Here is a 130,268-nt window from a genome sequence, read left to right as displayed (position 1 = left end):
CTGCAGCCAAAGGCAGAGTTAATTCAGATCCCACTTACAGCTTGCTGCTTGTCTCCATCCACAGTCTCTGATACCTCTGATATCTCTTCTGATGTCAGTGCCTTCCTTCATTGGGCTTCCACTCCTGCCTAGCAGTACCCACCCATCTCTAGTCCAGGACTGGCTTCAGACTATGAGCCACTGGAATCCCCATCTTCTGGCTGCTAGTCTTACTCTTTTCTTCCATTGGAAAGTTACATTTTGTCCTACCAGGAGTGTTACATTGTGTATATACCAAGACTGTTACATTTTTTTTTTTTTTTTTTTTTTTTTTTTTTTTTTTTTTGGTTTTCCGAGACAGGGTTTCTCTGTGGCTTTGGAGCCTGTCCTGGAACTAGCTCTTGTAGACCAGGCTGGTCTCGAACTCACAGAGATCCGCCTGCCTCTGCCTCCCGAGTGCTGGGATTAAAGGCGTGCGCCACCACCGCCCGGCGACTGTTACATTCTGTACTACCAAGAGTATTACATTGTGCTCTACCAAGATTGTTCCATTCTGTACTCCCGGGAGTGTTGGTGTGTAATAGCAGGAACATTACATTGTATACTACCGTCAGTGTTACATTGTGTAATACCAGAGTGTTACATTGTATACTGCCAGGGGTTGCAGTTTCAAAAGGCAGAACAGGAGAGAAAGACACCACGAGACAGACAGAGCTCACAGGGAGGGGTTTTTTTATTAGGGAAAAGGGAACAGAGAAAAAGGGGAAGTGGGAGGGAGAGACTGACCTAAGGAATAGCAGAAGAGAAGAGAGAGGCAGAAAGACAGAGCAAGCAAGAGAGAGCAAGAGAGACAGAGAAACAGAGAGGAGAGAGAGAAATAGACAGGAGGTGGACAAGGTCCACCTTTTCAAAGGGAACTTAGTGAATGTGCACAGAAGGTCCTCTTCACGGCTGCAGCTGAGGATGTATCCTGTCAGGCCCCAAGGGCAGGCCAGTACAGATGCCTGAATACTAATGTATTGTGTACTGCCGTGGAGTGCTGCATTGTGTACTACCAAGACTGTTATGTTGTGCGCTATCAGGAGTGTCACATTATATACTACCAAAGTGTTACATTGTGTGCTACCAGAAATATTACATTGTGTACTACTAGGACTGTTACATTGTGTAATACCAGGAGTGTTACACTGTGTGCTACCAGGAATATTACATTGTGTGCTACTAGGACTGTTACATTGTGTAATACCAGGAGTGTTACACTGTGTACTACCAGGAGTGTACTACCTGAAGTGTTAGATTGTGTACTACTTGGAATATCATATTTTGTACTACTTTGCACACTTCCTTGACTTCTTATTTCCTGGCTCCTACCAGCTCTTCATGGGCATATTCCCTATAGAACATTCTCAAAGGAGTCCTCATTTTCTGGACCACTTCTTGGAAACCCAACCTAAGATGCATTCAGAGATAGCTGTGCAGAATAGGTGTTACCAGGGATTGACCAAAGTAATTTATAAAAGAATCAGCTTTGTGTTTCCTTGCTTTCCTGTTTTGTTTTTGAGATGGGGTCTTTCTGTCTAGCTCAGGCTAACCTCACAATCGTGATCATCCTGTCTCTACATTCCAAGTGATGGGATTATGAGTGTCACTACCGTGCCCAGATGGCAAGCCAATTAGTTTAAATGACTGTTCCATGTCTGGAGAAGCCCTCATCGCTCGTCACACATCCCAGCAGAGACCATTGCAGGAACTTTTAGGAAGTTCAATTGTAATAGTTATACATACATTTCATTGGTTTAAATACACTGTAGCTGGTATTGCTATCAGCTAAGACTGCCCCAGCTTGATACCAACAAGAAGAAAGAAACACAGAGAATTCAAAAACATATAGTTGTTATAGTGTTGATTGGATCTCTCTCACACTTGAGAGGGGCGTTAGTGGAGACACTTTCCAGCATGGCGCTAGCTCCTATAGGAGCTTAGCTTGATGCCCTCAGGCTTCTGACACTTCAAAAACAATGTGATTATCTATTCTTTGGGGGGATTAAAACAGGTGTCACCCTGGCTGTCCTGGAACTTGCTCTGTAGACAGATTGACCTCGAACTCAGAGATTCCCCCATCTCTGCCCCCTGGGTGCTGGGATTAAAGGTATGTGCCATCATTGCCAAGCTATGATCACCAATTCTTAGAGTTCCAGTGAGCATGCCGTTGGCCATAAGAAATCCATTTCAGAGTTCTGTTTTGCATATAAAAAAAATTGTTTTACTCACAGAGCAGATCTCTCTTATCTTGATCTCGATGGCAACTGCCTCTAAAGACCTAAATCAATACTTTCACCGAGAAAACTGCCCAGTTCTGCCAGGGAAACTCAGAACAAACTGAGCAGAGCCACTGAGGCCCTGTCCACCAGTACCCAACTGAGGCCCTGTCCACCAGTACCCAACTGAGGCCCTGTCCACCAGTACCCAACTGAGGCCCTGTCCATCAGTACCCAACTGAGGCCCGAGATGGAAATTAATGATTCATCCTCCCTTGAGGTGATTGGATTACTTCTCACTGCTAGGGGCCTGTTGGGTTAGTGAGGAGACACACAACAGCTGTAGCTACATCTCTTAGGAAGCAAAGGGACCCTCTGAATCAGTGCTGGAAAGGCAACATACTCCTGGTTTGAAGAAGAAATCAATTTCTTAAAATTGAAAAGTTCTCCCCACCTTAAGGTATCTTTGTTAATAATACATTGCCCTATGGCTCCTACTTTTTATTGAATCTTGTGTTAATTTAGCATTCTACCAAGCCGGGTTTAGAAAATGCCCCCAATATAAAGATTTATTAATTTTAGAGATTCACCAAACTACAGGGCTGGGAGGAAACTTTCACTTCTGGTTCATTTAATGTTGAGCTCAATGCCTTTGACTTTAGAAAGAGGCAAGTGACCCTCTGCCATTCTGAGACCACAGAGCCACATACTTTGCCCTGATCTATGGTGAACAAGAAGGTGGCAGTGTACCTAGGGAAGGTTTTTCTATTGCATAATCAGAGACCCACCCCAAGTCCCCTAAAGAAAGAAGAGGGAAAGTGGCAAATGAAGCGACCCTGCAGTTTTTCACAGCATCTGTGTACGTGTGAACCCACTGGAGACGTGAGAAATTTAAAAGCCCACAGGAAGTCAAGAGCACCATGTTTCACTCGGAAACCTTGGGGCTTGCTGCATATCTGCACGTTCATCTCGCACATGGCCCCACACGCTTGCCACCTGGTCCTTCTGGCAGAAGCTCTCGGCTCCAGACCTCATCACGCGCTGACTGAATAAGCTAAACCCTCAAGAGGGAAACTTAATTGGTCTCACTCACTGTTGTGCCAGCGTGGCCACTGGCTCCCTACCCTCAGGTCAGGGGCTCAGTCCTAGCAGCCACCTGATGCCTGCTGCTGCTGGAAGGAGCTGGACCACTTTATATCAAAAGGATCTTGGTGATAGAAAGCAATGAACAACTTAGCAGCTTTAGAGGGTTTGTTTTCCGGAAAATACTGACAAGCAAAATTATAGCATGTGATGTATATTAGAGTTTATGTAATATAAGAGTAGTCTAACATATCATTTATCTTTGTTACAGCAGTATAATGTATCTGTGGGTTTAAAAGCAGGAAAGATTATCAATAGGTACCAGTGGAGCATTTGACGAAATTCAATAACTATTCATGGTTATCTGAAAATGCCATTAAGAAGGCAAATTGCAAACCTATTAAAAATTTGTGACAGACAAGAAGTTAGAAGCTTTTATATAGAAAGAATTCTTATAAGATAGTGAGTTCCTTTTATTAGCTCACAGTGGAAAAGAAAAGATGGAGAATGTGAAAACATAATACGTACATACAAAAAGAGTCTCGGGAGAGATTAATATGCAAGATTCAAGTGGAGATTGAAGCATATGAACTCCCAAGGTGTCTAGCTGGATCCTATACACAGTCTCCTGCAGTGATATTAGATGAGATCAGAGCTGCTCAGGATCGTCTGACCACACACCCTGCCATGATTTCAGGAACACACCTTGGTGAAACTTACAGGCACATATATATATGATTTACCCAAAGCTTTAAATATATTATCAGTTGCTTTTCTAATGCTGTGTTAAAATACCATGATGAAGGAAATTTGTAGAGGACAAAGGCTCTAGAGTCCATCAAGGCAAGGAAGTTGGTGGGCATGGAGGCAGGCATGGTAGCTGGAGCTGCAAGCCCAGAGCTCACATCTTGAACTGCAAGCATGAAGCAGAGAGAATCATACTGAAAATGACTTGGGCATCTGCACTCCCAAAGCCCATCTCCAGTGACATACTTGGTCCAACAAAGCCATACTTCTGAGTCTCACAAGAGAGCTCCAGCAACTGAGGACCAAGTATTTAAATATATGAATCTGTGTGGACATTTTTTTTCAAACTACCACAAATGTGTTTTGTACTGTTACTGGAAATTTATCAAACATGTTCCAATATTTGTGCAAATAGATTATTACTCAATATCCCTTACAATGAAGTAGACTATAAACAATAAAACTATATAGTAAATATGAATTGTAATAATTTATAATGTTTATTATAAAACAAATGTGACATCAAAAGCTAAGAAGGAATTCACACAAAATAGTTCACAGTCTTATTTTCAGATAGAATATTTGTAATTATCTACGGCTTTTATTTTATTTCTTTGTGTTTCCCCTACCCCGAAATAAAACTTCATAATATACAGGAATTACTCATGGAGGGGGGAAAACATTTATAAAAATATGAAAATAAATTTAAATTACAGAAGAGGAAAACTGTGATGACATCACATTCATTTCTCCTGGATATCAGTAGCAAAGAAAATGAAATAATACAAGCACTCAACAATTTCATATTTTGCCAACCCAAGGAATCAAACATAATAGGACAGAGGTTAATCCACAAGAAACGGTTTAGAAAACTAGTCAGCTGCATGCAGTAAAATAGCAATCACAGGCCAGAAAAAGTAAACTAGCAATAAGAGAAACACACAAACGCATGCTTCTCAAGGGGTGATCCTGTGTAACTGACTATTCTAAAGCTGGAGATTAAAGAAAATAATAAACTCCAAAGTTCTTTCATATTTTCAAAAATGGTGGCATGATCTTATACCTGTCAGAATGGCTAAAATAAAAAACACCAATGATAGCCTTTGTTGGAGAGGTTGTGGAGAAAGGGGTACACTCATCCATTGCTGGTGGGAATGCAAACTTGTGCAACCACTTTGGAAAGCAGTGTGGCGGTTTCTCAGGAAATTCGGGATCAACTTACCCCTGGACCCAGCAATACCACTCTTGGGAATATACCCAAGAGAGGCCTTATCATACAACAAAAGTATATGCTCTACGATGTTCATTGTTTGTAATAGCCAGAACCTGGAAACAACCTAGATGCCCTTCAATGGAAGAGTGGATGAAGAAAGTATGGAATATATACATATTAGAGTACTACTCAGCAGTAAAAAACAAGGGCTTCTTGAATTTTGCATGCAAATGGATGGAAATAGAAAATACTATCCCGAGTGAGGAAAGCCAGACCCAAAAAGAGGAACATGGGATGTTCTCACTCATATTTGGTTTCTAGCCATAAACCAAGGACATTGAGCCTATAATTAGTGATCCTAGGGAAGCTAAATAAGAAGAACCCAAAGAAAAACATATAGGCATCCTCCTGAATATTAACCTTCAGCAGGCGATGAAAGGAGACAGAGACAGAGACCCACATTGAAGCACCGGACATAAATCTCAAGGTCCAAATCAGGAGCAGAAGGAGAGAGAGCACGAGCAAGGAGCTCAGGACCGCGAGGGGTGCACCCACACACTGAGACAATGGGGATGTTCTACTGGGAACTCACCAAGGCCAGCTGGCCTGGGTCTGGAAAAGCCTGGGATAAAACTGGACTCTCTGAACATAGCAGACAATGAGGACTATTGAGAACTCAAGAACAATGGCAAAGGGTTTCTGATCCTACTACACGCACTGGCTTTGTGGGAGCCAAGGCAGTTTGGATGCTCACCTTACTAGACCTGGATGGAGGTGGGGGTTCTTTGGACTTCCCACAGGACAGGGAACCCTGATTGCTTTTCGGGCTGAGGAAGGGGGGAGACTTAATTGGGGGAGGGGGAGGGAAATGGGAGGCAGTGGCAAGGAAGAGACAGAAATCTTTAATAAATAAATAAATTAAAAAAAATAAAAATAAAAATAAAGCAATAAAGAAACTGCTTGGCCCTCATAGGTTAAAACATAGGTGGGTGGAGTAAACAGAACAGAATGCTGGAAGAAAGAAGCTGAGTCAAGGAGTCGCCATGATTCTCCCACTCCAGGCAGACTCAGGTTAAGATCATTCCTGGTAAGCCACCTCGTGGGCTACACAGATTATAAGAAATGGGCTAGTCCAGGTGCGAAAGTTAGCCGAGAAAAGGCTAGATATAATGGGCCTAGCGGTGTTTAAAAGAATACAAAAAAAAATGGTGGCATGGCAGCGATTAGATGGGTGTGTTGTTTACAATTTTAGAAGTTATAAAATTGTATAGTCTTTTGCAAGCAATATTCTCTCTTGCCAGAAACCTTGTTTTGTTTTATTTTACTGACAAACAACAAATACTCTTTATTCCTGCTTTCTGGGTCATGTGAGGTAGAAGAGACAAGGGAAAAGGTAGGCAAGAACTGGGGCTACAAGCTCTCCCCTTTCAAGGCACATACAGTAAGAAAGGGACTGAAGGAGTTTTGCTGACAACCTGAGTTTTTTATCTGCTCAGGAAAGAGGAGATTCTGCCACAGACAGTCTTCAGGGTACAATTATAGCTGCAGGTACCACTGTTAAGTGCCAGTCTTACTGCTTGAAGCTAGCCCCTAGAGCTGGACATCAAACCCTCCATGGGATAAAGGGAGGAAGGGGGGGTTCAGCTAAATCCATCTCTAGCTCATTGTGGGAAGGTTAGCAGATAAGACCTGGCTCGTCTCAGTCCTCTGATGGCATGAAGCTCTTATTTCCTAGCAAGGATTGTCCCTGAACCAACACTTTTGGTGGTATGAGCATGTTTTCTGGGTAAAAGAAGGGGTAAGACTGTGTGATCTCTAGAGTTTCTCTCTCTCTCTCTCTCTCTCTCTCTCTCTCTCTCTCTCTCTCTCTGGTGTTGCTGAGCACCACTGCCATGTTCTCATGGTTGAGCTCCTTCTCTACAAACCACACAGAAAGAGCTTAGTTTCTTTTGCAATTCACTGTTGCTGAATCATAAAATTACTAGGGAGGCTGTAGCAGGACTGTAAGTTCAAGGTCATCCTCAACTACACGGTAACTTCAAGGCTAGTCTGAACTTAGTGAGACACTGTCTTAAAAAGTTAAAGGAGAGTCGGGGATAGCTTAATGGCAGAATATTAATTATACAAATAAATTTAAGCATTCTAACAGTTTGTACATCCATATTTTGGGATCCTGACACACATGGTCATGTCTTCTGTGAGTAATGATATTTTTATTCCTCTTGTGTTTATGTCTGTCTCTGTGTACCTATATGCATATGAATGTGTATATCTGTCTGTACTATGTATATGGACAGGTGAATGAGTAGTTACATGTATGCAGGTGTCCCTGTGCATGCAGGAATGCATTCCTGTGCATGTGGGTGTGCACTCATGTGCAGGTGTGGTGACCAGGCATCCAATGCTGACTGTCTTTCTCTTTTCCACCTTATTTTTTGAGACAGGCTATCCCTGTGAACCTGGGGCTAGCAGATTGGTTAGACTGATTCTCTAGCCAGTCCACAGAAAGCAAAACCCACACTTTTCCATGAGGATAAATTCATTGTTAATATCCAACTTCAAATCTTTGCTGCCTTGGCTCCTTCTAGAGGGATGGACTGTAACCTGAAATTGTGAACCGAATAAACCCTGTCTCGTGGAAGGTGCTTCTGTCGGGACATTTTATCAAAGCAACAAAAAGAAAAAATGGAAGCTAAGACAAACTAGAAATTTCCCTAGAAATTCTGAGGATTAGGGCTAGAAGAAATACTAAAGAGAATGTAGAGAGTTTAAGAAAAAATTAGAGTACCTAATTATAAAGGTGAGTCTGGGGCTACAGGGATGGCTCAGTGGATGAGAGCACGTGCCGTGCATCATGAGGACCTAAACGTGTACCCTCAATGCCTGCATAAACAGAGAAGTACGACCGCATGTGCCTGTAACCCCAGTATGGAGGGTTGGAAACACGAAGGTTTCTAGAACTTGCTAGCCAGCCAACCTAGCCAAAATGGCAAGCTTCCAGTTCTGTGAGAGACCCTATCTCAAAAGAGAAAGAGAGACAGAGGGAGAGAAAGAGAGAGAGAGAGAGAGAGAGAGAGAGAGAGAGAGAGAGAGAGAGAGAGAGGAAGACAACCAGAATTCTGCTCTAGCCTCCATTTGCATGCTCGCATGCATACACTGCACAGGTATTTTTGTATACACCATGGGAAGAAGAGAAAAGGAGAAGAAAGTAGGATGGAGGGAGAAAAGAAGAGGCAGAGGCAGAGGTGAAGGGGTAGTGATTTCATGTTTCGTGCCAGGTTCCCTAATCAGCCAGGCACAGGCTCCTAGACATGGACATCTTGCCTAGGAACAACCATCCCCTCGAGGGAGTGTACAAGGACCTCATCTACATTGCTGTACAGTTCTCTGCGTCTCCAGGGAAACAGACGCCTGGGCTGGATAATCGGTTTCCACTAGACTAGACCCTGGGCTGGACAATCGGTTTCCACTAGACTAGACCCTGGGCTGGACAATCGGTTTCCACTAGGCTAGACCCTGGCAGCAAAATTTCTTCTCTAGAATGCAAATAAAGCACCGGGAGCTATGGCAGAGTGGAAATGGGTAAGTTTTGATTGAAATTCTGCTTGCACATTTGAGCTCAACGTTCCCCTTTGTTTTGGTCTGTTTACAACCTCCCAGACCCATCACTTCAGGAAATCTGATGCATTTTTGTCTACTCATTAAATTAAAATTCTAGAGTGTCAGCTTCTCATCCCCAGAATACTCGCCTGATTTCAGCAAAGGCTTTTTCTGGCAATATCGTTGCTCATGTCAGCGGACCTGGCTGGAAAAGAAAAATGTGCCTAACTTATATTTCAGTGTTTGTGATTTATATTTCCTTTTTGTCTGCCATAGCATTCCATTTTCCTGTGTAACTGTGTATTATTTAATAATCTTATTGATGTGGGATTCCCCTCTGTATGCTGTGAATATGTTTTATTACCATTGGTTAATAAAGAAGCTACTTTGGTCTAAGAGCTAGGCTGGAAAACTTATAGCTGAATCCTGGGAGAAAAAAAAGGCAGAGTCAGGAAGACAATATATAGCTGCCGAAGGAAAAGGATGCCAGAACCTAAGCCACAGCCTCGTGGCGATACACAGATTAATAGAAATGGGTTAGTTAAAGATGTAAGAGCTAGCTAGGAATATGCCTGAGTCATTGGCCAAACAGTGTTGTAATTAATATACTATTTGTGTAGTCGTTTCCCCGGTCTGGATGACCAGGAAACCAAGGTGTGGTCTCCTTTTACACCTTATAATCACTTTGTTCATCTGTATTAATTTATTTAACCACCCATGCAGGCAATGATGGCTTTAAAGGATAACTTTGGTGTCTGAGCTACTTGAGATGCCATAGACTCTTGAGTGCTGAGATGACAGATACAAACTTCCATGCCTGACTATATAAACTTTCTTTTATTTATTTATTTATTTATTAAGGATTTCTGCCTCCTCCCCGCAACCGCCTCCCATTTCCCTCCCCCTCCCCCGATCAAGTCACCCTCCCTCATCTGCTCCAAGAGCAATCAGGGTTCCCTGACCTGTGGGAAGCCCAAGGACTGCCCACCTCTATCCAGGTCTCCTAAGGTGAGCATCCAAACTGCCTAGGCTCCCACAAAGCCAGTACGTGCAGTAGGATCAAAAACCCACTGCGATTGTTCTTGAGTTCTCAGTATTCCTCATTGTCCTCTATGTTCAGCTAGTCCGGATTTATCCCATGCTTTTTCAGACCCAGGCCAGCTGGCCTTGGTGAGTTCCCGATAGAACATCCCCATTGTCTCAGTGTGTGGGTGCGCCCCTCGCGGTCCTGAGTTCCTTGCTCGTGCTCCATCTCCTTCTGCTCCTGATTTGGACCTTGAGATTTCTGTCCCGTGCTCCTCTGTCTCTGTCTCCTTTCATCGCCTGCTGAAGGTTAATATTCATGAGGATGCCTATGTGTTTGTCTTTGGGTTCACCCCATCAAAATTCTTCACAGATCTGGAGAAGACAATAATCAACTTTATATGGAGGAACAAAAAACCCAGGATAGCCAGAACAATCTTATACAATAAAGGATTGTCTGGAGGCATTACCATCCCTGACTTCAAACTCTATTATAGAGCCACAGTATTGAAAACAGCCTGGTATTGGCATAAAAACAGAGAAGTCGACCAATGGAATCGAATAGAAGACCCTGACCTTAACCCACAAACCTTTGAGCACCTGATTTTCGATAAAGGAGCTAAAAGTATACAATGGAAAAAAGACAGCATTTTCAACAAATTGTGCTGGCAAAACTGGATGTCAATCTGTAAAAGAATGAAAATAGATCCATATCTATCACCATGCACAAAACTCAAGTATAAACTTTCTTGATGGGCTTTTTCTCATTGTTAGCCAATGGATAAAATGATAACAGTTTATACATTCTAATAGTAGCTCCTATTAGTTTGATTACCAATATTTATAAACCTTGAAGTATGCCAATTTCACATGAGATAAGCAACAATTTTTTTACGTATTTGCACATATTGTTTTTTTTCTTCAGCTAATATTTACTGGATGTTTTCATATGCCATGCCTTGTTGTAGGTCCTTTACCTACGGTAGTGATTAAAATATTTCCTGTATAGACTGTGCCTACTTCAGGAGGCAGATAAGTTATAATACAATTTCAAGACAGATGACCTATGAAGTACAGCGAGATACCGGTGTCATTAGGCATAAAGTGGTATTTTAGATGGGAGACAGAGAAAACCTCTCTGTTGAGGGCATAGCTGATCAGAAGTCTCAAGGAAACAAAGAAAATAGAATAAGAAAATAATATTTGTGTGCAAATATGCAGAGAAAAGAATGAACGTGCTGTATCCAGGAACTGCAAGAAGGCAGAGTAGTCCTTTTGGGAGGTGGGTGGAACATTCTAGGTTTGAACATACTTGCCATTCATTTAGATTATGTTCTGAGAATAATGGGAATATCTGATAGGTTTATGAAAGATCAATCATTCTAACACAAGTAGGCACTGGATGAAAGTGAGTTTATTGGAGAATTCACAGAGTAAGTGTAGAAGAAAATACAAGAAACTCCATTGCTTCTGGGGAAAGAATTGGGTGATCTGGAGCATGGGGAAGGGAGTGCTATGTTATGAAGACGATCCATTTCTGGGGTTGGTGTGATGATTTCACTGCAGGAAACAAGACTGGAAGAATGCTTGGCCTGTGAGAGGCAGGGAGCTTGACCTCGGGGAAGTGGGGCTGCAGATATGTAAGTGATCAGATGGGCACAGCTGGGCAATAAAGAACTGCTGGTGGACTGAGCAATGACCTCTAGATGCTTGAGCAATGTCGATGATACAGAAGACGAAGCCAGTTAACAGGGATAGGATCAGCCAAGGGAGGATCGCAGGCAAGCTGAACACAGACCCCGAGGTGTCAATGTGGCATAGAAGATTTTTAAAGGAACGGGGGACCAACAATAATTATCGACAGGAAAAGCGATATGAAAGTGGAGAATTAATTTAGGAAGATGAAGATCACTGATGGCTTTGTTAAGAGCCGTGTCCGTACAGAACTACATTAGTAATGTATACTAGCATATGATCAGAGTTTTAGCTCCTCATAAATTTTATCACTTTAATTTTCCATTAGTATTTTAGGCCTTTTCATATTGAGTTCAAAGAAAGCTGTGTGTGTTCGTTGTATTAGTTGCATATGGTTCCCCTGTTTTTATTTTTTTTTCATTTTAATTTTTCTATATTTTTTGTTAATTTAGATGCTTGTAAACATCTGCTATTACACTTGCAGTTAGAGTCATTGACTTCCTAAGAAGTAATAAATAAGGCACGTGTATTCTCCTCATTTTCTTTTTTACCTTTCCATATTTCACATTTAACTTTACCCACTTGAAACCTATTTTATACCAAGGAATCCATCTAACTCCATTATCTTAACTCCAATAATTTTTTTAAAAAAATCTATATTCCATTTATTGAGCAATCATTTCTTTCCTTCCATTTTTATGTTACTATCTATTATGGATTCAAATGTGTCCTCCAGAGAGATGTTACCATTTTCCTCGTTTGGAAATAGGGTCATTGCAGATGTGATTGCTGAAGACGAGGTCATATAAGAGTAGGGTGTGTCCTAAATCCAAATGACTAGTGTGCTATTATAGACACAGATGCAGAGAGGAGGAAGGCAGATGAGCAGAGAGACACAGGACAAGGAGAGACAGCCATATGAAAACAGAGGCAGAAACTGAGTAACCGCAAGCCATAGAAGCTGAAAGAAACTGGTCCCCCAGAACCTTCACCAAGTTCATTCTCTACCAACATCTTGATTTCAGACTTTCAGCTTCTAGAAAAAATAGAATACGTTACATTGTTTGAAGCTAAGCTGTGATGTTTCCTTACAGCAGCCATAGGACACTCATACATCATCTGCACCATACAGGGAATTTCTTTTAACTGGAGTCTGTCCTTGTGACTTCAGTAATTTATATAATTTAAGGTACCCACGCTTTCTTTACAGTTTATTTCATAGCATTTTTCCATTGACTATGTTTTCTGAATTTTTTGTAGGTAACCTTTGAAGTTTCTCTTAGTTATTGTTCTATTGCTGTGAAGAGACACCATGACCAAAGTGGCTTATAAAAGGAAGAATTTAACTGGGGACTTGTGTACAGTTTTAGAGGGTTAGTCCACAGCCAGCGTGGTGGGAAACACGGAGGCTGGTAGGAAGGTATAACGCTGAGAGCAGTAACTGAAAGCTCATATCTGATCCACAAGTTGCAGACAGAGAGGAGATGAGAGGAGGGGCGGAGAGAGGAGGAAGAGGAGGAGGAGGAGGAGGAGGAGGAGGAGGAGGAGGAGGGAGAGAGAGAGAGAGAGAGAGAGAGAGAGAAGACTGGGCCTGGAAACCTCAGAGTGACTCACCAGTGACTCACTTGCTCCAACAAGGCCATACTTGCTAATCCTTCCTAACTATTGGGGCCACTCTCATTTAGACCACCGCAAAGCTGATCTTTACACCAGCACCGTTGCTGCGATAGATGTGCCCAGCCTCATTCCCCTAACACAAATTCAATTATTTTCATATATACATTGCTTGATAACTTAACAATTATTTTAAAAAATCACATTACAGAGTGGCAATTAAGCCCAGTGGGGGAGCACTTGAGAAGAATGCATGAGGCCCCAGGCTCAATCCATAGCACTGAAGAAGACTACACTAAACAACAAAATCTGCACTTCCCAAAATTATCTTTGCCGTTTTTAAAATCAGTTTTATCTTAGAACAATTTACATCTTTTCCAGACATTTGGCACAATGTGCTTTTAAGACATTTCTAGATCATAAAACACAACAAAATGTATATTTATAGATAAATAAAAATTTTAAATAATTATTATTGATCATTATGTATATCTTTTTAATTTCTTCATGACTTAAAATTCTCAAAAAAACTCCTTTCCACCTCTTATCTCAAGTAGACAGCGGAAACAGAAATGCGTTTGATGAAAGTCTTAACGTTCCCCACTCACCCAGCCAACACCCAGCACCCATCGTGGCTGTTTACCCAAACCCCACCCTGCTTTCCTACATCTTCCCCTTCTCTGGATTCTTGCCTGGCTCAATCCTTCAAGGCCCCCCAGGAACTGCTTGCATCATGCTTCAAGCCACCCACGGTAGAAATATTTATTTGCAAGTATTCCTTGCTAAAGTTATCACTTCCTGCCTATAATTAATCTTGTGTTTATGTATTAGATAACAACATTAATTACCTCTTATCAATGGCTTATTAACTTATATTAGTTTGACCAACATTTTATTTTGTAACCTTATACCTGAATACCCATTAGCAAATAAAAAATTAGATTGGTTAATTCTACTTGTTCCTCCTAAATTTGTCCTTCCAAATCACCAGTTTTGGGGAATACAAATGATGAAAACTGGTGTTCTTACAAACAAGAACTCAACATTTAAAGTGTCCTTACATAGGTCACTGTTAGTCCCTGTAACTATGCCTCCATCTACTAGACACCAGTACTCCGGCAACATTTTCCCAAGTGCTTCGGTGTCCTAAAATCAGAAAGAACACATACAAGTTCCGGTTTTCTTTTGCTCTCCATCAACTGTGGGCCTCTATTGCTTCACCCATTTAAGGTTGTTGTTCCAGGCTATTGCAGTTGCTTGGGGCTTCAGGGCTTCCTTTTGGCTTTGCTTCATATGCAGCAGCTGCAGGAGAGTCTGTGAGAACATCCAAGTAGGAGAGGAGGCACTAGCCAAGAGCAAGCTGATCTGGTGGGAGCTGAGGAATGGGTGAAGATGTGCCTCTTGACTGGTCCGCTCTCAGTCTGTCAAGTCTTGAGGACCAGATTAGTGCCTGAGAACACTCCCTGGGCCAGTGACCTAGGTCAGGGTTACCCAAGCATCACACAATCGCATACCTTCTGCCAGAATCAGGATCTACCATGCACTTTTTATTCATTCACCCATTCCACAAAGACTTAAGGAAGACTTGCTGTGTTCTGGGACCCAGAGACCCAAAGCTCTTTGTCCTACATCTGATCAGAATCTAGAGAGGCATGTTCTCTGATGGTTCCAAGACTGGGTACTCAATTTCAGTTCTTCTGAATGTCTGGATTTAAGCAGATTTGCCTTCTCTGTATACAAGACTTTGGACAAAATATTCAACTTTCCTTTATTTCCACTCAGGTTTTGTTAAAAATGAAGTTCAATGAATTAAATATTAAATGAGGGACTGCATCCAAAGCATTAAGTAATAGCTTATCCCTGATCTACTTTTTTAATAAAGTAATTTCTTTAGCTCATTCTCAGCCAAGAAGAATATGCTAGTTGCAATGTTTCTAGTACACCTTGAAAATGCATGCACAGTAATTTCACTTGGAAATGGTCTGCCTAAAGTCATTTTGGCATCTACGATGCACGTGAAACATTTGAGAAGCAAAATCACCACACTTCCTTGTAGAGTCTGTGCTCCTGTAGAATAGAGTGCGAGGCTTCATGATAGCATACATTTCCCTTGTATGTTATCTCTCCTACCTATCTCACAATAACAGCCATTAAATGCTTGATTACTGCAGTGTTTTGTACCTAGGAAACAGCCTGTACCTTTTCTACCTACCCAGGTCAAAGCTACACAAGATTCATGAGACCACAGTCAGTCCATCTGGGACATCAATAGATAAATAAATCAGTGATTAGCAAGGTGACAACGTGGTTAATCACATGAAAGTTGGATGTCCCTTACCCAGAACATTTGAGAAGGTTTCAGCTTTTAGATTGGGGTGGAGGTGAGATATTTGCATATGCATGGTGAAAAATCTTGGGGATAGTACGCAAGTCAAGACATGAATTTGTTCACCCTTCATGTGCTCATTGTACACATAGCCTGGAGGCCAGGAACTATTATGGTTTCAGTTCACCTGCGTTCTGTAAGACCATGTGTGGAATTTTCCACTTGTGGCGTCATGTGGGAGCCGAAAACATTTCAAATCTGGGTTGCTCTGTCTGTGTTGTTTAAGGACTTTGCACATTGAAGACAAGAGCAAATCCCAGTGGAGCTGCCCACGGAAGCTCTGCGTTCGCACTCCCAAGACATAGCCTATGAACTCTTACATACTGCAGATCCTGGGACAGAGATTCCCCGCCCCCTCTTGGTGAACTTGAATAAAAGCAGGATTTCCCAACCACTTTTCTATCCATAAGTGCACACACATATTTTTTTCCCACTGTGGTTACTGCCTACCATTCAGAATCAAACGCCAGTCACACAGATGTGTAGGGAATCTGGAGAGAACAGGTTTTCTAGTGGTTGGGCTGTGGCTAGCCCTTGGAGCAATTCAGAAATTCTCTGTACATGCAGTTGCTGCTTCAACCCTCATCAAAGGCTGCTGCCCTCATGAGTCACATTACCCATCCTTACAGGCCACAACCTGAACGGTGAGCATAGCTGGGAATAGCCAAGAGCCTTTGCTGTGGACTCAGCCCTATCAGTTACCAGCAATTCCTGTGACTATGAGCAAGTTCCATCTTCTTGACCTTTTTTTCTTCCTTTTTTTTTTTTTGTAAAATGAAGAGTGTTTTATAGGATTTCTAAGGTCCCTTCCAAAGCCAATATTCAAGCAAACAGATTCTAAACTGTCTCCGTGACAGCCTTTTCAATATTTAAATGAAGCTGTCACATCATCTCTCCTCTGCAAATGTTCCCTTCCCTTCCCAATGTCCCTGTCACTTCGGGTTTCCAGATCCCTCTCTTCTCTGGCCATTCTCCTCTGGAAGTAGGCCAGCTCATAAGCTCGGTTCAGATAAGGGGCACAGCGGAGCCTGCCTGGGACTTCTTCCAGGGCACCTGACCACTGCCAGAACCAAGACTGGCAGGCTAAATTAGAACATCTGGTCACCTCCCTTGTCCCCACAACCCCGTGGCACAACCACCAGCTTCACAGATCTAATGAGCTAGATTTAAAATATGAGCTATTAAGAAATATACCTGCTGATATTTCCAAGTCGTTTTAACTTACGTGAAGAGAAATAAGAAAATTCATTGAAATACATACTCCGAACCCCCTCAGTTCCCAAAGAAAGACTCCTTCTGAAGGGATGGAGGCCAAAAAGGAGAAGGAAGAGCCATCACCCACCAGGCTAAACAGCCAGAGATGTTGCTGCCACCCTGTGGCAGATGCTATATTCTGTCTATGTATGGATAGAAGGGTTGCCGTCTAACACCTGAGAATAAGATTTTTGTTTAGGAGCCCAGTGCTCACATGACTCCTCTCCTCTGAGCCTCTTTAATATCAGAAGGACACATTCTTTAGAGAAGCCCCTAACAAAGGATGCTCATCCACATGGGAGCAAGGACAAACCAGTGACAAAGAGGGAGTGCTGGACAGTTTCAGAACCACAATGCCTCTCTCTCTCTCTCTCTCTCTCTCTCTCTCTCTCTCTCTCCCCACCCCCTCTTCCTCTTCCTACCCCTCTAAATCTCCAACCCTCACCAACTCCTACGTTCAGCTGGTCTGAGTGTGTCACTGGGAGAGAATCAAGTGTCAAACTTCCTCATTCCCCCCCCTCCCCGACCTGAAAGACAAACCCAATATTTAAGAGTGATCGTTACCCAGACTGGAGAGAGTACAACTTTACAGAGATGGTGGCAAAAATGAAAAAGAGGAGAAATATTGGAAAGGAATTTCAGGGCCGAGACAGAAAAATAAGGGACTGCACATGAAACTGGATCTGTGACACACATACACACACACACACACCAGCCCCCCCATCCTCATCCTGCCCTTCCTCTCGGAATGTGGCTGCTGCACACGTAACGTGAAGTGGGGAAAGAATGAAACAGAATGGCCTAGAGACAGAATAGTCTACAGTGATACTTTTTAAATATGCACACCCACGGGGGTGTCACGTAAAGCTAACTGCAAGGCCCCTATTTTCTCTAAGGACCCCATCCTTAAAATAGCATACCTCATTATGATAGCCTGCTTCTGTCTCTCCCTTTAAGACATTCTTCAAGAACATCTTACTGTTCTAATCCATGAGGCATGGATCTACTGTGTGTGCGTGTGTCTGTGTCTGTGTGTGTGTGTGTGTGTGTGTGTGTGTGTGTGTGTGTGTGTACACAGTGTATCTATGCCATTACCTTTTCAGAGAGGGCATCAGAAGAAAATCCAAATATGTTCTTTAGGAGCATGATAATGGGGTGGAGTGGACCACCAAGGTTGAGAGGCCCTACCGTAATAACAAGCAGGGACCCTTGCAATCAGGGACCCTGAACACACTCACTCACTACCCTGCATGCCAAGCAGAGAGGCTCTGTGTAGTGGGGATTGACAACAACATCCTGGAGGGACAGAAGAAGGGAGGGAAAGGAATATTTGAATCCATGTGTGCGTGTAGAGCTACACACAAGGGCAGACATGGAATGTGATTAAACAATGAACGGTGATGGCTGGCTTAGTTGGGGGTGCCTCAGATAACAAAGTTCTGACTGATCTCCCCCAGAAAGTCATCCCAAGATAGACGGCACCTTATTGGAGTTCCCCTAGACTGCCACAGGCTCCTCTTCTCTCTTGTGCATGGCCCGAGCACACACCTTTTCCAAAGGGTAAATACGTCTGACACCTGTGTGTTCAACTGGAAAGTAGGGTGTGCCCCGAGCCCCAGACACTGTCCAGGGTGGGGAAGAGGGCATGGTGGGCAGAGGTCAGGGCAGTCATACCATACAGACTATTTAATTACCAGTTCAGAGAGCCATTGTGTTAAGAGCAGCAGGCTTCTCCGTGGCTCCTGTCATATCTTACTGCAGCTTGATAAAGCATACAGCTTTTAAATTTATTGTTTTTAATCACTTTTATATTTTTTACTAGCCTTTAATTTAGACACATTAACCGTGGCTGTGTCTCCTCATACCACATACGCAAGCATGTTCTGGTCCCTTACTTAATGTGAAAGACAGATATGTCACATTGAGGGTCAGGAACCAACACTTCAAAGTTTGACACATCGATGTGCTAAGAACTTTGAACTAAAATAACAGCCTCAGAACTGAGGTCTCTCTGATCTTCTCCCACGCCCCACATCCCATCACTTTCCCTCTTTTTTTCCCTCAAATGTAGGCACCAGCTTTCTCTAATGGCCTCCTCTTTGGGCAGGTCCTCCAGGAGGGGGGGTAAGTGGTAAGAAAAGCAAGAGGGGACACCACACCAGAGCACATGAGAACTTAATCACACACAGACTGAGGTCTGTCCCTCAGGTTCATTCATAGATCCTTAAAAAATCTTCCCTTGTCCTCTAAAACTGCTTATATCCTCTAGAAATGGGGCATTAATCTTCCGGTATCACTAAGTTATTGGACATTCACTTACCTGTGAGGTGGCCATATTTATAGTTAACTTACCTCTTCTCCTGCGAATCTGTGTACTTATACTACCTGCTCATTTCAGGGGACTCAATTCCCAGACCTTTGGCTGTCAGGGGATAGAGAGAGTATTTTCTTCATCTCTCTGATGAATGCATGAGTGGATAGACATATAGACAGAGAGACAGACAGACAGACAGACAGACAGACGGATGGATGAGGAAGGAGGGAGAGGAGGGACGAGGAGATAGGATATTTTTGTGGGGACATAAATAGGATATCAGAAAAGAAATATGGATGTGAGAAGGGAAGAGAACTTCCACCTTAACTTTTCTGAGTTAAGTGGGTGTCAACCCTTTGTATTTTCAGTTATGAGATAAAGAGTTTATTAAAGTCCCTTCCATTCATCGTATTCTGTGTCTCGAATATCCTATAATTTTGGTGTGGTGCAGGAGGTGGGTATTTGTGTTTGTCTGGCAAATATGTAGTGTCTTCTTTGTGATTTTTCCCTGAAAGTTTGAGCTGATCTGAGCTGTCAATTATGATGTTTCGGTAGGAAGCCGCCATCCATTTAGCCACGATCCATTGTGCCACAGTTTCCCGTGAGAGAGAATTTGTACCAGCAGCCTGGTACACTCCATTGCAAATAAGCACTCTGTCTTTGAGGTAGGTAAGTGGGTGGATGCGCAAACAGAAAGGATGAGAGATGAACAAACAAATTCGCTCTCTAGCATTAGGCAGCATTCACCAGGGGCACCGCGGAAATTAAATGGCAGGTGTATGTCTTTCAGCAATTATAGGATTGGATATTGTCCCAGCTCTAAGAACAGGTGCCCAGTGAGGTCTGTAGCTTGAGTCCACACAGGTAGGGCCCTCTGTTTGCCCTCTTTCCAAAGGGCTCAGTGGCCTTTGTATTAGATTCTGTTCCCTTTCCGCTAACACCCCAGAACTGCTATACTGCCTTTGCAAAGGTAGCCAAGATGCTTAGGGCTATAAAGACAAGAAAAATGCCCTCAGGGTAGATACATTTCCCTGGTCCCTCGTCCCTCACAGATCTTAGAATTTACAGAGAGTCCCTAACAAGCCAGAGTCTATTTTCTTCTTTAAACTGTTACATGTAAACACAATAAGTAAATAAACATATGGGCACAGCACCATGTATACTCCAGACCACTTTTAAAGTAGGTAGATTTTTCAGAATCTTAAGAGCAGGGATGAATTATCAACATTTCCTCAAGGACATTTTCATCTAGGACTTTTTTTAAGGCTGCTTTTTGTTAATTCTAAGAAATAGCTGTGTTGTTCGGTCCTCCCCGGTTCACTCAGGAAACCCCAACCACCAAAGCTGGTGTTAGGGTCCCAGGATAAGAAACTCCAGGCACAAGCTTCTTCATTGCCCCTCAGCTCAACTAAAGCCTTCAACTGTCAACTCCACCTTGTGATTGTCCCTTGAGCGGCCACTTCCTGCAGCTGCCGTCTGGCTGATTAGAAGGTCTAAAGGCCTCTGGAGACAAGCCCTCAGGGCATTTCTCCAACCCTTTAGGAAACAGAAGGAAACAAGGGATTCTAATTAGAGACCCAGAGACCACTAATAAACCATTGGAGCAGACTTCCCCAGAAGAGCTCCTCATGTATCTTCCCCACATCTCTCCAAACGCAAGCATCTCTGTTCTGGCCTGTTCTTTTCTGTCTTTCTCCTCTTCTTTGTTTTATTTAATTATAAACTTGAGCCTCCAGCCCATGAACCCATAGCTAAGAATTTCTGCTCTTGTATCAGGCCTTTGCAGCTACCCTACTAGTTCCCACCAGTTACCAGGTGTGGAAGCCAACGCTGGGAACCCAAAGAGTATGGCAGTTTGAAATCATCTCTTAAAGGGACCTACGACATTGATGTATATATCGATATCTTGTAGTATTTCAGTCTATTTCCCGTTTTTATGTCCCTTCATCTCAGTATGCTTACTGTATAGCCATTGGTTAAGAATTTAGGCTCTGAACCCGGAGCTAAACTTCAGTGAATCCCAGCTTTACCTCCACATTCTGCATGTCTTGCCTTCATTCACATATCAAACAACTTACTCAAAGCCGAACAACCTCTAAGATGTCTTAAAAAGAGTAGGTTCCATCAAGTGGTCTGGCTTCATGCACTAAACCACTATGCTGTATTGTTTTCCCAACTGCACAAGGCTTCTTCACATAAAAATATAACACAGAGCTGGGTCATAGCTCAACAGTACAGCCCAGGACTAGTGCATTCAAGTTCAGTCCCAAGCACTGGAAAAACAAAGCGTTTCATAAATATATAAGTTTTCATGTACTAGTATACATCTATATAATGATTTAAATTATTTAATAACCCTAGTATTATTCTATCAATACCTGTTCACATAAATGTAAGTATATATATACAAATGATACATTTCTCAATTATTGTCTTTATAGCTCCAACCAACTCTTGTCTCGTTTTATTTTTTTTTCCATTTCTTACCATTGTAAACAACAGTGGCCATCACCCTTACAAGCTAAGAATACCCATGACCATGATTTTCCCAGGATGAGTCTTTCCAAGGTCAGAGTCTCTTCCCTCAGTGGTGCTCAACCTGTGGGCTGTGACCAAACTGGGGGTTTGAGTGACCCCTTTCACAGGGATCAGTTAAGACCACCTCAAAACACAGACATTTGCATTATGATTCATAACAGTGGCAAAATTACAGTTATGAAGCAGCAACACAAGAATTTTATGGTTGGGGTCACCACACCATGAGGAACTGTACTAAAGGGTCGCAGCATTAGGAAGGTGAGGACCACAGCTCTAGTGGCTGAAGCTAAGGTACCCCAGTGAGCTGGCCCCTCAGACCTTTACCAACACTCATTTTTTGTCAGTTTTGAAAAATAAAACCTTTCCAAATATATACTTATTACTACATTATTATTAGTTAACTGTCATTTGTAATTTAATTCTTTGGAAAATGACTTTTCCCTGGTGTTTAATGGCATGTTTGAATTTTCCTTGCTGATTGTAATGTCTTTCTTACGTATTAACACTAACCTTTTGTCTGACACAGGTTGAAATATTTTCCTCAGCTTTTAATGGTGAAGGGTTTTGCCACCTTAAAATCCACGTATGTGTCTACATATAGATGAGCCATCAACTCCAGGAGAATGACTTGACTTTTGCTTTCTATGCCTCTAGTCCTTCTCAGAAGTCATTTTTAAAGCCACGATCTCCGCACAACCATCATGCGCGTGTAAGAAGCGGCACTAATAAAGAAAGAAGCGCATTGCAAGCAAACTATATGAGAATATTACTGTTGAAGGCCCTCAGCTTTTAGAACCGTAATCTTATAGTAAGTTTGAAGATGGAGGGAGAGCAAACTGATGAATGATTCACGAATGAGGTGTGGCAGCCCAGAGCAATTGAATGACTTGCTGGAGTCCCCGTGTTATAATTGATCAAACAGAACCGAACCACAACCATCTGGCTTCAGTATCAACTCCACAGCACTCAATTGCTCTAAAAACCAAGACTTTGGTTAACCTAACAGTGGTGGTCCATGTCATTAATCTGAGCATTCTGGAGGGGGAAACCAGAAGACCAGAAGTTCAAGGTCATCCTTGACTGAAAACCAAGTTCCTGACCCTCGTGGGATACACGGGACCCTGCCTAAAGAAAAGAAAATTAGATCTCCTCCAATCCCGCATTCCCAGGCTTATCACCATTGTCTCAAGGACCTAGCGTGGCAGCTTTACTTTGGCCACGCCAAAAGTTGTCAGGATGGTGGCATCTCACCGCCTTGGCTCAGGAGAGCTAAACACACCCCCACCTATGGCAAAATGGAAATGCCCAGACTACGGGCTCAAAATCGAGTGGGCAAGTGGGGTTTTTCCCCCTTTTTCCACGGTTGTTTTATTTCCCATCCCTTCCCTCCTTCCTAACTTTTTTCGTTTGCTAGTTTATGTCACGATGCCAGGGGCACAGGAATACTTGCAGGATGAGAGAAGACAGTGACTTGCTCCAGGGAATGGGTGAGGGCTGTGGATAGGATCCCGGGAGCACAGGAGGATAGGAGGCGACAGAGGCTTGGAGCCTCCAGCTATCCCATTCCTACCTCACTTTAAAGCACAAAAATTCAAAACTTGCTCAGAAATACAAGGCGGCATTTGACATTGGAATAGGAGCCCCTTTGTGGGCACGGATCTCCTAGGTCTGCCTAGTCTCCGGTCCAGATGGCCGTCGGGACCGGTCCTGGTGTCCCAGAACTCAGTCTGCAGACACTGTGTCATAATTAACTCCGTTCCTCCCCTGCGGGAAGCCCACAGCCCACCACCCGCGACCCCCACCAAGCTGGTATAGATAAACAGAGGCATCGGGAAGACAGAGCCATGGTGCCCTTTCGTGTCGGCTGCAGCCCAGAATACAGGCACTTAATTACCCGCCCTCTAGGACTGCTTTTTGATACTATTCCTAGAACCAATTAGCCTGAACCTTTCATTTCAATGCAACTTGGAAATGCACAAACAAATGACTGCGGCACTGTATTTTAACAGTTTAAACAGCTCCGTTTGTTCAGCTAAAGACAGATGAATTGCCTTCCCAGAAATACACAGAAGGGCACTTTGGGGCTGATGAATGCCTAACAATGGCAGCTGCGAAGTCACAAAGGAAATACCACTTAGGTGGCAATTGCTAATGAGTTGTCTTTGGGAAGAGAAAGAAACGAGTTGTTAGAATAATGAAAAAGCCTTAGGAAAAATCTTCTCCCAACCACTTTATGAATTAAGAACTCCCACCATTATCGCCTCAGGATATGATCTGCTGAGACCGACCAGGTGAGTACTGAACCGAGAGATGGCTGTTTCGGAGCCCCGCCCCCCTCTTTTTTTGGCTTCCACATTAAATAGCTACATCTACCCCAGGATCAGCCCATCGTTGCGTCATAGCACAAAATACATTATCTAGGCGATGCGTGTGTGTGTGTGTGTGTGTGTGTGTGTGTGTGTGTGTGTGTGTTTAAAAGCTACAGTTAGCGGAATTGCAGCAAAAAGCCAGTAAGTGGTTCATTTCAGTGAACACAGTTAAAGGTTAGGCTAAAAACTGAGAAACTCCTTTTCACTTTTCTTTTCCAATTTTGACATTATATATTCAGAATCAATTAACAATTGGGTTTCGTGAACTTAGAAATCAAGCGAAGATTTTTAAATTTTAATCTTCACTTCCCTTCTCTTTTAGAGATGGTTTTTAAATATTAGTCTAACTGATTTCCCAGCTGGAGCCTAACCCTAACCAGGGTGGTTTTGATTTACATCTTTAACAATGTAAATCCAAAGGCAAACATTTCCCTGAATTAATATAGACCTGTCAATTTGCAAGTCAGTAGACTGATCAGAAACACAGCCTGCTTCCGAATGACACGGGCCTGAAACGATCACATCACATATGTCGCCCTAGAACCAGGTCCCACGCAAAGGAAAGGCTGGAAGAAGTTTTGAAGTGAAGAAGGAGCCTATTTCCAGTTGAGAGAGAACCGGGCTGGATTATTCTCGCTCAAAGGATGTTTTAACTTAATTTGGGATGAGGAAGCAACATCCGCATATAAATCTGCTCTGATGACAGAAACCAGGGACACAGAAGCCACCTGCTTAGCCTTGCTCTTGAGTCCTCCTTCCAAACTGTCCCCTCTTTATCTTCTGATTCGGACTTCCTTGGTGAACAGTGTTCTAATCTTCATCTTCGTTCCGGTCTTCATTAAATCCTGGAGTAAAAATCGGCCCCTCCAATGTTTTGTCTCTTAATCAAATGTGCACCCTTCTGTTGGACTGGTTTTCTGCATACAACTCAATAGCATTCGGTTCTGAGTCTTATTCTGGTGGCACGTGTCAGTGGCCAATGAATAACACCAAGAGGCCAAACACAAAAGTGAGTGAATTCTTTGTGTCCTTCTGTTCTCTGTTTTCTTACTTGACTGTGCTCCCTCCCCCTTCTCACTGACCTGTCTACACCCTCTCCTCATCCTCCTCCACCCCAACCCAGAACAGTCTTGCCCCTCTTCTCATTAAAGTCCATCATTCCATGCTTCAGGGCTCCTCGGGGTATCATTATAGAAATCTGTTCAAGGAGTCTTACAGTTTATGTAAGTTTTTAGGTAAAACCATTGAAGATGAAGAACCTGTGATCCTGAGAACATGCCGGCCCTCAGTGCCCATCCCCTATTTCCTAATGTTCCTCTCACCACAAAGAAAGGGAAGCGCCCCTCTCACCTACTCTTCCTGGGGAATTCTGCCTTCTAAGCTGTGGGTTCTTGGTCTCATTGATAAAGCAGTCTAAAGATTGACTCAGAAGGAGCTCAAGGACCATTTTATCAGAGTTTGAAAGGAAAACAACAACAGGGCAAACAAGTTCTAAATCCCCAAGCTGCAGGAAACAGGAGTCAGAGAAGAGGAAGGGAAGTCATGACTTTTAAGTAAGAAGTTGAGATAGAAGGCCTGGAGATGGGTTCCTGGCAGAGAAACAGTGAGGACCCCAGAGTATTGGGAGAAACATGTTATTCTTTTGGCTGGTCTCTGATAAAGAGACAGAAAACAGAAAGTTGTGGGTTTTAGTCAGAGCTCAGAAAAGCTGATAGGCTTAGCTGGGTTGCTGAGAGGAAGCTCAGTAAACAATTGCATGGGGGAGGGGCTTCTGGAAGGGGTTAGTACTTTATCTCCTTGGGGGGGAGGATAATTATTCCTCCCTTCAGCCCAGCAAGTCTTCCTGAGTCAAACTTCCTGGGGGGCGGAGAAGGACTTTCACCCAGGTGGCTGTTAAGCTTACATGAATTAATTCTAAGAGAGGAGGATATATTAGGAAATGTTCTTGCCTCTATTGCTTATTGGAATATTACATCTCTACCCGGGGCCAGAAATGGGACTCAGATTCCATGCTTTTGACAGTTAATGGGCTTCAACAGAGCCCTGATACCTTCACCTTTTCATCTGGTATCTTAAATCCTAAGGAGAGGTGATTGTGAAGTTGGTCTTTCTGATATTGTTGAAGAAACACAGATGGGGTTCAAAGCCAATGATGAAGGAGGGTACATCCTCAGTGGCTTCCAAAGCTGCTAATTCCTATCTAGTGACTTTAGACTACCAGGTCCTAACATTTCTTCAGGGCTTAAAATCCTTACAACCATCTAGGATGACATCAACTTACAATCTTGGGTTGATATCAAATGAGGGCTGACCTTCATAGAGCAATGGCACAGAATATTTCAACAGGAAAGGTCTTTTGTGCAGTCATCAAGCCAAGAGGGCAGGAAAGAAGAAGACAGAAGGAAAAGAAATAGAGGGAAAGAGACACAGACAGACAGACAGACAGACACACACACACACACACACAAGTGGGACATCCAAATTTGCCTTCCATACATACCAGCTGGAAGTGAAGTTTATTGGAGGGAAAAGAGGTAAAGTTACTTGTTGGTGACATGATCAGAAACCAGAATTTTCCAGTTCTTTTGCAACAGTCACTCCTTTTTACAGGCCATGTGTTTCTTTGTGTGGATTTTGATCTTGTTACATCAAAACACATTGACCATTGAGATGGCTTCTGTGTGTTTCTGTTCTTGAAAAGCCAATTTCAAACCATCCTAGAATGGATTCTGATAGTTTTTCCAAAGAAAACCTGAAAAGTTTGTTATTTAAGGAATGTGTATCTAGCTGTCTCTAGGCCTAAACTGACTTCAGAGCATTGGTGTTAAGACTCCTGGGTGACAAATTCTTTTCAAGCCAAGTGACAGCCAATCCATCATGCAGACCATTGTGACTTTGTCAGGGTGTATACTTGTGGATCATTTAAAGACAGGAATACATTCTGAGAATTTTTTGCAATATTTGACAAATCTGTCTTTACATTAATACCATACAGATACTAGAGGCACAGAGTAGAGACTGGAGGGCACTCACTCAGATTTCCAGGCATCTGGACCAGAACAAAGAACTGGACCAGGAACAAATGGATAGTGATATATGTAGAAAGAGTTTGTTAAGGAAGAGCAGGGCACCCCAGAGAATGGGTGTAAACTAGAGAGCTGGAAAAGGTTCATAGGCCATGACTCCTAGTCCTTCATAGGTCATTGAAACAGTCCTTTTCTCTTGTGATTGTAGTCTCTGGGTTTTGTGTGTGTGTGCATGTGTGTGTGTGTGTGTGTGCGTGTGTTTGTTGTTTGGTTGGTTGGTTTTAGATTTATTTATTTTGTGTGGATAAGTGTTTTGACTTCACCTGTATATGTGAATCACATGAATGTCTGGTACTGCAGAGTCAGAAGAGGGTTGTCAGATCCCTTGGAACTGAAGTTACAAATGGTTGTGAGCCACCATGTGGGTGTTGGGAACTGAACCTGGGCATGCTGCCAGAGCAATCCATGTTCTTAACCACTGAGCCATCTCTCCAAGCCCTAACATGCTTGCTCTATTGTCTGCAAGTAGCTCCGTTAGGAGGGGCTTCCAGTCTCCCTCTGAGGATTGTTTCTTTCATATTGTTAATCTAATGGTCCTTTCTTCATGCTCCTCTCCTGCCGCACAGCCAGCTACAAAAATGCAAAACGGACAGCTGGTCTATCACTAGGCAACATAATCCTGTAGGAACACTGCCATGCTGTCTGCCTGTATCTTGAGGAGCGAGTGCCTTTTCCTGTACCCAAACTCTTCTCATTCATGCCAACCTATTCTAGCAAATGGGGTTTCTCAACACTTAACATCTATAGAAAGTAATAGTAAGAATAGGGGCTGAACCCTATCTCCTCACTATCAATAATTTTACTCCATAAATATGTAAAATAATGTTTTAATAGCCCATCTATATCACAAGAGTTGTGCTTATTTCAGAATTTGGGTTGCTACTTAAATATTTATAATATAAAGACACTAAGGACCAACTGAATACAACTAATAATTGCAATAACTAGATGTGACAAGCCCAGAAGACCTTTAAGTACTTGGGGTCCTATAGTCAAAAGAAATTAAAGCCAATTTTCATTTTTAATTATGTGGGGGTTTTTTTGTTCCAGAAATGTATTCAAGCTTCCAAGCACAAAAAATAATAATAAAAAGCGAATAGAATTAAAATATAATTCCAAAAAGTTTAAGGGATAAAAAAAATAAAACTGAGGGCTGGAGAGGTAGCTCAGTGGTTAAGTGCACTGACTTCTCTTCCAGAGGTCCTGAGTTCAGTTCCCAGCAACCACATGGTGGCTCACAACCATCTATAATGAGATATGGTGTCCTCTTCTGGAGTGCAGGCAAAACATTGTATTCACAATAAATAAATCTTTAAAAAAAATAAAATAAAACTAAAATGTTCTTACTCTGTTTAAATAAGACTCCAATGAAGACTTTAACATGATTAATTTTATGTCAAATAAAGCAAAAGTAGAAACTGAATCCTTTGCAACTATCCATATTTAGTTGAAAATTTTAGATAATCAGCTTTAAAATGTTCAAGAAAATACAATTCTAAAGTTTGGCCCTTGAAACTCAAAAGCGGAAATGCTGACCGCCCCCACTCTGCCTCTTTCCAGTCCCCACCCCCAACATTGTCACCCAGACTGTTTGTCCACATCTGCAGTACAGTGGCACAGGCGTTGTTGTCAGTTTCCTGAGCCAAGAGTCCAGGAAGCATTTATATTTATATGGCTGTGAGAATTTCTTCATTTGAAAACATATGATAATTTATGCATAGTACAATATTACCTAAATATCCAAAGGCTGTTTTGAATGGAAATCCAAAAATGTCCTCAAATATTGGGTTCTATTGCTATGGAACAATCCTTCTGTACACTGTGTGAATATATGTCACATGAATATATGTCATGTGAATATATGGTTTAAGAAACAAGCTGGCTGGTCAATAGCTGAACAGGATAAAGCTAGGCATGAAAGCCAAACTGAGAAGGATAGGATGAGGAAAGGAGGAGTCAAGAGAGATGCCAGCCAGAAGCCAAGAAAGCAGGATGTTTAGAAAATAAGTCACGTGGCAAAGCATAGATAGGAAACACAGGTTCATTTAAATGTAAGAGCTAGCTGGTAACAAGCCTGAGCTATTGGTCAAGCATTTACAATTAATATTAAGACTCAGAGTGACTATCTAAGAGCAGATACGGAATAGAGAAACTCTGCCTACATTCTGTGTGTTTGTGGATGATGTTCTCACAGGAACCCCAGCACTTCCCTCCCTAGACTTTGTATGTTTAGTGCCTTTCCCCAGTTCTTCCAACTTATTAGTAAGTTCTTAAGGTCAATTATTTAGTTTCTCTGAGCCTCAGGATCCCCATTCATAAAACAGGAGAAATTATACCGCTTCACAGTATTTCAAGGGAAGGTAAAGGAAAGAGTTGGGGAATATTTGGCAAAGTGCTTGCTCGGGTTGCCATTCAGTCCTGGTTGCTAATGTGTTCTGCCAAGGAAATTATCTATAAATGTCTTCTCTCTCTCTCTCTCTCTCTCTCTCTCTCTCTCTCTCTCTCTCCTCCCTCCCTCCCTCTCTCCCTCCCTCCCCCCCCCCGTCTCATAAACACACATAGACACACACAGAGCTAGTTGACTGACTGTGGATACTGTCTACAGGAGAGAAAAAGGAATATCTTTTCTTCACCCATGACATGGCTCACAGCTAACACCCCAGCGCAAGATGGATTTATGAAAGGAGAATGAACAAATTTTCTTAAGTGATGTTTTACGTGGTACTAAAGCACTCACAAATGAAGCCTAAAGACCCTAAGGGAAACTGTGGATTGCTATGCTAGGGATTAATGAGCAATGAACAGTCATAGAGAAGCATGGCTGACCAGATAGGGAAGATAGGCTAATGGTGATATATATTCTCAAATAGATTCTTATTGGGTTTTTATTAGTTATTCTATTGTTGCACAAGTAGGGAGTTTCATGACATTTCCATACATGCAGAGGATCATATTCACCCCCTCTATTACCCTCTCTTATCCCCTCCTTCATTTTTGATAGCTCCCTTATTATTTTTATATCCTCTCCTCATCCCCCAGATTACATACATAGTAGAAAATGCCTGATACTCAGCCTGGTAAATCTGGCTTATTAATTTAGTATGATGATCTCTAGATCCACCCATTTTTCTCAAATGGCATAATTCCATTCTTTATGACTACGTAAAACTCCATGTTGCATAAAACCCCTGGTCAATTATTTAGTTTCTTTGAGCCTCCAGATCCCCATTCATAAAATACAGGAGATAATAACACTCTACAGCATTTCAAGGGAAATTTTCTTTGTTCATTGATGGACTCTAGGTTGATTCTACAACGTGGCTATTGTGTCTAGAGTAGCAATAAACTTTGGTGTGCTGGTATAACTGTATACTCAGGAGACTTTGATTTCTTCACTTCTTTTCTTTTTCTTCTTGAGGCAAATCTCAGAAGTGCACAGCGGTTCTCTTCTTAGCTTTGTGAGGAACCTCCTCAGAGTTCCCTAATGGTGATACTAATTTACATGCCCACCAGCAGTGTGGAAATGACTTTCTCTCCCTTCCCCACACCATCTCCACCAGCACTGGGTATTCTCTGGATGATTGACATTCTAACTGGAATGAGATGGGAATCTCAATGTAGTTTTGCATTTTTAATTTGCATTTCCCTGAAGGCTAAAGATGTTGAATAATTTTTCATGTCTGTCTATGGCCATTTGCATATCTTCATTTGAAAATAGACTATCACTTAAAGATGGGGCAAGATAACCTAACAGCATGCTCTCCCAAAGAATGGAAATGCAAAATAATGTCTCAAGATGCTGGAATTGGGCATGTGCTGCATAAATACATGCTGTGTCGAGGGAAGATTTAATAATCTCCTCTTTCACTGTCCGACTGATAGGACCCAATTGTAGGACCTGAGTCAAGCCTCGATCTTCCACTCACCAAGCACTGGGTACAGATGGCTCAGGACAATACTCCAGGAAGAAGAGAATGTCAAGAAGAAGAAGAAGCACAAGGCCACGTCCTTTCTGCACTAGCTTTAACATTAAGAGGACATATTTGATTCCCTCCGTCCATTCCATCCCTGGCTGCTTGTTTTCTTTCTAGCATCACAATACCAAATATATTTACCTCTGTTTTACAGAATCATGAGATACGAAGTGTTCGTTCAACCTGTAACTGTCCTGGAAGGAAGGAAGACATTCTTAAGACAGACACTTGTGCCCCTCACCTTGACCACAAGATTATTGACAGTGGTCCCCTAAGAATTAAAATTTCCTCAGGAGTCTTATGCTGGAAGAAAAAAGGGGGGCTTTGTCTATAAAGCCAACTAACCAAGAATAGCTTGTCTCCCAGGAAGAGGTTTCACGGTGCTGATCACTTCTCAGACTATGGAAGAGAAGCTGTAGCTAGATTTGTGAGTGATGGGTGAGACCACATCTTGACCAGGGCTGCCTAGTTATGCAGATCTCTTGGCCTCTATTTAAACCTAAACCTATCAGGACCCTGAAGATAAACTTGGGGTCCTTGTTTACTCCTCCCCCAACATGACCAGGTGGCAGAGGATGGCAAATGCTTGTGTTCAACTCACTGTCCTGTTTTCATTCAGCCCAGGATCCCCAGCCAGGGGAATGGTGACATTCAGAGTTAAAGAGGATTTTTCTATCTGAAGTAGCCTAACCTTGATGATCTTCACAAAACGTAGACAGTTTCTCACAGGTATGGCTAGTGTCTCCTAGGTGATTCTGGATCCCATTAGGTTGACAATCAACGCTAACCATCACACAGCATAATAAAAAGCAATTTCACTGCCCTAAAACTCCTCTGTGCCCCACATATTCATTTTCTACCCTTTGGCCACTAATAATCACTTTTTATGTGTCTCCATAATTTTGCCTTTTCCAGAATATCATATAGTAGAAATCATATGGATGAACTTCTTTCAATTAGTAGCATGTATTTTAATTTCTCCCATATCTTTTTATGGCTTATATCTGGAAATTCCATAGCTAATTTATCGGCATCACTGTTTAAGCTTGAGCAGTTATAAATAGATCTACTATACGTACAGGTTTCGTTACGGACATTAATATTCAGCTTCACTGGACAATATTTTAGTTAATTTTCTATTCCTGTGACAAAGCATCATGGCCAAGGCAACTTTCAAAAAGAAGGCTTTATTTGGTTCCAGAGTAAGAGTCCATGACCAGTAGAGAGACACGGCAGCGGGAACAGCTGAGAGCTTACATCTTGAATCACAAAAACAGAGAAAGAGTCACCTTGGAATGATATGTGACTTTTGAAACCTCAGAACCCACCCCCCAGTGGCATACCTTCTCTAACAAGGCCATGACTCCTGTGCCTCCCCACCCTAAACACGGCCACAAACTGGACACCAAGTATCAAAATGCTTGGACTATGGGGGCACCCAGCCCACCACAGACAACCACTAAAGACTACTGACTGCTGCTACGCATGGTAGGAGTATGTTTAATATTGTAATAACCAGCAAACTGCCTTCCACAGTGACTGGGCTGTGCTGTGTGTTCACCAGCGCTGAAATGTTGACAACGAGCGCTCCAGATTCAGGCCATTCTGATAGGTATGGCATCTCACTGTTGCTCTAGCTCTAGCTACATTCCCGGGGTGACTTGCAATTAGACTATAGATGAGTTGATTTTCTATTGCTGTGACAGATTTCTTTGTATGTTTCTATGTTTTTATTTCTTTTGTAAGTTTTCTTTTCTTTCTTCCTTTTTTTTGGTTTTTGGAGTCAGTCTTGAAACTAACTCTTATAAACAGACTGGTCTTGAACTCATAGAGATCTACCTGCCTCTGCCTCCCAAGTGCTGGGATTAAGTTGTACACCACCACAAAGTTATCACTTAAGGCTTTGGGTCCATTTTTTAAAGTGTTTTTTTTTTGTCTTGTTTTGTTTTATTTTTTATCATTGAGTCTTGAGAATCCTTTACATATTTGGGATAATCAGCCTTTAGGGAATATGAGTTATTTCTTTTGTCAATATTTTCTTCAAGTCAGTGGCCTATCTTTTCATTCTTCAAACTGTCCTTTGAAAAGGGAAAAAAATTAATTTTAATGAAGTTCAGTTTATTACTTCTTTCACGAATTGTGTATCTGATGCTTCATCTGAAACATCATTGCTAAACCCTTTGGATTTTCTTTTGTGGTATCATCTAACATTTTTATGGGCTTGCACTGTATGTAGGTCTGTGATCCACTTTTGTTTGTGCTTTGTAAAGTGGGTAAGATTTATATCAGATTAGTTTTTTGTTTTGCAAGTAGATGTTGAGATGTTGAAAAGTCTATTTTCTCTGTTGTATTGCCTTTTCTCCTTTTTGAAGATCAATGGACTATGTTTTTGTTGGTCCATTTCTGGACTTGACATTCGAACCCACTGATATATTTATTAACCCATTTTTTCCAATCCCATTGTCTGATTACAATAGCTTTACATTAAAGTTTTTGTTTTGTTTGCTTGACTGTTTTTTTTGTTTGTTTGTTTGTTTGTTTTTTGAGACAAGGTTTCTCTGTAGCTTTGGTGCTTGTCCCAAAACTAGCTCTTGTAGATCAGGCTGGCCTCGAACTCTCAGAGATCCACCTGCCTTTGCCTTCCGAGTGCTGGGATTAAAGGTGTGCATCACCACCACCAGGCTTGACTGTTTTTGAGGTGAGGCATGACTTCATATAGACAAGACTGGCCTTGAATTTATTCTGTAGTCACTGTTAACCTTGACCTTCTGATCTTCCTGCTTCTAACCCTCAAATGCTGGAATTACAAGCATGTTCCACCAACACTCAGCGTTATGCAGCACTAGGGATCTAATCCAGAGCTCAATGCATACTGGACAAGCACACTATCTACTGAGCTACACCCCAGTCTTCCGTGGACCTCCTGTTTACTTTTACCAGTAATATTTACCTAATTACTTTAACTTTACAGTAATGTGTAACGCAAATTCTATTTGCTCTTAACCATAAAAACCCAGAGTCAGGTATTAGGGGGTGAAAGCTGAAAGATCAGAGAAGCAGAGGAACCAATCACTAGTTCTTACCTCTACAAAAATCCTCAGGCTGAATGGGGTATCCTGTCTCTACAAGTCCTCAGACTAAATGCTGTCTCTATGAAACATCAGACTGAATCCTGAACTCCTCTCTCCATCCAGCCTTATCGTTTCCAGTCTCCACCTCCCTAATGCCAGGATTAAAGGTGTGAGCCACCACTATTTGGCTTTGTTTCTTTTTTAGATTAATTCAACTTCGGGTAACCCAGAGTGGCCTTGAACTCACAGAGATCTGAGTGCCTCTGTCTCCCAAGTGCTGGGATTAGTGTGTACCACCACTGCCTGTCCTCTCTGGCTAACTAGTGTGGCTAGCTCCACACTCCGATCTTTATTTGTTAAAGCACAAACAAAATATCACCTCAGTAAGGTGTTTTTGTTTTGTTTGTTTGCTTATTTTATTCAAATCAGGGTCTCGTGTAACCTAGAATAGCCTTGATTTTGCTGTGTAACCAAGAATGATCTTGAATTTTTGATCCTTTTGCCTATACTACCCCCCTTGAGTACCTTGTAGGCATATGCCACCCTGTCCAGTATAACATGCTGAGATTCTCAGACTTCATGCAAGCTAGGCAAGTGATCTACCAACTGAGCTACATCTCTAGGCCTACAGTAAATTTTTTAAAATATTTATTTATTATTTATTATGTATACAATAGTCTATCTGTGTGTATGCCGAAGGCCAGAAGAGGGCACCAGACCATATTACAGATGGTTGTGAGCCACCATGTGGTTGCTGGGAATTAAACTCAGGACCTTTGGAAGAGCAGGCAATGCTCTTAACCACTGAGCCATCTCTCCAGCCCCCCTACAGTAAATTTTAAAGTAAGAAGTTTTCCAATTTCATTCTTTTCCTTCAATGTTATGTTGACTTTCCTGAGTTCTCAGGTTTTTTGACACCTGTGAAATAAACAACTTACTAGGTTCCTAGAAATCTTTCTCTCCATGTTTTCCATTAATGTGTAAGGCTGTAGGGCTTTTTCCCTGTTGACAGAGGTTTCTGTCCCACCAGGTCCCACCATCGTTTAGTCCCAAATAAACACAGAGGTCTACATTAAATATAAACTGATTGGCCTATTAGCTCAGGCTTCTTATTAACTCTTATAACTTATATTAGCTCATAATTATTGTCTCTGTTAGCCACGTGGTTTGGTACCTTTTTCAGCTAGGCAGTCACATCTTGCTTCCTCAGTGGCTGGGTCACAACTCCAGACTGAGCTTTCCTTTCCCAGAATTCTCATTGCCCTGCCTCTACTTCTTGCCTGGCTACTGGCCAATCAGTGTTTTATTAAAATATGATTGACAGGGTACAAATCATTGTCCCACAGCATTTCTTCCGATAAATGACTCAATCAATGATCTCCCTTTCAGAAAAAGAGCTTATCGAGAGTAACACAGTACAAGATTATAATGTTAAAACTCCTGATAAATAGAATATTCCAAAGAAAAGGTCCTCTTCAGCCAGTAATAGGAAGTCGGCCTCATCACCTCCCAGTCTCAGAAACCTGCTAAGATGAACCCAACAGTTCAGAAGTCCCATAAATAGGTGGAGTGTGTACATCAATGCCAAGGTAGAGTAAGAGGGGATCAGAGGAAAGTCAAGGCTGGGAGGCCTCTTCCCAGGGAGAAAGGAGAATAAGGGAGGGCTGGGAACTGACTGGGAAGCTTGTGTCACTAAGGGACTTGACTAGGACTTTGCAATTCCAGTTTTATGTCTCCTCTTTTCAATTTTCTCAGTAGCAACAGTGGCAGATAGCTGAGAGCTTGGTCACAGCTGAGGAATTAATGTCTGTGTTTACTGGTTTTTTAAAAAGATTTTTAGGGAGAAAAATAGACCTTGCTTATTAACTGTGAAAGGGAAGTTGCTCAAATAATTACCCCCGCATTCCTGCTTTGTTGGTGAAGCACTAAAGATGGAGGGAGTCTCTGATTAAACTGTTACCTGCAAGAGATGCTCTCTCACCTAGGCCACGTGAGTCAGAGACTGACTCCCCCAAAAGGCACAAGAATCGCCTCCCTGGTGCATGCTCCCCCCACCCTGGACCGTTTTTAACTCGATGATTTTCCAGCCTCACATAGTTATGGAATAGATACTCTTTTCTTTATAAAGGAAGGGGACCTGGACTTTGATGTCGAATAGCAAAGAAGAAAGTTATTAACAAAGATGAGATTACGCTTAATGATTCACCTTTGAATTTTTATCCTCTCATTTCTGCTAATGCTTCTGAAGGGAAACAGATGGGGCCAAACTCATCACAACCAGCATTTACTTAGGTTGCTTCAAAGGAAGAGGCGTCTTTGTTGCGGTGGAATGGTTGGAACCCTGTTTAGCTTCCATTTCCTGCTAATGGACCCTCTGTTTTTTATTTTACAATTGGGATTTTGTTTGCTATTTTGCAGTTGGGATTCAAATTCCATATCTCACTTTGATGCATTTGCAAAGAAGGATTCAAACAGTCTGTTGTTTCCTTTCAGTGTGATATTAAGATCTCAGTCTATGCCTTTCTTCCAGGTACTTAATAATTTTTCAAATCGATAACTTTGTTCTAGGCGCAGAGGTTTATTGGAGGAGAAGGGGGGGTGGAACAAGACGAAGGGGGTGAGTTGTTCCTGAGATGAGAAAGCTCCCAGGCATCTGGAAGAAGTTTGAGGCGAATTAGGAAAAAGCAGGTTGGGAGGAGTCTGTGGCTGTGGGTGGCAGACTCGAGAGGCTGCTCTCAACCTGACATGTTTCAGATCTCCTGACACGGCCATGCAAGCAACAGAAACTTATATGGTTTTTAGTCTCCCAGGTAGCAGGGAAAAGATGATGTGGGAGGACGAGGGGGGGAAATCAGTTTCTCAGTTTTTTTATTTAAATTACTTTCAAGCTAGTTCTAAAACGTGGTGTGGTTGATCAACTGCTCAGTTCACAAGCGCTCACATCACCTGACTCCTCCACAGCAGGGCCAAAGCTTCCTGAGGACTCGTTCTAACCAGATCTCTGCTTGGCTCTCTCAGATGATTGTGTGGAGGGACTGGTCAGTGTGGCTGTAGTGTTCATGGCCTCAATGGTACGATTTGGGGCTCAGAACAAGAGTGTCAAAGAGGAGGAAGAAGGGGACTAAGAGACGCAAATGGGCACAGTTTGGATGAAATGCATTTCACCAGTGGGAATATCCCTCGGACCCTTCACTGCCCCTGGGACAGCTTGTCTTGCCCCTTGGATACTGCAACGGGAGAGCTGGCCCTGCCCCATGGGGGAGCTGGCCTCCCCACCCTTGGGACAGATGGCCCCCATGGTATGGACTTAGGAAAGCCGGCTCCATACCTCACCTGAGAGGTGCTATTCCAGTGTACCAGACCAGTCAACTCAGCTACCAGCCAGACCCACATCCTGGGACTTCAACTGGCTCACCCTAACATCTACCACATATGTGACCAGCTAGAGTTTATTAATTAACCAATGAAACAAACAGATAGATAGAAGACCCACCTACATCAACTTCTGGTGTATGTGGCCCAGGGGTTGATACTCCTGGTGCATGTGGTTCAGGGGTTGATATTCCTGGTGTATGTGGTTCAGGGGTTGATACTCCTGGTGTATGTGGTCCAGGGGTTGATACTCCTGGTGTATGTGGTCCAGGAGTTGATATTCCTAGTGCATGTGGTCCAGGGGTTGATACTCCTGGTGTATGTGGTCCAGGGTTTGATACTCCTGGTGTATGTGGTCCAGGGGTTGATACTCCTGGTGTATGTGGTTCAGGGGTTGATACTCCTGGTGTATGTGGTCCAGGGGTTGATACTCCTGGTGCATGTGGTCCAGGAGTTGATATTCCTGGTGCATGTGGTCCAGGAGTTGATATTCCTGGTGCATGTGGTCCAGGAGTTGATATTCCTGGTGCATGTGGTCCAGGAGTTGATATTCCTGGTGCATGTGGTCCAGGAGTTGATATTCCTGGTGCATGTGGTTTAGGAATTGATACTCCTGGTGTATGTGGTCCAGGGGTTGATACTCCTGGTGTATGTGGTCCAGGGGTTGATACTCCTGGTGTATGTGGTCCAGGGGTTGATACTCCTGGTGTATGTGGTCCAGGGGTTGATACTCCTGGTGTATGTGGTTCAGGGGTTGATACTCCTGGTGTATGTGGTCCAGGGGTTGATACTCCTGGTGTATGTGGTCCAGGGGTTGATACTCCTGGTGTATGTGGTCCAGGGGTTGATACTCCTGGTGTATGTGGTTCAGGGGTTGATACTCCTGGTGTATGTGGTCCAGGGGTTGATACTCCTGGTGCATGTGGTCCAGGAGTTGATATTCCTGGTGCATGTGGTTTAGGAATTGATACTCCTGGTGTATGTGGTCCAGGGGTTGATACTCCTGGAGCATGTGGTCTCGGAATCCACCCTCGCAGTGTATGTGGCCTGGGAACCAATACTCCAGTCACGCCACCATACATCAGAAGCTTCACTAGAGTTTGTCCCTTTATTCTCTAGAAACCCTACCACATGGAAATTTTGTACCTGCCTCTAATCAAGTGTCAGGGAAACTGAGTCAGAAATGCTCTCTAGTCTGTCCAGAGCCTCCTGCTGATAGCTACACAGCTGGAATGTGGTTCTAGGAATTTGTGGCAAGTACTGGGACTAGAACCAGGGTCTTGCATATGCTAAACATGTACCCTACCACTAAGACACACAAGCCTATTTCTTCCAAATCGGTCTGAAGCTAAAGTACTGATACCCTGAGGTGAGGGGACAGCTTTGCATGGAGACTTCACCTTAGAGATCTGTTTCCCCATCAGTGAAGTGTCGTGACTGGGCTGGGAGGCCTCAAACTCAGATGTGTTTGGTACAATTTGCAGTTAAGACCCCAGTGGCCAGCTTCAGAAACTAACCACTGATAGTCAGAGCACGTAAAAATCCATCTATTTGAATTCTTGCCCCTTTAACTCCTGTCTATACACATGAGCACACAATCCTATTCTTTCTCGACGCTATTTAAATCTAAGAGGAAGTGGGTTGATTTTAGCACCGAAAGTGACTGGCTCAGCAAGTTGAAGTCTTTACACTTAACACCTTTCCTTGGCGGTTTCAGAAGAATGCATCCAATAAAGGGTTTTAGAAATTGTTTTCTTAGAATACTTAAATTTAAATATTTTCTGGGCATGGCATGGTGACTTGCAATTTCAGAGCTTGGGAGTGCTAAGGCATAAAGTTCAAGGCCACCTTGGGCTCCATAGTGAGTTCTAGGAAAGCCTAAGCTACACAGTGACAAGATGTCCTGTTGTTGTTGTTGTTGTTGTTGTTGTTGTTGTTGTTGTTGTTGTTGTTGTTGTTGTTTAGAGAGCCCTCTGGTTTCAATGCCCAGCACAGCATAAAACAAGCATACTGATGGAAGTGTTGGTTCCATAGTGAGTCTGAGGCTAGCCTGGGCTATATGAGACTCTGTCCCAGAAGTGTTGGTTCCATAGTGAGTCTGAGTCTAGCCTGGGCTATATGAGACCCTGCTTCAGAAGTCTTGGTTCCATAGTGAGTCTGAGGCTAGCCTGGGCTATATGAGACCCTGCTTCAGAAGTCTTGGTTCCATAGTGAGTCTGAGGCTAGCCTGGGCTATATGAGACTCTGTCCCAGAAGTCTTGGTTCCATAGTGAGTCTGAGGCTAGCCTGGGCTATATGAGACTCTGTCCCAGAAGTCTTGGTTCCATAGTGAGTCTGAGGCTAGCCTGGGCTATATGAGACCCTGCTTCAGAAGTCTTGGTTCCATAGTGAGTCTGAGGCTAGCCTGGGCTATATGAGACCCTGCTTCAGAAGTCTTGGTTCCATAGTGAGTCTGAGGCTAGCCTGGGCTATATGAGACTCTGTCACAGAAGTCTTGGTTTCATAGTGAGTCTGAGTCTAGCCTGGGCTATATGAGACTCTGTCCCAGAAGTGTTGGTTCCATAGTGAGTCTGAGTCTAGCCTGGGCTATATGAGACTCTGTCCCAGAAGTCTTGGTTCCATAGTGAGTCTGAGTCTAGCCTGGGCTATATGAGACTCTGTCCCAGAAGTCTTGGTTCCATAGTGAGTCTGAGGCTAGCCTGGGCTATAGGAGACCCTGTTTCAGAAGTCTTGGTTCTATAGTGAGGCTGAGGACAGTCTGGGTTATATGAGACCTTGTCTCCAAAGTCTTGGCTCCTTAGTGAGTCTGAGGCTAGCCTGGGCTATATAAAACCCTCTCTCAGAAGTTTGGGTTCTATAGTGAGTCTGAGGCTAGCCTAGGCTATATGAAACCCTGTCTCAAAAAGTAAATAAATAAATAATTTACCTTTTAACTTTCTTCTGCTCTGCAGTGTGCAATAGTGAATACTTCTGAGTGTTTTGCTGGTAAGTTGTCGTGAGATGAACACGCCCAGGTTACCAGCACCTAAGTGACTGAATCTTTTGGAGAATTATTTGTTCTTTGTTCTCATGGTTATAAAGCTTACTTGGTAATTCAACTCTCTACCTCGGAGTGAATTTAGAAGGGCTAACTAATTATAGCTTTACATGTAAAACACTTTGACAAACTCGAAGTAGGTAGAGAGCTTCTTAAATTGATTATAATGTCACATGGTTTCTACTGAAATTATTTCACCTGGGAGAATGTCAAACTGTCCTCATTAGCAGATCACAGAAGAAATGTGTTTGAAATTCAGCTTAACAGAGACTTGTGAATTTTTAAACTAGTGACGGCTTGTTACCTGAAATATTCCTGTTTAGATTCTTCGAGTCAACCCCCTCCCCTCTCCGTTATAGCCTCCCCCTTTCCTTTCCTCCAGCAATGCAAAGCTCTGTGCTGGAAATAAAACTGGTTGCCCCACCCCAACCTCCACGGACTGTGAGTTGGTCCTGTCCTCAGATGCCACAGGTCCCCAGTTTTAATTCCTGGTTTGCACACATCCTTAACACTGCTGTGTAGAGCGCCATATGCAGGTTCAAACTCCATCCATCCTGAGGCTGCCGTTTGTAGCCTGGAAGGTTAAGGTTTGAAACAGCTCTGGAGGACTAAGCTCAAGAGTGATGCAAGAAAGTGGCTGGTAAGGCTGGAGAGATGGCTCAGTGGTTCAGAGCACTGGCTGCTCTTCCAGGTCCTGAGTTCAATTCCCAGCAACCGAGTGGTGGCTCACAATCATCTCTAGTGGGGTCTGATGCCCTCTTCTGACCTAAAGGCATGCATGCAGATAGAGCACTCAAGCAAATAAATAAATCTTCAGGAAGGAAGGAAGGAAGGAAGGAAGGAAGGAAGGAAGGAAGGAAGACAAGCAACTGGTACATCTCCTACCTTGATGGGTAGGATGAGATAAAGAAATGAATCTCCTGAAACAGACCAATGATGGAATAGAGTTCCTGTCATAAGCTGCAAGGAGATGAGATTCCCAAGCCCAAAGTCAATGGTAGGCTGGGAAGTTGGCCCAATGAGTAAAGTGGTTAGCTTGCACTAAGTTTAGAGAACCTAAGTTTAGCCACCAGAGCCCAAATTAAAAAGCCAGGCAGGTCATGCATGTTTGCAATCCCAGGCACTGGAAAGGCAGAGACTGGCAGATTCCTGGGGCTTGCTAACCAGATAGCTGAGTCTGCTTGAGGAGCTTTCAAAAACACAAAACATGAACGGAGTCCGAGGGATGACGTCTGAGACTGTCTTCTGGCCTGCACACTCATATGTGCACACACAGTACACATATGCACATGTACCCCTCCCACATACACACGTGTCCGTGTTACATCAAGCATCATAGGACAAAGATAAACTAAAGAATAATGACACTCCTCGAGGAACATGAAGAAGGTCTCCTTTGCACTATCAGCATCAATTTTATCGTTTGTATCAAAACCTAACAGAGACTATCTGCCTAACAGAGACTACCTGGAGTGACTGTTTCCTTTTCTGTTATGCTTTGAGTGTGAATTATTCCCCACAGCCTCGTGTGTTTAAATGCTTGGTCCCAGTTCATAACGCTGTTTTGGGAGAAGTTAAAAAAAAATTCTCTTGAAACAGTAACATGATTTGAAATAATAGTCAATATAGATCACTGTTTGTGGGGAATTGTGGAGGCTGTTGGACATGGGACCTGGCTGGCAGATACCAGGCCATAAGGGAAGGACTTGAGGCTTATAGGCCAGTTTGCTTCTTACCCAACTTCTCTAGTTCGTAAATATGTAAAGAGTTCCAGCTACACAGTCCTGCATCCCTGAACACCACCGTGCTTTCCTTGTTGTGTAGATTGTATTGTCTCAAACCATGAGTCAAAATAAACTCCTGCCCCGAACCTAAAACTTGCTTTTGTCAGATATTCCGTCCCTCATTTTTCTTAAGCCAGGGGGCTCTCACTATAGACCAGGTGAGTCTTGAACTCACAGAAATCTACCTGCCTTTGTCTCTCAAGTGCTGAGATTAAAGAGGAGTACCACCACACTCAACACTAACACACTTTGTACTTTGTTCGTTTCTTTCTTTTCTCTTTTTCTTTTTTTTCAGGGAGGGGGTGGGAGTTGCTTTTTCAAGACAAGGTTTCTTTGTGTAGACCAGGCTGTCCTGGAACTCAGTCTGTAGAGAGCTCAGGCTGGGCTCCAGCTCAGAGATCTGCCTGCCTCTGGCTGCCAAGTCCTGGGATTAATGGCATGTGCCACCACTGCCTGGATCATTTATTTCTTTTTGTGTAGCTCTGGCACAAACACGATTTTCAAGTTATTTTGATCAATCTAGTCATTTATAAAACCTCAGTGAATTTATTTTTCTTTTGCTTCCCATCTGAAAAGATTGGGATACTTTGCTTTGAAGTCTGTCATACTATCTTAGATTTATAGGCCCCCTATCATGTGTTTCTTGCCTTTCTAAGAATATTGGTTCTTTTGAAAGTAGAAACAACATCTTTAAAAAAATAAAAAAATATTAGTTAAAAGCTCTTGAAAACAGCAACATGGTTTGGAACAATCGCCAATACATAATATCATAAACATTTATAATCTAATAACTGGAAGTAACCATTGCATGTAAGGATTCAGATATGTAGTTACAGCAGCTCCCATGTTCAGCCAAAGCCTATGACTGAGGGCTTGTGCTGTTGGCTTCAGTGCACTCTACTAGCCTATTCTCTTGGTTTAAACATCTTTAAGTTTGTTTCTTCCCTTCTGTATTCTTCTATGCCATATGAAGCCTGGTTTTGGCATTGATCTCAAGGTAAGTCCAAAACAAGGCTACTTTGGATAGCAGGCCAGACATTCACCTGACTCTTTTGGAGAGGAGATTCCACAACCAAAAAGCAGACTGCCAGTGTTTCTCCTGCTAATTGAACTCTTCACCTGCTTGATCTATATCAACTACCAACCAGCTATTTCTATCTTAGGTTGGCTAATTAATATAAGGCACAGATAAGCTTGCTAAGGAAAGAACTCTCTCAAACAACTGTGTAATTCTTAACAATTTATTAATGTCCCCTCTATGGAAACACCTTCCCCTAAGTAACACAGCCTTATGTTACATTTCCTGGGATGCCCAAGATACCATCCATATCAGCGTGCTAATGGATATGTATTAATCAGGTTTGTAGAGATGTTATACAAGTCGGTCCACTGTTGCAGAAAACCAACCAAACTGCTATCTAACGACGTCAGGATGAGCAACACTGGTCCTCTCAGCATCCTAATCCTAGTTTCTTCAACTGACACCCACTCTCCATCTCTCTTTTCCAAAGACCTGTTTCCCCAGGATAGTTATCAGGATCATTGCACAGAAGTAGTCCCCTACAAAACACCTTAGATTATATTCTTGTACTCAGCATCAACCAGTTTGTACCATCTCAAGAAAATATCACCTGATGTATCTTACAGTGACAATTACTCTCTTAGCAGAGTAGAACACCCCTCCTTGGGCAATTCATGTGAGCCACGTGAATGGGAGGAAATGAGGAAGCTACTTGAGGATGCATGTAAATGGGTGAGGTAGAGATGTCATTGACCTTCTCAAACAAAGGACTCTTTATGGATCCTGAATACTGGTATTACTGAGTATTTCAGATGCAAAATATGCATATATCTGTTTTGTTCATTAAGATGTCTGTTCAACCAAGCGTACAGCACCTCATTTAAATAATTATCTAATGGAGTATGTCCCACTTCTATGCTGAGTCTTAAGGGGGTCAACCAGGAGACTCGCTAGCATGCTTAGGGATGTTTGTAAATTAAAAGATGTGGAGAATGAACAGGAGGACGTCCAGCTTTGGGAGAGTGGTCAAAGTTAGGTCAACAACACCAGGAACTAACAGCACACCCTAGCAGAAATTCGAACATGCCCTCAGATGCACAGAGGGACCTGTGTGGAGACTACTGTTAGAGGGTTGCCCTTGCTAATCTTCCACAGCTGAGCGCTTCCTGTTTGTCTCGCCTTGCAAATATCCCTGAGGACCCTTTTTCATTACTGAATCTGAAAATGAAGCCAAACAACTAAACTTGCCTATCTCTAACTGCTCAGCTTACATAACGTGTTTCTCACCCAGGTTTGAGGAGAGCCTCATCTTTCAACAAGAGAATAATAACCCGCTTTAATGAAAAGAGAAGAAGAAATTAGATGTTATCTGTGCTGTAATTCGGTGCTGATATTTTCACAACAATCCCCAAGCAGAAAATTCAGTGTGGATTTCTGCGAGTTGCCAATTTTCAAGGGTCCCTTTGTTGCCAGTATGTTGTTGTTCATTTTCATAATAAATGTGTTTGGGGAATTTAGGTTAGTTTAGAAAATAATTCTGGTAAGTCGAAATACATGCTGGATGCACCAGATGAGATTTATGTACTGAATAAGCACATACTTAATATCAACCAGATTTAAAAAAAAAAACCCAAAGGCACAGGAGACTGACCCCAGCCCTGCTCCATGGCTACCCAGTCTAATGGGGACAGAAACATATATAAACATCATATATAAAAGCACAGGATATGGTCCCATGTCAGGAGTTTAATAATTCTTCTAGAAAAACCAGAGGAGGCTGGCAAGATGGTTTCCACCATCTTGAGATGGTGGAAATATTCTACTTAAACCATGCTGAAACTGTTTCTGCAAAGCCAGTCAGTTACACATGTTTAACTTCAGATGAGGCGCTGAGTGCTGGGGATGTGGCTCAGACCATTCAGGGTGTATGAGACCCTGGTTTAAATCCACAGTAAAAGAAAAAATAATATAAAATTAAAGAGTAGGCAGAATATATTCATTATTATTTTGTTTTATTTTAAGGTTCTATTCCTGGAGCTCTTTGAACATCTTGGTTTTCAAAGAGGAAATTGAAGCTCCCCAAGGCAACAGGAAACTTTGCCACAAGGTACACGCTCCTGTTGTTGCTACCCAACTCATTGCTCCGGCCTAATACTAACTGCAGACTTGGTACTTGGGTTTAGGACCTTTGTCAGCAGGTGGTTGGCTGCTTCCAAAGGCAGCCACTTCTCTGACTAATGGGACTAGTAAACTTTAGATCCTTCCAGACCAACAGCTTCTATTTAAAGCTGAAAGAAGACCTCTAACCTTACACAGCCTTTGTGAGGTTCCTTGCATTTGAGTGAGTGACTGTAGTTGTTCTTTCTCGATTAGGACCACCAGCCCACAAATCATGACACAGAGACTTGCTATTAATTATGAGACTTTGGCCTTAGCTTAGGCTTGTCCCCAACTAGCTCTTACAGCTCAAATTAACCTGCTTTTATTAATTCACATTTTGCCACATGACTTTTACCTTTCCTCAGTACACACTTCCTACTTGCTCCAAGTCTGCTTGCAAAATCAGAAAGCCTAGATTACCCATTTTCCTCCTCTCTCTCCCCAGAAATCCCACCTATCTTCTCCTGCCTAGCTATTGGCCATTCAACTCTTTATTACAGCATCACAACAACATATCTTTACAGAGTGTACAAATACCCCACAATAAGTAAGTACATCTTCTTCATTATCATCATTTTCTACTTACAGGTTCTCTAGGTTATTACTTAAATTGTGTTGCTACTGGGATAATACTCCATGGCACTGGCACTCTTAAAATTATCTCAGATATCATTAAGGTCTTACCAGCTCATCCTCTTGGTGTTCTTAAAGAAAGGCACCCCTAGGTAAGCCTGGTGTCACAGACCTCAGCAGCTGGGGAAACTGAAGCCAGAGGCTAGTAAGTTCAAATCTTGGTTGGGCTATACAGTGAATATAAGTGCAGCCTGGGTCACTTCATGAGCCCCTGTCTTGATATTAAAAAATAAGAAAAGGAATGAAGATATAGCTCAGTAGTAAAGTGTTCGTCTAGCATGTGTGAGCCCCCAGGTCCCATCTTCAGTATAACAACAACAACAGAAAAGGGGAAGGAAGAGGAAGTAGGAGGATGAGAGAGAGAGAGAGAGAGAGAGAGAGAGAGAGAGAGAGAGAGAGAGAGAGAGAGAGAGCTGGCTAATTTCATATCAACTTCATACAAGCTAAAATCATCTGAGAAGAGGAAACCTCAGTTAAGAAAATGACTCCATAAGATAGGGCTGCACACACGCCTGTAGAACATTATCTTACAGTGATTGATGGGGCAGGTCCCAGCCTATTGTGGGTGGTGCCGTCCCAGGGCTGGTGGTCCTAAGATCTATGAGAAAACAGGATGAGAAAGCCTTGATGCGCACATAGTAAGCAGTACTCTTCCATGGCATCTGCATTAGCTCCTGCCTCTCAGTTCCTGTCACAATTGAGTCCCTGCCCTCACTTCCTTTGGTGTTGAACAGTGATGTGAAAGTATAAGCCAAGTTAACCCTTTTCTTCCCAAGTTGCTTTGGTCATGCTGCTTCATCACAGCAACCGTGACCCTAGGTCAGGGATGGGGGTGGAGAAGAGGGAGACAGATTCCCTTGCCTTGTTTCTATTCATCCTCTTCTCTGGCCTCTTCTTCCTTTTCCTTCTTCCTTCAGTTCACTTTCTTGTCAACTCCTTTTCTTTTTTTAACATTGCTGTTGTAGGAGCTGCGGACTGCGTTCCTGCCACCCAGCTCCCGGCCACTTGGCTAGCTTATGCCCCTAAATAACAACACACAAATTATATTCTTTTAAACACTGCTTGGCCCATTAGGTCTAGCCTCTTAATGGCTAATTCTCACACCTGGACTAGCCCATTTCTAATAATGTGTGTAGCACCACAAGGTGCGCTTACCGGGAAGATTCTAGCCTACGTCCATCCTGGGTTGGAGCTTCATCGTGTCTTCCCGGGAGAGGGGAAGCATAGCATCTGAGCTCACTTCCTCTTCCTCCCAGCATTCTGTTCTGTTTACTCCACCCACCTACGTTCTAACCTATGAGGGCCAAGCAGTTTCTTTATTTTTTAACCAACGACCTTCCTCCATCACATTGCCCTTATATACTTCCTACCTTCATTGACATAACTCCTCACTAACTTGGTGGATGCTAACTAACTAGTCCATTAAGGCCTACATTTCTCCATTTTGGGAGTGCTAGGTGGGGATTCCAGGATGGCTACAAGTGGGCCACATTAGAGAGGCTTCTGATATAATACACCCAGTCTAGCCATTTCCTTTTTATTAGTTGTATCGATCACCATCCCCAGAGGAAAGACAGAAACCCTGGCACAGATATTTTGCAGAAAAACTTGCAGCTGCCAAGAGCCATTTCAAATACTGCTCAAAGATGAAAAGAAAAGGCCAGGACAGCTTCACCCTTTGTTTCTTGTCTGACCTATTTCTACCTTCCCTGACTGAATCATTAGCAATGTTCTGTTTTTTTTTCTAGACAAATATCCTAGCCACTCCAAAAAGAAAAGTTTCTTTATGAAGATGTTTATTGAATTGAATGGAGGAAGGTTGAAAAGCTAACTGAAGTGAGCCCTAGGGCATCAGGATGCTGTGCAGGGCCACTTTCGGCTGAGCAGAAGTCCAGTCTCTGCACCAAGCCATCCTTACTCGGCTACCTTTGACGCAGTATGCCACAAAGCCTGGTCCTGCATCAGATTCAACTCACAGCATCTGCTTGTCCAAGAACGGCACTGTGGTCAAGTAAGACCTACCTCTCAGACCACTTCAAAGGGCGTTAATAATCCACCGTGGTTTCCTACTGAATGAGAAAACTAAAGTTGAGCTTTCCTTTCACAACTTGGGTTTCTTTTTATCAGTCAGCTAACTCTAATATACTCATTGAGGGTTAGACCATGGTCCAAGAGCAACGTTAGGCACATGAGTGCAGATAAGAAGGCTGGAATGCCGCCTTTCTGAGATCTACTGCCTGGCCCGGCTCCCTTTCTCCCATCATCTCTCCATATGGTTAGGAAATTAAAGGAGAGGATCTTTACTTACGAAGTCATTCATCAACTGAGAAAGGCAATGCCGTCCTGCAATTGCAGCCGTGCTCTGGAAGGCTTAGGTAATATTGAGCAAAGTGGATTTCCCTTTGTACCATTGCAATGACAGTAAGTGCCTACAGAAATGGCTGCTTACCAACTTGGTAATAATGTTTATGAAACATATTGCAGAGTTTGGAAGATGGCCACTAGGTGCATTGCAAAATGTAAAACCTTTTCCTTTGTGCCTGTCCAATTCATCAGAAAACTGATCGTTATTCCTTAAGGAAGAACAGGAACTAGTCGTTTGGATGGAGTTACTTATTATAGACTCCTGTAAGGGTCCTGGGCTTAGCAATTATTGATGAGGAAGGATGGGAGTCCTCCGGAAAGCCTGACCATCAGTGGGAAAGCACTCTGCATATAGCCAGGCTGTTGGATTCCAGCCATGACTGCGAATCCAAGGTGGGGTGCCACAGAGCAGAGATTTATAGCTGTGGTGTTGTACTAAATCACACAATAGCACACTAGGCAAAACGTCATGGAAAGCTAGCCCCAAGATCAGCAGCACTTCCTACTTATTGAGCAGTCTTAAATACCAGGAAACACACAGGTATAGTTCAGTAGGAAAAGAAAATACACCAGGTTTGATCATATTACGTACTCAAAACATCAAGATGAATAGATTTTTATCCAGACCTTTGGCATCAGATGATTGGAATCCAGTTTTCTCTCTTCTATTCACAAAAGGGGGTGGACACAGAGAAAGGGGGTATCATACACAATGGTCACCATAGCAGGAGGAGGGACCAATTTTGCCTGTCGTTAGTCCTGCCCCATTACTTAGCATGTCAGCAAAGGCATCAGGAAGCCAGGCTCTTCCCCCAATGTTCCTGGAAGCTGCTCTCCATATAGTGTTCATCCTTCTGATTGCCCTCTCAGAGTGGCAAACTGTCAGACACTACACCTCTGCCACCTGCCCCTAAAGGCAGAATCAAGGGAGTCTCTTCCTAACATTAAAAAAGATGAACTCTCCCATGCCCCTTCTCTCAAATGCTCGTTCCTTCCTCTCATTTGCTAGAGCTTGGTTACAGGTGTTTTCCTTAAGCCAGTCATTGGCCAAGAGACAGACACCAATCTGCATTGGTTGATTTAAGCACAGCGTACCTAGTACCTAAACAACTTTAGAGTTTCCTGTGCAAAGAAGACTGGGGAAAGGCAGGACAAATGCACAGACCAGCAACTCTGCATGTTGTAAATTTCCCAAGATAATCTCCTGTCTGAGTTTGGTGTGGTGGGGTAATGTTTTAACAAACTGTTGTATTGTTAATTTTGCCATGGTTGTGACTGAGTAGTCACAGAACCTATCTCACGAGAGGAAACGTCTACGTTGGTTTCTGGTTTCTGGTTGTTTGGTCCATAGTTGCTTGTGCCCCTGACTTGGGTGGAACATCATGGCTGCTGAGGCCTGCATCCAAGGAAGGCAGTTCATACATCATTCACAAAAGACATCAGAGAAAACCACAGAAGAGGGCCAGGAATAATGCCTCCAAGAACTTATCCTCAGTGATCTTCCTCCCACATGGTCTCTTCTTCTAGGGTCTACCATCTCCAAATCAGGACCTGCTGTCTCAGAACACTAGCGTAGGACATCATTTCCTTTTTAAACTGTAACAGCTGTCTTCAACATTCCAAAGAGTGGTTAGAAATTAGGTAAAGTAAGCCAGCCCTTTCATCTTCGAGGACATTTTCCATCCCTTATGGTCACTTCTTAAGAAAAACTATTGAGAAAATGGGTGCCTGAGTCCACAGTGGGGGTGACTCTGAGGAAAGTCTCCCTTCTGAAGTAGAAGAAATAGCTATGTAGCCACAGGGAGGGCACAGGAGGGACAGGAAAATCATAGAGCAGGGGACTACTGAGCCTAGATCAGCTTTGCCTTCATACATTGAAACGCCCTTGTCTAAAGAGGCTTTGAGTATCCAGTAAATTGTAAATCATATCCCAAAGCCTGCTTTGTATTAGCAGCATTTTCGGTAAAGCAAGAGTCCAGGAATAGGTTGAGAAGAACAATCTGAAAAGTAATTTCTAAGGAGCAAGAACTCATTGGTCCAGACAGGCAAGCAAATCCAATTAGGTGAGAATCGCCCAGGGCTGGGGAGGATTGGGTAGAAAAGAGAAACTTTGTAATGGCTGCATGACTTCTTATGGTGATTAAAAAATGTTCTGAAATCAGACAGTGGTTGTCCAAGGTAGTTTCACTGTCCCTGTGGTAAAACATTGAGTAAAAACCACTTGGGGAGGAAGGGTTTATCTCATCTTAAAGCTTAGAATCCATCACTGAGGGAAGTCAGGGCAGTAACTCAAGGCAGGAATTGAAGCAGAGACAATGGAGGAACACTTGCCTCGATCCCCATGGCTCTCTCAGCCTGGTTCCTTATATACCCCAGGACACCTGCCCAAGGGTGTCCTGGGCCTTTCCACGTCAATCATTAATTGATAAAATGCTCCCAGAGACTTGTGTACAAATCAGTCTGATGGAGAAAACTTCTCAGTTGAGGTTGCCTCTTTGCAGAAGACTCTAGCCTGTGTCAAGCTGACAAAAACCAACCAGCACCGTGGCAATGATTGTACAGTTTTATAAATATATTAAATCATCGAGCGCTTAAAATGAGCAACTTTTTGGGCACCTACGTATTTCGATTGTACTCTAAAGATTTTTTTTTTTTAATGATCAACGCGGAAGCCTCAGCAACATTGAACAACGGAAGAGGGAGAGGGAGGATGTGCCAGGAATCCTGGGTAATCCAGTGAAGGGCTGACCTTTTCAAAGTTATAGAAGGTGAAAAGGTGAAAGAGTTATTTTAACTTGAGTATTAAAGGAGCCATTGATCCAAACGCTGGCTAGCCAGGTATATTGAGTTACGACAGCAACGGGACCCTTTCATCTACTTGGCTTGTCAGAGTGCCTCAACTCTCTCTGGTCACTTACAAGCAGAATTCTCTACACACACACACACACACACACACACACACACACACACACACACACATTTTCTTTAAAAAAAAACAGTCATTTATTCCCAGCCTCACAGGAAAAAAAAATAAGATGAACAAACTAAAAATCAGTCACTTCTCTTGGACCCATTGATAACTGAAGACAAAGAGCAAACTGTCTCCCTAACTCTGGAGGGCCCTGTGGATGGAGAAAGTTATAGCTAAGATCTACCTGAATCAGAAGCCACTAGAGCTATGATTTGTAGAAATCCTTAGATGATGATTTTCATAATTTATGGATGAATTTGGCTATCTATGACTATAATGAATAACTAACTGGGGACCACAGCCTAGGGTGCACTCATCCATCCATAGGTTTGACATCCAAGAATTTCACAGCTGGAAAAGGGTTGAAAAAGGTCCCCTAGCCTTTGCACCAGTCAAGTGAAGAATGACTTGTGACACATGTCCAGAGCGTGTCCCTAACAAACGCCTCCGCTCCAGGTACCAAGATGCAGCAGAGCCTCTCCCACCTGGAGGAAGGGCAGGGCTTTTATTCCTCCTACATTGAACCTCGTTAGCTCTCCTGACTCATCTATGGCGGAGGGAGAGGCTAAGAAACATTTGCAAAGAGAAAAAGTCTAGGGCCATAGGTTCACTAAGACTGGGACTTCATAAGAATGCATATCCAAGACAGGGAATCATCCAAGGTTTAGAAGGATGAAGAAAGGATTGATGAATTGAAGATGGGTAGATGGATGATGGATGGATGGGTAGATGCATGCATCCATCCATGGATGATGGGTGAAGAATGGGAACAAATGACACATTTATATATTATAATACTATTCAGTAATAAAATATTAAATTCTTTTACTTGCAGCACTGTGGATGGAACTGGAGAATACTAAGTTAAATTAAATAAGTCAAGTATAGAAAGACAGTTACCACATGTTCTCACTCAAACAAGCAAGCTGAAAAATCTTGCCTTCATAGAACTAGAGTGTTGAACAGTGATGACTTAGAACCTAGAAAGAAGGGTGGGGGACTTATCATATACCACAATACAATTAAATAGAGGATCCTACGAGTCATCAGTCTAGGGTGGCCATCGTTCACAACAACTTATATATTGCATAAATAACTAGATGAGAAGAATTTGAACTATCTCTACACAAAGAAATTATAGATATTTATGGGAAAATGTTTTATGTTCGCTTCTATTATTGAGATAAAACACTCTCACCAAAGGCAGCTTTGGAGGGGAAAGGATTTATTTCACATAACACTTCCAGGTCGTAGCCCGTCATTGAAAGAATTCACGGCAGGAAGTGAAAGGCAAGAACCTAAAGGTAAGAACCATAGAGGAGTGCTTGTTGCTGGTTCATGTTCTATAGCTTTATTATAGAGCCTGGGACTACCTGTTTAAGAAATGGTGTCACCCAGAGTGGGCTGACCCTTCCTACAACAATTGATAATCAAGACAATCCCTCACAGATATGCCCAAAAACCAATCTGATCTAGCTTCTCCTCTCAGGCTCCACCAAGTTGTCAAAACTAACTAGGACAAGAAGGAAATGTCATTTACCTTGAAGTGGTCCCTACACACTATTGTAAACTACATCTCTTATTCCCACATCTTATAGTGACACCAGCAGGGATCCATTAAAATGCCTGGGCTGCAACAGAAAGAGCTGAAGACAACAGAGATAACAAATACAGCAGAGGGGTTTGGAGTCTAGCACTATGGTTGCTGCAAACAGGACAGAGCCCAACTTCTACCCCTGTGAATATGACACCTCTCATTTAGATACCTATATGCTTCAACTCCTATCCTCCAGCATTTTCTATCATCTGGCTCCCCACAATAAGAAAATCATTAAATATTGTTTTGTGTATCTTTTCCCTCCAAATTGAAGCACCCCTCCTAGACAAGTAGCGAAGATCCTCCGGAACTAAAATTCACAAGGACATTATAAGAGTCATGAGAGTCAATAGCCCCTGAGCTTATGTAAGAAATAAATAATTGCTGTTGAAGAGGAGACTCTTGAGAGGCGTAGCATGTAAGTTGAACAGAGAGCTCTAGCGATACAGCTAGGTGGCCTTTGGTGATGCAACTGTCTTTGAGTCATTCATGCTCCTGTAACCCCTCACTCCTCCTCCATGTAAGACACTCATTAGGTCACTAGACTAGACTTGGGTGGAGTCATTCCCTAGGTTTGTGGTTAGTACCCTATCTGAGATGAATAATATCTGCTCATATCTCCTCAGGGAAAGTCATGGCAACAAGCGTGCCAAGTGGCAAGAAAAGAAGCAGGTCTAAAGAGACAAAGTAAGCATCTGCATTGGATTAGGATATGTACAACTCAGGCTTTAGAATTATCTGAGAGGGAATTATAAATAACTATGTTAAGGTCTCTTGCACAAAATGCAGAGAGTATGCCAGAACAGACAGATTCTGGAAGCAGAGCGACGGAGAAAACTAAAGAAGGGGCAAAAAGAAATGCTAAATATTGATAATAAAAACACATAGCAAGAAAAAATTAAGAAATCCTCATCAGTGGGCTAAACTCAGCTAAGAGTCAGTGAACTTACAGGTGGTTTCATTAAAAAAAAAATCCTAAACTGATGTTGACTGGGGTTTTTCTTTTTTTCCTGGTTCCCATAGTTGTTAAGTCCCAAAAAAACACACAGAAGTCTACATTAATTATAAAACTGATTGGCCCATTAGCTCAGGCCTCTTATTAACTCATATAACTTATATTAGTCCATTATTCTTATCTATGTTAGCCACCTAGTTTGGTACCTTATTTGGTGAGGCAGTTACATTTTGCTTCCTCTGCATCTGGGGGTCACAACTGCAGAATGTAACTTCCCTTTTCCCAGAATTCTCATTGCTTTGCCTCTACTTTCTGCCTGGTTGCCCTGCCTATACTTCCTGCCTGGCTACTGGCCAATCACCATTTTATTAAAAAATAATACAAGTGACAGGATAAAAGACCATTTTCCTACAGCAAACTATAAACTGGGTGTACTGGTGTGTGCTTATAATCCTAGCATTTGAGAAGTGGAGACAGGAAGGTAAGAAGTTTAAGGCTAGCCTCAGCCTTGTAAGAACTTGAGTCTAGACTGACCTATATAAAAACCTATGTCAGAAAAATAAAAACAAATGACCTCCAGATCAATTAATTATTCTCCTCCAAGTAATCAAATAATCCCCCAAATAAGCAAAAAAAAAAAACCCTCTTCTGTCAATTAGATTAGGATTCGTGAATTTCACCTGTTGTGTTTTATTTTGTTGTTTTTTTCTGAACATTGCTATCAATGACCTAGAGAAGCAGACAAGGGTGGTTGGTCCCTCTGTAAAATGACTGGTCTTATGGGGGTCCAGATCGCTGGTCAGCTGTTCTCCTTTCTCCAGTTCCATGCATCCACCTTCTCCTCTGTGCAGCTCTGCCGTCCTTTCCTCTGTTTCCAGTTGACTTATGCCACTAGCATTAGTTGACAGCTAGATAGCATTCAGAGGGAGGAGGCCAGCACCAAGACAGACAGTCTCACACTTTGTCGTGTTGCAGAGAAGAGTTACAGTGAAGTCACAGGGCAGTGGAAGGCAGGTTTCTTTTTTTGTTTGTTTGTTTGTTTGTTTGTTTGTTTGTTTTTCGAGACAGGGTTTCTCTGTGGCTTTGGAGCCTGTCCTGGAACTAGCTCTGTAGACCAGGCTGGTCTCGAACTCACAGAGATCCGCCTGCCTCTGCCTCCCGAGTGCTGGGATTAAAGGCGTGCGCCACCACCGCCAGCTTCTTACCAAGAAATGAGCCCCAGTTGCTGACTTGTGACCCTATGACGTACTTTCTCCCAGGAATTCTTCAGTGCTATCATGCTGGGTGTTTTTGCTTTCGAATTTTAGCATTTCTTTTTTATCCATCCCTGGTTTCCTTCCCTCTGCTTACAGTACCTGTCTTCTCTTATGTTCTGTCTGCTCTTTTCCAGAGAGACCTTAAGTAGAGGCTCCCAAGTTTTATCTAAATAATGTGACAATAACAGAACTTTCTGAATTTTATTTATCATCATAATCACCTCCAACCTGACTAGATTGTGATGCCAAATATCTGATTAAATAGGCATCTAAGTATTGATATGGGAATATCTTAAATATGTAATCAGCATTTATAACTAGCAAGTGTTGTAGAATATTATTTTAAGATGTGCTAGCTGGGCAGTGGTGGCATGTGCCTTTAATCTCAGCATCTGGGAAGCAAAGGCAGGTGGATCTCTGATTTCAAGGCTAGCCTGGTCACCAAGAACTAGTTTCAGGACAAGCCCCAAAGTTACCCCTGTCTCAAAAATCAATAACAAAAACAAAAACAAAAGATGTGTTATATTTTTATGCTATGGAATATTTGTTTAACACTGCAAAATGTGTTGTGTTCTTTCTCTTTTTCATTACAAGACTGTTTGACCAATAGCTTAGGCATACTCCTAGATGGCTCTTACACCTTAAATTAACCCATTTCTATTAACCTATGTATCACCACAAGGCTGTGGCCTACTGGTAAGGTTCTAGTCTTTCTCCTTGGACAACTACATGACGTATGCCTGACTCAGCCTTTTCTCTCCCAGCATTCAGTTTAGTTTTCCCACCTATCTCTATCTGCCCTGCCATAAGCCAAAGTTTCTTTACTAATAATGGTAATAAAATATATTCACAGCATACAGAGGGGAATCCCAAATATCTCTCCTTTTCCATCTAAATAAAAAGGAAGATTTTAACTTTAAAATAGTAAGATTACATATAACAAAATAGGTATCAAGCAAGAATTAGTTATAATATTTCTTTGTGAGTATAAAGCTTCACATCTAGTTTATCTTTTATCATAACTAAGGAAAACTATATCTGTCTTCAATTCCATCAAAGAACCCAGAAGCATATAATATTACCTAAGTAAACAGGAAATGCATTGTAAGAAACTTCCAAAACTCTAGAATTAACAGAGACAGCTCTCTGCCTGGAGAGTCCCCCAAAGTTCTTCTGTAATGTTGTAGCATCCATCTTCAACCTACAGGCCCATAGTATTTGGCAGACTTTTCCTGACTCAGCATTAGCATCAAAAACTGCTTGGCTCCTTTACGAGTTGGCTTCCTGGTTTGTGCTGGCAGCAGAAATGGCTCTGGCTCTTTGGGCAGAGCGCTTAAATGAGGTTTGTGAGCAGAGTGCTCCAAGTTGCTTAATGGTGACTTAGACCCACTGCATTCCTGGAGCTGGGGCATTGAGCATGACTCACAGAGGCAGTAAGCATACCTCTACCATGTTGGATGGGGCAGAGCCAACAGGCAAAGCTGCAGTGTTAGTCCTAGCCACACCTGCTTAACATTTAAAAAAAATAACTCTCCCAGTCAGAAAATATGTTGCATTCTTTTATGTTACATGTGTTCAACTCTGTGAAGCTGTGTTACTTTGCCTGTCTAAAACACCTGATTGGTCTAATAAAGAGCTGAACAGCCAATAGCAAGGCAGGAGAGGGATAGGAGGGGCTGGCAAGCAAAAAGAATAGGAGAAATTTTGGGAGACAGAGATCAAAGATCAAGGAACAAGCAAAGGAAGAGAGGAGAAAAGAAGGGGCCAGTCACCCAGCCATCCACAGAGTAAGGCTGAAAGTAAGATTACCAAGTAAGAAAAGGAAGAAGCCCAGAGGCAAAAGGTAGATGGAATAATTTAAAAACACTTTCTAAAAATAAACCAAGCTAAGACCAGGCATTCATAAGAAAGAACAAACCACCATGTGTGTTTTATTTGGGAGCTAGGTGGTGGGCCCCCCAAAAGAGCCAAAAGAGTAAGAGCAATAAAACAACCAAGAACAACAAGTAAACTTTGAGTAGAAAGAAAAATACCTTCCATTAACATGGATAGGCCTCTTCCCATTTGTTTTGAGCCTTAGGAAGAACACTAAGATTTCCAGAAGGAATTCTGCCTTGAGATTTCTGCACAGGAGCCATGCCTGGGTTTGCCACAGATTTCAGACTAGCTACCCCCGCAATCATGAATACCTAGATGCCCCCATCTCTCCTATTTATCTAAGAAACTCTAGAAGAATGTTTCGTCAAGTTTGTTGGCAAGAAAGGGTTCATCTTTCTGCAATATGTGTAAACCCACACTTGTGATCAAAGAGGGATTTTGTTCAGTACAAAACAATTATTCTCTGATAGTATAAAAAGAAATCCCAGGCTTCCTTCAACTTCGTTGCTTTTAATTAATTCTCAGCTTTATATTGCTGTACCAGGACATTGCCCTCTGGCATGCTCATGCCAAAATTAGTGCTTTTTATTTTACTCTTTAACAAGCCAGTGTAGTTCTGGTTTTCTTATTTATCCACTCCTGACTTCTGAACCATGGTGGCACTCCTGAAGGCAGCTGCCTGCCTGGAAGAAGCCAGAAAGCAGGAGCAATCAGAGCCAGAATTCCTTTTCTCACCAGACTGCAGAGACCTACCAACGAGCCAAAACATGACTTCTGCTTCTGCTTTTTAGATTGTTGCGACTTGTTTTTCTTTTGTAAATGACAGAAAAATGTAAGATGCCACTATCTGAGCCTCCCAGGAAGATGCTGGCTAACAAGAGTAAGCTCAGTGTCAGGGGCCCTCTCTTGCATTCCCTTTTGGTGGCTGCTCCATTTGTTCTATCTCGATTTCCAGTTGTACTGCTATCTCAGATGGGTGGCTTGCTTTCTTCAGTACGAGATGGTATTTTACTTCTTTACAGTTTTCCTCACTGGAAATTCTTTGTTGTTGTTTGCTTTATCATTTTAAATCCAACTGCTAGGGGTAATTTAGGAAGTTCCCAATGGCAGCTGGGAGTGTAGCTCAGTTGGTAGAGATTTGCCAAGCATGCAGGAAACTCTGGTTTCAGTGTACAACAGCACAGTAGACTAGGCATGGCATGATGGTAATCTCAACACCGGGAAGGTCAGAAGGTCAATGCCACCATTGGGAACAGTAAAATGAAAGAAAGCTCCCAATGGGTTGGAACTTAGACAACAGCCCCTGCATTCCCCACGTGGGAAAGAGCTTTCAACTGCCCAACAGCAGCACATGAAGGTGTCTGAAACAAACTCAAACAATCCACCTCTTTACAGATAGGCTCACACTTTATTTTGACAAATATAAGATAGAAAAATATCATAATGCGAATATAGCAGTTGCTCTTTTTGTAACAGAGTTTGGGGTTGTGCAGTATGACTTGGGATGCTCTCCAAGGCAGCCTGTTTCCCTTCTGACTGTTCTACAGTCAACATTGAATTATATTCCAGCCACTACATTTGCTTGAAAGAGGATTACATGAGGGAAAATGGACTTTTTAAAAAGGTTATAGCATTCAATAATAAATATTATAAAGCAAGGGACCCAAACAGCCTTTAAGATATATAATTACAAAGAGCCAACTTTAGACTTCATAATCAAAGCTAAGAACACATGTCTTCAAAATAGCTTCAACATTTCCTATTAATATATAATAGAATAATAGAATACTCATTTAAAAAACAAAGGAAGGAAAATTCGAGTAAACACGGTATTGCAGATGACCTCAAGAGTAAACAATTCAGTGTATTAATAAATGTCATTTCAACAATATACTCTTTGCCTCGCAGGCAATAAAAACTATAGTTCTGTCATCAGAAATGTTCCCCTGAATGTGATCTTTGAACTTATTAAGTGATGTCATCTTGCTACAAGCCTTCTTTGGAAGGGGTGGCTGGGGGACTCTTGGTACATGCAAATATTTGGTTATGATTATAAAGACAAAAAAACAAATGTCCAGGAGTCTGAAGCTGAAATCCCATTTTGATTTTGTTAAGCACCTGCACGGTCTCTTCCTTCTGTGGCACCCCAGGCAAAGTCCCACTAGGTAATTAATGAATAATAAATAGGTGCTAATCCATCCCTGCCGGCCCCTTTAGCTTTTGTTGTCTTCTCTTCCCCTGCTCCTCAGAATAAAACTGGAGGCCCTTCCTTAAACGTTATTTCTACCATATAAAATAACCGTATGTACATATGTACATACATGCATGTCTTTTTCAAGGACTGGGTAACTCCTCATTTTCTATCAAATAATCCTTCTTCATATATTTAGTTCCTCTCACTAACCTCCACACTTCCAAGTAAGCGTCCTTTAAGGACTTCCTGCTCCCTTCAGCAGAACGCTCTTCTATGCTTGAGCTCCCAGCCACCAGTGAGACCCCTTTGGGACTGCCCCTTTCCTCTTGCCCACCTTGTTGTATGGAGCCACCTGCCCTTTCTGCACCCTCCGACCCGCTATTTCCACCCTCAGCGGGCAGCTCCTCCATAGCAAAAGGTAGCAGGTCCCCACTTGACTGCGGTTCCTCTGCTGCTGCCTGTGATTCCAAATCCTCATAGTTGCTCTGCCTTCTGGTCTCCACGAATTTGGCCACGCAGTAAATAATGGAGCCCAGCGTGTTCACCACGACCCCAGCAATAAACAGAGAGGTGGGCTCCACGTCGCTGAAGGCCACCATGCCCACCGTGATAGTGGCAATGCTCTTCACCACGCCCACGAAGCTGGTGGTCACCGCGGAGTTGATGTAGGTGCAGTGCAGTGTAGTGAAGTTCATGGCACAGCCGATCAGGATGCAGGCCACGAAGATGGAAACCATGGCGGGGTCCTTCCAGCCTGGAAAGGTCCAAGCGTGGATGGAGTCGGTGCTGGCAAATGAGCAGATGACCAGCAGAGGGGTGGCGGAGACCGCGATGACATACTGTGCGGTGAGAGGACCGTGCTCCGTGTCTGCGCTCGCCTTCTGGATCAGCACCAGGTAGGCGGCGTGCACCAACACCGCCAGCACGCCCGTTACGTACCCAACGGGGTCGCCTGTCAGGTCACCAGCTCCTGAGCGACCCAAGACGGTCGAGTCAGCGCGGGAAAGAAAAAGAGAGGAGACACAGGGTTGGTGCGGGTGGTCATCCACTCCGGAAAGCATGTCGCGTTGGAAAAACATGCTGAGCGTCCCACTTCGGCCCACGAATTTCCCCGGTACCCAACAGAAGCCCTTCGTGCCTCCATTACTGTGTCAAAATGCGACAGTCAAGCCCAGTGTCTTCCTTTAGCCAGGATGAAGGTCACCGAGAGCTAAGATGCTCTCGGGTGGGCGCCTTGGCATCTCTGAACCGGCACGGAGGTCACCTGGGTGGGTGGTTCCTCCACCCCGCCCCGTAGGCACCGGAAGGGAGAGGGAACCCCAGCTAGTGGCCTCACCCCGGGCGGGTTGGGCCCTGGAAAGAGGGTTTCTCCTGCGGCCCGCAGCTGGATCCCGCAGGATCCTCCCGGCTCCTCCCGCACCTGAGCCCCAGGCGGGTCCCTTCTGTCTAGTGCCCGGGTACTCCGAACGAGCCTGGGTCACCCAGGCTTCATTCCCATCTCCCTAGCTTCCCGACCCCGTGTGATCGAGGAAGTTCCCGGCCCCCTTCCTTCCGGCTCAGTCCCGGGCTGGACTCCAGCTCCCGACTCAGGCGACTGACTCTCCATCCCTCCCGGAGGAAAGGGCTGAACCAGAAAGACCCGGGTGGGGGCGACGCGCTGAGAAAAGGGGCGGGGGGCGGAAGCCGGGGCACCGGGGATAAGGGGAGGGCTGATGGGGGAGGCTGGCTGAAGACTGAGAAAGGCTGCGCTGGGTCTCAGAAGCAAAGTCCCTTTTGTGAGCCCAAGGACCACTCAAAGCTCTCTGCCTCGCTCTGCCTCAGTCTCCCCATCTGACAGTGAGGGGCGTTGCACCGAGTGGTCCCTGCTATCTCTACCGGGAGGGGAGGGTGGACCGGGGGTTGGCGCGGGTCCCGCTCACCTGCCAGGGCGGCGCCGCAGGTGGTGATGAGCACGGCCGCCAGCACCCCTGGTGAGGGCGCGCCGTTCTTGAGCACCAGCACGCCGATGAGCATGGTGACTAGGGGCAGGCAGCGCTTGAAGACTACGTACATGGGCAGGCTGAGGCCACGCAGCGACCAGAGAGTGAGACTGGACTGCAGCGTGGAGAGCACCGCGACCCCCGCGAAGGAGCGAGCCAGGCTCAGGCCGAAGGGGGGCACGGCGATGAGCCCCAGGCGCCGCAGCAGCTCCAGGCTCAGCGCCGCGGTGGAGCTGGTTAGGCACTGTACCAGGGTCAGGAAGGTGAACTGGTAGCGGCTGATGAGGAACTTGAGCAGGATGTTGAGCGAGCCGGAGAAGACCCCGTGCGCGATAGCCACTGAGATGCCCAGCACTCGGCCCCGGCACAGTTGCCGCATCGCGCCGGCCCCGCCGCACTCGCCCGTGGCTGAGCTCCGGACTGGCGGGAGGGTAGCAGAGAAGCGCGGAGCGAGGGCGGCGGGGGCGCGGAGTCGGCGGCAAGGCGAAGCGAAGGGCAGGGAGTGTGGGCTAGGTTGCCCGGGGCAGCTCCAGCCTGGCGTCCTCGCAGCTCGGCGGCTCCGCGTGCGACTGCCCCGCCGCTCCCGGGAGGCGGGGGCGGGGGACTCCGAAAAGTGCCAAGGGTGGGGGACGGGTCTGTGAGGAGTGGCGGGAATCCTAAGGACCGCGACTTGGAAGTAGGTGAGGAGCGGAGATGAGACGTGTCCCACGCGGTTCCCGGGTCAGGCTGGGCTCTCTGCGGAGTGCGGGCTGGCGACCTGTCCACCGGGCCGGCTGCCCTGGGGTTGGATGAATCTGAGCCCCTTGGGCTCCCAGTGCCCACCTGGGTTGGCTGTCGGGGTGCGGCTCCTCTTTCCCTCCCACAGTGGCAGAGCAGTGGGGTGCGGGCTGGGGGATCCCCTGCACAGCTAACGACGGTATTAGAAACAACAGCGCCCAGCATTGAACATCGTTCATTGGTCGCAACAAGTGACGGCGCCCCCAGCCCGGTGGCCCGCGAGTTGCAGCGGATTTTCCACCCACGGTCTCTCTCAGCAATGCACGGGAAACAGACACGTCGGTGTTGAAGGGCGGCGGGAGGGGGGCCCTGACACTCAAGATCCCAGCGCCTTGAAAGAACCCGCTGCCGGGAATGCTTTGTAGCCCGGAGGCTGACCTTTTCTGGTGCCAGGCGAAGAGCTTGGAGTCTGCAGCCCTCCCAGCAAAGGTCCTGGGATCGTGCATGGCCCTGCGGGAGCTTTCTCATAAAGGATGGCGTCTCGGCAGGAGATCATGGAAGTGGAGGGACACATTTAATTTAGGCAAAGAGACAAAATGGGCCAAACAGAAGAAACTGGGATTGGTGTGGGGAGGATGGGGGACGACGACAAGCAGACAGTACTAGTAGTGGAGGAGCTGGGAAGGGAAGCAGCCCCAGGGGTGGAGGGGTAGCGCCAGAGGCGTGCTAAAGGGGATAAAGTAGGTGGGTGCGGCAGCGATGAACCTCAGACTCTCCGCCCTGTCGGGAGTTTCCTTTTTGCATCCCAGGGAACCGGTTGCAGCCTGCTAGACAGTCATGGGCAACTTTGGGGAGTAGGATGGTGTGGGTGTCGCTTTCCCTGGCCAGGAAGTACACCAATGACCTTCAGTACTTGTGAAAGGTACCTGTGTTCCTTTCTCCCTGGGAAATCTACTTTTCTTTTTGTGACCCTCTCTATCCCCACCCCAAACCAATGAGACTTTGATCTGAATTCACTTGCCGGGAAGTTATGTTCTGACCCACAGCGAACTCAGCAGGAACACAGCCGCTAGCTCAGCTTCTCTAAGCTCCACGCTAGTTCTCCTGCTGTTTGAAATGTATAGCCAAGGCCAGGCTGTGGCTGGGAGTTCGAGATCTTCGCATTGCGCCCCTTTCGGTCAGTGAGGTCTCCTCTCTTAGCCACCGGGATTTCAAACTCATAACCTTTAAGCACCGCACTTCCTTGCCTGGACACATATTTCCTCAGAATCTAGTATCTCTTTTTATACACGTCTATGCTGAACTCGATAGTAGAATACAGATGTAGAAACTGATTATTATTTCATCGTGGGGGAAAATCGTTACAGCAGGAATCCCAGCTTCACTGCAGTTCCTTGTCCGGGCCAGCTTTTGTGCTGTGGGTGCTTTGTGGGGAGAGCCCACCATCTCACCCAGCCCTCAGGCTCTGGCTAGCTAGTGCCCAGTGTCTGGTACAGCCAGCCACCTGCCTGTCCCTGACAGGTGTGCACTCAGGAGAGTCTGGGCCCCCACGGAGCTGACTTTGCAGAAATAAGTCCCAGATGCATTGTACTGAACGCTTCCCGTTCCCCGGGGAACTCTTCGTTTTTATTACTGTAAGCTGTGGTTACACACTATTAGCTACTTAAGAGACTCTGGTTTTCAAGGGTTTAGGAAATAACGAAGGCTGAAACAGCCATACAAATTATGTGTATGCGTTAAAGGTATATTCAAAATACTCAGAGAACAGAGATCAAGACTAAACGTGACTTCTTTTGTTTTTTAAGGTTTTCAATAGGCGGTTTTTCTCTGGACCACTCCAATCACAGGGCTGTTGCTACAAGACATCCTATTATAAGCGAATATTATAAAGAAGTAGTTGTACAGACCTAGTTTTGAAATGATTCATTTCTGCCAGCAATTATAATTGCTTCCATTTGTGAGCCTAACATTAGGTGGAGGATCGGGGGCTGACTCAGCTACCTTACCCTTCTCATTTAGGCAAGACTATTGAGCTTAATATTTCTGGTCTACAGGGTATGAAGCAGCTGATTTTCCCAGCTGTATTAGATATGGTTTTCTAGTAGGACCTAACAAATGAACCCCATCTCCAACAAAATTAGTCACTAGATAAGTTCCTAAAGAAAATCAAGAAAAAGGTAAACACCATAGTATATTTAGCAAGATCATTTGAACCAGAATTTGAATAGGAGGTCACAAAGCCATTTGACCAATTGGCATCAAGTTACCAGAGGTCTAGACACAAGCTCTTTATCTTTAGAGCTACTCAATAAATATTAGTGGCATAAAATCAATCTTTTAGTTCATTCATTCAACAAACGTAGTAGGCAAATATTCTGTGCTGGGCAGTCTGTTAGGCGGAGGACTGGAGGGCGAGCACTCAGCTGGTCCTTGGGGAGCCACACGTGGGGGAGGGGCAGCATCAGGAAGATGAGGCAGCAGGGGAATCTTGCAGCAGGAGACAGGGACCCAGGAAGGCAATTATATCAGCTTGACAGGGAGCAGAGAAGGCTTTCTGAAGAAAGACGAATGGTTGTAAAGAAATTTACTTTACCATTTTTAATTATAAATGTGGCTCCTGCTCGTTCATTGTCGTTCAGACAAAGGAAACAAGCTATAAATAACAAGAAAACGGTGTCCTCAGTGCTCGCCAGCCTCCACCCTACCATGGCTCACAGGTGACTGCCTTGCAGTCTTTTATACATGTAATCATATACAAACCCTTCTTTAAAAAGTAAAATTGGGGAGCTGGGTGGTGGTGGCACACGCCTTTAATCCCAACACTAGGGAGGCAGAGACGGTGGATCACTGAGAGTTCGAGGCCAGCCTGGTCTACAGAGTGAGCTCCAGGAAGGCTCCAAAACTACAGAGAAACCCTGTCTCCAAAAAAAAAAAAAGATAAAAATTAAAATTGGGAAATTGGGAGACCATTCATTTGCACATACTGTTTGTCATTTTTAAAAGACTTCTTCACTGGACTGTGGTTGGTCTTGGTGACCCACACAACATGACAGGAATGAATATGTCACTCCGGAGGCTTTGATCTGGATTTCTCTTGACCACTTCTGGGGAGTAAGTGCCCTCTTGTATGAACAGCTCACATAGCTGTGAGGAGTCCACATGGCAACTGGAGTCCAATTTCAGATTCTCATGGTTGAGTGGTGAGCAACTTACAGACTGAGCCATTATCAAAGAAACTCTTAAGTCTTTTCTCTCTCCCCTCTTCTTCCTTTTCCCCTTCCCTCCTCCTCTTCTTCCCCTTCTTCCCTATACTAGGAACTGAACTTAGAGTCTCGCGCATACCAGGCAGTGCGTCACCACAGAGCCATATCACCAGCTCTATGGAAAAAAAGCTTTCTCTCTAGACAGGTATTCAGGTTTTATGAAACGCTGATGTGATATAGATGGACCTTTATACTTCTTCCAGGACATTCTGAGAATACTGGAGGAGGAACAGCAGGGTCACAGGGGAGCTACAATATTGACTTGTTGGCAGATTGCTTACCAGATCAGTGTATAACCACACTCTCAGTTTAACCGGTGTCGGATCTTATCAGTATGTTAAATGCCTGTCAAAGCAGTATGTAGAAAAGTGAGCGGGATCTCACTTTCATTAGTATTTCCTTATCATCGGCGAAGAACAGTCAAGCATTTTGAAGGATATCCAACATTCTTCCTACTCCCATGAACTCTCCATTCATATCTTCTGTCTACTTTTGTGTTTTGTTGTCTAGCAATTTTTTTAAAAGATTAATTATTTTTACTTATGTGTAATTGTGTGTGTTAATACCATGTGTTTCTGGGTGCCTGGGAGGTCAGAAAAAGGTGTTAGATCTCCTGAGATTGGAATTACAAGCAGTTATCTCAAAGTGGGTGCTAAGAACCAAACATAGGTTCTCTGGAAGAGAACTGCTGGGCCATCTCCCCATCCCTTGTCTAGTGATTTTTAAATGTTCTTTATAAGTTCTGGAAACCAGGGCTGGAGAGATGGCTCCGTCACTGAACCACGATCATGGGGAACTGAGTTTGGTTCCCAGAACCCATACAAATATAGTCAGATGTGGTGGTGCACACGTGTAATCATAGCATTGGGGAGGTGGATACTCACCCAGGTGACGTCCTGACCTCCCCAGTCAACCAACCTGGCCTTATCATTGAGTTCAGTGCCAATGAGAGACCCTATCAAATACCAAGGTGGGAGTTGTCCTTTGGCCTGAACATACAGGTGCACCAGCAGGAACATGAACATGCATACACACACACACACACACACACACACACACACACACACACACGTACACTAATAAACTCTGGCTATTAGCTAACAGGGGCTAATGCATCCTTTAAAGTATATCCTTTCGTTATGCCCTCTCTCCATTAGCTCTACTAACCGTGTGTTTGCTATTTTAGAATTTGCTGTCAATCTTTTTCTTTAGTCATGTCATCTAACTTTTAAAATGATGAGTAAGACCTTGCCAAGCCAAAGGCAGAAGACCTAAGGTACACAGACTAGCTTGAACAAAGATAGAACTGAATACTTGCATGACTTCCATGGGTTTTGTGAACATGCCGGTGGTGCTGGAGGAGCCACGCTACCGGCAGCCACGGGGACGGAGCTGTCCAGTTAGTGGAACTGAACTATTTCTAGTAGGCAATCCTACTTGCAGAGAAAGGCTTAACACTGAGACTGAGATGCTTCGGCTACATTTTAGACCAGCCTTTGGCAGCAGCACAGAGGAGGGTGGCTATGGAGGTACAGAACTAGAAACAGAGTAGCTACTTAGAGACTGGTGACAACTGTTCAGAGAGACTGGGGTGATGGTGCTTGATTTGAGGAGTAAAGGGACAGGACACAGAGTGATCTGTTCAGTGTGTGTGTGTGTGTGTGTGTGTGTGTGTGTGTGTGTGTGTGGAGGGGGCCGAGGAGTTTGAATGTAGGTCTTTAGCTGACCTAAACTCATGCTTAACTTGACTCTTCCTTGGCACCTAATGAGAAAGCACACACAGGAGGAAGCTGCCGGTGTAGTGAGCAAGATGATTTTGGCTGGAAGAAAACGGATTCACAGGCTCATGACAGAACATGCAGAGGAGGGCAGGAGGCAACCAGTATTCCGTTCATATGTACAAAGGTTTCAAAAACACTTTTAAGGAGATTGGTGCATCTAAGAAGAGATCTGTTGGTAAGAAATCACTAAGGGTTCATCTCTGGAAAAGCCAAAATCCTAAGGGATTCAGTGAAGAAGTGTGAAAGACAAAAGCAATGTGATCTAGAGTGAAGATGGTGACCAAAGGGTCACCCAAGCTCACACTCAACTTCATCGCCGTTTAGGCTGGAAAATGTAATTTTGTTAGTCCTCTCAAGATGGTGATAATCTAGTCACCAGAGCGCACATCTCGATTCTTAGCAATAACACTCATCTTATTAGAAAGGCAGTCATGTGGTAGGGGCAAAGGTTTGAAGTCTGCTACGCAAGATTTCAATTCAGTTTATTACTTGGTGTCTCTTGTGACTCCAGACACCCTGGCTTCCTTGTCAAGGAAGCCATGGCACTGGGCAGGTAAGTAATAAAGATCAAGAAGGAATACCTTTAATCCTAGCACTCGGGAGGCAGAGACAGGTAGGACTCTCTGAGTCCAAGACCAGTCTGGTCACATAGTGAACTCTGGGACAGCCAGAGCTACATAGTGAGACCCCGTCTCAAACAAACCAACACAAAACAAAACAAAAAAAAAAACAAAAAGGACTGCATACGTGGAGCATGTCCCACACTGCCCTGGTGGTAGATGGGTCATGTAGTCCTTCACAGCAGGTGCAGGGGTAGTCTAGAAAGCAGGTAGGATGGATGCTCACAGCAGGTGATCAGGACATCAGTGCTGATTTCTTCCAGGAATGAATTTTCATCCAAAAGCTTCTGAATTCATGAACTACCAAGGTTTCAAAAAGCATGCCCCTTCACTTTTAGAGCAGAATCCAGCTGGGCCCCTTTTCATCTTTCAATACTAGCTTGAGAACCAACTGGTTAATACTTACTCATAGACAGATGCCAAGAGCCAGAGCTATGTACCAGAGAGTCAGAGCATAAACAGCCCTCACATGTTGTAAGGAGGCCGCTAGTTAATCCCCGGCCACTTAAACCCGAAACAATCACACAGAAATTGTATTAATTAAATCACTGCTTGGCCCATTAGCTCTAGCTTCTTATTGGCTAACTCTTATATCTTAATTTAACCCATGTCTAGCAATCTGTGTATTGCCACATAGCTGTGGCTTACTGGATAAAGTTCCGGAGTTTGTTTCGGCAGGGCAACATAGCTTCTCTTTGACTCCTTTCTCCCAGCATTCAGTTTAGTTTTCCTCACCTACCTAAGTTCTACCCTATCAACAGGCCAAGGCAGTTTCTTTATTAACCAATGGTATTCACAGCATACAGAGGTGAATCACACATCACTCACATCCCTGAACACAGGGAAAATGGATCAAGAGATGCTAGGGAATTTTCTTGTCCTTGTGTTTTGTTTTGTTTTTGAAACAGGGTCTCACTTTGCAGTCCTGGTGCCTCATACTCACTGTATAGCCCAGGTAGCAAGCTCCTCTTGCTGCACCCTTTCAGGTGCTAGAATTATAGGCATGCACCATTACACTTGGCAAACTTTTAAAAAGAACTTTTGGTTTTGTTATTTGATGGTTTCATATTTGAATACTGTGCATTCTGATTATTATAACCCCCTCCAATTTCTCTCTCACCTCTGTTAGTCTTCCTCCCTATTACACTCCTTCCTACATTCATGACTTTTGTTTCTGAGACCCACTGAGTTTGTCTAATCAAGAATTTGGGACCATCTGACGAAGCCTGTTTGAATCGTCAGTGGGTACTGAAGAAATGACTGTCCCTCCCCTAGAATATACTAGAAGCTAGTAGTTGAGCAGAGAGGGGGAAAAAGTTAGCCTTTATTTTATTTATTATTATTGTTGTTGTTGTTTTGAGACAGGGTTTTGCTGCGTAGCCCCTGGCCATCCTGGAATTCAACTCTGTAGACCAGGCTAGCCTCAAACTCAGAGATCCACCTGCCTCTGCCTCCCAAGTGCTCAGATTAAGGGTGTGAGCCACCACCATCACCTAGCTTTTAAATCTTAAGGTTTGTGTTTCAAAAGATGCATGGTATATTCTTATAATAATCTTTCATATTCAAAGAAAAAAAAATTTCATTTCATTTAAATATGATCTGGGTTTACTCCAGGTTCTACCAACACAGAATAACCACCGTGGACCCACTTTTGTTGAAACACACTTTGGTGAGATTCTATTAGTTCCCGTGGAGGAAAAGGACAAGGGGCAGCTGTATGCAACTCCGAGCACACAATTGGAAGGAAGAGCTGAGTGCCCTGCTCACTACCATCCACTGCAAAAGGAACTAGTAGTATTTCTGATTCAGGATGCAAGACAACAGGTGTCCTTGCCATGACATGATCCATTCATTTCAACAAATATACTCTGAGTGTCTCCTACATGCAAGGCCTGGTGATAAGACAGTCTGGGTCTTCAGACCATGGACACTGAGCTGCGTGACTGATCATGCTTCTCACTTATGAAGTTGGAAACCTTAGAAGCAAGTCTTCGGTCCAGTCAGTAGCAACTTACAGAACTCTGTGGTTTGCATTTCCCAACCCTGCTCTGGCTTCGTTTTGTCTAATGTTCTACTTCTAAATTTATGCTGTTTTGTGTCTTAAGCTGTCTTCATCTTATGTTTTCTGAAATAAGACATAAATTTGTATGGCATATACACTTGGCTTCATTTTTGTTCTGATTTTTACAAGTATATTTTGTTCTTAAAATTAGGATATCCAGTTTTCCTAGCACCCCTTATTAAAGACGCTTTCTTTCCTCCAGTGTGTATTTTTGGAATATTTGTTAAATCTCAGATGGCTGCAATTACAAGCACTCATGTTTGGGTGTTCTATTTTGTTCTATGAATCTATGTGTCTATTTTTGCACCAGTACCATGCTGTTTTTCTATTTACTATAGCTCTGCAATATAGCTTGGAATCTGGTATAGTAATCCCTCCAGCACTGTTGTTTTGTCAAGATTGCCTTGGCTACCCTATAAACTTGAATTGTTTGGGTTTTTTTTTGTTTTGTATTGTATTTTTTTTTATATTTCTGTGAAGACTGTCACAGGGACTTTGACTGGGATTGAGCTCAATCTGTAAATGGCTTTTGGTAGGGTGGTCATCTTCACAATATTGACTCTACCAGTCCACGAGCACGGGAGATCGTCTCATCTTCTAATTCAAGGGCTGATGAGCTAGCTCGGAGAGTTAAGGTGCTGGCCACCCAGTCTAACAATCTGACTTCCATCAAGACCTACATGGTGAAAGCTAAGAACCTACTCCTGAAAGTTGTCCTGTGACTGCCACACTCATACGGCACCCAAGTACACACATACATTCACACTCAGAATAAATATTTATTAAAATTAATATTCTCGAAGGCTTAAGAATCAGAATTTCTGCCATTTCTATAAAGCATATTTGACATATAAAATACGAGCTATGCAAAATGCTCTGTTTTACTAACTTTCACTCTAAGCTTTTCCAACCACATTTGTAATTTCTTCATTAAGGGAGGTAGCCAGGAGGGTTTAGAGCATAATTTAAAGCCACTTTAACGCGCATTAACTAGAAGACTTAGTAGGACCATGGCATGGCGGGGGGAGGAGGAGAGAGAGATAAGGGATGAACAAGGTCTCATTAGGTAGTTCAAGCTGGCCCGAGACTTGCAATCCTCCTGCCTCAGCTCTCCAAGGCCTGGAATTATAGGTGTGTGCTGCCACACCTGGCTAAAAGTTCTGATAGTGAAGAAGTGGGAAGAGAAAAAAAAATGTCATGGGTATAGTACCTAAAAGGATTTAAATACAAACTTAAAATTAATCTGCTAACTCATGGCACTCTACAGTTTACAGCACAGCACCATCCTGAGAGAACTCCCTCTGAGGGAATGTCAGACACATGGTAGATGCGCAGTAAACAACTGCCAAATAATGTAAACCTACATAGAGATCACATGGAAACAAAGGCTACATCTACATTAAATACAAGAATATATCCACATACACAACACAGTTTTAAAAGGCAACCATATTAGGATGTCACAAAATGACACACAATCAAGAAATGCAGTTTATTTTGATTTTTATCAATAAGGATGGTTATATTTTACATTCAAAATGACAAATTCAAAATGAAATATATTACTGTCCATGAAATTTACTAACCTCCCATATTTTTGTCCATTTTACAATACAGAGATAACATTTTAACAGACATTACAATATACGTCATAACAATAATTATTTTTTAGGATTACAGAAAATATGGCTTATGTCTTACAATATAATACAATGTCTTTATCAGCTGCCTTAAAACTGATTTCAGTGCAAGTTTGAAAATTCTGAAATCTCAGAATCTATAAAGGCCTGCTTTCTATGCTTTCAGTAGTTAATGTTTTGTTGTTAAGTAGTTCATCGGTCAATATCCCAGTTCAGACTAGGGCAGCACATCTTAGCCAGGAACCGTGAGACAAACAGGGTTATAGATCTTTATGGTTTCATCCCAGGAGCAGTCAGCCACCTACAAAACACAAGCACAGTCAGGAAAACATGCAGGTTCACAGACTGAAAGCCGCAGCGGATGTCAGCCCTGGTCACTTAGCATGTGGGTCACTACTAGTAATCATTATTTTAAATAAAATACACAGGGATCTGTTTCCGATTGAAAGTTAGTTCTCTTTTAAAGATATGTTTCGGGGACTGTTTCCAAATGATTGAAGCTGCCTGTGCATCCCTTTCTTCACTAGAGAGCTATATAATTCCTTGCCTCCTGAGACAATGTTCAAAGATGTACTCCTAGCCTGAGAAATGAGACTATTTGCTCAACAGACAGTTTAATGTTTTTCTGACAGCACAGACACTGGGAGAGAGCAATAAGGCATGATGGAACAATATCTATCCAGAAAGATCCGAATACATGCCTGAACGTATAAGCTGGTGTGGACAGATGTGACAAAATATCTCATGTGAGGTTAGTCTGGAACACACTCTAGAAGCCTTCACAGAGCCATGGCATTCCAACTGAAGGCCCAGAGCTGAAGCCAGCGCTTAAAACCTGCTAAAAACAGTCCCTCAAAAAGGGCAAATTGTCGATCATTACTTGCCTAACCTTAAAGTCAGATCTGACACTGTAGGATGCAAATATTAATTTACTCCTGGGTACATGTTTTCAAATGTCGGGACTCTCAGGCGAACACCAACTATATCACAAAGAAAAGATTTAAAAAATGAGGTTTTGAATACAAAATATCTATAAATTGTGTTTCTGAATCCCAATCTTCAATTCAATTTCTTACTTAATCATGATTTATAGTAATTAAAAAAAAGTCAAGGCCACTGAATTAACAAATGTTCTTAAGACTATACTTGAATAGTAGTATAAGAAAGACAAAAACTTTAATGATAAGGGATTATATAGTCATTCAAATTAATGCAAATAAGTATGGCATTCCTCTGTCATTTACTAAGTTCTACAAATTGAAACAAATTTATACTAAATATACGGTTTAAAAATCCAGTATTTACTGAGAAGCACAAACCCCCAAGTCTCCATGGTGGTACAGTGGCCTTAAGAGGAGCCTAAGGGGAGCTTCCCATGAGTTATCATCAATACCAGATGGCTGCTGAGCACTGCTTCCCTCTAACCCTGCAGTCAAAAAAGGGCTGGTTATCTTAGTACTTCACAGCATCCATGTATGGTCAACCTAAACAGCATGTTAAAACTGCTCATAATAAAGGCTGACAAAAAGACAAACAAAGATTTCTAAAGTAAAAACCATTATGGAAGGGTGGGACAGCTAAACCCATTTTAGGCGTGGTATGGAAACTTAATATAGTAGAAGCTTCCTATAATATATACATACATATACACACATACATACACATATACATACATACATGAAGATAATCTAAATGAAACTGCCAAATAATGGGGAAGACAGAGCCTCGACAAGACATCTCTCATGACCAAAATTCCAGTATCAGGAATGGGTAAAGTCTAAATGAGTTCTTATCCCAAGACCTCTCATGGAAACCCCTAACCCTGACTACAGTCAAGGCTATTGGTGCTCTCCACAAACTGACAGCAAGGCCTTATTGCTGATGACACCACCTACACAACTCACTGAACATGGAGAGGTCAAGCTGGTGACTACAGAGAGCATTCAGCTTTACATTCTAGCATCTTTGGTACAGGAAGGTACTCTGCATGCTACCAAAAGAGAAATACAAACACCTGTTGGAAGGAAGGCTGCTCATTCATTTCCCAGCAGCCCAGACCAGAAATAATGACATAGAAACTATATTATTTGAAATATTGTTTGGCTAACAGCTTAAGCTTATTTCTAGCTAGCTCTATATCCTAAACGATCCCATCTCCAGTAATCTGTGCATCACCACGAGGTCGTGGCCTACCATCAAAGTCTCAGTGGGCTCAGGTGGCAGGCTCCAATGGAGGCATCTGTCTCCTGTGGGCAGCTACATGGCTTCTCACTGACTCTGCCTTCTTTCTCCCAGCATTCAGATTAGTTTCCCGCCTACCTCTATTCTGCCCTATTACAGGCCAAAGCAACTTCTTTATTCATTAACCAATAAAAGCAACACATATACTTCCCACATCAAACACGATAAAGTTAAACCTTTCAGTCTATAAGAGTGACCTGCCTGCAAGAGATGCTGGTGTAATAACAGCAGAAAACATGTAGGAATAACCAACTATCTGATCTAAGCTGATTTAAGGCCCACTCCATGAGATGGCTCCCATTACCCACCATGCTTGGGTGGCCAAGGACCTAGAGAAACCAAACTCTACTGTTCTGCTTCAGGGACATAGAAATAAAAAGACTCCTAATGGCATTCTGCTATACTCATAGACCAGTGCCATCGTCAGAGAAGCTTCCTCCTGCAGCACATGGGAACAAATACAGAGACCCACAGCCAGACATTATGCAGAGAGTGAGAGATTCAAGAACACTCAGTCCTAAAAGGGATCAAATCCTTCCCCTCAAGGCTCAAGGAACGGCAGAAGAGAAGGAAAGATTGCAAGAGTCAGAGGGGATGGAGGAGACCGAGGAATCGAGGCCTTCTGGACAGCAGCGCTGGTGTGCACATAAACACACAGAGACTGGGGCAGTGTGCACAGGGCCTGCACAGGTCTGCATCAGATGGGGCCTGAGAGCCGCTCCCACTACCCTAGCCTTGTTCTCAGGTGGGGCCCTGGGAACAGCATCGCTTGGGGTTGACACACAGCTTAGAGTCTTCAAACCCAAGTCCTTAACAGAATAAAATAATAATTAAAGCCGGAGGATACATGTAATACTAAGAGCGCTATGGATTCAGCTTGTAGAGAATGAAACTGCACTGGAAATGGCAGACTGCAAACATGAGCATTAGGAGGTGAATTTATATCTTTGATTTTATTAATTATTAAAATACACATGCCAACGACACAGCAATTAATCTCAGATAAGGTGATATGGCCATTCATGTAATAGAGAATCACCACGGATTCATCAAGAGATTTATTTTACTGACAACTTTTCCATTTCCTATTTATCACTATAATATTTTCTCTCAATTTTGTGGGCAATTGCTTTTGCCCTTGGGAAACTTGCTCAATCTACTGTAATTATCTACATGACATATGGCCTCCTTAGCAAGAATAAAGAGAACTAACAGAAAGGTGTAGAAAAAGGGCTTTGGAAAAAAAATCACTAATGGTCAACTTCACATTTTGAAAAGGCAGCTCAGTCACTGTTACCATTGCTGTCAATTTGATGGGATCTAGAATCAATTCATTCATTCACCCACTCACTCACACAGCACACAAATATCTAGTACTTCACATTGTTCTGTTATATAGGTTCTAACATCAAAACATTTAGTTTACACTCAAAATATGTTTTAAAATTTAAAACAATTATTTCTAAATTAAAAAATAAAGGAGGGAAAATAGAGGAGAGAACAGCACCAGCCTCCATGGTGAAAGGCAGAAATACATGGTTACAGGCAAAGGTGGAGGACAGTGAGTGAATTTAGGAATAACAAATAATAAAATACAATTGGTCTGGAACATGGCTGCATAGGAAAGTAAGAACCAAAATTAGAAAGGAAGACAGTTTTTAGCACATCTAGGAGATAAACATTAAAAGTACAGATTCTGCTCTAAAGATTGCCATTAAAGGTTTCTAGGCAAAGATGACGTAATGACAACTTTAACTTGTGGGTCTACAAATCAAGACTGGCCTATAATCTACCATTAGCACTGTACAGAGCCAACACACTCCCAACAGCACAGAAAGCTAGCAGTGATCCCATTGGTCCCTCTGAGTCAAGTGATAGGGTTTGCATGCTCTAGTATCCTGCATGCTTGAGAGACACTGGTAAAGTAAAATCATAGATGTGATGGCAAGCTGAATTAGGGGATACAAAGAGACAAGCAAATTCAGATGACTTTCGGGTTTCTAGATAGGCTCCAATGTTCAATCATAGACCAGGTCAGGAATTCTGGAGCAAATGCAAGACACACAGATTACACAGTGAAGGTAATTGGAGAAATGAGTCAAATAACTAGCACGGGATTAAATGATAGCCCCAAGCTGAAGCTATCCCTTGAGAGAAAATCATAACTTAGAAGTCATAATTTAAGAGAAAAAAATGGGACTATTGGAGAACAGCTGTTTCTGGAAGTAAGAAAGAAAGAAACTGGTATACATATAAAGACATAACGGCCAGTGTTGGCACACGCCTTTAATTCCAGCACTTGGGAGGCAGAAGCAGACAGATCTCTGGGTTTCCAGATCAGCCTGTTCTACAGGTGAATTCCAGGACAACTAGACAACTAGAGCTACACACACACACACACACACAGAGAGAGAGAGAGAGAGAAAGAGAGAGAGAGAGAGAGAGAGAGAGAGAGAGAGAGAGAGAGAGAGAGAGAGAGAGAGAGAGAGAAACGTTGTCCTGAAAAAAAAATAAGAAAGCAAGAAGATTATTTGTTAGCTTTTAAATAACAGATGGGAAAGATGGGGAAGAGTCTGCAACTGATGGAACTGGGTAAGGCGGTGGCTGGAAGCTGCCTGAAGAGGCAGGCTAATGAAAACTAGACTACTAGAAGAGCAGAAAAGAACAAGGGCATCCGACATCACAAGAGGAGTGACAGAAGCGCTGAAAGGTGTGAGAAGCTGAAGGAACACCAGCAAAAAGCAGTACAGGGCTGCTGGTGCCTAGCTCCCTGGTTGGGGGGGGGGTTAAGATTAGTTGGTGTATTGTCCTGCTTTCTGTTACTGTAATAAGACACTGAACAAAAACAACCTTGGGGAGGAAAGAGTTTATTTTAGCTTATGGCTTGTAGTCCAGCATGAAGGGGATTCAGGGCAGGAACTGAGGCAGGGACCTGGTGGAAGGAACTGAAGTAGAAACCACAAAGAATTGCTGCTTGCTGGCTGTGCCCTGTGGCTTACACAGCCTGCTTTCTTATATCAGCCAGAACCACCTGACTAGAGATGGCACTGCCCACAGTGGGCTGGGGCCTATCACATCAATCAATAATAAAAAAGATGCCCTACAAGCAATATGACTGAGGCAATTTCTCAGCAGTAATTGCCTGAATTTCACCATGAGAAAATTTAATAAAATTATATTAAAGTTCATGTTAAAATATCCTGATGAGACAAGGGAGCAGCCACTGAGGGAGCAGGCCAGAGACAGAGACCTCTATGGGACAGGGCCCAAGCCAGGGAACTCCGTGGGAGCAGGTCCAAGCCAGGGACATCTGTGGCAACAGGCCTGAGCTAGCAACCTCCGCAGGAGCAGGTGCAAGGGAGCCACTGCTGAGGGAGCAGGCCTGAGCCTGAGACCCCTGCAGGACCAGGCATGAATCAGCGACTGGGACAGGCCTAAGCCAGCAAACTCAGCCAGTGACTTCCGCCAGAACAGGCCTAAAGCAAGGACTTCCACAGGAGCTGGCCTGAGGCTGCTGCAACCTCCATGGAGCAGGTACAAGGGAGCAACCACCAAGGGATCAAGCCCAAGCCAGAAACTTCTGCAGGACCGGGCCCAAGCCAGGGACATCTGTGGGAACACACCTGAGCCAGCAACCTCTTCCTAAGCAGGCCCAAGGCAACGACCTCAGCAGAACAGCCCCAAGCAAGCAACCTCTTTGGGAGCAGGTCAGAATGACCCCAGAGATTGCAGAGAAACGTCAGGAGCACTGAGTGACCTCTGGAAACACCAAGTGACCTCTGGGGTGCCTGGAACCATGGCCCTAACTGCACCATGAGGATCAACCATCTGAGCCCTAGAGTCAGAGCCACCTGGAAGATTGATCACCAGACACACAGCCCCAACTACACCAATCAGAGGAAAATATGGGTAGACAAGGTAAGAACACACTCAACACCACAAAGAGCAACACTACACCAATAAAAACTAAATCAGGAACACTTAAACACTCCAATATAGATGAAACAAGAAATAACAAAATAACTTTAGAAGAATGTCTGAGACCCTTAAGAAATGACAAATTCCTTCAAAGAAATGGAGGAAAAGACAAATAAAAAATGGGAAGAAATCAACAAAGGCCTTAAAGAAAACCAAGAGAAAGCAATCAAACAGATAAAAGAATCTATTCAAGACCTGAGAATGGAAATAAAGACAATAAAGAAAACACAAACTGAGAAAATTATAGAAATGGAAATTATGAGAAAACAATCAGGAACCACAAATACAAGCATAAATAGCAGACTACAAGAGATGGAAGAGATAATCTCAAGCACTGAAGATTCAATAGAGGAAAATAGACTCATCAGTCAAAGAAACATTAAATCTAAAAAAAGCTTCACACAAAATATCCAGGAAATATGGGACACCATAAAAAACCAAACCTAAGTGATGGAGGAAGGTCATTGGTTAAATAATAAAGAAACTGCTTGGCTGGCCCTCATAGGTTAAAACATAGGTGGGAGGAGTAAACAGAACAGAATGTTGGGAGGAAGAGGAAGTGAACTCAGAGGCCATGCTCCCCTCTCCTGGGCAGACGCCATGAAGCAAGCTGCCAGGTCAGACATGCTGAATCTTTCCCGGTAAGACTGATGCTACTCAGATTATTAGAGATGGGTTGATCGGGATGTGAGAATTAGCCTGGAAGGGCTAGAGTTAATGAGCCAAGCAGTATTTAAAAGAATACAGTTTGTGTGTTGCTATTTCGGGTAAAGCTAGCCGGTGGCAGGAGCTGGGTGGCGGAATGCAACCTGCAGCTCCCTTCAACACCGAAGAATAATAGGCATAGAAGAAAAAGTCCAACTCAAAAGCACAGAAAATATATTAAACAAAATCATAGAAGAAAACTTTCCCAACCTAAAGAAAGATATCTATATGAAGCTTACAGAACACCAAATAGACTGGATCAAAAAAAAGTTCCCTCACTACATAATAATCAAAACACAAATCATAGAGAATAAAGAAAGAATATTAAGAGCTGCAAAGGAAAAAGGCCAAGTAACTTATAAAGGCAGACCTATCAGAATTTCACATGACTTCTCAATGGAAACAAAGAAAGCCAGAAGGTCCTGGTCAAGAGTTATACAGACATTAAGAGGTCATGGATACCAGCCTTGACTACTATACCCAGCAAAACTTTCAATCACCATAGACAGACAAAACAAGATATTCCATGACGGAATCAGATTTAACCAATACCTAGCCACAAACCTAGCCCTACACAAAGTACTAGAAGGAAACACCATGGAAGTTGGCTTCATCCACAAAATCACAGACAATAGATGATCTCACAGCAGCAAATCCCAAAGAAGGGGAAAACACACACTGTATCATCACCAACAATGAAAACTAAAATAACAGGAACAAGCAATTATTGGTCATTAATATCCCTTAATATAAAAGGACTCAACTCACGTATAAAAAGACACAGGCTAACAGACTGGATACAAAAGCAGAATCCATCCTTCTGCTGCATACAAGAAACGCACCTCAACCTCAAAGACAGACATTGCCTCAGAGTATAGGGTTGGGAAAAGATTTTCTAATTGAATGAACCTAAGAAACAAGCTAACCTAATAGCTAACAAAATAGACTTTAAACAAAAATCAATCAAAAGAGACAAAGAAGAATATTCATATTAGTCACAGGAAAAATCCATCAAGAGGAAATCTCAATACTAAACATCTATGCTCCAAACACAAGGGCACCCTCATATGTAAAAGAAACGCTTCTAAAGCTTAAATCATACATTAAACCCCACACACTAATAGTGGGAGACTTCAACACCCTACTTTCAACACTGGACAGGTCTGTCAGACAGAAAATTAACAGAGAAATAAGGGAACTAACAGATGTTATGACTCAAATGGACTTAACAGGCATCTATAGAACATTCCATCCAAACATAAAAGAATATACCTTCTTCTTAGCATCTCGTGGAACCTTCTCAAAACTGACCACATACTAGGTATCAAAGCAAATCTCCACAGATACAACCCCATGTATCTTATTGGATCACCATGGTGTAGAATTAGAATTCAACAGCAACACAAATTTCAGAAAGCCCACAGACACATAGAAATTAAACAATGCTCACCTGAATCATCAATGGGTCAAGGAAGAAATAAAGGAAGAAATTAAAGACTTCCTAAAATTCAATGAAAATGACCACACAACATACCCAAATTTATGTGACACAATGAAAGCAGTGTTAAGAGAAAAGTTCATAGCATTAAATGCCTACATAAAGAAACTGAAAAACTTGCAGACGTGTATGACAAACTTTAAATCTTTGAAAAAAAGAAACTGAAGAAGACACTAGAAAATGGAAAGAGCTCCCATGCTCTTGGGTAAGTCAGAATTAACATAGTAAAAATGGCAATCTTACCAAAAGCAACCTACAAATTCAATGCAATGCCCATCAAAATCCCAGCAAAATTCTTCCCAGACCTCGAAAGAACAATACTCCAATTCATATGGAAAACAAACCCCAGATACCCAAAACAATCTTGTACAATAAAGGAACTTCTGTGGCATCACAATCCCTGACTTCAAGCACTACCACAGAGCTACAGTACTGAAAACAGCCTGGTATTGGCATAAAAACATACAGGAGAACCAATGGAACTGAATCAAAAACTCAGATATCAATCCACACACTTAAGAACAACAAAGAAGCAAAAATTATAAAATGGAAAAAAGAAAGCATATTCAACAAATAGTGCTGGCATAATTGGATATCAACATGTAGAAGAATGAAAATAGATCCACATCTATTGCCATGCACAAGACTCAAGTCCAAATAATGACATCTTGAAATTTGTGGCCTAATGGATGGATCTAGAAAATATCATATTGAGTGAGGTAACCCAGACACAGAAAGACAAATATAATATGTACTCACTCATAAGTGGCTTTTAAACATAAAGAAAACCAGCCTACAATTCACAACCCCAGAGAACCTAGACAATAAAGAGGACCCTAAGAGAGACATACATGAATCTAATCTACATGGGAAGTAGAAAAAGACAAGATCTCCTGAGTAAATTGGGAGTATGGGGTCCATGGGAGAGAACTAAAGGGGACAGAAGAGAAAGGGAGGGGAGGGGAGAAAAATATATAGCTCAATAAAAACAATAAAAAAATCCTGATGAGAGGAAGATTGTGGAAGGAATGTGTAAAGATCCCTAATCTGCACCTGGCTTACACTCTGTGAAAGCATCACTGAGCATTCAAAAGACCAGCAGAGATGCTGCAGAGCACAAAGGCCGGAGTTCTAAAGATAAATTAGTACAGAAAGGGAACTTCAGTTATGTAAGTGGGTATGTTACAGGCCAAGTGTCCCAGACCGAACAACAGACAAGGGCTCTCCCATTCCGACATAATGAGGATAAAGGAAGAAAGAGGAAATGCAAGGACTGTGTGAATCATGGTCAGACAGAAAAAAAAAATCAAAGAAAAAGTGTCTTAAGTGACAGTAACTAAGCTAGTTAACAAGCGAAGACAGAGTATTTCCCAGCAATTGTCCTGAAAGAGCACCCTAGACATTTATTTGTCAGGCTTGAAGCCTTTAAAGAGAAGATCTTACACTCTGTCGAGAAGAAAGGTGGTGTAAGAACACCTTTGGACCTATTTTTTCAGATCTTTAAGAATGGAGACACTAAAAAGAACAAGGATTATAAATATGACTCACACGATCCTGAGAGAACAATCAGCGAGGTGCCATCATTGCTAGATCACAAGACATTGAGTATTGAGTAGCTCTGGAAAGACACTAAGAGGTGAGAGGCACTTTCTAACAGAATAAAATATGAACAAAGGGTAAAATTGTACTGACTTGCAATCAATGAATTCAAGAAGGGTAATTAAGAGACATCAAAACTCTCAACAATGGTGAACATGGCAAACTTTCTATAACTACAAATTCTTTGCAGCCCCTCACAGCTGGAGTGCACAGAGTGGTATGTGACTGCCAAGGCTAGTCCCAAGATGCCTTGCAGCTTTTGTAATTTCTTGGAAGCACACTATGGCTAAATGAAACTGGGCTTCTCCAAAGGACTCATGGCCCATATGGCAACTGGCACTGCCAGACAGAAGTGAATAAGGTCACCACAGGTCACCCTGCTCTAGCTAAGCTGCCAGCTGTCAGGAATCATATGAGGGCCCAGGTGAGACCAACACAAGAACTGATGGGCCCAAATGGCTGACTCAAACCTGTGAGCAAACAGAACAATTGTTTTAAGCCATTAACTGTAGAGTGGTTTAACCAGCAAGAGAAATGTTAAAATGAGGGGGGTGGTGAGGGAGGGAGAGAGAGAAACAGGCACTTCTGTTTCTAGGGTCTCATGTCTGGCACATCTGAACTGTGGGTTACAAGTTAAAGATCCTGCTTCTCCACTCCTAGCTGCTCTCAACAGGAACTATACTTCCTTAATATAAATGGAATTTGGTTAATCAAAGGTTATTGACATGACACACGTCAATTGCCAGGCTACAGAGAATAGGTGGCTTTGCAATAAAATCTTATTGTTGTCGTTGATTAATAAACCTCCTGTCACTTTTAATAACCTGGTCTATGAGAGCTCTTTTCAGGCAGACGTGAGGAGCCACCACAACCAAGGACACAGAGGAGCTGCAGGTGACACCGCGTTCCTGGCCTGGGTCTCACAGGAAGTAAAACTAGGTAACAATGGATATTCAATGTACATTTGTATCTGATCCTTTGGTATTGCCTCGTTTCAATGGTATATTACAGCCTTTTCAAAATTAGAATAGCAAGTAACTGCAATTATCTTTATTTCTGTCTTTTCAAGACAGGGTTTCTCTGTGTAGCCGTGGCTGTCCTGGAACTCGCTTTGTAGACCAGGCTGGCCTTGAGCTCACAGAGACCCACCTGCCTCTGCCTCCCAAGAGCTGGGATTAAAGGCGTGCGCCACCACCACCCAGCACAATTACCGTCTTTAAAAATATTAATGTTTCTCAGAAAAGGAGCTGGGTCATTAAAGGAGTATTATATTTACACTAAAGACAATTCCATTCCATTTTCTTTCTTTCTTTTTTTTTTTTGATAGGTTATTAAGTCAGTTTAAAACAATTATTTTAGTGGTAACTTAAATGTCTGAAAGTGTCTCGGGACTATTTTAAATTTAGAATCCTATCATTAAGTTCCTAAAATAAAATAAGGCTATGTGCTTACTTCAAGTTGGGTGTACAGTGGTGAAAAGGGGGATTTTCTTTTTAACTTGAAAATTCAGTACAAAAGCCAAACTCTTCCACCAGCCTCAAGCCCCACCCATCGTGGTTTCTTGCCTACACCATTTCAGCCTATGCTCGATGCCCCTCAATCCTCAGCATATGATGGCGTCTCGACCTGACCTTACAATTCCTCACGCTCAAACAATAGGATTTCTAATGAACTCTCAAGCTCTCAAGAGGACAGGAGAGGAAAAATACAAAGTTTATTAAGTAAAACAGAACTTCTCTTCTGCTTTCTTCTCCATCGGAAGCCTCCCATTGGGCCTGGAGTGTGGGGATGGGTGAGAGTCCACAGAAAACCCATCCGCCAGTTGTCTGATCGCTTAGTGCTGCAGCCAGGACCACAGGCCCCCGACTCCCGCCAAGCTCTGGGGACAGAGCACCCCATTTCATCTTTCCCTTGTCCTCCTGCTTCAGGAACAGGCGAAAGAAAGTCTACGGCACTTTAGACATGGCATCTTGAGGGAAGGTTCCTTTTCCTGTCAGAGAAGTCAGACTCTCCCTCCCCACTTTTATTATCCAAGATCATCAGTGACAGACAAGACAGACTGCCTGTGACAACTAAAGGAGGCAAGCACCCCAGCGCTGCTGGACAGGCTTTTCAGAGGAGAGCTGCGGCCACTTTCCTGCATGCTCCTTCTCACCTCTTAGCACTCGTGGAAGTGCAAAGGTCGGGTTAATTGAGTGAGTGCTCCCTGAGGGCCACAAGCTCCACAGGAAGCCACCCTGAGGGCCACACTTTCCACATGTAGAGCTAGCTGTTAATTGTGCAGATAGAAAAGCCATGAAATTGCACCCGTTACCTCGGTGGGACTCTGGAGACTGAAATCTAAGCCACAAGTAAACTCCGTATGATGTTCCACTGTTTCCAGAAGTGGATCAGACTTTGAAAAATTCCAGAATCTGTAACAATAAAAAGAGAGAGGAGATAAAAAGAGAATGGGAGTCTAAAACATTTCTATTAACAAACAGATATATGGCACAGGAAAGATTTTTATCACAACAGGCTCAACTAATTCATAAGTGCAGGCCCCACTATTGATTTACATAAAGTATCTAATAAGGAAAGCATGTATTCCATTCTATTAGATCAAAGAACAAAACAGAATTACCATCTGCCAAGTATTTGTTTAAAATTACTGTGTTCTCATTTTGATAGCTTGGAAAATGGAAGCCTAAAAAGTTTTTGTTTAGAAGCTGAACTGTTAAACTCTCCAAGGCATTTGGAAAGAGAGACACAGCTTTCTTTCATAGGTGTTTCTAAAAGCAATCATGCCTGCAAACACGAATCAGATGAACTCTTAACATCTTGTGATTTTTAAATTCTATTTCATTTCTTAACAAGTAGCATGAAAAGCACTTAGGTTTAATTTACATTTCAACAGCAATTCAATTTCTGTACAATGAATCTGTCCTCCGTGAACACCACTGTAAATGCTGAAACTCTCTTTCAGGCACAGCCTGTCTTAGAGATTCCCCATCAATGTCATTTCCAGAGTCAAGCCAATAGTTTATATTCTACTTCTCCTTTATAAACTGAGAATGACAATATTTACCATAATACAGCTCTGATTTCTGTTGTTCAGAAAATTACACTCTATTTTCAATACATAAAATAGTACTTGAGCTTCCTAAAGTTTTATCCACCTAACAGCTTTCTATTTATTCTAAACATGCTATAAAAACAGCACATTCAGAATCCTAGGAATCATCTCCTAATTCAGCTTTCTAATGATGTACAACATGGAACACGCTGAAGGTTGGGCTGGTCCCTCTGAAAGAGAGCAAACATACAGAACCAATAGTCACGGTTTGTTTAACCTGGTGGTATTATTTCCCTAATAAACACAGCGCTGGCCCTATTAAGTTCTGAAAAGGACTCTTGCTATGGATAATCTCCTGTGTGGATACCAGAGAGATACTGAACAAATAGCTCATTTATCTGATTACTGAGAGCTGCAGAATATTTAGGGAGAGAATTTTACTTCTGAAAATGTGCCTTTTAAAAATAAATTGAGGGTAGAAGCCACAGACCACAGAAATGCTAATGATAGTTTTCTTGTTTTTGCATACTTGTTCCTAGACAGTGAATTGCACCAAGATCAAATTTTCTGAATCTTAATGATGTTTATATAAGCAAAAGTCAACTTGTAATTGTACAGTCTTGTTTCTAAAAACAAGTTACACATTGATTTGCATTACTTGAGACAATAATCAGATGATTTTGCTTGTATCCACAATGTTCCAACCATTTATAATGGTTTTTAAAATACGCATTTAGCATGACAAAAATGAGTTAAGGGAAAATTAAGGTTAGGAAAGTAAGTTGGAACCTTCAATGAGACAAATAAATAACAATACATCCCATGAAGTCCCATGTGTTTGAAAGGGAGGAACTTTGGGATGCTGAGCTTCCTAGTGGTCACCAGGAAAGGAACACATCAACAGGCCCTAAACTTGCATCTACAAGCACATTGCTCATCGATCACTCAGTAAGAAAGTCTCTGATGGGAAGTTATAGACAAGACTACGGTTTATAATGAAACTGTCATTAAGACATCGTCAGTCCACAGAGATGTGTCACCAGCTGCCATTCGTCAGTCAATGGCAGCACCCAAAGAATCTTTAGTGGTCACCTGACATAATCTAGGTACTCAGCTCTCTCATCTCTGCACTTAGGTTTATTTCAGTAGATTGCGTAAGTCGAACCACCTTTATTTTACTGCAATAACTGGCTTCTTATATTAGAAGTTTGCGAAGATAATAAAGAGCAACAGGTTCCCAGAACACAATTTGTTATAGCTGTTGAAAACCACTTGAGGTAACGCTGCATGACATGAGAGTGGGCTTCATGAAAAAGGAAATGCCTACCAAGGACACATGTGGAGCCATCCAAATGACTGAAAGTGTGAGGGGCTGAGAGACATCAACAAAGGCCATCCAGATACGCTCGGCATGCAAGCATGTAATAGCAGCCATAGTGGGTATTTCAGTAAGCACACTTCCAGAATGGCTACACTTATCTCCACTCAAGCTCCACCAAAAAGAGTGAGTTATGAGAGGCAAGTGTGTGTTTCTCCAGGTTTCCTCATTGTGCAAGATGTGAGCAGCTGCTTTTTCCTTGCAGCTTTCTCCTGGACACAAGGCTTCACCACAGCAGATCAGGGGCTGCCCTGCCCTTTTCTGGTAGAAGCCAGCCCATAGACACCATTAGCCGGGCAGATAAGACACACTGTTTGCAAGCGAAATGTTTGTTTTGGTGCAGCATACACACTACTTGGTGCCCTTTTGTCTCTAGGCTGATAAAATCACTGACTATTTAGGCTCTCTGATGGGAAGTAAATACTGGACAAAGACTCCAATGATTAAAATATGACAGAACTGTAGAACATTTTTCATTGAAATTGGAGATCATATTACAAGTTACTTTTTGCCTTGACGCCACAGTTCTTCAACAAAGCAGTATAAAGTACTATTCAATAGAACATCAAAACTACTTCAAGAATTAGGCAGAAGCTACTTTGTTTCACTGAAATGTAATCTAAAATATCTAAAGTAATACTTCTGAAGTTTAGGCCACAGATGAAATCAGTAAAAACAAAGTATTCTTAAACCTCACCCTTTCCCTTGACCAACTACAGCCTGTGAGTTAGCTACCAATTCTTTACGACTCTGCTTCCACTTAAAAAAAAAAAAAGACAGGGACAGGCTTTGGCTATTTTCAGTGTGTTGCCCATATGTTAGTTATGGCTGTATTTTCACGATTTTAAATGGCACAACTGAATCACCTCCATTTGTGTTGACAATGGCCAAGTAGTCTCTAGAACAATGAGCATAAAATGCCACACATCTTTTCTATTCACTTAATAATTTATCAATAATCTATAGGCCCTACTACATGTATATTATGATGCTAAGCACCATAAGCCAAAGGAATATGGCTCAGCCTTTCCGCAGCTCACAACTCAATGGGATAGACTGACAGATGGAATGGACAGCTCTCCATTTTAGTTTTAACTGCCAAAGAACTAGGAGGTTAGTTCAGAGGTTGAGCATGCTCTTAGCATTGATGTGAGGTCCGGGTCCAACCTCTAGCAATGAAAATAAGGAAGTAAATAAATAAAGTCAAAAGCTATCAAAACACATATGGCGGCAAAAATGACATGTGCCCCTTCTTCCCCAAAGACAATGCAGTATAATGTAAGAGTGACAGCCAGAGTAAGGGGCAGTGAGCTTGGATCTGAAGGCTGAGGACTAGTCAGGTAGAAAGCAAAAATGCAGTAAAGCATTTCTGCCTGGGTCAGTAGGAGTCTGGCAGTAGGTGACAGGGGCAAGAGCAGAGAACCAAGCCTAGAACAGGGAGGTGTGGCTCAAGAAGCCAACAGGGTCAGGATGCCTCTTGTAGCCCAGGCTGACACTGAACTCACTGTGCAGGTGAGGATGACCTTGAACTCTGATCATCTTGCCTCTATTTCCCAGCTACCAAGATTAACACCATATACCACCACACCCACCTAGGAAAAGTTTAAATTTCCAAATATAATATTACAAAGATAGTAAAGAGGGTTCCCCTAACTCAAACAGTTATTTACCAGTGACATCTGTACAAAGTATAGTTGACCTTGCATTAAAAGTTATCTCTAGGGCCAGGCATGGAAATGCACAGATGTAATCCCAGTACTCAGGAGGTAGAGGTAGGTAGATCTCTGTGAGTTTGAGGCTAGCCTGGCCTGCACATGCTATGGGAAGTCCATCTGTCTATGTGTTGCCTTATTGTTTAATGAATAAATGTTTCAGCCAATGGCTTAGCAGAACAGAGGTAGGTGGGGGAAAACTAAATTGAATGCTGGGAAAAAGAGGGTGGAGTCAGAGAGAAGCCATGTAGCCCCGCCAGAGACAATTGCCAGAAGGAACTTTACCTGGTAAGCCACAGCCACATGACAATACAAAGATTAATAAAGATGGTTTAGTGTAGGATATAAGAGGAAGCTAGAAATCTGCTTAAGCTATTGGCCAAACAGTATTGCAAATAATATAGTTTTTGAGTGATTATTTCATGGGCTGGGCAGCCAGAAATGAACAAGCGACTTCCCCCAACATACACAGTGAATTCCAGGACAGCCAGGGCTATGTAGAAAAACCCTGTCAAAAATAAGAAAAAAAGTAAGAGTGGAAAGAAGGAGGGAGAGAGAGAGGGAGGGAGGGAGAAAAATGACATCTTTGGCCAATATGAAAAAAAAACGGACTTTCTGCAACGAGTGAGTTTAGGGAGATCAGTAATCTAATGAGCATCAAGGGCACATCTGGGGACAGCAACGATGAAAAAAGGGGGTGTATTTGAGATGTATTTAAATAGAATAAATGGGATGATTAATGGAACAAAGAAATTAAGAATGATTCTCATGTTTCTAGGTTCTACAGATTAATTTACAAATCTATCATGTTCTGGTAGCTTCTAAGCCCATTGAATGAAGGGACAGAGTCTTATTCTTTATATTTCTTGCATGCATAAAGTGTCTGACATGGGCTGGGCACGCAGCTCATGAGAGCACAAAGCTAGCATGTACAAGGCCTGGGGTTCAGTGAAACACAAAGTGCATGTTCCACAGACAGCACCCCCCCCCCAAGAATACTCACAAATGAATGAATGAAAAGATCATTGTTTACATTGAGCACATAATAGATAACAAAAGCCAACCTTACAAATACATTACCAAATAATGGGCCATGGATTCATGACTTCAGTCATCCAAAAAAAACAGAAACATCCCTCTAATCTGTTCCTAAAAATTCCAACTGAGTGTCATCCAGGAAACACTCACTTAGCGAGCATTGGGGCCCAATAAACTAAGTTTGGAGCCACCATTTAAAACAATGCTTCACAACTACTGAGAACTCAAGAACAATGGCACTGGGTTTTGATCCTACTGCACATACTGGCTTTGTGGGAGCCTAGGCTAACTAACTAGACCTGGAAGGAGGTAGGTGGTCCTTGGACTTCTCACAGGGCAGGGAACCCTGATTGCTCTTCGGGCTGATGAGGGAGGGGGACTTGATTGGGGGAGGGGGAGGGAAATGGGAGGCGGTGGCAGGGAGGAGGCAGAAATCTTTAATAAATAAATAAACAAAAAAAAAACAATGCTTCACGAATGTACTTCAACAGATACATTAAATGATAAAGTCCCCCTTAGACCAATAGCAATTTTTGGGCAGAAGGGAAAAGCCAACAGTGCAGTGATTTGGCTACGCTGAAATCAACTGAGAAGAAATGTCAAAAAAAAAAAAAAATCAGTGAGTGAGTCCCAGCTGTAGGCGTGTAGCGCCCCTCCAGGTTTGTGTAAGGTACACCCCAGACTTTATATTGGGTAGAAGCACCACCCAACAACTGAATCACTGATTTTTAAACTCGTGGTTTTCAAACTTAAAACTCACACCAGAATCACTTGGAGGACTTATTACACACAAATTCAAAAGGTCTGGAATTTCCCAAGAACTTGTGCAAGAAACAAGTCCCAAGTGATACCCAGGCTGCTGTCCCTGGATGGTACTGTGTGAGGCCCTGTCCCAAGGTTGCCACTGGTGAGAAGTTATTCAAACTCTTGCAACTCCAGCAAAACTCTGGAGAGGGACAAAGATGCATAGGTAAAGAAACAGTGTTATTTCAAGAAATTACTTTAGCAAACTATAAACAAGACTTCTTTTCTCTACATTATTACTAGAAAACTATGAAATGCATGTTAACACCTCCTTCTTAATAATAATAAAAAAAGATGATCCAAGACTGAATTTCTCACTTTATTCAGTCTATCTCCAGCAAGGCTGCTCTTTTATTTAGCACAGTCTGGATGGTGCTTCTGTGCTGTTTTATATACTTTCTTTTGAGGGTCTGGGGAGATACCTTATTGGTAAAGAGCTTGTCATGCAATAATTAGGACCTGAATCCTATCCCCAGCACCCACGTTAAGCCAAACATGGTAGTGTGTTTTTATAATCCAGCCACCGAGGGGACAAGGACAGGGGCTCAATGTAGTCAACCTAGCCTAATCCAGAGAACCAGGTTCCACTGACAGACCTTGTCTCAATAAACAGAATTGATGGTGTCTATGGAAAGACACGTGAAGCTGTCCTCTGGCCTCCACCTGTGCACACACATGCACACACAAATCTGCTTTTGATCATTACCAGTATCTCAAGGTTCATTTCACAGCTAAGCGGAACAGGTCACGGAAAATCCTGTGATCCTTAACACCATACCCAATTAACAGCAGTCCCAAAGTGCACATTCTACCATCACCAAGTCCATGACCTTGTCTACACAATCCACGGTGTTCAGGAGATCATACAGAGACACCATCTAGGAATCTAGAGATAGTTCTGACTAACATTCTAAAGGGTCAAACAGGCTTGTATCTTGCATCACTCTCCCCTACCTTCTCAAACTACATAGAAAATCCCATAAGCTAAAGCCCAGCCAGAGCTCCATTAGCCAGAAACTTACACTCAAACCAACACCCTAAAGAACAATGAGCCAGCATAAATGTGAACTCCTGTGACACAGAGTTCAGGAATGACTTTTCTCTTATAGTATCCTGGTAAGCACTGACCCCATCCTCCCCTCTACCATGCTTGTAAGCACTGACCCCACCCCCTCCTCTACTGTGCTTGTAAGCACTGACCCCACCCCCTCCTCTACTGTGCTTGTAAGCACTGACCCCACCCTCCCCTCTACTGTGCTGGCTCTTCCTAACTGACAATGACTCCCATTTTTTTGAAGTGCATGTCAAGAAACTAGAAATCCCTGTGGTGGCGAAAGAAGTTGATTGTTGAGTGGCACATAAAATCCACCACAAAGACTCAGGGTGAAGTCAAGGCCCACTATTTTAATTATCTTATCACTCTTAGGGGAGCTTAGAAATAAAAATTGTAGCCTAGCAAGACAGTTTGCAAAGAGAAAAAATTCACCCACTCAAAAACAGTTATTAGTATCTAATGTTTACTTATTTGCATAAATGGAAAGCTATTTAGCTTTTTGTTTTGTTTCTGGAACTAATACTGTAACAAAAAAATCAAGTTTAAAACTGAAAAGCTCTAATTGCCTGGTAATGTAAAATAAATTAGTGGTTAATTTTGGAAAACTACTTAACAGTTTTCAAAAATGACTTTTAAAAAGCCACAAATATCCAGAAGCTACACCATGTTTACAAACGTTCAAGGTGAAACAATAAAAATTCTAGACCCAGCTTCTCTGTCAAAATGAATGAATTATAATAGTTCAATTAAAGCTCTAATCAGATCAATATTTTCAAGAGGCAGGCACCAGTTCATCACAGTGAGCATCAAGCCCAGGAAGCACACAGCAGGCAGCCTAGAGTACTTGACAAATTAAAGAAAACCATTAGGCTGATGGAAGGCTGGCTCTGGGAGTACTCATGGCTGCGATCCACAGGCGTGCAGGATGAAATATCAAGAACACCACCTCTCAGCAAGAGGAGGTAAAAAAGAAAGTTTCCATAGAGTTCATTGTTTATCAGAATAAAGAATCATGAAGCCTTTTTTATGACTCAGTTTTAAATAAACATTCTTGTAAAAAGGAATAAAGTTGGAAAATCTTCTTAGAAATTGGATCAACATCAGTATCTTGATCAATAATGTCATAAGAACAGCCTATATACATGTGGACTGTTAACTACTATGGGAAAGTGGGGACCAGGGTTAGTAAGAATTCTGCAGAACAAGCAAATGATGCTGTTGAGCATGTGTTCTTAGAGCATCACACCTAAATAGTAAAAAATCAGTAAACTTATAACCACTGTCCAGCTGTGTTCTGACCGCTTCCTAGCTCTACCACATGAAATACTCAATGTCCTCATTCTGAAACTAAATAGTTATGAATTCATCCACCAGGGCTGTAAGGTGTAGGCTGTCTGCACAGCGTACAGTCAGTCTCCTTTCTCACCCTAACTCTCTACTCTGTAAGGTGTAGGCTGTCTGCACAGCGTACAGTCAGTCTCCTTTCTCACCCTAACTCTCTACTCTGCAGACACTGGGCACAGAGATAAGGAGGAGACAGGAGAGTCAGACAGAGATGGGGGAAGAGATAGGAGGAGCCAGACAGAGATGAGGGAGGAAACAGGAGGAGGAGCCAAGACAGAAATGGGGGAAGAGATAGGAGAGGCCAGACAGAGATGAGGGAGGAAACAGGAGGAGGAGCCATACTGGAATGCTGGAGAAGCCAGAGACAGAGATGGAGGAGGAGACAGAGGAGATAGACAGAGCCAGAGAGAGAAACAGAAAAAGCAGACAGGACGTGAACCTGTGACAAAAAGAAAGAAAATCAATCCCAAAGAGGCTGAAAGCAGGAGCATGTATTCAGAGTAAAATAACCTTGGGTCCTCCCTCTGCACGCTTGCCCCCCTTTCCACTAACTGTAAGGGTTTCCGGTCTATAGCCATGTGCGCATGCAGGTACACACATGCCTACATAATAGAAAGATGAGAAACTGCTGAATGTAAGTTGAAAACAGATAAACAACTGGTGTTTACCGTCTCTTTATAGTTCGTTCCATTAAATGGAATCCATATTCTAGACTGGGGTTTCAGAATAGACCTACAGGGTGAATTATTTACCCCTGAGTTCTATGACCAGCTGACGTGTAGAACCCAGCTGATCTGAGCAAACAGGCTTACTCTTGTGCAAACAGTGAGCAGGAAGAAAGACCAAGGTTTTCTGCTCAACTACCGCCATACCTCTTAAAAACCGTAACACACAGATGAGGTCCCTAATGGTGCAGCCGTCTCCTGTGCAGCCCTTCCATCCTTGCTGCAGAGGCAATCTCTTTCAATTCTTCTCTTCCTTGCTTCTGACTTAATCTTTCTAAATAATATACTCAGAATTTACTGCACCTTTTCTTTTTCATTTTCAGATAGTCTTTTACTTCCCACTACAGAATGAGACAAAGTAACACATCCTTAAGAGAAAATATACACAGCCAAATTTATTTCAGTGCCTTAATGACACTATACAACAGAACTCTTAAAAATATAATGCAAATTAGCTGTCAAAATCCATAAAATTTCCACTGGAACTAATCACCACAATTCAGAGTTCAAAGCAATGCCTCACACTGCACTGAAGCAAGGCTTAATCCCTCGCTCCCGTTCCGTCTATTCGTGTGTTTGCATTAGGCTGTGGATTAGACAGGCACATGCGTTGATTCTGAAATGTTCTGTTCTTAAAAATCAGGGCACTTAAAGTCAGAAGACTCACCAGTTCTTCTTAACCAATGTTTGTTCTCTTGATTTATAGAAAATTACTTTAATTGTTTTACTTGGCATTTAATTTACCAAGTTACAGTTCACCTCATGAAAAGACCTTTCCAATATGGCAATAATTGACACAGGATTTGTACATGCCATATGGGAAGTAAACAGGAACATAGAGGATATGACATATTACTTTGTAGGTGTAGAACAAACTGAAACTATCTGCAAGCAACTCCACCTTATTGATGGGGACACCAGCCCTAACTTAAACACAATAAAACAACCCATTTGTCCTTAAAAAACATTTTCCCATTCACACAGGATGCTGTGTATTAAGTTCCATTTTTTTAATGACTACTTCAAACATAACTAAAGTGAAATCATGTTTCTGGGCTTTTATAATCAGAATAACCAGAGTTGTCATCAATTTCCATCTAATTTAAATTCACTTACATTTGTAAACATTTATTTAGCATATTCCAATTACTAGAGACAAACAATAAATTACACAAATCCTATCCTGGAATCAAACAATATGCTCTGGTAACACAAAACACATTTAATACTGAAGTATTCTTGCAAGAATTAAACAAATATGGGAACAGATATCCTTCTTAAAAAGAAATCCAAAGACAACTATGTTGAGATAGCCTACTTATATCAGAGAAATGTATCAAACTGTGCTGTAACACAGAAAAGTGTGCCCAGCTAGCAGAGATCTTTATGTTTGCATATCTTGAAGGTGTAACATTTAGACACGTCTTTGATCACCTTATTAATTCAATCACAGCCCTTGCACAGGTTAACAATTAACATCATACCATTAGCCATGTGAGGAATTAGCAGCCATCTTAATTAGACAGCCATCAGAAGCTGCACGCTGCAGCTCAGCCCCATTTCTTCTGTTTGCTTTCACTGACCTTTTTTGTGGGTAGGGGGCTAGGCAGAGCTGAGAGGAAAGGTTTCTGAGACAGAGTACATATTCAGCTATACTATCTGTTGACTTTGGCTGACCTTTTTTAGGGGATGGGGGGAAAGGAGAAGTATCTGTCTGCGGAAATCTCTGCTAATAAACACAAGGATCAAAAGCCCATCAACCACACCGGAGCTGAGACTGACGGTGGACAGGCAGGTCCCGTGAGTGAACGTGACAACAATGGAAGGGATGTGGTAGGTAATGCGTTCTGTCCAGATTCTAAGTTAGCACAATCCAATTAAAGATCATTTTCCTGCTATGAAGTAAAACAACCGATCCTTATCTTACTCAAATTAAATATCATGTCATACTATTAAAAGGCATTAGTAAGAAACATTTTAGTATCATATTTATCATGAGTAAATATTTTACTTTTCCTTAAGTGCTTTTACTTTGAAAATTACCAATCCACCCAAAAATTCCAAGACAGATATAACGAATGTGATCTATTTCTTCTAGTTCACCAACTATTAAAAATTTACCAGACTTGTTTAGCTTCCTCTCTCTGTATATATGTGGTGTGTGTGTGTATATAATATTTTTGTTAACTCATTTAAAACTAAATTTCAGGCATTGTGCCTTGAGCATCATTGATTTTGCTAATAAATATTAGAACATATTTTTATAGTGAAATGGTATTATATAAGTACAAAATTTAAAAAGGAAAACTAAAATTAATTGGCTATCTGGTTAATGCCAGATATTATGTGTATAGCTTCTACTTAAAGATATTTAAATGTCATAAAAACATTATGGAATAAATAAAGGCTGAGGGATATGAACCACATAAGAGATTAAATATAACTCAATTAAAGTTATACATTAAATAACTGAGTATATAGCTTAAGCATACCAAATAAATATTAAATATGTAATAAATATTAATAACTAAGTACAAGTATATAATTAAGTATATAGAATGTATATAGTTTACATATACATATGTGTAGTGATTAAGCGAGCAGGCCTGCTTTTCGTCCTGCCCAGCTCTCACACAGCTAGCTTAACATCCGAAATAACAACACACAAATTGTATTCATTTAAACACTGCCTGGCCCATTATATCTAGCCTCTTCTTGGCTAACTCTCACATCTTGATTAACCCATTTTTAATAATCTGTGTAGCACCACGAAGTGGTGGCTTACCGGGAAGATTCTAACCACCATCCGTCTTGGGTAGGAGATGTCTGCCTCACTGCCTTCTTCCTCCCAGCATTCTGTTCGTCTACTCCACCTATCTAAATCCTGCCCTATCAAAGGGCCAAGGCAGTTTCTTTATTAACCAGTGAAAGTAACGCATAGACAGATGACCCTCCTACATCACATATAAAAGATATAACAAAAATTCTAGGATTGCAAACTCTTTTTCTATTATATCATGCTGTCTCCATTAAGATTCTTTAATAAAAATGTAAGTAATATCTAGCAATTTAGAGAACAAACTTAAATAGTATGAAACACAGAAGTGGCCTCTTAGCTATGGATCTGAATAAAATGCTGCCTCTATTCACTGCTGCATGGTGAGCCCTGTTCAGGTTCCCACAGCACCATCCTGCTAGGTTCACTTTTCTCTCACCTTCACAGTACAATAAAAATTCCTACTCACATGACTCCTCAGTGGCTTTGAGCAATATAATTATCTTATTAACATAATGCTAGGTAAAGCATGAATGATTAACACCTCAAGTCTCCCTGAGGTACTTACATTTTAAAACAGGAAACTTATTACTATTAGCATCTAATTTAGAACATCTGCTATTTTTCAGACACTCATGTGTTGCGGGAGGTCCTCCCACTCCTCCAGCCTATCGCCGCTGAGATACCAGCCCCTTGGGCGTGGTCTCTCTCCCTTTAAAAAAGCGGCCACTTCCCTCTCCTCTCTCTCTTCACTTCCTGCTCCGCCGGCGACTAGACTCCTGGTCGCGTAGAGGGCTGTTGCCTGGGACAGTGATCTGTAAGTTTTTCCCCTTTAAATAAATATCACCCTATTAATCATAATCCCAAATTGGTGTGGCATTGTTTGTGACTTACGCCTTCACTCATGTGCCGAGAACATTTTGGGTATTACCTCATCAAATCCTCTAAACATGTCTACAAAGAAGGCATCATTTCCTTTAACCAGTGTCTGGCGAGTGGGGGAGGCAGCCTTTCACCTCAAGTCAACTACTCAAAGGTCCACATGGCCACTGCATTAGAGAGTGTTCAAGGATTCTCCAAAGAGTAAGGGGTGTGGAGGGACAGGACTGGCTCTCTGTAACTTCCTACCCCGAGTTCTACTTCTCTCCCAACTACAAGGGGAAGAGAGCAACAAGGCTGAGTGGAGACTGCTTTTCTTGCTCTAAAGTAAAAGTGACTACTTCACCTTTGAAGATGAGAGCTGAAAGGGGCTTTAAGTCCAAAGAGACAGACGGTCTTCTGTCACCGCCAATTATGCCATTAATGCTGACAATAACAGGACATTAGACAGCACCTAGTGTGCCAGCATTTGTGTATGTTAGCTCACTGGGTCATCACAACAATCTCAGGTTGCATGTCCCATCATCTCCATGTTGGAGATGTACTATCAGGTAACTTGGCTAGTAGATGGCCTGCCTCCATTACGAGGACACACAAGTATACACCAAGCCCTAATGATTCTACAAGTGTGTCTTCGATTATTCTGTTTTTATGACTACATCTCTCTTACTATACCAGCAAAACTGACGGGCTTAAGCCTGCTTCTCCTCTCCAAACCTACCATTTTATCATCTCCTGCCATGATTTGAATGTTAACTGTCCTCTTTAGACTCATGTGTCTGAACACTTGGACCCCAGCTGGGGATGGGTCTTGAAGTGGAACCTCGCTGGACCAAGCATTGCAAGGGCAGGCCTTAAGGTCTTTTAGGCCCAGGAACTTCCTGTCCTGTCCCTGTTTCCTGAGTGTAGGTAGACACAATGTGAGCAGCTGCCCGCTTTCCTGCTGCTACCTCTAACTGTAAACAAACTCACCTTTCTTCCCTGAGATTGTATCTTGTCTTGTATTTCATCACATCAACAAGAAAAGTTAAAAACAAAATAGTTAAAAGTTTTAAGTAAATATACATTTCCTTAGCCACTTACTTCAATCTGTCCATTATAATATCTGGCAGATAATAACAGACATATAAATACCTGTGACTTTTAAGGCTGCATACATCTGTCTTGGTTACTTCTCTATTGCTGTACTAATATACCAAGACCAAGGCAACTATAAAAGAAAGCATTGAATTGGGAGCTTACAATTCCAGAGGGTTGGAGGACATGACTGTCCTGGCCAGAAGCATGGCATTAGGCAGGCAGTCAGGCATGGTGCTAGGGCAGTAGCCGAGAGCTAACATCCTTATCCACAAACAGGAAACACAGAGCTGCCTAGGAGGTGTTGTGGGTTTTTGAAACCTCAGAGCCTGCCCCAGTGACACATCTCCTCCAATAAGGCCATATACCTCTTGCTTCCCAAACACGCCCACCAACTAGGGACCAAGTATTCAAACATACTAGCCCATGGTGGCTGTTCTCATTCAAACCATTACAACATCTATACAGTTTGGTAACTGAAAAGGATTAAAGCATTGATAATGCTAGGTTAAGAGAGACATGTATAACATGAGTACACACAGTTTGATATTAACAGCATTAAATTCTTATCATATTTTTCTTGCCAAAATATATATCTTAAAACTTAAGTTTTGGGGACTGGAGAGATGACTCAGAGGTTAAGAGCACTGGCTAGTCTACCAGAGGTCCTGAGTTCAGTTCCCAGGCGACTTATAGCTCCACAGTTCCAGCCTGACTGGGGTGGATGGCAAGCAAGAGACAAGTTTTTTTTTTCCTGTCCATTGGTGCTTTCTTCTAAAAAGTGCAGTATCACCACAAACTAAAAATTCTGCAATCATGCCTTACTACTTTAATGTGGCTGCATGTGGTGGCTCATGCCTTCAATTCCAGCATCAGGGAGGTGGGGGTAAGAGAATTAGGAGTACAAAGTCATCCTTAGCTGCACATGGAGTTCACAGATAGAGTGAGTACATGAGGCAAGACCAAACAACAACACAACACCCTCCACCTCATCCTGGCTAGAGTGTGATTCTATTCCCCAGTTTGTCTGCATTCTTTTTTTTTTTTAATATTTGCAACTTATTTTTATTTTATGTTCATTAGTATTTTTCCTGCATGTTATGTCTTGTGAGGGCATAAGAAGACCTGGAACTGTAACTATAGACAGGTGTGAGTTGCCATGTGGGTACCGGGAATTGAACCTGTGTCCTCTAGAAAAGTAGCCATTGCTCTAACTGCTGAGCCATTTCTCCAGCCCGTTTGTCTGCATTCTTATACAGGCTCCTTCCAGAAAAACAAGTTAGAGGCATGTACTTTCTCTCAAGGTACCAATTCAGTCTATTCCATCAGAGGGGCACACTGCATGAAGACAGCCATAGGAACCCTGCCAGATCAAACACTGACTGAGAAGGAAAGGAGAGGAGCTCTGGGGGTTAAGATGACAAGGCTGGTTAAGTTCAATGCTTAGTGTCCTCACACAAACCCAGCAGACTTTACAGCACACGGGACAAGGAGATGTGGCTTACAGAGTGACTAGCTGGAGGAAAAGGCAGGAAAGGTATATTGTTAATAATGCGATCCATTACCTCAGAAAAGTTACCCAGATACAAACGCTACTTGATATTGCACACAAAATGTATTTAAAAATCTCAGTACCTTACAGTGAAGTCATAGGAACAAGAGGCCAGCACCGAAGCATGAAATGGCGAAAACTGCAAGAGAGAAGTCAGGTGTAGTCACAGCTGCTGCTCCACCAGTCGGCCCACAAACACATAAGGCCCGGGAAGGCACAACTTGAAGTGACACTCGTGGGTAAGTCAACTGTGTTTGACTTTTCAAGTATTCATTTATAGCAAAATTTTAATTTTTACATTCTCCAAAGAAAATCCCTCAAGTTCTATAGAAATAATTTATAACATGTACTCCTAAATGTTGCTATTTTGAAAAAGAGTAAATATAAATTCTTAGGAGCTACCTAAACATAACTCTACAAATATAAGGGACTGAAGTGTGTGGCAGTATATAGACAGACAATAACTATAGAATTTGCCCATTATATTAATACATTTGATGTTCATATACTCTCAGCAAAATAATTACTTAAATGCTAAATATAGATTTTTAAGTAATTTAATGTTATTTATATATTATAGCTCATGAAAAATTATACCAAGGATAAAAATGTAAATTTTAAGCCCGGTGTCCCAGTTTAAATGGGCAATGTCCCTGACAGCTCATTCATTTGAAGTGTGTTGCCACTGTTTTGGGAGGTTGTACAATCTTTTGGACATGGGACTCGCTGTTGAATTTTGAGCTACAAGCTTAGATGTGGGGACCATGAGTGGGCTCTCTTGTCGCCAATCCAGGCAATATGAGTAAGCTGCGCCGCACGCTCCCATAATCCTAGACCAAGTTAGTCCAAGTCAACTGCCTCGCCACCATGAAACTGAATTACACCTATTTTCCCTAAGTAATGTCTGTCATGAGATGTAGCCAGTACATCAGGCAGCAGCGTCAACATAAATAATAAACAACCTATTGACTCTCATTGCATTTTTTTTGTTTTGTTGGGTTTTTTTTTTTTGGTTTTTGATGACCAAAATATTTTGTATGCACGTATGAGATTCTCAAAGACAAGATTTAAAAAAATTAAATTAACGAAAGTAAAATGTTACTAAGTACTAAGCTCTTGGTGTAAAAACTTGAAAATCAGGAGCCTTTCATGGTAACAGCAGAATCACCTGACAGGAAGCTAAGGAACCGAATTAAGTTCCTCACAATGAGGTAAGCCTATTGGAAGCCCCATCAAAAAGTGAGTTTCTCTCCTGTTCAGACTAGAAAGTTTCTATACCCTGCACATTAATAGCTTTTATATACATCATCACGCTAGAGAATAAAAACTACCATCTCTCCAAATCAATGAACACACACTCAACAAATAAACAATTATGAAAAATATAAACCCTAAATATAAACTACTACAGCTAAAAATGTTAAAAGAAATAATCAATTAACTAATAACAAGATGAAAAAATGGTCTTTATTTAACATCAAGTACTATATCTTTATATCATCCCAGCTTACTCAGATGTATGACCTAATTTTAGCTTTAAATTATTATCATTAATTGGATAACAAAAGCACATATAAGAAGAAATCAGCAATCCCAGTACTTGGGAGGCTGAGGCAGGAGAACTATAATTTTGAAGTCACCTGGCCTACACAGTGAGATCCTGTCTCAGAAAACCAAGAGCCGCGGACATAGCTCAGTAGTAGAGCATTGTCTAGCCTGTGCCACGAATGTAGGTGTAACAGCAGAGTATTCCCTAGCCTGTGCCACGGACGTAGGTGTAGGAGTAGAGCATTGCCCAGCCTGTGCCACGGATGTAACAGTACAGCATTGCCTAGCCTGTGCCACGGATGAAGGAGTTGAACATTCCCTAGCCTGTGCCATGGATGTAGTAGTAGAGGATTGCCTAGCCTGTACCATGCCCAGGCTTGATCCCCAGCTCTATACAACTTCAATGCCTAAATACTTTTATACAGGCTTCATTGATTATACTGAAGCTTGTGTTTTTATTCTATGTGTAAAAAATAAAAAGACTTACTTTCACCTTCCTAATAGCATACTTGTGACCAAGAAGTTCAAATACAGGTTGTCGTACATTCCTTAAGTCCCAGCCTCTCAAACTACAATCAACCGCTCCTGTCACCACCAGGTTCTGAAAACAATTCAGAAAAAAATAAATAAATAGAAACAAAACTATGACATCTTTGCAATTAAACAGTCCTAAGGCTTTCCCACTAGGAGCAATAACACACTTTTTTTTTTTTTTTGGTTTTTCGAGACAGGGTTTCTCTGTGGCTTTGGAGCCTGTCCTGGAACTAGCTCTGTAGACCAGGCTGGTCTCGAACTCACAGAGATCCACCTGCCTCTGCCTCCTGAGCGCTGGGGTTAAAGGCGTGCGCCACCATCGCCCAGCAATAACACACTTTTGTAGTTAAATATATACCCATGATCTATTTTATAAAGTTGTATAACAAGCAAAGAAAGGAGCCAAAATAGTCATTTCATAACAAAAACAAAAACATGCAACTTCAGAGGGAAGAAACCAAATATGTTTCAAGTACAAGACAGAACACCACACACAAGAGAAAGGCAAAGTCTCAAACAGCATTGTAGATTTTCTAACTTACTTTCTTAAGTAGCAATAGATGTACAAGGGTTTAAAACATTGTGACAACTCAGCCCATCTTTCACTTTAAGAGGTTTAAAACATGCTCTGAGGTTTTACCAGGCATCAAAAGGCAAGACATTGGGCTGGCAATGTAGTTCAGTGATAGAATACTTGTCTCACAAGCATAAATGCGCCTCTGAGTCCAATCCTCAGTACACACACACACACACACACACACACACACACACACACACACACTCAAACACATGCATGTCGGGGAACCAAGATGACACAAAGTTATTTGAAAAAGCAAAGTGCTTGTTTTATTTGTTTTTTTTTAATCCTAAATACTTCTATTGAATATACATATTTTCTTTTTATTTAAAGAATTCTGCCAGTGTGGCATTCCTTCAACTTTCCTAAGTTAATTTAAACCTAAGGAAGAGAAAACAAAATAGGTATTTTAGTTCTCAGCCAATAAGCCCCTTGAGGTATATAGACAGGTATATTAACATATTTATATTCATCCCTATATTCTTACTTTTTAATTCTCATGCACAGATATTTTAGCTGAAGCTTTAAAAAGTTTCACATTGGTACCACTATCTTACAGAAGCATAGAAACTGTTCAGCTTAAAAAGGAAGATAAAACAAATTCACCCTAAAAACTGATAAACTGTCAAATTGAAAACTGAGTTATAAACAGTTTGGTAGCCTGACTAGACACCTGAAAAACAAATGAACGCAAACTCTGGAGTACCAAGGTTAAGAGCAATCACACAAATACAAATTACGTAACGTGTAAAGCAGTTTCCAAAACAAACAGGAAAGGTTGCACTGTTGAACTCTTAAGAATATCTATTCCTTAGTTTGATGTTTTAGGAGCACTTAAGTCCAATTCACACTAATGCAGGCCAGGCACTATTTACAAGTGACAGGGGCTGAATTTAACTTAATGGTCAGAAACAGCACCAAAGTCCACATCAACAAGACAGACAAAGGCACAGCTACCATTGAGAAGAGTGCTCTGCGGGGAGCCGTACTGTACCTCGTTGTATTTACACCAGTCACAGCTCAGGATCTCTGTGTGATGTGCTGGAATCACAATTCGGACTCCTGCCATCTTCACATCCCAGATTCTCAGAGTCTGATCACCTGATAGAAAGGGAAGACCTGGTCAACATCCACAGCCCACTTGGGTGCTCAGAGCAAGGGCGAGCTCACCACAAGTCAAGTGAGAAATGCCACTGCCAGGATACTGCACCTAGATATATTTAAGACCATCACAGGGCATAGGAACTACAGTTTAGAGCAATACCATGGTAGTGAGACACCAAAATGGAGAAGTTGTTACCGTAGGAGATTCTGTTAGTGTCTGTGTTGGTGCTAAGGAAGAGCTCAAGTCCTCAAGCACGAGAAGCACACACTGCACCACTGAACCATGCCTCTGGCTGACAGAGGAAGGTCATTGGTTAAATAAAGAAAATGCGTTGGCCCTGATAGGTTAAAATTTAGATAGGCGGAGTAAACAGAACAGAATGCTGGGAGGAAGAGGAAGAGAGCTCAGAGGCCATGCTCCCCTCTCCAGGGCAGATGCCATGAAGCAAGCTGCCAGGTCAGATATGCTGAATCTTTCCCGGTAAGACTGATGCTACACAGATTATTAGAGATAGATTGATCGGGATATGAGAATTAGCCTGTAAGGGCTAGAGTTAATGGGCCAAGCAGTGTTTAAAAGAATACAGTTTGCGTGTTGTTATTTTGGGGCATAAGCTAGCCAGGCAACCAGGAGCTGGAGCGGCAGGAACGCAGCCCGCAGCTCCTACAACATCTGGCTCCTTCAGGATTTTAGATATGCTACATTTTAATGGAGCAGTGAGAGGGAAAATTTCCTCCTTGGAAAAACAAGCTAAAAAATTATTATACTTTGCATTATTAAAATAAGGCTGGCACTGTTTAAATGCATCGTCACTTTGCTAGATGAAAGTAAGTAATATTCTGGGATCTAAGAATGGCAGGGATGAAAGAATGAGTCTGAATGGGAAGAGTTCTGGTACATGTGAGAGCTTCAAATATCTTCAATGGGCCTAAAAATAATCACTAGCTCCAGTTTAGCCACCAGCCAGTAGAATTTGTTTCAGAATTCCAAACAGTCAGGATTAAACAATCTCTTGTGGTCTCTTTTAGCCCTCAATGCCTACAGTAGTGAAGTGGATGCCGTGTCTGGTCTGCAGCCACACCTTTCTTCCAAGAACAACACATGATCTCCTATGAAACAGGACTTTGAAACGACCTGTGGCTCTAGAAGGACGCAGACCTCAGCTGGCAGCCAAAGGTGAGTGTTTAGTTGTTTTGCTTAAAAACAACAACAACAAAAAAAAAACTATAGGAGAAAGAAAAGTCACCCTCCAGCCTCCAGCCCTGTCCTCTCTTTGGTCTGACTGTAAACATGCAATTTTATTTTACAAGTTTTTCAAAATCCCCTCTCTTAAAACAGAATTTACCAAGCACAGCATTTGGAAGCTGCTAGTAACCAAGCTATCACCATGTGGAGAAAGTTGGGCTATGGAGTCATCAGGATACAGGGACAAGTCCAGGTAAGAGACACAAAGTGAGAGGTCTGAGCATCATTCCCGTTCTGAGCTATGCTTTCAACACATTTCATAAAGACCTGGGGTAGATCTAGTTCGATCACTTGCTGGCAAAGAGACACAGCACTATGGAGAGAGTAAATGGGATCCTCCCTAAGTTTTCTGCCTCTAGAAAAATCAAGTCCCAGAGGAAAACATCCGATGCAGCATGAGGCTTCTATTGCATCCCATGAAATGCCAAGTGCTGCTAACTAACTTCTCCAAACTTCCTAACACTAGGCTGGAAACCATAAAGTCACTTCAGCATGAATAAACACCATCTGCAGTCCAATGGGCTTGTGTTCCCTGGGTAATTCCCTTATCTGAGGGTGTGAATGGATTCCAAGCACCAGAACCTTACAGTGAGTACAGAGTGGACAGAGTGAAGAAGTGACGGACTTTAGCACAGGGAAAGCAGACATTAGACTGAGCAATATCTGTCATTAGAAGACAAATATGACCAGTCATGTACACACCTTTAATCCCAGCACTCGGGAGGCAGAAGCAGACTCTGTGAGTTCGAAGTCATCCTGGTCTACAGACAAATTTCAAAACAGCCAAAGCTACACAAAGAAACCGTGTCTTGAAGGAAGGAAAAAAGGAAGGAGGGAGGGAGGCAGGCAGGCAGGGAGGGAAGGCAAACATGGTTGTCCTGGGGGCAGCAGGGGAGGGGAGGGCCAGTGCCTTGCAGAAAGTAAGGGTCCTCAGGTGTAATTCTCTCTCGTGGTACCAGTGCTGCTTACAAAGACGTGCTAGGAAAACCCAAATTGAGACATAAGGTGACACAGCGCCCACACTCAAGGCTGAGTAAATGGCTCCTCTATTTCTCTGACACACTATCTGGCTCTGCACCACCGTATTCAGGAAGCCTTTCTGCTAAAAGCTGTGGGTTTTAGGCCATCCATTCTGCAGTTAAGGAGACTGTTTTGTAAATGTGATAGTCCTACTTCCTTGATAGTTGTATATAGTTAGCACTCTGTCCTCATCAGTGTTTCCGCATAAGAAGGGACCGTCTAGCCACATGGGACAATGATATGCCCAACTCTTCCAGTCCCCGGGACATATAATGGTTTTATTTGTCTGGCCTTTTAAAACGGTATCTCCAGCCTGCTGGCAGTTCACTGTCATCTAGGCATTTATGAGGACATCATGGTGTCGCCGGAGACCCACCTGAATTACCAGAGTCTTACAAGGTGCAGGCCTGCACTGACAGCGGACCCAGGGGAAGAGGAAGTGCTGTGTAACAAGGCTAAGCCCACACAGCAGGAAGTGTGGGGAGCCTGGGAGAGGCTGCAAAGAGTCTGAAAGTATGGTCTAAAGGGAACTGAGCACCAAAAAAGCAATTTGGGCCCCAAATAAATGAATTTAATTGAAACACCAGATGCCTGTCAGATGTAATATGACTTTTTTTCTTAAAGTAGAACGAAGCTTATCTAAGAACCAGCTGGAACCCACACTCAGGCCTGGCTATGACTTATGCAATTATATGGAGTCTGTAATAACAATAATTTAGTTTTCGTGGTTCAAAAGAAAGTTTACTTCATATGAATCCTCTTTATAGAAATAGCACAAATATTTTTCCTATTGACCCCACAGTTTATAAACATGAATTCTGTTAATATAACTACCAGACCCACACAAAACATAATGTCCTGAGAGAGCGCTGCTATGGGAGACAAGCCTAGATGTGGCGCTCTCCCAAGACTTCCTTATTGGGATTAACAGCCAATGACAGCAAATCTCTACTTTTCCAAATACTCCACAACTCTGAAGGTAATGAAGACTTCCCACACCTGCTCTGTGTGTGGTGTATGTGCTGTGTGTGTGCTGCGTGTGTGCTGTGTGTGTGTGTGTGTGTGTGTGTAGTATGTGTGCTACATGTGTGTGTGCTGTGTGTGTGCTGTGTGTGTGTCTGTGTGTAGTATGTGTGCTACATGTGTGTGTGGTATGTGTGCTGTGTGAATGTGTGGTATGTGTGCTGTGTGTGTGTTGTGTGTGTGGTATGTGCATGCTGTGTGTATGTGTGTGTGTGGTATGTGTGCTGTGTGAATGTGTGGTATGTGTGCTGTGTGCGTGTTGTGTGTGTGGTATGTGTGCTGTGTGCGTGTTGTGTGTGTAGTATGTGTGTTATGTGTGTGATGTATGTGGTAGGTGTGCTACGTGCATGCTGTGTGTATGTGTGTGTGTGGTATGTGTGTTGTGTGTGGTACACGTGCTGTGTGTGTTGTGCATGCATAGTGTACACACGCTGTGTGAGAACCTCTGATATAAGCATTTGCCCTTCCACTAAAAAAAATAGTATTTTAAGTCGGGTGGCTCAAGCCTTTAATGCCAGTACTCGGGAGACAAAGGCAAGTGGATCTCTGAGTTCAAGGCTAGCCTGGTCTACAGAGTGAGTTCCAGGACAGCTAAACAGCCAGGGTTCCTCAGAGAGAAACCTTGTCTCAGAAGAAAAAAGAAAAAGAAAAAAGTCATTAGCATAAGCTTTGTGATTGAGACGATTTTTATGAGAAATCTTGCTTTGTTTTAGCAAGGCTTTATTATGAGCCAGATGACAAAGCAAACTGTTTAAAACCACAATACAACTCACAAACCAACAGAAAAATAAAGGATTCTCAGTTCTGTCTGAATCCAGCACTGAAGCTACTCCGTAGGTTTTTAAAGCAGATGGATGTGTGTCTATGAAAGCCAGTGTGGCAGCTCCCATTACATCAACAGAAATAACACCATTAATTCAGCAGTTCCAACAGAGCTATTCCAAGACAAGGAAGCACTTCCCAAATAAGGCTAATTGCTTGATTCAGCTAAAATACCAGCCCAAACTCACTCCTCCCTGAGGGCATTTTGATTCCCAGAACTAAAAAGGCTTGGAACTCTGCAGCTGTTTAAGCTTCCCGGATGATTGTCGTGACAGCAGGTTTGGAACCACTGGGCTAGTACGTTGTTACCTAACCATACATCCAAAATTCTATAGCCAGCCACTTTAAACACTGTTGGCAGATGAGGATGGGCTGTTCCAGGGCAGCATGTATAATAACAAAGGTTAGCTGGATGCTCTTTAGGCTCCCCTGTCACCACACATTCCACACCAATGTCACCTCACTCTTGCTTGTTTATGAGGTCTGGGCTCAGACACTGTTTCCTCAGGGAAACCTCAGGAGTCACTCTATTTCCAGAAGTTGGGTTCTCACTCATCATCAAATGAGGTCTCATTCCTGGGTCCGTCCCCTGTACTTAGTGTCTAAGTCTGATGCACATCAGCTTAGTTATGATAACGACCTGATGTATTTACTATCGCCACCACTGTTTTGAGGTAATGGAGAGATACAGGTTAAAGAGAAGGCCCAAAGACAGCCATGCTTGTAGTGAAGAAGCAGAACTGGATGCCAAGCACTCGGACTCCAGAGTCCATGTTCCTAGCTACTTATCACCCTGTGTGCCATCAACACCACCATCACCATCATCTTCCTCCTCTTCCTTCTTAGCTGTTTGCTTATTAACATAGGCTCAAGGAGGGCAAGAGAGCTCCATTCTTCGTCACCAACCCTCCAATGCTGAGCAGCAGTGGGTATTCAGTGGACTAGCTGACAATGTCTCAAAAAGCAAAATGAACCCTCAAATGATTTTAAATAAGACTCACATTTCTTGTGTTCAGCCACGAAAGGCATTTAGTTATAAAAGAGCACACAGACGCTGCAGGAAACGGCTAAAGAAGAGTGCTCACATGGTGGCGGCACACCTACATAGTCCGAATGCTAAGGAGGCTGAGGGAGCAGACCGCAAACTGAGGTGAGTCTGGGCTACACACTGAGCTTCAGTGACTCAAAAATCATACACACACACTCAAGATAAGCAAAGAAAATCTGCTCAGTGGTTGGCCTGACTTCTCTGGCTAAGGTACAATCAGTTTTATTACCATACCTGCTTTCCATACCACAAATCCTTTGATAATTTTAAGTCTCGTCAAATTTATTTAGCAATCTACTGACTGAAAACTAGCATGAAGGAATACTTCACAAAATGGCAAACATTCAACTTTCAAATAAGTTTTAGGATAGCTTTACTGAATCAAATTTCACAGGAAAGGTTTTAAAAGATTCTTTGTTTTAAGGAACATATTTTATAGCTTACAAGTCCAGTGCTTAATTCAATCCATCAAACCCACTGATTTATGCTACACCTCAGGTGTAGAGTCGTCTGAATGAATGCTGGCTCCCTAACAGATCTCCCTACTGTCACCTAGCCAGGACTCACTCCACCCTCCTTACATGTTCTCTGGATATCACCGTCTATTTCCACTCTCAACTACAAGAACTAAGGCTGACTCTGAAGGAATCAAAACACCACATCCCCTTTCTCCGGAGACAGCAATTCACTTAGGAATATCTACACAAACCCACTGGAACCCATGACAGAAAATAAATCCTTCTTAAGTGTATAAGAGAGATCTCACTTTTACTCAAGGGTAGAAGTCAGAATTAAAGCAGGGGTAGAAGCCACTGTCTTGCCATCATCTGATGCTGAAGCCAACAGAACAAAAGAAAGAGCCCACATCCAGCTGTGTCTACAAAACCAGACCTAATTCCAGACATTGTGCCATGGCAGCAAATACATTATCAACTGCCTTAAGTCAGCTTGGACACTCCCTTCCTTTTCTTTTCTTTTTCTTTTTGGCTTTTCAGACAGGGTAATCCTGGCCATTCTGGAACTCACTCTATAGACCAGGTTGGTCTCAAACTCAAGAGATCTGCCTGGCTCTGCCTCCCAAGTGCTGGGACTAAAAGCATGCGCCACTGTCACCAGCTGCTTTGACCCTTTAAAAAAATTAAAAAAAAAAAACTTTTAAGTAAAGAAATATTGGCCTGTATGATCACTACTTCTATTTCTAACATAAAAGATGAGAGTAGTGTAATTCTAGAGATAGTCAAAGGGTCAGCCTGTGGATTAAAAATGCTTTTTATATACTATTCATTTACAAGGTATGATTAGCTGTAATTATACATTGCTGTGAATGGCCAATAGCTAGGCCAGAGGTATAGACAAGACTTTGGGCAGAAAAGAGGCAGGAGATTCCATTGAGATGCAGAATGAGTCAGACATATAAAATGGGAGAGAGGTAAAAGCCACGTGGTAGAATGTAGATTAATAAAAAATATGTGTTAATTAAGTAATAAGAGCCAGTGGGACAGGCTTAAGCTAAGGCTGAGTTTTCATTTAATAAGTCTCCATATCATTATTTGTGAGCTGGTGGTCCAAAGAAAATTCAGATTATACTAAATCTTCAAAAAAATGGAACTAAAAAATGTATCACTAGACTCACTCCAAAAGACTTGACATTTGGAAAAGATTTCATTCCAATCATAGATTTTTCAAGAAAACTATGATTTAAACTTGGAAATCCTAGAGGTAATAGTACTCATTCTATAAGCTGACAGAGGATACTGCTCTTCATTTCAAAAAAGAATACTGGTTATTTTTATCAAGGCCAAGCATTTCACACATAGATATTATTTCAGTAGGGTGGCAATGCTGCACACCTTTAAACCCAGCACTCAGGAGGCAGAGGCAGGTGAATCTCTGACTTCTAAGCCAGTCTGGTATATAGAGAGAGTTCCAAGACAGTCAGGGTTATACAGAGAAACCCTGTCTTGATAAAGCAAACAAATGAAACAATATTACCATTTCCTACTATTAGAATCTCAAAAATTACATAATCTGAATGTATAAAATTACCTACAGGTTTTTAATTGTCTTCAATCAAACAACAATTCAAGAATTTAGGGAATATCAGTATTTCTTAATTTTTAGAATTATAAGCAACTAGCAAAGGATCTCTGTGAACCTTACTGTTGTGAAAGCCAACTCTCATAGTTCAGCAGCTCAGGACACTGGTAACAGTTTACTGACAAGGAAGGGACACTAGGTCTACCTAGTGGCTGCCTGCCTCTGGCTGGATTGTTAAATACAGAGACAATACTGGAAGCTCACGACCTCCTTCTCCAGCTACTGCCTTCTCTCTCTAAACAACAAACTGCAGAAGAGCTTCTAATTCTCTCTCTCTCCAAGGTTCCAGGGATCAACACAGATTTCCTACAAAAGGCTAGAAGAAAATGTTTAGGCTCTGGGAGCTACCAGGTCTTTATAACAACTACTTAACTTGCTAGGACTATAAGAAAGCAGCCACAGTCGATACGCAAATGAGTTGATGTGGCTATGCTCCAATAAAACTTTATTTACAAAACCTGCCTGTGAGTCATTTGGCTCTGAGGGCTGCAGTGCCTCCATCTGTCTTGCTTCTGTCTTCCCCGGGTGCTCTGGTTAGGTGAAATGGCTTTAGTTAACCAACTATAAGCCAAGGACACAATTTTATTCACCAAGACATGTATCTCAGGTCCAAACTCAACCTTCTTGTGAGAAAGCCCACTTCTGTCTCACAGGTTCAACAGTGTTCTAAAACAAGACAACAACAAAAGCAAACCTCCTCTTTCAAATGTATTTTTTTAGAGCTGTTATGACATTATAAGCCACAAATCTGTCTGTACCAAAAAGAAAAACCTAATATTTATTGTAAAAGGGCTATTATTCACTGAAACACAATCTGGGGACTCAGCTCTAGGTTAATTTTTGTCAAGAAACTGACCTAAATAAATAAATAAATAAAAGAAGAAGAGAAAGAAGGAAGAAAAAAGAAAGGGAAAGAAAAAAAGAAAGAAAGAAAAGAAAGGTCTTAAGGGCTGTGTATGTAGCTCAGTACATGCTCAGCATGTCCAAACTCTGGGTTCAACCTCCAACATTTAAAAAAACAACAAAAAAACCCCTAACTATCCTAAGAATCCAAAATGGGTACATTACACTTTGATTTTCTCTGAATTTAGAGAGTACACAGCGCCACCTAATGGTAAAAAGGTAGTCAACCCATAAGGCTTCTGGGAAATTCAGAGTTACCTGAGGTTGAAGCAAAACAACCAGGGATATGGGGAGACCAGATTGTGCTGTAAATGACACTTTCATGCCCAGTAAAGGTATAGAGAGAATTCTGAACAGTAGGATCCCACTGAAAATAAATGAGAAGATCAATTAGTCAACAAAGGTAAATACAAATGTACTTTTATATATGCTATGTATCACTGTATATGTATGACATAAATAACATATACATTTATATATACACATAAGAGACATATATTTCAAAGATTTTTTTTCTTTTTTCTTTTTTGGATTTTTCGAGACAGGGTTTCTCCATAGCTTTTTGGTTCCTGTCCTGGAACTAGCTCTTGTAGACCAGGCTGGCCTTAAACTCAGAGATCCGCCTGCCTCTGCCTCCCGAGTGCTGGGATTAAAGGCGTGCACCACCACTGCCGGGCTTCAAAGATTTTTAAGATTAAATTTTTTCATAAAATAAGATTGCCTTTAAGGGACTAAAATAATCGCCACTAAGCTATTTATTAGGTTGTAGCCAAGACTAAATTTTAAAAATTTTGACAAACATTTAAATAAATCCTTTGGAAAAGAAAATTAATTGATCACGTTGCTAAACAATATTTTAGAAAATAAAATATTTCAACGGAAGCTTGGAAGGAAACTATTTGTTTTTAAGTGCAGTAATGGCGACATACCACTTTGACAGTATGATCCCATGAGCCAGACACCACGAGTTGTTCACCTCTGGTTTGGCTCCAATCAACACTATACACCTAAAAAAAAAATTAATGTTTAGAAAGTAAAACAGCATCAAGTTAAATATTATATTTTAGCTCTTTGTATCATTGTCAACCTGCAACTCAGTGTATTAAACATTAAGCGCTACCCATTTCTACATAGGGGATCCTGTCCATTCGTCCACTCTGTCTTAACAGAAGTCTGCAGTTTCTAAACCTTCATCACCAAGACAAGTTATACACACTTTTAAATCCACCAATTGATCATTCATTACTCATAGCACCACAAAGAAATGTCAAACAGATAGGAAAGTTATCTTAAAGTCAGGCAGTGGTGGTGCACATTTTTATTCCCAGCACTCAAAGGTAGAGGCAGGTAGACCTCTGCGAGTTTGAGGCCAGCAGCCAAGTCTACAAAGCAAGTTCCAGGGCAGCCAGAGCTGTTACACCAAGAAACCCTGTCTCCAAAAAACACACATGCACACACACAAAAATAATAATAATAATAATAATAAGGAAGGAAGAAAAGAAGGAGGGAGGGAAAAAGAGAGAGAGGAGGGAAAGAAAGGAAAGAAAAAGAGAGAGAGAGAATATCATCTTTAAAAGCTTGCTTCCGGGGCTGGAGAGATGGCTCAGAGGTTAAGAGCATTGCCTGCTCTTCCAAAGGAATTCAATTCCCAGCAACCACATGGTGGCTCACAACCATCTGTAAGGAGGTCTGGTGCCCTCTTCTGGCCAGCAGGCATACACACAGACAGAGTATTGTATACATAATAAATAAATAAATATTTTAAAAAAAATAAAATAAAAGCTTGCTTCCCCAGCATTCATCAAAAAGCATTAAAACTCAGTATCCCCACGTGGCCTTCCCGAGCTCTGGGCAGGCAGCTTTGGGTACCCAGCAGTGCTGCTCCAACACGGTCCTTTGTCTCAGTGCACCAGTTCAACAAGGAACCAGAACACTCAGTTTTCATTCTATCACTTTATACAATAAGTTATACACCACCCCTACTCTAACTTGCATTCGCTGACATATTGATAACTATCCTTTAGGAGAGCAGTCCAGACATCCACCTGAGCTCGTCGTTATTACCAGTCAGCAGGCTGTTTCGAGTCTTAAGACTCTACCTCCCACATACGTGTTGGAAATATCAGTGTTTGTGGTTTGTTGTGAAGAGGCTTCAGGGAAACATCAATAATACTGATCTGGACTTTATTTTAACTTTTGATGCTTTGTCATTTAAGACACTGTGGTGGTTTGAATAACGATGGCCCCCACAGGTTCATATATTTGAGCACTTATTTACCAGGGAGTGGAACGGTTGACAGGATTAGAAGGATTAGGAATGTGGCCTTGCTGGAAATAGTGTGGGCTTTGAGGTTTCAAAAGTCCACACCAGGCCCAGTCTTTCCCTTTGCCCACAGACCAAGACATCTCTCTGCTATTGCTCCAATGCCTTCCTGCATGCTGCCAGCTCCCTCCCCTGATGGTAATGGACTAAACCTCTGAAACTGTAAGCATGTCTCAAATTAAAAGCTTGCATTTACAATAATTGTCTCGGTCACGGTGTCTCTTCACAGTAGCAGAACAGTCACTAAGACAGCCATGGAATCCAAGTAAGTCGAACACAATAGTGGTAGCTAGAGGCTAGGGAGGTAGACGTAGAGGTAAAAGTGACTTTGGCCAAAAGGTAAACTTTCAGCTATAAATCAATACATTCTAGCAATACAAAGTAAAGCATAATAACTATAGTTAATGCCTAAAAGATGTTAAGGAAGTTATCTTAAATGTTCTCTCCATGCACACATAAAATGGTCACTCTGTTAAGTGATGATTGAGTTAATTCACTTTATTATGGGAATAATAACTCAGGGAACACTCAGTTTTTAGGTAAGGCATACTTACTGCTGTAGGCATGAAATATAGATTATATTTATTTGTTAACTATAGTTCAATAAAATTGGTATGGGAAAATTATTAAAGTTCCAGGAAAAAAGTAAATAAGTAGAAATTTTATGTTTTGTATATCAAGGACCTTTTGCATTTTTATTTCTTAAAATGTTGCATTATGCTCAGTGTGACGGCACACATATATAATCCCTGCAATTGGGGTGCAGGAGGAGGCCAATATAGTGAGTTCAAGGTCAGTCAAGGCTACATAATAAGACCAAATACAAAACAAATTGGTTTGTTTTGGGTTTTGTTTTGTTTGTTTGTTAAAACAGGTTTCTCTGTGCAGCTCTAGCTGTCCTGGGACTCACTCTAGATCAGACTGCCTCTGTCCTTAAGAAATCTGCCTGCCTCAGTCTCCCTAGTGCCGGGATTAAAGGCGTGCACCACCACTGCTTAGCTTTTGTCTTGTTTTCAAACAACAAATTGTATTAACAGAATATCAAGAGTGCCTCACTCTCACCCCAGTCCACCCCTGCCACTGCCAATGTCCCTGCAAGTACGGTAGACAGTGCTTGTGTGAGACCAGAGACTGTGAGCTGGCCTCTGAGTGCACATGCACTCACTCTGACATGAACTCATACGTATCAGCATACCGGATATGCAAAAAATTAAACTCAATTAAATTTAAAACAGACATAAGTACAAATGGAGTACTATGATGGTTTGAAAGAAAGTGGACCCCAAAGGGAGCACGGTAATGGGAAGGTGGCCTTGTTGGAGTAGGTGTGATATTGTTGGAGGAAGTATGTCATTGTGGAGGTGGGCTTTGAGGTCTCCTATATGCTCAAGCCATGCCCAGTGAGTCAGTCTACTTCCTGTTGCCTATATATCAGCAGCTCCTTCTCTAGCACCATGTCTTCAACCATGTTCCCCACCATGATGATAATGAACTAAATCTCAGAAACTGTAAGCCATCCCAATTAAATGTTTTCCTTTATAAGAGTTGCCATGGTCATGGTGTCTCTTCACAGCAACAGAAACCCTAGGACAAGAACTGTGGTGAAGAGTTGGCTTAATACTCAGAAAAGCAGGCTCCAACAGAACACAGGGCTGGCTAAAATGTTTGTAGGCTTAATAAGCAGAGGTGAATCAGTGACCAGAGACACTGCCAAAGACACAAAGGAGCTGGGCATGGTAGCACAGGCATTTGAAGTCAGTACTCAAGAGGTAGAGGCAGAGGCGCCGTAAGTTTAAAGCCATCCTAGGCTGCATAGTAAGACCCTAACTCAAAAAGAGTAAAAATATATAAATAGGAAGATTCAGTACCCAGCAATTAGGGCTAGGAAACACTAAAGAACAACACCAAGGTTCCAGGCAACTGTGAGTGAGAGATATTTACTAAGTGGAAGACTGGAGGAAGGAAGGTAACATGAAACTTTACCCATTCAGGGTGTCTAGAACAAATGGGTAATTTCCTCAAGTTCTAAAAACAGTTCACAGCCTGAGAGATGCTTGGGGGATACCGCTGAAAAGAGAGACCTGGGCTCCACTGGATTAGCCTCAAGTCGATTCACTCAACTCATCAACAGACACTAAATACCTAGTAACACGGGCATGAAGATGAAACGGCTGGACGCTAGACAAGAGCAGCCCTGGTGCACTTACACGTTTATGAGAGCAGGCATCTATAAACGCATAAACATAAAGTTGTGTCATTTCCTAAAACCTGCAAGGAAAGGTAAAGACCACCAAGACTTAACAAGAGCAGCCAGTTCCTTCTCAATACCATGAACAGGAAAGAACCTGCCCAGCAGAGACTTGAGCATTATAAAATAGTAGCCTTTGGGGAGAGAGATCAGGAGAGACTTGAAGCAACAGACAAGCCTGCCCTCCCTCAGGAACAGAGAGCTAAGAATTAAGAGGGGTCATCTTAATGGCCATGTCTAAATTTGCTAATTCCGCGACGTGAATGTCATCAACCATTAGCTACCATTTAAGAGTACAGCAACTCCCTGACCACCCTCCCCATCCCTTCCTGCCTGATTTTATGCAGTGCAGCCTTTATCCAGGCCGCATGAAAGCATATTTATAAGTACAGATGAATGTCACTGCCCTGGCCAAAGCCTTTCAACATCATGTGGCCTCTGCAGCTTTTCAGTTTCACTCAGGGTTCTGTAAGATTCATTCATGATGATTTGGACTGCCCAAAGGTCAAAATCATGCAAAACTATGCGTGGCTTTGGAGCGCATACATATGTAAGCAAAGAAAGTGTAAACAGAAAACTGAAGAAAGTGCTGTTTCTGGGGAAAAGGAAAGGCAAAGGGGAGAGTGTAAGATTATACAGAGGTAATCAGGGACCTCAGAGCACAAGTAGTGCTTTATTTCTTACGCTACATGGCAAATATTTAAGTGTTCGATGTTCCATCTCTACATCTTATAGATATTTATATATATATGAAATATTTCCTAACAATGTAAGAAATCAGTAATGCCTTTTCCTAGCCCAGGCCTCCACCTGTCCTTGCCTTCCTGGTTCCCTCTGCTTTGCCTCTCACACTGCTGTTCTCACGTTCCTACCTAATTCTGCATTCCTATTCTCCTCAGACTCGGGAATGTTCTTCCTGCCCCTTCCCACTGGCGGTACTGTACCCACTCTCAGCCCTTACCATGGCCTCTCTTCACAGAGCAAGCAAGAACCTCAGAACACAAGGCCATGGCAGACCTGCTCATTTTCCCAGCTGGGCCAAGCACGGTGTCTCACACTCGGCAGTGCTAAGAGACGCTCTTGGCAAACACAGTGACCCTGAATAAAAGCACATCTTGGTCTCTGTGTGCTTGCCTGTTAATTCTCTGTTCCCTGTTTCCCCCTCCACTACCACTCGAAGAATGGGCATAGCAGACAGTCAAATTAAATATAAATAAAGAAGAGGTGCAGTACCTGACTTGAAGTTTTAAAAGCAGGGTACTTACTATAAAGGCCTAACTTATGAAATTACTCTTAGCACCGAGTAAAATTAATTGGAAAAATAGGAGAGAGAAAAACAAACAAAAAGTCACCAGCAATATTTTGTGTCACTTTACCAAAGCTGTACCTCATCAAAACCTGTTTGAAAGGAAATATTTTATAACTGAAACCAACTCCCAAAGAGCTCGGGTTAATCTACCCTAACATGCTGCCCTTTTGTAAGCTGGCCTACTTAATTAAAAACAGTCAAATAGAAGCCTGCCCAGGATTCTCACCTACCTTTGCATGAACGCAAAGGAGGGACAGTGACTTTTAATTACGGAATGATTAAAAGGGGCTATGTATTTCTTTTGCTATAGGACAAATTTTGAATCGTTTTCAGCGTGGGAATTTGAAAGCGCGTATGAAGCTGCAGAGTACTTCACAGCTGTCCACATTCTGTCCGTCACTCTGCTCATCTTGCTTCACTGTATCCACGGCCGGCTGACTGTTGGCCAGAATAGTTCACTATCAGATCAATTCACTCCTAAGTGCTTCAGCAGATAAGGGCTTTCTTTCAACGTCAGCATAAGGTCATATGTACCCCTGAGAAGATTAACAGCGGCTCCCAGTTCTCTGACTGCCTGAGAATCGCACCTAGAGTAATGTCTCCTGATCCCAGGCTAGGATGGCATGCCCCTTCCCACGTAGCTTTCTCTCCCTGCCTTCCAAGGCCTCTACCCGCTGAAGGAATGAAGTTGTTCACTCTGCACAAGGCTCCACATGCTGGCTGTGGCCATTTCCTCATAGCAGTCCATCACTCTTCCTATTTCCTTGAAACTGGAAGTTAGATCAGGAGGCTTAATCAGATTCAGTTCAATTGTTCTAGCCTTCTATTGAATCAGGAGGCTCTAACTTCTGATTGGCCCACTTTTCCTGATCCTAGACTGCAGAGGATGTTTCAATCTTGTTTAATGGTTTTAGCATCTGCAGATGACTCTTTCCCAGAGTCACTATTTTATTAGTGGCCACGAAGTGCTAATTTGCCTTTATTCCTTCTGCGTATGTTTCATGAGATTCTACTGTAAGGAATTTTCCAATCAACTTCTTGTTTTCTTCACAATGAATTCCTAGAGAGACGACCAGACCTGCCATGATCCCTCATTAGTGGTCAGAAAAATGGAGTTGGCAATCCAATTAATCTTTACCAGTGGTGACTTTCTTCTGATTTTCACAATTTCATGTGCAAAAAATAAACACATGATTGTGTGGATGTGTGTGTACGTATTCTGTGTTTTCATTTGTTCCTTCCGATGCACAGACTGTGATCTTGGCCACTGAGAGTCCCTTCAAATTGTCTCTTCGCAATCTTGGGCATGCCTCCAAAGTCTTCTCATAGCTTTCTTGCTTTCTGACACAAGAAGATGTCTTAGATACACAGTGTCTATTTCCTATCCAATCCTAGAATCGCTGTTTGTGCTAGAAGACTACTTAGAAGCTGCTGTCTAGGCACTACAGATGCTTACCACTGAAGAGGAGGGAACGCTTCTCTACAGGGCGAAGACCCAGGGAAGACACATCCTTAACAAAGGAAAAAATAAACCACAAGTTTATACAGCTAGTTCACCCACAATTTTAAGATGAGCATTCTATATATCTTCTTTATTCCCGAGCTCTTACAGGAAAGTGTTTGGTTTCAACGGCATAACTGCTGCTAAACATCATCTATTATGGACACAGATGAGACCTTCAGAGTAACAACACCGATTCTTCTGAATGAAGTTTAAAATTTCTTTCTATTATCTTTCCATTCATGAGACATACACATCAGAGAGAGCAATCGCAATACTATATTTTTAAAGTCATTTGAAATATTGATTTCTAATACCTGATTACAGAGCCAGCTACCAGGCCCTAGGTCATCTCTTTTTTGTCCTGCTTTAAATTATGATTTCTAATTTTGTAAAACATTTTCTAACTTTGTAACATGTTTCACTGGTCCTAGATCAACATTGTGAGTTATAGTTAGAGAAACCTCACTTCCATTTTTGCGTCAGTGCCCTTCTCTCCACTTGCTCTACATACAACTAATATTGTTAGTTTTAGAACTGCATTTCCGCTGTTTCTTTTGAAATAAATATATACATATATTTATAACAAAAAATATAAATAATTTAAACTACATAGTTGCATCTATTTCACTATATTCCTCTTAGATAAAATTTAAGTATTATAGCTGGGCAGTGGTGGCGCACACCTTTAATCCCAGCACTCGGGAGGCAGAGGCAGGTGGATCTCTGTGAGTTTGAGGCTAGCCTGGTCTACAAGAGCTAGTTCCAGGACGGACACCAAAAGATGCAGAGAAACCCTGTCTCGAAAAATCAAAAAAAAAATTAAGTATTATATATTTTAAAATAATTCTTCCATGAGATACTTTATATAAGCTTATAACAAAACTAAAACTAATTTCCAGTTTCACATATAAAGTTATAAAATAAGACCAAGTAAAGTCAGTCTTGGTGACACATTCCTATAATTACAGCATTTGAGGTGGGAGGGTCCTGAGTTCAAAGCCATCCTTGGCTACATAGCAACTTCAAGACCAGCCAACACTACACAACCACTGTGATAGTTTGAATTTAGCTGGTCCCCATAATCCCATAGGAAGTGGCACTATTAGTAGATATGGCTTTGTTGGAGTGGATAGGTCTTGTTGGAGAAGTGTGTCACTGTGGGGGTTGGTTCTGAGGTTTCCTATGCCCAGTATCGCAGTTGACTTCCTGTGGCCTACAAAATGTAGGACTGTCAGCTACTACTTGAACACCACTTCTGCCTGCACACCGCTATGCTCCCTGTCAAGATGATAATGGACTGAACCTCTTAAACTGTAAATGAGCCACCCCAAATAAATGTCTCCTTTGTAAGAGTTGCCATGATAGAGCAGGGCCTAGTGGGCACACCTTTAATCCCAGCACTAGGGCAGCAGAAATAGGCAGAGTTCTATGAGTTTGAGGCCAACATAGTCTACAGAGTGAGTTTCAGGATAGCCAGAGCTCTTCCTTCTGTTTGTTTGTTGCTTTCGTTGGATAATGAATAAAGAAACTGCCTTGGCCTAGTTGATAGGGCAGAACTTAGGTAGGCGGAGAAGACAGAACTGAATTCTGTGAAAAAGAAGCAGCGTGAGAGAGACACCATGGATCTTCTGCCTGAGACCGATGCTGGTTAGAATCTTGCCGGTAAGCCACAGTCACGTGGCAATACACAGATTAATAGAAATGGGTTAAATTAAGATGTAAGAATTGGCCAATAAGAAATTAGGGCCAGGCAGTGTTGAAATGAATACAGTTTCTGTGTGATCGTTTTGGGTGTAAGCTAGCCAGGCGACCGGGATGACAAGCAGCCCGCTCCTCCTGTTACAGAAACCTTGTCTCAAAAGAGCTGCTGTGGTCACGGTGTCTTTCACAGTCAACAAAGACTCTGTCAAAACAAAAAAGATCTAAAACCTAAATAATTCTCCTACATATGTCTCCTAACGGTTCTAAAACAGGAGATGACATTCTAATTCTTATCTACGGTTCTTGCTCTTGCTCTGGAGTCAGGCCTAGTATTGACACCCATACTGAGTGCATGAGAAAGATGACAAACACAGTAGCAATGATCGTGTATGAAAATCCTTCTCTACCCAAACAAATTTTATTACCACTTCTATCTATTCAAAACCACCATTCTCCCATCTTTAAATTTTTAAAGAAAGTTTTGAGTTTGGATAAATGGAATATGAATAATAAAAACTATGTGTGGTAAAGCTACTGTTCTGGTTTCATCTCTATTGCTATAAAAAAAAAATAATACCCTGACACAAAGTAACACGGGGATACAGAGGGCTTGTTAGGCTTACGATTCCAGCATGTAGCCCATCATTTCAAGACAGTCAAGGCAGGAACTCAAACAGCTGGTCACATCGTAACCAGTGAATGATGCTTGCTCGCTGCTCTCCTCGCTGCCATTATTCAGCACCCCTTGCCTGGAGAACAGCGCTGCCCACCAGGGGCTGGACTCTCTACAACCCTCAACAGGCCAACCTGATCTAGGTAATACCTCATTAAGACTCTCTTCCAGGATGGCTCAGGGTTGTGTTGAGTTCCTAGTGAAAACTAACCTGCACAGCTATTAAAGGTGCTTTACATCAACATTCAGACTATTATACTCTCCAAAACATTAGACAGCACACACATCGAGGTCATCAGAATTGAATGCCTATGAGGTTAAGGCAGTGATTTCCTAACAATGTCACATACTGGAGTCATCTGGGACTCCTTAAACAACCCTGACAACTTGCCCCACCCCCACACTGTGACCTGAGCATGAAAACATTTCAATGCAACCTTGGTAATGCTTAATGTTTGAGAACAACTCAGTTAAATATTTTGCACACTTTTTTTGATATTAAATTTGGAAATTTCAAATGTCAGAATTGTAGTATAGTCCTATCTAACAGCGAGCTTCTGAAGCAGGTTAAGTGGAATTTTATCTGCTTCTTCAGCGGTAGCTGTTAGATAGGACCATACTGTACTTGGGCTCCACTGGGAAATGACCCGTACCTACTTGCCCAACTTCCTCTCCCACCAATGCACCACACACTGTTTTGCTCCAGTCAAACCAAATGATTAGGTTCGCTTGCATACAAGTCTCATGCATGCCTGATGCATACAGCATGTGCTACCAGCACAGGCATGTCCGGCACTGAGCACAAGTACAGAGTTTAGAAGACTACACCATGTTCCTCTACCAGTGAGGGCAGGCATTAGCTCCTACTGGCAGTAGAATCCAAACAAAGAAAACTAATTAGCACCTATCTAACTAGAAGCTAGTTTTTTCTAAAGTTCCTGAGTTTTAGACTGCCATTCTAAAGTCTACTAAAATCTACTCTGAAATAAAGGGCCAACTGTGACCAAATATACAAAAGAAATACATATCATGTTAATTTTTCCCTATACAATCCTTTAAGAGAGAAGCTGAGTACAGCTCAGCAGGTGAGCGCTTGCCTAACATGCACAGGGAACTAGGTTTAGCACCAGCATCATCAAAAATGTAAACAAAAATATAAACAAATGAAAAGGGGGAAAAATCCCTTTTGTGGAAAAATCTTTTGTTCAGTTTTAAGCATAAAAATATGCCTAAAGGGACCACACTAGTGTCAAATATATAGCTGATTGGTGTTCTATATTAATATTTTGTTGGTATCCATCATTATAGATAGCTTAGCTTCTGTCATTATCAAAGGGTAGATTTCATTAATTCACATTTAAGGACTTAATTTACACGGCACATTATTACTATAAAATACACAAATGCAACTTGTCTGTGACCGAGCACTAACAGTGGCACACTCAGCTAGAAGATCAGCTTTTATAAGCACTTGAAAACTACACTTTTAGCAGGGTCACAGTGGGGCACACCTTTAATCCCAGCACTCAGGAGGCAGAGGCAGGTGGATCTCTGTGTGTTTGAAGTCAGCCTGGTCTACAAAATGAGTTCCAGGAAGCTAGGGCTGTTACACAGAAAAACCCTGTCTTAAAGAAAGAAGAAAGAAAGAAAGAAAGAAAGAAAGAAAGAAAGAAAGAAAGAAAGAAAGAAAGAAAGAAAGAAAGAAAAGAAAAAATTCAGTATTTTCCTAATCTCACTATGAAAGCACATACTACCACTAGCTCATATCTAACCAGTGCTAGCTAGAGTTGAAGCATCCATAGGACCCTGACCTAAACCACCACTATGGTTTAGAGATGAAGGGAACAGGGCTTAGAAAAAATAAATAATTTATCCAGGGTTACTCAAGGGTACCTACAGCCATGCAGGGTATCCTCATACAACTTAGCTGTACAGGAGACAACCCATTGCTTGTTTTACTTTGTAATGTAGGTTTCCTGAACACTGGTGAAAAAAACAGGAACTGTCGACGCTCACTCGGTTACAAATTTACTCAACAAACAGACGTTAGTTTCTGACCTGAACCTATTTTGTTTCCTTTGTACTCGGAATAGGAAAAGGACTTGGATCTCTATGTCCCTCACTACTCCCAAGCTCATGTGATGAGATCATACCCACCAACCCGATGTGATGGCCTGGGTCCTTTTTAGGCAGTACCTAGATGAGGGACCTAGAGAGATGGCTCAGAGAGTAACAGTGCTTGCTATACAAGCATGAGATCCGGGGTTCTAATCCCCAGGACACCATAAAAGGCGAGGCGTGGCTGTACACCTGTAACCCTAGCACTATGGGGACGGGGGACAGAGATCACTGGGGCCCCTGGCTGCTAGGCTAGCTCTGAGTTCAGTAAGACACTCCATCTCAAAGAAATAAAAAGGAGAGTGACAGAAAATGAACCAGTTTCCCCCTCGCCTCTGTACACACACTCAAACACACAACATACATGCCGCCCCCATACACGCCCCCCACACACTCACACACACTCAAACACACAAATTACATGTCGCCTACACATACACACAGAACATATATGCCGTCCCCACACACACTCAGACCACAAACTACATGTCGCCTACACACACACAAACACACAACACATATGCCACCCCCAAATGTGCACATATATAACACACATGCCCCCACATATTTGAACATAAACATGCAAATATGTAAGAGACATGCCTCCCACAAAATACATATCTAGATAAAATTTATTATTTAAAAATTGTATGAGAGGAAAACAATCTAGAATAGTACACACATAGCACAAAACAAAGTACATCTTCAACTCAAAACAAAACAAAAACCCGGTTTCATAAATACAGAATAAACTAAAGAGATTCAACACCAGTTCAAATACCAAAGATCTGGAGCTTTTCCTGTGAACCCAGAGTAACCCAGCACTGAGACACAACATGGCTATCCTCAGAAGATATCACTAGAACTGAGGGCTCAGGACTATGGAAGACCAATAGTGACATTTCAGAACATATTCAATGCACGGCAGCAGAAAGGGGAGTGTCAAAAGAGAGTTCTAGGAGGGCAGAGGTCATGTCAGCTGAGGACAAGATGAAGAAATGCCGAGTGTTCTAAAGGGGAAATCCAAAGGGACATGATGACTATTTCCACAGCTTCTCTCTAGGTTAGGAGGGTTTGGGCTTAGGTTCACCTCTTCAGAGAACGCTGTGTGAAACAAGAGTTAGCTGCTATAGAAAGCAGATTTGAGCAGGGCGGTGGTGGCGCAGGCCTTCAATCCCAGCACTCGGGAGGCAGAGGTAGGAGGATCTCTGTGAGTTCAAGGACAGTCTAGTCTATGAGAGCTAGTTCCAGGACAGGTTCCAAAGCTACAGAGAAACCCCATCTTGAAAAAAACAAACAAAAAACCATTTTGGAGCACAAGAGGAGCCATTTTTCTGATCATTACTAGGACAATCTGAAAGACAAATGCATTAGCTCCTAAAATAGAAAGATTCATAAAGAATGGGGACATTCTACACAGAATTTCTTTGAGAATATACAGAGATCACTGGTTATATGAGAATAGTCTATACATTCTTTATAAATTTAACACATGTTAAAAAAACAAATGACTATATATCGGCATGAATCCAATGGCCCGTGACTATTACAGACGAATAAATGCACACAGCGTGGATCCAGCGGCCCGTGACTATTACAGACGGATAAATACACACAGCGTGAATCCAGCGGCCTGTGTCTATTACAGACGAATAAAAACACACGGCCGTGAATCCCATGGCCCGTGACTATTACAGACGAATAAATACACACAGCGTGAATCCAGTGGCCCGTGACTATTACAGACCAATAAATACACACGGCCGTGAATCCCGTGGCCCGTGACTATTACACTGGAAGAGATGGAAAATGATTGAAGATAGAGGAAAACACTAGAGCAGTGCTGTTTCCCATAACCACACAAGACCTCAGGAGCTGCTCCTATCAGCCTAGTATTTACATAAATAATCAATAAAAAGCAACAAAATTATAAAAGCATCCTGAAAGAATAGTTTCAAAGAAAGAAAGTAAAAATATTAAGTTATTTGTAATAGAAATCATATAAGAACAAGCAAAATAAGCAAGGCGTGGTAGTTCTCACCTGTGATCCCAGCCCTTGGGACACAGAAGCAGGGAGACCCCAGCTCAGGGTCCTTTCTAGTTACCCAGTGAGCCCCTATCGCAAAGACATAACAAAACTGTCGGCAAAAATGATGGAACTTCAAAGCGTCTGGACTTTGGACTTGCTGCTCTGAAGGGATTCTTTTTTTCTTGTTGTTATTTTTTGTTTGTCTGTTTATTTGTTTTTAGAGATAGGGTTTCTCTGTAGCTTTTGGAGCCTGTCCTATAGACTAGGCTGGCTTTGAACTCACAGAGATCTGCCTGCCTGAAGGGATTCTTTCATTGAACACCCTGAAACCCGAGTTCCTCCTTTACCAAAGTTGCCAGTACTCAATGATTGTTATAAAAACACAATAATTTGCCACCACACCATTCAAGGAGACATCCCAATACAAGAAAGTAATAGAAAGTGTTCATGATTTTTAGAACCAATTGTAGAAATACTGAGTTTTTAAAAAATAGCTGTAAGTACAGTGTTCTCTAGGATGCTCACAGAACTGAATTTTTATACAAAGCACTAATGTTCTTCCATCCAGTTAGTAAACAGTTGTTGAAGGCCTACGATGAGACAGCGGAAGCGTAGGTAAAAACTTGAAAGCACATTTGCAAATCTTTGAAGACTCCATTGCTACTTCGGGGTTAAAACATTTAAGGTAAAATATAAAATGCCAAGAAAGAATGTCCTGTCTGACAGGGCCCACAGGTGTGGGTGTATCCTACCTCAGTAAAGGCCAGAGAGTTGGAACTGACTTCTGCTCTCAAGGTTATTGTCAACAGGTGTGGCTAATATCCAGCCCTGGTGTTTCAGGTATTAAGAAGTAGATCTGTTTCTACCTCAAACCAAAGTCTAAGGGTCCAACCAGGTTCCTACTCCCTTAGGGAGATAACTATGGGTTCCACCCAGGGAGTGGTTTGCCTACAGAGTGTTTGGTCTAGGGTGTGAGTGTTACTTGTCTTGTTCTGGCAACAGAATGTTTAACTAAGAACGCAGCCTGTAATCCTTCAACTGACCTCTTCATTCCTTGTATCACGTCAATGCAATTTTGTTTTTGTTTTTTTGATCTTATTCCTACCTCTTGGGGTCAGGGTATTTGAGCAAATGGAAATTAAACACAGGCGACTTTCAGTACCCACTGTGTGGCCCTCCAGTGCTATCCTATGTTTCTGCTACATCTATGTTCCTAGGAGTTCTAATCCTCACGCTCCTACCCTGGAACATATGAATTCACAGCTAGGAGCCCGGTAAAATCACCACCCAAAAAGATGGCTTAAGACACTCATCGCATTCCCTAAAACGTATGCACGCATTTCGGTTCTTCTAGAGTTGAAACTACTTCCTATGCCCCATATGACTACACACACACACACACATACACACACACACACAAACCTGTGCACACACACAAATTAAAAACAGTGAATCTTAAATTTCCTTTAGTAAACTCAGCCTCCTAGTTGGTATTCGATGCTGCTACTTGGATATATTCTGAGTCTCTCTGAAGCCCAAGGACAGTGGTGACAGAGCCTGTGAACAGCCCGCCCACTCTCTCTTAAGGCTCTGCATGGCAGACTTCCCAGGGCATAAGGAACGTCAGGGCACTGGGTGGAGGGAACGATGCCACAGCACACTGCTGGAGGTGCTGGCATGGCCTAGCAAGGAGCCTGACCTTTTCTTTCCTTGTGTTAGGCCAAGAACTACTTACGTTTGAATAATAAAACACTAAGTGACACTATTATGAACAAGAAACATTAAAGCTCAACCTTGTCCCCTGAAACCATTTCCCGTGTTCATTCGCAAAGAGATTTACCCAAGTCTAAGACAGAAAAGCGACCATCCCAGAAAGATGCCCATCCTACCTCCTGAGTGTGTTCTCTGTAGACCTGCAGGGGCCCTGTGGCTTTGGCGGTATCCCAGAGCTGCAGTGAGCCATCCCCACTACAGGTGACAAGGACGTGCTCGTTGTTTTCACTCCAGGTGACATCAAACAACCCATCATTCCAGTCAAAGCTGCAGCAGAGTTAAAAAGATATACCCATGAACTGCTGGTCAGAGAGTGATTGACGATCTTTAAGTTTACAGTTAGTTTTCCTCCTCGGTTTTTCACATGTTGTAACACACATGATCTCATATGATCTTAAAAAGTGTGAGTCAAGCAGGTGCTTCACAGAAACGGGTTCAGAAAGGCAGGAAGAACGGGTCAGGGAGTGCAGGCAGATAACTAGAAAGCTAAACTAAAGGTTTGCAGCCTTTAGTTTAATATGACGCCAACTACCTACGACAAGCTGTCACACCTGCGGCCTGCGGTAGCCCGTGATTCACGGCACGCACCAGCAAGCACTCCAAAATCCTGAGGCCAACCATTTTAAATCCTCCCATAAATCTTTCCTCTGAGCTGTACGAGCCTTATTGCATAGATCTTTCATCTGAGCTATGAACAGGTAGTCACCTTCTAACGAAATCTCTTTCCTCTGCCTTTGACTAACCCTGATGGAGTATTAAGAGTCCATCAATCAACATGGAAGACGGGTACAGAGAGAAGAGAAACACTGGGGAACCCATAAGATGGGCATTAGCTCTTGCTTACACAAAGCTAAATTACGGTAGGACAGGGAAGATGGGCAGCGTCACAGGGTACCCTAGTTGACTCACTGTTTGAAATATGCAATTTCTAAATGAACACTAATAAGAAACCTAAGTAGAAAAAATTTCTATATTATGCCAATGCAAAAGTTTCCCTTACATTATAAATTAAAACCTATTAGTACCAAATATTCAAAAGGGAATTGTATTAAGATTTTGACAGCAGTTGAGAGTCTATGTAAGCTTAATACATAGAGTCTCCGTAGTGGTTTGAAGGCGAATGGCCCCCAAAAGCTCTCATATGTTTGAATGCTCAGCCCCGAGTTGACAGACGTGTTTAGAAAGGTTTAGGAGGTGTGGTATTTGTTGGAAGAAGTGTGTCATTGGGGGTGGGCTCTGAGATTCAAAAGACCTTCCCCGTTCCCAGCATGCAACTCTCTGCCTCCTACCTGAGGATCAAGATGTGAGCTCTCAGCTGTTCCTGGAGCCATGCCCTTGCTCTGCCATCATGGGACTCTAACCCTCTGAGACCACAAACCCAGATTAAACACTTTATTTTATAAGTTGTCTTGATCATAGTGGGGTTTTTGTTGTTTTGTTTTGTTTTGGGGTTTTCTTTGGTTTTCCGAGACAGGGTTTCTCTATAGCTTTGGAGCTTGTCCTGGAACTAGCTGTTGTAGACCAGGCTGGTCTCGAACTCACAGAGATCCACCAGCCTCTGCCTCCAGAGTACTAGGATTAAAGACGTGCGCCACCACCGCCCGGGTGATCATGGTGTCTTATTGCAGCAATAGGAAAGACAGCCACTGTACCTTCTAAAAATCTGTAGTCCAGATTCAGTTTGATCCAATACTAAAAGGGTTCCACAGCCTAAAGAGGAAAAAGAAAGAAAATAAGGCCATGCTGTTGAACTTTCCAGGGGACACCGAGATGAAGTAATAAGCAGTATGAACCTGCTTTAACTACCACAAATGTCCCTTAAAATAACTGTGAACACGTAAAGGATTAGAAGCTACACGGTGTGCTTCAATCATTAAATATTCAGCCTACCATCTGGCCTGACTGGAGCCCAGACACCAGCATAGGGGAAAGATGCCCGAGTGCCAACTGAAACCTAGCCAGCGGCTAGGCACACAAGCCTTTCAGGTCAGTGCTAACAGCTCTACTAACAGAAGAGAAAACTCACACTTATAGACCCCCCAAGACTCTGCCTTACTGGCCCACGTGAAACAATCTAACATGGCATTTTAAAACAAAGTATTGTGGAAATACCATACATTCTTTGGTCAAATGTTTTAACGTCAGTTATCTACCAGCAATTACTTTTACTAAGAGACTAGTCTCTTTCTCGCCCCTGGCCACCCCTCCCTCTCTACCAACATCTCAGCAAGTGGATCTGCACTTGAAATACACAAGAAAAGATGGCTGATTACTAAGCTTACACGCACACGCAGATGCTCCTAGAGCTTTAACAGAATTATGTTTTGAGTTCTTGTGATCAATACGATATTTTCATTTGCAAGGTGTTAAAGCTCTTCCACTTAAACACAGCTGATTACAAAATACCAATTCTAGGTCTGGAGAGACAGCTCGTCCCCTAGGAGCACCAGCTGCCTGCAGAGCACCCAGTCTCTGGTCCCAGCATCCACTTCCTGATTACCAACCACCAGAAACTCCAGTTCCAGGGGATCCAATGCCCTCTTTGAATCTCTTCTTCTGACCTCAGCAGGCTCCAGGCACGGCAGTGGTTCACAGACATTTATACAAACAAAACACTCAGATACACACATACACACCCTTCTAAAAATCAATTCCCAAAATACCAACTCCCTATTAGTATCCTTTCTAAAAGACTTAAAGTCCTCATCCTAACTGGGGGCCAAGGACGGTAAACCTGGCCATGCAAGCACTAAGAGCTAATGACCAAAACTATAAGAAAATACATTATTTATCACTGATTTTTAGAAATCTTTTTTTTTCAACACTAGACAAAACAAATACTACGGATTGCTAGCATTATGCAATGGCTTGACACACCGTGTGTAAACAACAGATGGGGTACGACTTAAAAGACGCCTCAGTATATGGCTTAGGTGTCTAGACAGCTCTGCAAATTTATCCATTTTCCATGAGACCATAAAAGTACTTTCTAGTCTGTTTGAAAGATAGCGTCAGTCTCCCTAGTTGAGGGTGGCTTTGAACTCGTGACTCTGTTGCCTCCCCCTTCCAAGCGCTAACAAATGCATCCTTCTTAAGGAAGGAAAGACAAGCTGTAGATTTCCCCAGAGCTCAAAAAGCCAACTGTGGCAGGGAAAGGGGGGCCTAGGAGGGCAGCCCGGCCCTCTGTCTCCCCCTGGCGGCGGCGGGCGGCACCGCGCGCGCTCAGAAGCGCGTTCCCGCGCCCGCCCCCGAGGCGGCGGCGGCGCGTCCCGGGCTCACCCGCGATGCCGTAGTTCTGCGCGGCGGCGCAGGCCAGGCGGCCCGGCAGGTACGGGGAGAACTCGGCGGCGTAGCCGTGACGGCCCGGCACCCGCAGCGTCCGCACCGCACTCATCCTGCCCGCCCGCAGCCACTCGGCCTCCCCGCCCAGGCTGCGGAAACTGTCGCGAGGAAGAAGCACACCGCGGAGACTCAGAGAACTTAGGGAGTCCAGGAGCCGGGCGGAAGTGAGGACGCCGACGCCCGGAATCCTAGATTTTGATTGGGCCACGTAAAAAGAAAGCTGACGCCATGGAGACCATTTTTCTTTTGGGCAATCATCCACTATTTGCTCTGGCTGAAATCAGCTGGCCTTCTAGACTTTGTTCTAGAACTAAGGGAGAAGGTTCGAGTTAGGGAACACTTCCGACAGCTGTTCATGTTGCATGGCAGCCTCTATGGCGGGTCAACTTGTGTTTTTATTAAATTCTTGAACTTTCAAGACAT

The 130,268-nt window shown here is 42.5% G+C and overlaps 2 protein-coding genes across 2 annotated transcripts; both read right to left on the bottom strand.

Annotated features, from left to right (window-relative positions):
- Positions 1 to 58,623: 58,623 nt before the first annotated feature.
- Positions 58,624 to 62,059, bottom strand: Slc35d3 (solute carrier family 35 member D3). The gene is made up of 2 exons (XM_075959281.1): positions 61,346 to 62,059; positions 58,624 to 60,396 (listed from the first exon to the last, which is right to left on the bottom strand). The coding sequence occupies exons 1-2, from the start codon at positions 61,782 to 61,784 to the stop codon at positions 59,567 to 59,569; spliced, it is 1,269 nt and encodes a 422-aa protein (XP_075815396.1). The 5' UTR covers positions 61,785 to 62,059; the 3' UTR covers positions 58,624 to 59,566.
- A 9,267-nt stretch (positions 62,060 to 71,326) lies between these two features.
- On the bottom strand, positions 71,327 to 129,997 carry Pex7 (peroxisomal biogenesis factor 7). Its single transcript, XM_075948149.1, has 10 exons — positions 129,783 to 129,997; positions 128,156 to 128,213; positions 126,620 to 126,770; positions 111,755 to 111,832; positions 111,084 to 111,192; positions 102,557 to 102,663; positions 100,939 to 101,052; positions 98,987 to 99,042; positions 83,824 to 83,923; positions 71,327 to 71,789 (listed from the first exon to the last, which is right to left on the bottom strand). The coding sequence occupies exons 1-10, from the start codon at positions 129,895 to 129,897 to the stop codon at positions 71,721 to 71,723; spliced, it is 957 nt and encodes a 318-aa protein (XP_075804264.1). The 5' UTR covers positions 129,898 to 129,997; the 3' UTR covers positions 71,327 to 71,720.
- Positions 129,998 to 130,268: the final 271 nt, after the last annotated feature.

This window comes from Microtus pennsylvanicus, chromosome 1 (genome assembly GCF_037038515.1).
Source record: "Microtus pennsylvanicus isolate mMicPen1 chromosome 1, mMicPen1.hap1, whole genome shotgun sequence".
In the NCBI taxonomy this organism is placed as follows: domain Eukaryota; kingdom Metazoa; phylum Chordata; class Mammalia; order Rodentia; family Cricetidae; genus Microtus; species Microtus pennsylvanicus.
This window is presented reverse-complemented; position numbering and strand designations above follow the sequence as displayed.

Bases quoted from the DNA above. Each gene is read 5' to 3' on its own strand.
- Pex7 (XM_075948149.1), bottom strand. From the start codon at position 129,897: ATGAGTGCGGTGCGGACGCTGCGGGTGCCGGGCCGTCACGGCTACGCC. The intron at 102,664-111,083 runs GTAACTCTGAAT...CCTTTCTATCAG, and splicing joins TTGTTTTGCTTCAACCTCAG to GTGATCAGACTCTGAGAATC. The intron at 83,924-98,986 runs GTACTGAGATTT...TTATTGTTACAG, and splicing joins TCCTATGACTTCACTGTAAG to ATTCTGGAATTTTTCAAAGT.
- Slc35d3 (XM_075959281.1), bottom strand. From the start codon at position 61,784: ATGCGGCAACTGTGCCGGGGCCGAGTGCTGGGCATCTCAGTGGCTATC. The intron at 60,397-61,345 runs GTGAGCGGGACC...TGGGTCGCTCAG, and splicing joins CTGCGGCGCCGCCCTGGCAG to GAGCTGGTGACCTGACAGGC.